Source organism: Bubalus kerabau, chromosome 7, assembly GCF_029407905.1.
Source record: "Bubalus kerabau isolate K-KA32 ecotype Philippines breed swamp buffalo chromosome 7, PCC_UOA_SB_1v2, whole genome shotgun sequence".
Classification (NCBI taxonomy): domain Eukaryota; kingdom Metazoa; phylum Chordata; class Mammalia; order Artiodactyla; family Bovidae; genus Bubalus; species Bubalus kerabau.
Genome location: NC_073630.1, coordinates 24903449 through 25047627, shown reverse-complemented (window position 1 = coordinate 25047627; position 144179 = coordinate 24903449). Strand labels below are relative to the sequence as shown.

General features: G+C 38.0%; 1 protein-coding gene and 1 pseudogene across 1 annotated transcript; one reads left to right on the top strand and one right to left on the bottom strand.

The window, feature by feature from the left end:
* Nucleotides 1-64581: 64581 nt before the first annotated feature.
* TACR3 (tachykinin receptor 3) lies at nucleotides 64582-142475 on the top strand. The gene is made up of 5 exons (XM_055587863.1): nucleotides 64582-65708; nucleotides 94242-94430; nucleotides 96375-96525; nucleotides 139761-139957; nucleotides 141756-142475. The coding sequence occupies exons 1-5, from the start codon at nucleotides 65167-65169 to the stop codon at nucleotides 142066-142068; spliced, it is 1392 nt and encodes a 463-aa protein (XP_055443838.1). The 5' UTR covers nucleotides 64582-65166; the 3' UTR covers nucleotides 142069-142475.
* Nucleotides 87481-88059, bottom strand: LOC129657352 (14-3-3 protein epsilon-like; annotated as a pseudogene).
* Nucleotides 142476-144179: the final 1704 nt, after the last annotated feature.

Sequence of the window (144179 nt, the reverse complement as noted above, 5' to 3'; positions counted from 1 at the left end):
AACCCAGGTCTCTGATATCTTGTCCCCATATACTTAACACTACAACTGTGCTCCATCTTTCTGAGAAGACAACTGACTTCTGAAATAAAAAGATTTCAAGTAAGGCAAAGTCAGTCTTCTCGGGTAAAGCAAAGGATTAATCTCAGGCTAAGAATGCGGGAAGTAGATGTAGAATTAAATTTGTCAAGAGGAGGCTTTAAAAAGCCTTGATTTGATTTTATAAGCAAATTAAAATACCATTGTATCTCTGGCCCAAATGATGTAAAAAAGAGTGGAATCTAACTAACCTAACTAAGACAGAAGTGGAAAAATACCCAACTTCTGTAACCTCTAGCCTTCTACATGGAAGAAAGAAAACACTCAGCTCCAGCTTATTTTACCTTTCTGTCCTTCCTAAGGGAGAGGGAAAGACTTGAAAAATTCTTATGAAGTTCATGGTTAAGAGGCATAGGCTCAATAAAGTACTAAGACCTAATAATAGAAATAGAGAAAGATTTCCCTCCCCAACTTCACTACCACATTACTAATCACAGCAGTTTGGTTTACCCAGTACATTATGTCTGGTTATCAAGAAAATTCTAACACATACCAAAAGGCAAAACACTGACAATTTGAAGGGATAAAAGAGGCATAATAACCAGATGAGGCAGGGATGTTGAAAACAAAAGCTTGGGAATTTAACTACCATTAATACCATTAATACTCTAAGGACTCTAATAAATAAGTAGATAGTATGCAAGAACAGATGGGCAATGTAAGCATAAAGGTGGAAATCCTTAAAAGATAACCAAAAATAAATGCTAGAAATCCAAACTACTGTAACACAAATGAAGAATGATTTTTATGGACTTATTAATAAACTGCATGAAGCTAAGGAGAGAATCTCTGAGCTACAGGATATATTAGTAGAATCCTCAAAAGCTGAAGAACAAAGAGAACAAATATTTAAATAAATAGTGAACTATTTAAGGACTGTTAAACAACTACAAAATGAGCTATATACACATATGGGAATACCAGAAACAGAAGAAAGAAAGAAAGCAGCAAAAGAATTATTTAAAATAATAATGACTGAGAATTTCCCCAAATTAATGTCAGACACCAAACCACAGTGGCTCAAACAGTAAAGAATCTGTATGAAATGTGAGAGACCTGGGTTTGATCCCTGGGTCAGAAAGATCCCCTGGAGAAAGGAATGGCAACCCACTCCAGTATTCTTGCCTAGAAAATTCCATGGACAGAGGAGTCTGGCAGGCCACAGTCCATGGGGTCGCAAAGAATCGGACACGACTGAGTAACACTTTACACTTCACGCTTCACACCAAACCACAGAGCCAGAAAGCTAGGGAACACCAAGCAGATAAACATAGAAACTACACCTGCTGCTGCTAAGTCGCTTCAGTCGTGTCCGACTCTGTATGACCCCATAGACAGCAGCCCACCAGGCTCTGCCTTCCCTGGGATACTCCAGGCAAGAACACTGGAGTGGGTTGCCATTTCCTTCTCCAATGCATGAAAGTGAAAAGTGAAAGTGAACTTGCTTTTCAAATTATAGAAAATTAAACACAAAGAAACAATCCCAAAAAAAGCCAGAAATTACGTCCCACTTCTTCTCAGAAACTATGCAAGTAGGAAGAGAATAGAATGAAAAACTATCAGTGTTGAGGGGAAAAAAACCCCACCAATTTAGAATTTTGTACCCTGAAAAGTTATCCTTCAAAATTGAAGAAGAAATAGTTTCTCAGACAAACAAAAATTGAGGGAGTCTGTTGCCAATAGACTTGTATGAAAGAAATGTTAAAAGTTCTTTAAAGAGTAGAGAAATAATATAGTTGAGAAACTTGGAAGAACATTGAATAAGGATTAAGTAAAAGTAAAATAAAAACTTTTTTCCTTATTTGTAACTGATCTAAAGACAACAGTTTGTTCAAAATAATGATTCTAGCAATGTATTTCATTTGTATGCACATATGCATATATATATATATATATATATACTACCCATGAAGTGGTATAAGGTTATTCAAAAGTGGACATGGATTAACTGAAATGTATACTGCAAATTTGACTTCTTCCTCAGAACTCGCTCGGTTACCAGGCTCCTCTGTCCATGGAATTCTTCAGGCAAGAATAACAGAGTCGATTGCCGTTCCCTTCTCCAGGGAATCATACTGACCCAGGAACCAAACCTGGGTCTCCCACATTGCAGGAGATTCTTTACTATCTGAGCCACCAGGGAAGTCCCTGCAAATTCAAAGGTAACCACCAAAACAAGGTTAAAAAAAAAAAAAGAAATATAACTTTTATGCTAAGCAAGGAGAGAAAATGAAATCATAAAATGCTTAAGTAAAAGCTACAAAAATCAGAAAAGTGGCAGACAAAAATAGAACTAAAGAACAAGGACAACAAATAGAAAACAAATGCAGTAGATATTAATCCAAATATGTCAATAACCACATTGAACACCAATGATCTAAGTATACCAATTAAAAGACAGACTGCCAGAGTAAACTAAAAAAAAAGAAAGAAACTCACTTTAAATATATAGACACACACAGATCTCAAATAAATGTATGGAGGAAAATATACTTGACACTATTCAAAACAAAGTAGGTGGAGTAATATTAATTTCAAATAGAGCAGACTTCCCACACAGAGAAATGTATCAGGGATCAAGAAAAGCATTACATAATGAAAAATTAATTAATGGGTGAGTTCTCCAAAAGACAGAACAATCTTAACATCCATGCACCTAACAAAAGAGTATCAAATTATGAGAGGCAAAATTTTTAAAAAAGTACAAAAAGAAATAGATATGTCCACTATATACCTGCAGAATTCAACACCCCTCTCTTTCTGAAATGGACAGATCCAGCAGGCACAAAATCAGGAAAGACATAGCTGAACTCAACAGCATCATCATTAAACTGGACCTATAATCTACTTTATCCAGCAATAGTAGAATATATGGAGACAATATCAAGAGAATTAGAAGACAGACCAGAGACTTTGAGGAATATTTGCAAAAGTTATGTCTGATAAAGAACTGTTATCCAAAATATACAAAGAATATTGAAACAAAAGATAAGAAACAACTAGAATAGTTAGAAAATGGGCCAAGACATTAACAGACACCTCACCAAAGAAGATATACAAATAGTAAATTAGCATATTAAAAGATGCTCCACATCGTATGTCATGAGGGAAACTCATATTAAAACAGCAGTGAGATACCGCACAACTGTTGTTGTTGTTCAGTTGCCAAGTTGTGCCCACTCTTGTGATCCCATGGACTGTAGCATGCCAGGCTTCCCCTCACCGCCTCCCAGTGTTTGCCCAAGCTCATGTCTATTGAACTGGGGATGCCATCCAACCACCGCATCCTCTGTTGACTTCTCCTCCTCCCAACTATAAGGATGGTCAAAACCTGGAACACTGACAGCATCAAATGCTGGTGAGGATGTGGAGCAACAGAAACTCTCATGCATTCTAGTGGAAGTGCACATGGTACAGCCACCTTGGGAGACAGTTTGACCATTTCAAACAATACTAAACATACTCCTATAGTACGCTCTGGAAATTGTACTTCTTAGTGTTTCCCCAAAAGAGTTGAACACTTATGTCTACACTGAATGCAGATGTTTATAGCAGCTTTGTTCATAATTGCCCAAAATCTGGAAGTGACCAAGATGCCTTTCAGTAGGTGAATGGATAAACTGTGGTCCATCAAGACAGTGGAATATCATTCAGTTCTAAAAACAAATGAGCTATAAAGTCATGAAAAGATATGGACTAATCTTCAATGCATATTGCAAAGTGAAAGAAGCCAATCTGAAAAGGCTACATACTGTCTGATTTCAACTATCTGATATTTCGAAAAAGACAAAACAATGGAGAGAGTAAAAAATAAAATATCTGCCTGGGGGGTGGAGGGTATGAAAGGGATGAATGGGTAGAGCACAGAGGATTTTTAGGGCAGTGAAATTACTCTGTATGATACCGTAATGATGGACACATATGTCCAAACCCATAGAAAGTACAACACCAAGAATGAACCCTAATGTAAATTACAGACCTTGGTAACTAGGATGTGTCATTGTAGGTTCATCAATTCTAACAAATGTATCACTCTGGTGGCAGATATTGGGGAGATTCTACAAGTGTAGGGGTGGGGGACATATGGGAAAACTCTATAGTTTCCCCTCAATTTTGCTGCTTACCTAAAACTGCTCTTAAAAAATAAATTAATTTGAAAATATATTTTTTCAAGAAGGATATGCACAAGAAACATTTAAAAAAATCTGATACAGAATATATAAATGTGACAAAAGATTATCTTCTTGATAAGACACAAAAGTTTTTCCTTTCATAAGCAACAGAGTAAAGAGTAGTGAAAATAGAATGTTACCAAGGAGGCAGAAGGGGGCTTCCCAGGTGGCTCAGTGGTAAAGAATCCACCTGCAAATGTAGCAGCCTCAAGAGACTCAGGTTCAATTCCTGGGTTGAGAAGATCCTCTGGAGGAAGAAACGGCAACCACTCCAGTATTCTTGCCCTGATAATCTCATGGACAGCGGAGCCTGACAGGCTACAGTCCATGGAGTTGCAGAGTCAGATACAACTGAGCTTGAAGGAGGCAGAAACCTAAAGAAAAGAGGCAAATCTGATTGTAGGGAGCCAGTGCAGAGATTTTTGTATAACAGTGAAAAGCATAAGAGATTATTTTAATAGGTGGTAGGCTAGAAGGAAGATAAAGTAATCTAAGAGAGTTTTGTGAAAGATAAGACTGGCTACATATCATAGGAAAGAGAAACTTTATTTTGCTTTAATTTTTAGTTTATACATCAGTTACATTTCTCCATAAAGTTTAGTTTATGTGATGGTGTCATTTATTTTTGAAGAAGATTCATCGTAAAAACTTTGAACTGCTTTCAAAGAAAATTAAAATTAAAGTATTATAATGCTCAGAAGGGCAGCAAAATATTTAAAAGATCTGGATGAAGAAAACATTCTCTAGGCATTCAGTGTTTTAGCCTTTCCAATCCTTCCTTTTATTAGCCCAAATTCTTGCCATGGAAATAATAATATAACTAATCTAATTATTGATAGAGTGCATAGAACCAAGCAGCTAATTATTCCACTAAGGATGCTTGTATACTGCCTATCTCATAGTGGGCACTAAAATCAGGTTCTTATGATGTCACTAATTGAATTAAGTGCATTAGTATTTGCTGTATTTTCTAGAGTAAAAGTAATCTCAAAGGAAGTTATTGTTTCAGAGATGTTTAATGATAAAGAATGTTCAATAAAGAATAGGAGTGAGAATGGAGTTCATTTTTTTAAAAGCTGTGATATCTTTGGCTACAAAATATGAATGAATCAGTCAACTTCTATGGGCAAATGGCCTTCCGAAGTAATTGAGTCCTAAATGCCAAACTAAAATAGTTTGCTATAGACTCAATGGAAATGTTCTGTTCTAAGAATGTTCTGACTGATAGTAAATTTAATAAAGTTTACAAATGTCAAGTTGAGTTTAATTCCAAGTGCATAGCTCCTAGAATGTAATGTGTTACAAATTCAATATACTGAGACCATCTTTCTGCAGCTTTTTAGATTTTAACAATAAGAACTTCAGAGGACAACCATAAAATTATCTTTATTTTGCTTATGTAATTCAGAAGTTCAATAACTGATCTGAATTACAAACCTATAGGATGCTATTTTAAAGTAAAAATAAACACAATTGCTAGGTTTAGAGTCTCCAAATCAGGCTGTTGTTTGTTTTTTGTTTTTTAATAATTAACATTTGTTTGGCATTTGCCATGCTCTGGATATTTTTCTAAAAATTGTAGTTGCTTTAAAATGTGTTAGTTTCAGGCATATAGTCTTCCCCAGTGGTTCAGTGGTAAAAATCTGCCTACAATGCAGGGGATGTAGGTTTGATCTCTGGGTCAGGACGATTCCCTGGAGGCGGGCATGGCAACCCACTCCAGTATTCTTACCTGGAGAATCCCACAGACAGATAAGCCTGCTGGGCTACAGTCCACAGGGCTGAAAAGAGTTGGATGACTGAAGCAACTAAGTGAATATATATATATAATTTCTAAGATTCTTTTCTATTATAGGTTATTACAAAATATTGAATATAGTTTCCTGTGCTATAAAGTAAGTTCTTGTTGTTTATCTATTTAATAGTAATACTATAATATTATTTACAGGGATTCCCTTATAGCTCAGTCAGTAAAGAATCTGCCTGCAGTGCAGGAGACCTGGGTTCGATCCCTGGGTTGGGAAGATCCCCTGGAGAAGGAAATGGCAACCCATTCCAGTCTCATGGACAGAGGAGCCTGGTGGGCTGCAGTCCATGGGGTCCCAAAGAATAGTAATGTGTATCTGTTAATTCCAAACTTTTAATTTACCCCTCCCTTCAGTGAGCTGATTCATTGAAAAAGAACCTGCTTTGGGGAAAGATTGAGAGCAGGAGAAGAAGAGGGCAACAGAGGATGAGATGGTTGGATGGCATCATTGATTCAAAGGGCATGAATTTGAGCAAACTCGCAGATAGTAAAGGACAGGGAGGCCTGGCATGATGCAATCCATGAGGTCTCAAAGGGTTGGAGATTACTTGGAAACTAAAATCTGAAATAATCTTTAGGAAGGCATTCTACTATGTATAATTTAATGTCTTATTGAAAGGCACAACTCCATGCATTTAACAACGCTGCTATTATGTATTCTGTTATCCCAGAATCCTTAGCAACACAACATAATGTCCTGACATTCCCTTCCCCATTCCTGTCATTCTCAGAAAAGATAGGAAAGCTGTTAATGAAATTTAGTCATTTTTCTTGAGTAAATGGTCCTTTTATTTTTGTAAGCCTTTGATTAATTTCCAGAGTTCTAAAAAAGTAAATTTTCACAAATTTTCCACTTATCATTGCTTTTTTTTGAAGAGCAGATTTTCAGAAGTTCTTACTTTGATATTCTAGAAGTGTTTCTATATTTGATTTGATTTGATTATTTTAGTCTTGATTTCTGAGTTTTGATTACCCAGGTGGCACAGTGGTAAAGAATCTGCCTGCCAAAGCAAGAGATGCAAAAATGTGGGTTTGATCTCTGAGTCAAGGGGATCTCCTGGAGTAAGGAGAAATGGCAACCCACTCCAGTATTCTTGCCTGGAAAATTCCATGTACATAGGAGCCTGGTGGGCTACAGACTATGGGGTCACAAAGAACTGAACATGACTGAGTGACTGAACACACACATAACGTATAGATATGGAATTGTTTTATATATTTATCTTGCATATAGTTTCCTTGGAAAACTTGCTTAATTCTTCATGCATGCATGCTAAGTCACTTGGGATTTTCCAGGCAAGAATTCTGAAGTGGGTTGCCATTTCCTACTCCAGGCGATTTTCCTGACCTAGGGATTGAACCTGCATCTCTTATGTTTCCTGCACTGGCTTAATTCTAGTAGCTTTTTATAAAAATACATTTCAAAAAATTTCTTGTATAGGCCATCAGGCTTTTTGCCTTCCCATTTCCTTGTGGATATTTCTTCTTCTTTTATTTCTTCTCCTATGTGGAGGCCGGAACCTCCAGCAGAATATCAAATAGAAGCAATAGAGTAGATATATGTGCCTTGATTCTGATCTTAATAGTGTTCAGGTTTTCACCATTAAGTGTGATATAATCTGTATATATTTGGAGATGCTGTTTGTCAAATTGAGGAGGTGACTAAGATATTTACATGAGGAATGGATGTAGCATGCCATTAAATGCTTTTTATATATCTATTAAGATGATCATAAGGCTTCCCTGGTGGCTCAGATGGTAAAGAATTTGCCTGAAATGCAGGAGACCCGGGTTTGATCCCTGGTTGGGAAGATCCCCTGAGAAAGGAATGGTACCCCACTCCAGTATTCTTGACTGGAGAATTCCAAGGACAGAGGATCCTGGCAGGCTACAGTCCATGGGGTTGCAAAAAGCCAGACACAACTTAGTGACTAACACATTCACTTTTCACTTTCAAGATGATCATATGGTTTTTCTTCTTTAGTTGGTTAATATATGTTAAATCACTTCAGTCATTGGTTAATATGATTAATTATTGGTTAATGAACATTGAACCAAATATGAACTTCTGTGATAATTCCCACTTAGCAATTAATTAGCCTTTTGATATATTGCTGCTAAGTTGCTTCAGTCATGTCCGACTCTGTGCGACCCCATAGACAGCAGCCCATCAGGCTCCCCTGTCCCTGGGATTCTCCAGGCAAGAACACTGGAGTGGGGTGCCATTGCCTTCTCCGTTTGATATATTGTTAGACTTCATTTGCTCAAATTTCGCTACAAAATACTTCACTTACTTTCTTGAGGGTTGGTGGTCTAGAGTTTATTTTCTTGTAATGTTACTACATGGTTTTGGTATCAGAGTAACACAGGCCTCATAAAATAAATAGTGTATTCATTTCCCTTCAATGTTTTGGAATAGCTTGCTCAAAATTGGTAATATTTATCCCTTAAATGTTTAGTAGAATTCACCAGTAAAGCCATTGGAGTTTTCTTTGTGGAAATCTAATTAGACATACTTCTATTCTGATTGTCTCATACTGAGTGAGCTTTAGAAGTTTGTGCTTTTCAAGAATCTGTCCACCACGTCTAGCTGTACACTTTTGGCCTAAGGTTGTCTATAATATTCACTTATTTTCTTATTTAATATCTGTAGATATTGTAGTGCTGTTATCTCTCTAATTCCTCACATGGATAACTTTTGTCTTATCACTTTTTCCCAAATCACTCAGGCTAGAGGTTTACAAGTTTATTGATATTCTCAAAGAGCCAGCTTTTGGATATTTTAATTTTCTCTATTAGATTTTTCTTTTTATTTCAGTGGCTTTTCAGTCTAACATTTCATATACTTAGTTTGGGGGTTTTGTGGTCATTCTTTTCAAATTTTTCCTGTGGTAGAAGTTAAGTATATGTATTGGGGAACTTATTTTCTAGTAATGACATTTTCTAATACAGATATTCTTTTAGCAGCATCCCACATAATTTTATATGTTGCTATCTTTATTTCTATCTAGTTTAAAATATTTTCTAATTTCTTGTTTGACTCCTTCATAGAACCATGAATTATTTCAGTTCAGTTCAGTCGCTCAGTTGTCTGACTCTTTGTGACCCTGTGAATCGCAGCACACCAGGCCTCCCTGTCCATCACCAACTCCCGGAGTTCACTCAGACTCACGTCCATCGAGTCAGTGATACCATCCAGACATCTCATCCTCTGTCATCCCCTTCTCCTCCTGCCCCCAATCCCTCCCAGCATCAGAGTCTTTTCCAATGAGTCAACTCTTCACATGAGGTGGCCAAAGTACTGGAGTTTCAGCTTTAGCATCATTCCTTCCAAAGAAATCCCAGGGCTGATCTCCTTCAGAATGGACTGGTTGGATCTCCTTGGAGTCCAAGGGACTCTCAAGAGTCTTCTCCAACACCACAGTTCAAAAGCATCAATTCTTCGGCGCTCAGCCTTCTTCACAGTCCAACTCTCACATCCATACATGACCACAGGAAAAACCATAGCCTTGACTAGACAGACCTTTGTTGGCAAAGTAATGTCTCTGCTTTTGAATATGCTGTCTAGATTGGTCATAACTTTCCTTCCAAGGAGTAAACATCTTTTAATTTCATGGCTGCAGTCACCATCTGCAGTGATTTTGGAGCCCAAAAAAATAAAGTCTGACACTGTTTTCACTGTTTCCCCATCTATTTCCCATGAAGTGATGGGACCGGATGCCATGATCTTCGTTTTCTGAATGTTGAGCTTTAAGCCAACTTTTCAACTCTCCACTTTCACTTTCATCAAAAGGCTTTTTAGTTCCTCTTAACTTTCTGCCATACGGCTGGTGTCATCTGCATATCTGAGGTGATTGATATTTCTCCTGGCAATCTTGATTCCAGCTTGTGTTTCTTCCAGTCCAGCGTTTCTCATGATGTACTCTGCGTAGAAGTTAAATAAGCAGGGTGACAACATACAGCCTTGACGTACTCCTTTTCCTATTTGGAACCAGTCTGTTGTTGCATGTCCAGTTCTAACTGTTGCTTCCTGACCTGCATACAGGTTTCTCAAGAGGCAGGTCAGGTAGTCTGGTATTCCCATCTGTTTCAGAATTTTCCACAGTTGATTGTGATCTACACAGTCAAAGGCTTTGGCGTAGTCAATAAAGCAGAAATAGATGTTTTTCTGGAACTCTCTTCCTTTTTCCATGATCCAGCGGGTATTGCCAATTTGATCTCTGGTTCCTCTGCCTTTTCTAAAACCAGCTTGAACATCAGGAAGTTCACGGTTCACATATTGCTGAAGCCTGGCTTGGAGAATTTTGAGCATTACTTTACTAGCATGTGAGATGAGTGCAATTGTGCGGTAGTTTGAGCATTCTTTGGCATTGCCTTTCTTTGGGATTGGAATGAAAACTGACCTTTTCCAGTCCTGTGGCCACTGCTGAGTTTTCCAAATTTGCTGGCATATTGAGTGCAGCACTTTCACAGCATCATCTTTCAGGATTTGAAATAGCTCAACTGGAATTCCATCACCTCCACTAGCTTTGTTCGTAGTGATGCTTTCTAAGGCCCACTTGACTTCACATTCCAGGATGTCTGGCTCTAGGTCAGTGATCACACCATCATGATTATGTGGGTCGTGAAGATCTTTTTTGTACAGTTCTTCTTAATTATAAATATTTTAGGATTTTTTAGATATCTTTCAATTATTGACTTCTATCTTAATCCCATTTGGAGCAGAGAACAACTCTATATAACTTGAATTCTTTTAAAGTTATTGAAACTTGTCTTATGGCTTCAAATATAGTCCATCTTACAAAAGTCTTACACACTTGAAAAGAATATGTATTCAACTGTTTCAGTAGAGTGAATACTAAAAACACTTTAATGAGGTAAAATATAAATAAACAAACTTTAGTGTAATATAAACTTAGTACTAGTTGGTAGTATATAGGAATATAGTAAATTTGTGTTTACATTAATTTGACTATTATTTGATCCTTTTCAAATTCTATGACATTGTCTAAGTCACTTTTAATCCTAAACATAATTTTTTCCCCCTTACACAAAGAGAGGGATTAACAATGCCTCCATTACAGTTTGGCCTTGATTATTTACCATGTGTGTAAATTCCTAAAACAGAATTATTCACCTATTTGTTCTATTGAATAATAAGCTGTAGGAAAGCAGGGATCATATCTATACTGTTGCAGAGTTTATCCACTGTGCCTAGGATACTGCCTGTCAAATAATAGACACTCTGTTAGAATACTCTTGTGACTATCCATTAAAATCTAAATCTATTTATGTGTGTGCTTTTTATTTCATCCTTCGTATAATTCAGTTTACTCTTAATAGATAAAAATGTTTCCCAGCTTCAGAGATGAGTCATACATGAGAGAAGAACAAATTATGGAAATTGCATACTAACATGTGATTCATGATGGCCCATGTTACCTCTACATTAAAAAAAATTATTTATCTGTGATTCTTTGAGAAATGTCATACAGCTCTCTGTGTGTAGTCATTTGACCTACTAAAAATAAGGGTACATTTAAAATAATGAAAGTAAATATCATTTGGAATAATAAATCATGTCAATGAACATCTTATTTTCATAGCTCATTTCCTCTCAGATTTATTTGGCTGGAAACATAGACTGGTTGACCCAAAACACATTATGAAACACTTTAAACCTCTTCATCATTGCCTGTCTCTACCATGCAGCTAGCAAAGACAAGTATCATTTCTTAGTCTCCTTTCAAACCTCAGGTTATCTATGTGACATAGCCTTGCCCCAGGAACAATTCCAATGAGAAGGCTGTTACTTTCCTGATAAACATATATAGATGCTACTTCATTTTTTTTTTTGCTTGATTTATTTTTGGAAGAATGTTACACTTTTTTGCCTTGAATGAGAACACCAGTCTATAAATCTATCAATCTATAGGCTGTCAATCACCAGTCTATAGATTATCAATCATGAATACAGATCATCATATAAGAATGACAGAGCATAAAGATGGAGCTGATCTAGGTCTTCTTATGGAATTATCTAGCAAAGATATTAACATTACCAAGGACTAAAATATAAATATCTTTCATGTGAAAAAAACATAACTGGAATTATTGTTTGTGTCTTTCTCTTAGGTCAGGCCCTATACCCAACTGATATATTTTACTTTCCTGACAAGCAGATAGCATAAATTCATACATTATTTATTTTAACATTATATTTAGAACTTTTGGACTCATTATTATTATCTTAATATGGGAAATGAAAAGAGAAACAATTAATATAGAAACTGTCCAACTTCCTAGAAGTTTGGACAATCAAAATTAAAGTGTATCTATCATATAAATTATAACTATATATTGTATATATTAATATATATACTACCAAGTGAATAACATTTACATACACCAAAAGTCTAGTTTTGGTTCTTCAAACACTCATAGTAAAGTCACCCTATACTTATTTAATCCTTCAGGTAGATAAAGTGTTTTCATATATCATCTCAATCATTTAAAAATCCTGTGAAGGTGAATATTTTATGCCATTTCTAACCAAAAAGACACATAATAGTCTTTCTGATTCAAGCTACTTAACTAAAACAGAAAGTTTTCCTTTTATCTTTCTGAATCCATAAAAATTACAAAAATGCAAGTAATGAACCTACTAAATGTGTTAAAATAAAATAATATTCCCCCTAAAAAAAATCATAAAGTATTATTTAAAGATATAAAAGAAATCACAAATAAATGTAGAGATATCTCGTGTTTCTCTATGGACAGATTTGATATTATAAATAAATTATTTCTGCTAAACACAGTCTAGGAAATCAAAATGATTCCAAACAAAACTCCTCATGGAACTTGAAAATGAATTCTAAAGTTAATTTGGAAAAAAGTTCAAGAAGAACTAATTTAGAAAATTAAAAATAATAGGACAGTAAAGCAACTAGCAGGTTATTAAAAACATAAATGTGGTTTTGGTATACAAATACATATGGGATCAATGGATCAAAAATGGTGAATACATAGTCATTTTAGTTAATGTGAGAATTTCATGTAAGAGAAATAGGGCATTTTTTTTTTTTTGGTAGATGAAATTTGACAGTATTTTATAAATGGTTGTGGGACAAATAGCTGTCCATTTGGAAAAATAATATTAGATTTCTGCCTCAAAGCATTTGTCACATTCTAGACGGGCTGCTGTCTATGGGGTCGCACAGAGTCGGACACGACTGAAGCGACTTAGCAGCAGCAGCAGCAGCAGACAAACTCAAGATTCACCTTATACACACACACACACACACACACACAACTACAAAAGCATTCAAAGAAAATACTATAAGTCAGAAAACTTCCTACGAACAATTTCAACAGCATCAGAGGTGAGATTGTCAAATTTGACTACCAAAGCATTAAAACTTTATAACAAAGATAGCACAAAATTAATGGAAATGCGAAAATATTTGCAACATAAATGAATATCCATAATCTATGAAAAATCTCCTACAAATATAAACTAAAAGATAAATGCTTCAACAGATAAATGAAAAAAAGATCAAAAGATAAATATATAAAGTTTATGGTCCAGGTATTAATAGTCAAAGAAATACAACTGGCTAATAAAATAAGAATTTCAACTTCTTAGAAGGAAGATACAAATTGAAAACAAGGATATAATATTATTCACCCACTAGACACTCATTCCTATCTCTTGTCTGATTACTGTGACTGGCCTTCCAGTACTATGTTAAATAGAAGTAGCAATAGTGGGTATCATTGTCTTGCTCTTGATTTTAGAGGAAAGGTTTTCAACTTTTAAACACTGAGTATGATGTTATTTGTGACTTTGTTATAAATGGACTTTATTTTGTTGAGATTTTTCCCCTGTGTGGCAACTTTGTTGAGAGTTTTTATCATGAGTGTTGAATTTTGTCAAATGCTTTTTATGCATCTATTGAGATGATCATGTGATTTTATTCATTGTGTCAATGCAGTGTATTACATTGATTAATTTCTGGATATTAGCCATGCTTGCATCACTGGAGTGAATCCAACTTGATTATGGTGTATGATCCTTTTTATATATTGTAAAATTTGGTTTGCCAATATTCTTTTGAGGATTTTTGCATCTATATTCATCAGAGATATTGACCTATAGTTTTCCTTTTGTAGTGTTTTTTATATGGTTTTGTAAATAGAGTAATGATTGTGTTTCCTTCTCTTCACTTTTTTGGAATAGTTTGAAAAGGATAGTTGTTAATTATCCTTTATATATGTAGTAGAATTCCACTGTGAGGAGTCTAGTTCTGGAATTTTGTTTGTTGACGGTTTTTGATTACTGATTCAATTTCCGTATAAGTGATTGGTCTGTTCAGATTATTCGTTTCTTCCTGATTCAATCTTGAAAACTATGTTTCTAGGAATTTATCTATTTCTTACTGGTTGTTCAATTTATTTAGTTATGATATGTCTTGGTGTGGGTTTCTTTGGGTTCATCTTGGTTGAAACTCTCTTTCCTTCCTATACCTGGATATCTGCGTTCTTTAAGTTTAGGAAGTTTTCAGCCATAATTTCATCAAATGCATTGTCTACCCCTTTTTCTTTCTTACTTCCTCCTAGGGCCCATGTAAAGCAAATTTTAGGATGTTTAATGTTGTCTCTGAGGCCCCTTAAATTATCCTCATTTTTAAAAATTCATTTTTGGTTTCCCCCTTCTGCCAGGGGCATTTCCATTATTCTATCTTCCACATCACACATACATTCTTCTGAACTGCCTAACCTGCTGTTAATTTCTTGCAGTGTTTTCCTTTCAGTTATTGCTTTCTTCAGCTCTGACCAGTCCCTTTTTATATTTTCTAGTTCTTTTGTAAAAATTTTGGCAAAATTTTCACTGTGTTCCTCTATTCTTCAGTTCAATTAGTGTTCCTATTACTACTACTTTGAACTATTTATCAAACAAATTATCTCTGTTTCATTAGCATTTTTCCTCAGTGTTTTTTTTTTTTCTTAGTTCTTTTGTTTGAAACATATTCATCTGTCTTTATCATTTGGTTTAACATTCTCTATTTGTATGAAATTAAGTGAAAAATTACCTATCCCAATCTTGAAGGTATGTTCTTGCATGGGAGCATCCTTATGCAGTCTGCGTGTGCCCAGTGGCTGTGAGGAGGGGGCTGGACCTGACGTGAGCATGGACTATGTCTTCTCCCAGGATGTGCTGGAAGCCACCACCTTGGTGGGTGGTAGGGCTAAAGTTTAAGGGGCTAGAGCCAGAGCCAGAGCCAGGGGCAAGCTGGGGTTTCTCCTCTGCTCGAGGCATCATTGTCCTATCAGGGGAGGGGCTGGTGCTTGAAGGGCTGGAGAACGGAGTCCGGCCTGAAGCAGTTGTTTCCCCCACGTGTACAGGCACTCTCTGCCTTGGTTTGGGGTGTGCTGAGGCCTGAGGGCTTGCAATTGCAATCTTGTCCATGTTTCACTTTTTCCCTGATGTGCATTCTTTAGTTGCAGGCTGGTTCAGACCACAGGGGTTGTTTCCACACATGAGCTGACCCCACTTCCTCCCAGTAGTGCATGGGGTTGCTGGTCTGGTGATGGCAGTCTCCACATCGGATCTAGCCTCCCTCCTCTAGAGTGTGTGCAGGGACATGCGAGCTGGCAATGGCTACCTCCACCCTGGTCAGAGGTAAGGCTGGTGTCCAAGCTGGCACCATTCCTTCCAACTATGCACATTCTCATTGGCAATGGCAGACTCCATCGTAGTGGGGATTAGCAGCGAGCAACAGGGGTTCAAGCCAGAGCCCAGTGCAGGTTGGGGTGGAAGGAACACTGGGGTAGTCCCTGCAAGCTGGCCAGAGTCCCAGGCAGTTTTCAATATGCTGCCTCTGCTCTGGGTAAGGGAGAAAGCAATTCTAAGTGTGCACTCTTCAAGAACAGAGTCTTGGTTTCTTACAGCTCTCCAGTGAGCCTGACTGGTTTTCAAACCAGCTAAGAGAGCCCATCTCCCCAGTGTCAGGCCCCAGGCGTGGGCTGCCTAACATGTGATTCAAATCTCTTGCTCCCCAGGGAAGATCCTCTAGCTTTTGATATCCCATCTTTTGTGGCCCCCACTCAGGATGCAAGTCCCAATTAGATCACTTCTTCCTTCCTACCAGAGTCCATGTGGCCCTTTCTTTATAGCCTTGGTTGTAGAAACTCTATTCTGCTAGTCTCCCAATCAATTTTATTGAGAGTCACTCTATATTTAGTTGTAGTTTTGATATCTTAGTGAAGGGAGGTAAGCCCAGTGTCATCCTACTCATCATCTTGATCTCTCCTAAATATTAATTCTTAAGTAAATCATCCTAAACATTAAATATCTTCTGAGGTGGCTCAGTGGTAATGAATCCACCTGCCAATGAAGGAGACCCAGGAGATGTGGGTTCAGTTCCTAGGTCGAGAAGTTCCCTTGGTGTAAGAAATGGCAACCCACTTCAGTATTCTTGCCTGGGAAATCCATGAACAGAGGAGCCTGACAGGCTACAGTCCATGGGGTTGCAAAAGAATTGGACAAGACTTAGTGACTGAACAGACTCAGAAAACACTAACACCAATTTAACTTGTTATAAGTTAGAAGAATTATAAATTTGATTAATTCAATCACATTGACACTGACTCCAATTTATTAAGTATAGGAGAATAAGATTGTCAATATTCAACCTACATGAATTTGCACTCCCTCCTCCCATGTCCATGGTGTATTGTGCTAGAGCTGATAAAAATACTTTATACTTTATGTAAACAGCTAGTAGTCTCACAAGGTCCCGGAGATAGAATAATGACTTACATTTAAAGACTTTTATAATGGAAAATGAAGTGAGGCAAACACTTTCACACATGGCTGGTAGATACATAAATTCATGATTCATGTCAGTTTTTTGGACAGCAATTTAATAATATATATCAGGATCCTTCAGTTCAGCTCAGTCGTGTCTGACTCTTTGCAACCCCATGGACTGCAGCACGCCAGGCTTCCCTGTCCATCACCAACTCCCGGAGCTTACTCAAACTCATGTCCATTGAGTTGGTGATGCCATCCAACCATCTCATCCTCTATCATCCCCTTAAAGATGCTCAAAACTTTGACTCACAATTCTGTGAAAAATAATTAAAACTAAGGTAAAAAAAAAATTAAGATTTATGTATAACTATGTTCATCTTAATATAATCTATAATGGCTGAAAATAAGTATTAAATAGTTGCATGATTAACCAATTTTAGCTATATAAATTAAGAAGAGAGTGAAACAAGGCAATGCACACAAACTTAGGTGTATACGTATATATGTATACTTATATGTATATGGACATGTAAGAAAACATTATTATACTTTGTAATGTTAACAAATTTTAGAAATAAAACAACAAAAATAAATCTTCAAGGGAAAATTATATGAGAACAAAGAACAAAGCTTCTGGGAACCTCTTTGCAACAAAACATGACAGCTATATGTATATAATGTATTATAATTTGTTTTGCTTCCACTAAAGCTACTGATGTTGGCTTTGTTTCCCTCTTCTCCATCATAAAGTTAATAGGCTTAAAGTTTTCTTTTTGTACTAACAACTTAGTAGGAGTGATGATTTCATCATAGTGAATAAAGAAAACAAACAGAATTACTAAGATTTCATGTTCTAGTGCTTGAAAATTGCTGTGTTTAACTTATATAATGACAAAAAGTATGTAGTATATTTATTGTCAAATACATTGATGTTTCTGTCATAATGATTTTTAATTTTCTGAATTTTAAAATGTTTTATTAAAGCTCTGTTATTTATTTTAACTTGAAGTATGAACAGTCTGTTAAATACTGAATAAGTTTTTATTTCTTAAACTGAGGTTAGGGTTGGTAGAGAAAGCTATGATTTTTTTTTATGAAGTATATAAAAATGTTACAAGAACAGTGGAAAGGAAATAATACAAGACACTATGTCAGAATATTACAAGGAACTTTCACATCTATTTTGTCTTGCCGACACTACTTTTTAAAATATTTCTGAAATCTGATGAACTGTCAGGATCTCTACCTTGTCTACCAAGTTCCAGTCACCAACAATCCTTGCCTAGGCTACCATCCCAGATATGGTCTCCTTTATTTCACTGTGCAACTGTAATTCTGATAAAATGCAAGTCGCATTAAGTTCAGATCATATCACTTAATGCTGAAATTTCTCCAATAAGTTAAACTTGTCTTAAAAGAAAAAGAAGACCCACACAGTCTTTTTTATCTGGCATCTTACTATATCTTCAAAATCAATTTACCACTTCAGTCTTAACATTTTACTCTACTTCAACCTGACAGGCCGCCTTGAGATGCTTTAAACATTTCCCTGTCTCAGGGCCTGTGTCAATTTCTTCAACCTAGAATGCTTTTGCTCTAAATATTTCCATGATTTGCTAACCTTCTTCCTTTGGTTTTTGCTAAATGTCATCTTCTCAGAAAGAGAAACCTTTATCACCTTACCCTGCATTCCTTTTCTTTACTGAGTATCTTATAACTTGACTTTAATTTTTTTTAATTTTTAGTTTTTTTCTCCCACTGGGGCAGAGATTTATCCCTTTTTGTTTGCCTGTTTTAAGATACTGTATCCAAAGTATATAGAATAGTGCTCTACACATAGTAAGAATTATATTAGTTAAAACAATGCACGAATTTTAACCTCACTAGATCATGATTATAAAGGTATCATATTGACTTTATAATTAAGGGCACTAAGGCTCCAAAATCACTGCAGATGGTGACTGCAGCCATGAAATTAAAAGACGCTTACTCCTTGGAAGAAAAGTTATGACCAACCTAAATAGCATATTCAAAAGCAGAGACATTACTTTGCCAACAACGGTTCGTCTAGTCAAGGCTATGGTTTTTCCAGTGGTCATGTATGGATGTGAGAGTTGGACTGTGAAGAAAACTGAGCGCCAAAGACTCTTGAGAGTGCCTTGGACTGCAAGGAGATCCAACCAGTCCATTCTGAAGGAGACCAGCCCTGGGATTTCTTTGGAAGGATGATGCTAAAGCTGAAACTCCAGTAGTTTGGCCACCTCATGTGAAGAGTTGACTCATTGGAAAAGACTCTGATGCTGGGAGGGATTGGGGGCAGGAGGCGAAGGGGACGACAGAGGATGAGATGGCTGGATGGCATCACTAACTCGATGGACGTGAGTCTGAGTGAACTCCGGGAGTTGGTGATGGACAGGGAGGCCTGGCGTGCTGCGATTCATGGGGTCGCAAAGAGTCGGACACGACTGAGCGCCTGAACTGAACTGAACTGAAGGCTAGAGAAGCTTTTACTTGGTGAAGTGCAAAGGCCTGGTCCAGTGCAAAACCCAGAGCTATGTCATTCTGAAGTGTATGCCCTTTGGCACCACACTGGACGAATTCATTCCTCTTTATAGATCTGAATCATTGGTGGATATTCATAAAAATATACATCCCTGAGCTTAATCCAGGAAATGTTGATTCAGTAGGCCTGACTTGAGGTAACACAGATAAATTTGAAATGCAACCAAAGTTGGATTATATATTACATATATAATATATACACTGTTACGTAATTTTAGAATTTTTGTAGGAATAATAAGATAATCTATTACATATATGTATAAATAATATGCACTGTATATATATACGTATATATACACTACTACATATGTCACTATAGCAACTACAATTATATGTGATACATGTGATATATATATGCAATACACATAAATGTAATAGTAAATATTATTGACCACCTGATGTGAAGAGCCGACTCATTGGAAAAGACTCTGATGCTGAGAAAGATCAAGCGCAGGAGGAGAAGGTGGGGGACAAAGGATGAGATGGTTGGATGGCATCACCGACTTGATGGACATGAGTTTGAGCAAGCTCCAGGAGATGGTGAAGGACAGGGAAGCCTGGCGTGCTGCAGTCCATGGGATGGAGAAGAGTTGGCCATGGCTTGGAGACTGAACACAAAAACAAGAAGTCATAGACTATTCCCCCACTCAACCTTACGTGTACTCCTGTGATAATCCTCCCAATTGTGACTGCCTGCAGGAAGCTCACAGTTCTTATTTCAAGAGGGTAGACATTGCTATGCTATGCACTGTATTTCTACCACACAGGAGACATTTAATCAATACTAGCTGAATGGATGCAATGTTTCAATAAACGAATACATTATGAGACTCACACCAGACTAATACAATTGAACAAAACTGATTTCCTCATCACTATTATTAGAAAATTCTGGCTATTCTGGGAACAATAAAAACTTGCTGTCTATGTCAACAAGCAGAAAGACAGATGGAAAATACCTGTAGAACTACCAGTGTCAGAACATTGTAGCTATTTAAATTGTATTCAACATCTGTAAGAAAAGAGTAACTATGCCAATAACTTTATATTAATTGGAGATAAGGAAAAAAATTCCTAATTTAGCCACACCAAACAAAGCATTAACTGGAGTTCATTAAAGTTTAAGTTCTCTAAATTATGATTTATTATAATCATTATACTAAATTATTATTTTGCTTGCTCACTGCTATCAGTAGACCAACATTATATTACACTAGAGGATGAAATTCAATTTACAACTCAAAATCCTTTCACTTCCCTGACCTCCTTTTTTTCCCCCACTAGCTATCTCTAGTGATTAATAATAGTATTTTGTGTTTATGCTATTACTCTACATTCAGTAAAGAGCAATTTCTTTTCTCATTTTATAGTAGTGTATATAAAGTAATACTTGAATTGTTTTATTATAATGAATTATTTTTAACCATAAAGATGTACACAAGGAGAACAAGTGGAGTTAATAAACAGAGAAGAGGAAAAGGTACAAGAATTAAGTGCAGAGAAAATGATAATTAAGAGAGCATTTAGGAAATACAGTAAAGCTGCATTGGAGTGGGAAAGACTGGGGAAGAACTTATGGGAAACAGTTGTCTGTCCTAACTTCACAAATAGAGGTGGAATAAAGCTTCTCACTTTAAAAGTAAGACAATTTTCACATGCACTAAGGGGTGCAATTATTTCTGTCTCACCCCTTACACTGAATTTGAAGTCCAAATAATAGCCCTATTATGACTTCTAAAGAAAACAGGAGCAGAGAAGCCAATTTAAAATTGGTTATTTAGGCAAATATTCTTGCTGAAACTTTACAACTGTTGATAATCAGTTATCTTCATTTATTACATCTCTGATGGGTATTTAAATTAACAATAACTTTCAATTTACAAATTTTAAAAAATCTCTTACATATGTAGCCCTTTTAAAATGTAGTAAATGTAAGCCAATTTATCACTCTATCAAAAATATATAATTGTGCACTCTTGTTTTTATTATGAAAATGTGGTATCAATATCATTATTTTGAAAGTTTGCCTTTGAACACTTTCATATGTAATTTAAAATTTTTATTGCTTTAGCTGTTTATTAAATCCTTGAATTAATGTTAGTTATAATTAAAACATTCCACTAATAACAGTTTTTTTTAATTGTGTATACAACAATCATTTCTCAAATTTTTCTAAAAACCATGTTCTGCAGTAATAAGTCTACTAGGAATAAACATAGCCAAAAAATACAGAAAAAAAAAATTTCCATGTAGTAGAGAAAAAAACTCTAAAGTCACTCAAAGTCTCTTACATGATATTAAAATTTTAAATTAGTTTGTGCAATAAATGACAAAAGCAGCCTTTATGAACCCACATCTCCTGCTTTGGCAGTGGTCAATATATTGAGGCATGAAGCAGTATTTACACTTGAAAAAAGAACCACAAGATATAATCTTGTGATATCTTTGTCTTTGGCATCTCTGCTTAATCTATAAGATATTTTATCAGGGCTTGCCTCATTATTGTGGTGGGTGACTATGTATTTGATATAGTTATTAATATCTCTTGCCTCCAAGTATTAATAACTAATTCCATTCTATGTTGTGTCTAAATTCACTGAACTCTATAGTTGTCATGTATTTTATATGAATAAATATTATCTTCACGCTGAGGTTAGGTAAACAAAATCCCTTTTTCTAGGTCAATCAAAGGTACTAAACCAGTGAAGTCATAGGTCACAAGATATAATAAACTTAAGGATCAAAAGCTTGGACTTATACCCAAACAAACTGGTTTTATGTTTAGTTGTTTAGTCTGAGTAAGCTCTTTTATGCAATAAAAATGTTCCTATCTTTATACTAAAACTTTTAAAATCTGAACTTTTAATAGTAAAAGTACTTAAGAACTGAAAGTACTTTCTTACTCTAAATTTAGTCTTCCAGTAGGATAAGACTCTAGTAACCATGAATGTTCTTGAATATTTGAAAAGTCCTTGAACAACACCAAAAATACAATCTCCCAAGCAATCTACTTTCAATTTCAGCAAAATGTAGATTGAGGAAGTAATTTCTTCCAGTAAGATACCTGAGTTTATTCTGGAGCCATTGCTCACTAGCTGTTGACCTAGAATAAACAATTGCTCCTCAGCCTTCTCATGTCCAAAATAGAAATATGCCCTCTAAAATATTATCTAATATCTACTTTAAAAGTCTGATAGAACCATTAAAAGAGGGAACACGTGCAAAGGAAAGGGGTCAGTACATATAAACTTCTCAATAAATTACAGATGCTATTATTTTTGTCATTCTTCTTCGTATTACCAATTGTTTTCCAAGTAATATACTTTGTTTCCTGATGCTCAACTAATTAACCAGCATTTTGAGTTCTCTAATTAGAAGTTAATAGGTCATCTCTGCCTACTTATGCAAATTAGAATTAGTAAGTAGTATTGAACTAATAGATCCACAAAGGCCACTTAAATTTTGGCACTCGTATTCTTTGCCTCAAGAGAGGGAAGACTTCAAAAGAGTTGAAAGCACAGGACAATGAATGACAGAAAAAAAAATAAAGCACAGTCTAGTCCACTTGGATTTGATCATCAAACTCTAATCTTAGGAATAATGTAGAGAGGAGCTAGAGTATTGGCTTAAGTAAGGATTTTAAGGAACTTCTCTCTCTTCCAGGCTTTGGCCCACATCTTTGAAATTTACCAGAATCTTTTGAGTAACTTTGAAGAGAGTAAAGACGCTTACTCCTTGGAAGAAAAGTTATGACCAACCTAGATAGCATATTCAAAAGCAGAGACATTACTTTGCCAACAAAGGTCCATCTAGTCAAGGCTATGATTTTTCCAGTGCTCATGTATGAGTGTGAGAGTTGGACTGTGAAGAAAGCTGAGCGCCAAAGAATTGATGCTTTTGAACTGTGGTGTTGGAGAAGACTCTTGAGAGTCCCTTGGACTGCAGGGAGATCCAACCAGTCCTTCCTGAAGGAGATCAGCCCTGGGATTTCTTTGGAAGGAATGATGCTAAAGCTGAAACTCCAGTACTTTGGCCACCTCATGTGAAGAGTTGACTCATTGGAAAAGACTCTGATGCTGGGAGGGACTCGGGGCAGGAGGAGAAGGGGACAACAGAGGATGAGATGGCTGGATGGCATCACTGACTGGATGGACATGACTCTGAGTTAACTCCGGGAGTTGGTGATGGACAGGGAGGCCTGGCATGCTGCGATTCATGGGGTCGCAAAGAGTTGGACACGACTGAGCGACTGAATTGAACTGAACTGAACTGAATCGAGTAAAAAGTAAGTAAGATGGCTGGGTGCTATCCTATGCAGGAGCAGCCTGGGCTCTTTATCACAAAAGGTGGAAGGAGAGTTCCATACCTTTGTGCATGACTTTCTAGTTCAGCTGCTGCTGCTGCTACTAAGTCGCTTCAGTCGTGTCCAACTCTGTGTGACCCCAGAGACGGCAGCCCACCGGGCTCCCCCATCCCTGGGATTCTCCAGGCAAGAACACTGGAGTGGGTTGCCATTTCCTTCTCCAATGCATGAAAGTGAAAAGTGAAAGTGAAGCCGCTCAGTCGTGTCCGACCCTTAGCGACCCCATGAACTGCAGCCTACCAGGCACCTCCGTCCATGGGATTCTCCAGGCAAGAGTACTGGAGTGGGGTGCCATTGCCTTCTCCATTGTAGTTCAGCAGCTCTACCAATTTATAATCACGGCTCAGTCAGAGACTTCAAATCTGACCATCTGTAGTGACTCATCTAGTTGGTTGAAGGACTAATAAGATAGAGAAAATTTTCCCCCCTCACTTGCTACAGAAGACTACACAGGAATAAAATCACTGTAATACATATCTCTTTCCCTCTAAGCTTACCCTATAATTTAAGATTGTTCAAATTACTACTGCTGCATAGCAAAATACCTCAAATTTTAGTTACTTAAAACTATTTTTTTTTTTCCTCATGGATTCTGTGGATGAAGGAAGCAATTATGGCTCACTTCTGATGGGAAGACTAGATGATTGACATTGACTCAACGGCCTGAGACTGTAATCAACTAAAAGTTTATTTACTCATACATCATGTAATTGATTCTGGATGTCTGGGGGGACCTCAACTGAGACTTCCACATCACCTTTCATGAGGCTTCAATTTCCTCATAACATGGCTGCTTCAGAGTAATCAGACATCTTAGATAACATTTCAGGGTGCCAAAAGCAAATGCCCCGGTGACAAGTTAATCATTTCTCCTGAAATAGCCTTGGTGGTCATGCAATATTACTTCCACTGCATTCTATTGGTTATAATTGACTCACAAGCCCACTCAGAATTCAAGGGGAGAGAAAGAGAAGGATGTCAAGATCAAATTGTCAAAGAATGTATAGGATGGGAAATATCAGTTCAAACATCTTTGGAAACTATCATCTGTCACAAAGATATAGTAGTACAATACATGAATAATATAGATCATGTTAAAAAGTGAACAAATTTATGGTCAAATTTTGGATTCTTAAAGAGATGAAACTATCAGACCACTTTACCTGCCTCTTGAGAAACCTGTATGCAGGACAAAACAGCAACAGTTAGAACCGGACATGGAACAATGGATTGGTTCCAAATTTGGAAAGGAGTACGTCAAAGCTGTATATTGTCATCCTGCTTATTTAACTTATATGCAGAGTACATCATACAAAATGCTGGGATGGATGAAGCACAAGTCAGAATCAAAACCAGTAACCTCAGATATGCAGATGGCCACCACCCTTATGGCAGAAAGTGAAGAGGAACTAAAGAGCTTCTTGATGAAGGTGAAAAGGCAGAGTGAAAAAGCTGGCTTAAAACTCAACATTCAGAAAACTAAGATCATGGCCATCTGGTCCCATCACTTCATGGCAAATAAATAGGGAATAAATGGAAACAGTGACAGATTTTATTTTCTTGGGCTCCAGAATCACTGCAGACAGTGACTGCAGCCATGAAATTAAAAGACACTTGCTCCTTGGAAGGAAAGCTATGACAAACCTAGACAGCATATCAAAAAGCAGAGACATAACTTTGCCAATGAAGGTTCATATATTCAAAGCTATGGTTTTTCCAGTAGTCACTTACAGATGTGAGAGCTGGACCATAAAGAAGGCTGAGTAGCAAAGAATTGATGTTTTCACACTGTGGTGCTGGAGAAGACTCTTGAGAGTCTCTTGAACTGCAAGGAAATCAAACCAGTCAATCGTAAAGGACTGACTAAATCCTTGAATATTCATTGGAATACTGATACTGTAGCTGAAGCTGCGATATTTTGGCCACCTGATGTGAAGAGTCAACTCATTTGAAAAGACCCTGATGCTGGGAAAGATTGAGGGTAGGAGAAGGGGATGAGAGGATGAGATGGTTGGATGGCATCACCAACTCAATGGACATGAGTTTGAGTCAACTCCGGAAAATTGCGAAGGACAGGGAAGCCTGGCATGCTGCAATCCATGGGGTCACAAAGAATTGAGCACGATTTAGTGATTAAACAATGAGTCTGAATGAATCTTAGGAATTGTAGGTATCAGTGAAAGCTACTCTAGGAACAATTAACCTTATAGAGGAGACTGGCTCTGAACTGGGCCTTTAAAGATGAGGTATCCTTTAACAATTCCTATCAACTTCAGAAAAAAAAAAAAAAATCAATGCCCAGCTGGTCTCCATTTTACCTTTAGAACAAATTATACTCAGCCAATTTTTTTTTATTAGAGTTACTATTTAAAAGAGGAAGAAAACTTTGGTATTATTGACAATGCCCAATACTAGGGTAAGAACATTTAAGACTGTGTGCTGTGTTGTGCTTAGTCTCTGAGTTGTGTTCAACTGTTTGCAACCCCATGAACTGTAGCTCCCCAGGTTCCTCTGTCCATGGGGATTCTCTAGGCAAGAATACTGGAGTGGGTTGCCATGTCCTCCTACAGGGGATCTTCCCAACCCAGGGATTGAACCCAGGTCTCCTGCATTGCCAGTGGATTCTTTACTGTCTGAGCCACCTGGGAAGCCCAAAACAGACTAAAACATAGCTATTAATTTAATAACAATTTTATTAATATAGCTAATACAAAATTTTGTTTAATTATGGGAAGGAACAAAATTATCAGGTTCACAAAAATCCAAGGTTAAAGAAATAAAGATAAAAAACAAAGACTCCTCACTAAAAGAACATCAATGAATGGATTGTTCCAGTTCATGTTAAATACCTTTTAGACAATACTTTCTGAGTATCTTTAACTTGGAAAGTAAGAGAAAAAAATCTTGCCAGCCAGCCTGATTCAAAACTGACTTTAGAAAAGATATTTTCTGAATATCAGTTGCCAGAAATAGCATTCTTTCCCTGAAAAGTTAGTAAAGATGGATTAACTCTCAAAAAATCAATTTATAATAGAGAATATAAATATAAAAAATCAATTTTTATAACAGAAAACTGTTGTCTTAAAAATTCTGAATATATTAGTTAAGTGTATTATTAATTAGTAGATTAGTAGTAAAGTTTCAAATATAAAAATGAAACGACTGAAATTATATCAAATTTTTAAAAATCAAAATCCCTTACATAACAGAGTGATGTTTCTGTATTAAACAGTTACTTCTGCGTATGAAACACATCTAAGGATTACAAAGCACACTGAGCCACAGATAAGATGACTCAGCCAACAGGCTATTTTTGAAACAATAGATCCTCAGCAGGCTAGCTTTATCCACCAAGATTTGATATCATTTTCCCTTGACCATTACAATCTTTGTTTATATGGTAAGTCCTGTTTTCCTTTTAACCTTCTTGCTACTTTATGCAGTTACATCTTGCACTCTCCCATCTGGCATGGTATTGCCAAAATATGATTCAAATAAAAGAACCTCATTTGCTTCCTCTGGACTATGCGCATTTGCAAACTCTAATTGTATTTCTCACTAAACAACCCTGTCCATTCCTTTACTTCCATAATAAGTAAAACAAATTATTAAGACACACAGCACCTTTTCTATTTCTATTTCAAGTTTACACAATTCAACATAAACTTTCTAGAAGACACTTTTATAAATTAGAGGATAATTGCTTACACTATTGTGTCAATTTCTTCCATACATCAACATGAATCAGCCATAGGTATCTGTATGTCCCCTCCCTCTGGAACCTCCCTCCCACCTCCCACCTCAGCCCATCCCTCTAGGTTGTCACAGAGCACCAGGTTTGAGCTCCCTGTGTCATACAGCAAACTTCCATTGGCTATCCACTTTATATATGGTAGTGTATATGTTTCAAAGTTACTCTTTCAATTTATCCCTCCCTCTCCTTCCCGCACTGTCCACAAACCTGTTCTCTGTCTCTACATCTCCATTGCTGTGTGTGCTTAGTCGCTCAGTCATGGCCACCTCTTTGTGACCCCATGGACTGCAGCTCACCAGGCTCCTCTGTCCATGTGGATTCTCCAGGCAAGAATACTGGAGTGGGTTGCCACGCTCTCCTCCAGAGGATCTTCCTGACCCAGGGATTGAACCCAGGTCTCCTGCATAGCTGATGGACCCTTTACCATCTGAGCCACCAGGAAAGCCCATGAATACTGGAGTGAGTAGCCTTTCCCTTCTCCAGGGGATCTTCCCAATCCAGGAATAAAACTGGGGTCTCCTGCACTGCAGGTGGATTTTTTATCAGCTACAACCCACTCCAGTATTCTTGCCTGGAAAACCCTGTGGACAGAGGAGCGTGGTGGGCTACAGTCCATGGGGTCACAAAGAGTCAGACATGACTGAGTATCTCCATTGCTGTCCTACAAATAGGTTCATCAGTTCCACTTTAGAAGACATTTAATAATCCTGTATAAAATATAGTCTATTCTAATTTCACTTAATCATTTAAAAACATGACAATGTTTACTAAACACACTATAAAGTACTTCAGTGTTGTGATATAAGCATTAAAAAAAAAAAAACAGTACATAGCAAGAATCATTACTTTGATGGTACACAAAACCATGGCAGAAATATATGAAATAGATGTTCTAAAAGTTCACTAATAGACTCCAAGTTTCACATGTGACAAGCAAAGATCTTGGAAGCCTTCATTCCTATCCTTGCAATGAGGAATAGTTGGATAAACTAAAAACTGACAACAAGATTTGGACCTATCAGAGAACTGAGGTCATAGGGCAAAGGTAGTGGCCTCCCAAATGTGGAGAGAGCTGTGTATCCAGAGAGATACAGCAACCAAGATTTGCTTACCTGGAACAGAAGCATACAGAGCTCTAAAGTTGAAGAAACACATGGTAATAATTGTTGGAGACTGAGGATGGACTAGCATGAGAGTAGGGCTACAATCACAAAGGAACTCACACATTTGTGGGCTTCCCCTCCAAGAATGAATGTTGTTGTTTAGTTGCTCAGTAGCACTCTACTCTTTGCAACCTCATGGACTGTAGCTCTCCGGGCTCCTCTGTCCATGGAATTCTCCAGGCAAGAAAACGGGAGTGGGTTGTCATCTCCTTCTCCAGGGGATTTTCCTGACCCAGGGATCGAACCCACATCTCCTGCATTGGCAGGCCGATTCTTTACCTCTGAGCCACAAGGGAAGCCCCCAAGAATGAATACCCGGTATTCATTGTGAAGTTCCAGGAAAGATCTCCCTGTGGCTCTGTCAGGGTGAGAAGAAGAGTATCCACCATGTGGTGTAGTAGTGTTAGTCACTCAGTCGTGTCCAGCTCTTTGCGACCCCGTGGACTGTGCCCCGCCAGGCTCCTCTGTCCCTGGGATTCTCCAGGCAAGAATACTGGAGTGAACTGCCATTCCATTCTCCAGAAAACACTCCCCAAACCTTCTCCATACAGAAGCTGTCTTTCCAGGGGTAAGAACTCTGAAGCACAATTCTGAAATCCTGTTTCAGCAGGATGAAGGGAATTCCTGCCTGCTCCAGCTTTTCCCTGGTAGTTCAGCTGGTAAAGAATCTACCTGCAATGCAGGAGATCCTGGTTCAATTCCTGGGTCAGCAAGATCCTCTGGAGAAGGGATAGGCTACCCCCTCCAGTATTCTTGGGCTTCCCTTGTGGCTCAGCTGGTAAAGAATCCATCTGCAATGCGGGAGACCTGGGTTTGATACCTGGGTTGGGAATATCCTCTGGAGAAGGGAAAGGCTACCCACTCCAGTATTCTGGCCTGGAGAATTCCATGGACTGTATAGTCCATGGGGTCACAAAGAATCAGACGCAACTTCCACTTTCACTTTTCACTTTCTTTCCAGCTTTTCCCATCTTCCTATCTCACCTTCGGGGAAAACCTAAAATCAACAGGAAAGGGGCCTTAAGGATATAAATTAGGAATTATTTAGTCAGGGAAGGAATAAGGGACAAAGTTTTTTTAAAAACATGTAACCTGGAAGAGGATCAAGAACACTTGTGAAGGCCACAGCCCTAGGCAAAGTCTCATGAAAAGACTGAGTTTTAATCAAAAGATTATAGAAAGTTTCCCTCTCCTATACCTTACCATGCCAGCAAAAGGGCTCCCATGTACCAATAGCAACAACTTAAAGAGCTGCAAAGCTGACTTCCTCTGAGGAACAATTAAGGTTTGACAGCAAGCAACAAAGTTCTGTAAAGCAATTATCCTTCAATTAAAAAATAAATAAAACATTTTTAAAAAGAACAGAAAATAAATTATACACAGAGAAGCCTCTAGGCCAGGAGAACAGACTAAAATAAGGACATTAGAGGATTTTGAAGCTGTGGTACATATAGCTACAACAAACACTAAACACAGCTCAACTGCAAGACAGATGAACACAAATCCTCCCACTAGGAGCCTATTCTTTTTATGTCCTATTACTCAATACATCAGGGGTTCCCTGGTGGCTCAGGTAGTAAAGAATCTGCCTGCAAAGCAGGAGACCCAGATTCAGTCTCTGGGTTGGGAAGATCCCCTGGAGGAGGAAATGGCAATCCACCCCAATATTCTTGCCTGGAACATTCCATGGACAGAGGAACCTGGCGGGCCACAGTCCATGGGGTAGCAAGGAGTCGGACATGACTGAATGACTAACACATACACACACACACTCAATACAACAGATACAGCTCTCAACAAAGTCGTTAGGTATGCAAAAAGGCAAAAACAGTCAGAAAGGACAACACAATCAATTGAACTAGACTCAGATATTACACACATGTTGGTGTTACCAGAAAAGAAATCAAAATATTTATGATTAATGTTAAGGACTTGTGATGGAGTCCTCATGACCTCACTCAGGCTCAGTGATTCCCTAGAAGGACTCACAGGACTCAGAAAAAGCTGTTATACTCACAATTAAGGTTTATTACAGTGAAAGACTAAAAAGTCAGCAAATGCAAAGATAACACAGGGCAAATTTCCTGAGAAAACAGGCACTTGCTTCCAGGTGTCCTCCCCCAGGATTCATGCAGGGCTGCCCTTAATTCTCCCAGAAATATGTGAAAACACATGAGGAGTGTTGCCAACAAGAGAATCTCACTCAAGCCTTGATGTCTTGAGTTCTTACTGGAAATCAGTCACACGGGCATGAAGCCACATGACTTAACTACTCAAGAGTCCAGATCCTTTCTCCAAAAATAAAGCACTACACAAATGTTACGATAGATACAATACAAACATATAACAATAGAATTGCTGTCAAGGATACAGAGCAACAAGAACTTTGATTCCTTGCTGGTGGGAATGTAAAACGGTACAGCCAATTTGAGAGACAGCTGGGGAATTTCTTACAAAGCTAAATATACTCTTACTGTGATCTACCAATGGCACTCCCAGAAACTTACACAACTGATTTGAAAACTCATATCCACATGAAAGCCAGCACATAAAGGTTTATGGCAGCTTTATTCATAATCATCAAATACTGGAAGAAATCACTTCCACAGGAAAGTGGATAAACAAACTGTGAGATATCCACACGATGGGATAATATTCAGTGATAAAAAGTAATAAGCTATCATGCCTTACAAAAACATGGATGAATTTAAACATACGTTGCTAAGTGAAAGCAGGCAGTCTAGGGACTTCCCTGGTGGTCCAGTGGTTGACACTTTGTTTTCCAGCGCAGGGGGTATAGGTTCATTCCTTGGTCAGGGAGCTAAGATCCTATATGCCGTAGGGCCAAAAAACCAAAACATAAAACAGAAGTGAATTCAAGTTCAGTAAAGACTATAAAAATGGTCCACATCAAAAAGTCTTTGTAAAAAAGTGTCTGAAAGTACCACAGGATTTCACTATTATGACATTCTGGAAGAGGCAAAGTACAAATCTGATAAACAAATCAGTGGTTGAAATGGCTGTCAGGGTTTTGAGAAAGAAGGATGTTTTTAGAGTGGTTAAGCTATGATATATAATACTGCAATACTGAATAACATGACTCTTTGCATTTAAGTATAGAATAAATTTTAATATATGCAAATTTAAAAACTGTTTACAAGGTTGGGAGAATCCCACAGTGGAATGTAGTCTGTGACAAAAGAATCTGTTTCAAAAATGTATTAAAAAACCTCATTTGTGAGGGTGGGAGAGAAAGTTCTGAGCTAAGCACCTTTGGATATAACTGGAAATTGTATGTTTAAAGGTAAAAAAAAGAACACATAAACACCCGTACTCTAAATGGTAAAATTATTTTATCACAGCAACTTAACAATTCTGAAATTTCTATATAAGTATAATGAAATTGAATAGATAAGTAAATTGATGTCTGATGGTGAGTTCAGTTCAGTTCAGTTCAGTCGCTCAGTCATGTCCAATTCTTTGCAACCCCATGAATTGCAGTACGCCAGGCCTCCCTGTCCATCATCAACTCCCGGAGTTCACCCAAACTCATGTCCATCAAGTCAGTGATGCCATCCAGCCATCTCATGCTCTGTCATCCCCTTCTCCTCCTGTCCCCAATCCCTCCCAACATCAGAGTCTTTTCTAATGAGTCAACTCTTCGCATGAGGTGGCCAAAGTATTGGAGTTTCAACTTCAGCATCAGTCCTTCCAATGAATACCCACCACTGATCTCCTTTAGAATGGACTGGTTGGATTGCTTTGCAGTCCAAGGGACTCTCAAGAGTCTTCTCCAACACCACAGTTCAAAAGCATCAATTCTTCAGAGCTCAGCTTTCTTCACAGTCCAAGTCTCACATCCATACATGACTACTGGAAAAACCATAGCCCTGACTAGATGGACCTTTCTTGGCAAGGTAATATCTCTGCTTTTGAATATGCTATCTAGGTTGGTCATAACTTTCCTTCCAAGGAGTAAGCGTCTTTTAATTTCATGGCTGCAGTCACCATCTGCAGTGATTTTGGCCCCAAAAATAAAGTCTGACACTGTTTCCCCATCTATTTCCCATGAAGTGATGGGACCAGATGCCATGATCTTAGTTTTCTGAATGTTGAGCTTTAACCCAACTTTTTTACTCTCCTCTTTCACTTTCATCAAGAGGCTTTTTACTTCTTCTTCACTTTCTGCCATAAGGGTGGTGTCATCTGCATATCTGAGGTTATTGATATTTCTCCTGGCAATCTTGATTCCAGCTTGTGCTTCTTCCAGCTCAGCCTTTCTCATGATGTACTCTGTATATCAGTTAAATAAGCAAGGTGACAATATACAGCCTTGACATACTCCTTTTCCTATTTGGAACCAGTCTGTTGTTCCATGTCCAGTTCTAACTGTTGCTTCCTGATCTGCACATAGGTTTCTCAAGAGGCAGGTCAGGTGGTCTGGTATTCCCATCTCTTTCAGAATTTTCCACAGTTTATTGTGATCCACACAGTCAAAGGCTTTGGCGTAGTCAATAAAGCAGAAATAGATGTTTTTCTGGAACTCTCTTGCTTTTCCGATGATCCAGCAGATGTTGGCAATTTGATCTCTGGTTCCTCTGCCTTTTCTAAAACCAGCTTGAACATCTGGAAGTTCACGGTTCACGTATTACTGAAGCCTGGCTTGGAGAATTTTGAGCATTATTAGTGTGTGAGATGAGTGCAATTGTGCGATAGTTTGAGCATTTTTTGGCATTGCCTTTCTTTGGGATTGGAATGAAAACTGACCTTTTCCAGTCCTGTGGCCACTGCTGAGTTTTCCAAATTTGCTGGCATATTGAGTGCAACACTTTCACAGCATCATCTTTCAGGATTTGAAAAGCTCAAGTGGAATTCCGTCACCTCCACTAGCTTTACTCGTAGTGATGCTTTCTAAAGCCCACTTGACTTCACGTTCCAGGATGTCTGGCTCTAGGTCAATGATCACACCATCGTGATTATCTGTGTCATGAAAATCTTTTTTGTACAGATCTCCTGTGTATTCTTGCCACCTCTTCTTAATATCTTCTGCTTCTATTAGGTCCATACCATTTCTGTCCTTTATCAAGCCCATCTGTGCATGAAATATTCCCTTGGTATCTCTGATTTTCTTGAAGAGATCTCTAGTCTTTCCCATTTGTTGTTTTCCTCTATTTCTTTGCATTGATCACTGAGGAAGGCTTGCTTATCTCTTCTTGGTATTCTTTGGAACTCTGCATTCAGATGCTTATATCTTTCCTTTTCTCCTTTGCTTTTCACTTCTCTTCTTTTCACAGCTATTTATAAGGCCTCCCCAGACAGCCACTTTGCTTTTCTGCATTTCTTTTCCATGGGGATGGTCTTGATCCCTGTCTCCTTACAATGTCACAAACCTCCACCATAGTTCATCAGGCACTCTATCTATCAGATCTAGTCCCTTAAATCTATTTCTCACTTCCACTGTATAATCATAAGGGATTTGATTTAGGTCATATCTGAACAGTCTAGTGGTTTTCCCTACTCTCTTCAGTTTATTCTGAATTTAGCGATAAGGAGTTCATGATCTGAGCCACAGTCAGCTCCCGGTCTTGTTTTTGCTGACTGTATAGAGCTTCTCCATCTTTGGCTGCAAAGAACATATTCAATCTGATTTCGGTGTTGACCATCTGGTGATGTCCATGTGTAGAGTCTTCTCTTGTGTTGTTGGAAGAGAGTGTTTGCTATTACCAGTGTGTTCTCTTGGAAAAACTCTATAGCCTTTGCCCTGCTTCTTTCCGTTCTTTTGCATTCCAGTCCCCTATAATGAAAAGGACATCTTTTTTGGATGTTAGTTCTAAAAGGTCTTGTAGGTCTTCATATAACTGTTCAACTTCAGCTTCTTCATTAGAACAGTAATTAAAGAATAAGTTATAACTTTCAATTTTTTAAAAACTTAATGCTCAGATAGTTTGGTTACTAGCTCACATATTCAAAAATCTAGTGAGTTCATATGGTACAAAAGTGACCCCAAGCTAGTTGACTAATGATTACATTACTTATGTGAACATTTTTTCTATTAAAATCTTTATTTTTCTCTGTCTTAAGAATTACATCTCTGTCTGAGGCGTCTTCCTTTTGAAAGAAATAAGTGCTGTAAAAGATAATATCATTGTCATATTTCATTAGGCAATCTGGTAGTAATCATTCTCTGAGGATTTTTTTTTTTTGCTTTTGTTGAATATAGTTATTGTCATGGTTTATCAAGTCTCCAAAAACTACAGAATAGTCATTGAATATTCCTCCCTCAATTCATGTTGCTCCCAAGGAATTAATTTTATGATACAGTAAATTGAAAATGGTCTGAATATAAGAAATACTAAAAGAATATGTACACTTTAATAAAAGCATTAAACATTGTGTAAATTTTCCTTTTTGTGAGCAATAATGGCTGCCTGAATTAAATATTACACTGTGATTACAAAATGATTTTTTTCTAATTGTATGATTCCTCATATGTGGGTTAGCGACATTTTTCTGTAAAGTCTCATGTCTTCCATCATTTTTTTAGTATTACACAGGACACATGATTTCCTTGTATTCAATATGCTATGTAGTGTTATACTATCATTATTATTTTCTGATGCTGATATGACCCAGTTTGACCAATGGATGACCACTTAAGCTGGCTCTCTGTCATTTTGTTCTGATTCTATCAATCTTTAAATACCTCTTTGTTTTCACCAGAATACAACAGATCAATTTTTCTCTTGTACTTTCCCTGTCCCACTTCTGAAAGCTGTTAAGCCTCTAACAACACTTGGTTTCTTTTAGTGGAGAACAGTATTTAGAAATGAAGATCTAACCTCTAGTTGTATGTATTGATAGAGGGATATAATGGTTTCTAGGCTCCCTCAGTGAACAAAGCTAAGAATTTAAGTCATGAGTTTACACAGATACCACCAATGCAAATCCAACATTCTGAGTCTTCCTTAACTCTCTAGCATTCAATATTTGTACCACCCTTCTTAAATTATGAGAACCCTCATTCCAAATATATTTAACACTTGTTTTTCTACCTCTGACAGTTATTTTAAAGTATAGTTCCACGTGTGCATCTGTGCATAATTACACACTAATACACTAACACCACTACTACAACCAAATCTACTATATAAAATTCAAATTTTCTTTGCAGTTATTTTCGTCCTTATAGTTTATCTCACTAAAGGTTCACAGTTAGAGACAAATACTTCAAGTCTTTATTGATATTGTTTCAAAGTTATTGGAGTTATGCAAGGGGAAAATCAAGAGTATATTAATAATGGCAGCAAAATCTGGAACATCTAGAGCAGTTCTGCTATTGTTCATTTCTGAATTTCTTTCTCAAGCATTTCTATTAATGTAGTGAACAAACCAATATCATTCCAAAGAGCAAAACAAAACAACGTCATTGCTTAAGCTAGCAAGAGTTGATTTTGTTGCAACCAAGGAATCCGAGTTCATATTCTCGAGATACACATTCACTTTTTCGTTTTCCTACTCATTCATGCTGTCTCCTCCCTCATAAATTTCTTTCTCCTAATATACAGAGAGTTAAACATGTTGCTTTAGCCAGGCTGCTGAGTTTGAATTCTTTCTCATCCATCTAAATAGCTATGAATTGTTACTTAATCATTTAGCCTGAACTTTCTCATCTATGAAATGATGATAATAAAAGTACCTAATTCATAAAACTTTTATAATGATAATAATTAATAAATATAAAACTTTAATACTGAACACATAGTAATACCCGACACACATGAAGTAAATACTTCATGAATGCCACAAAGTATTTTTTAAGTAATAGAAATGTGACTTTCCACTCCTCTGATTCCTATTGTGACCTCTTTTGGTCTGCAATACATTTGGCTTTTTAGTATTATATTTCCTAAAGCAATGCCACAAATACCATAGATGCTCCAAAAATATATTTATTGCAAAAATGAATTAATTGTGCATTTATTGAAATGTTACTTAATTTCACTTCCTCTAAGGACATATGCAATATGCCTAATCATATTCAATAAAATTTGTTCAATTTAATTTATTTGATGAGAAATACAAAAGTGCTATATATTGCTCTGGCGTTAGTATTAAAACTTGGACCCCTTGTAAACAGGAAACAGTCTCATTTGACCAAAACCTGGCAGTAAATTGCTCACATCATTTACTTCATTGTAGGCCTGAAAATTTTGATTCTAATAACCAAGTAAGTTTCACCCAACTCAATATCCAAAAGACTCATTTTACAGAGAGGATTAAAAATAACACAATATTTACTGAGAGTGACTGAACCAAATTCTAGCACTTGAGTTACATGTAGTTTCTTATGTGTCATATAAAATAATCACCAATATGTTCTTCTGTATTCTCTTGCTAACTTTGCAAAGACACAAGTAATAATCCTCTACCAATATGTCCTTATTGCTTCTATGTGTAATCAATATACAGTTATTAATGAGATATTTTACTTTATTCTCTCATAGTGTTTGAAGTCAGTCTGGTGTATATTTTATACTTCGTACACACCTCCATTTAGATAGACCACATTTCCAGGGCTCACTAGCCACATGTGACTAGTGGCTACTATGTTAGACAGAATAGACTTAAATGTCTATCTGCTTATGTTCTTGCTCAAAATAAAGCCTTTAAGTATTGTTGTTTGTTTCCTTGTTCTGCCCCTGATATCTACTAAAGTTTTGCTTTAGACTAAGAAGCCTTTGACTGTGTGGATCACAATCAACTGTGGAAAATTCTGAAAGATATGGGAATACCAGACCACCTGACCTGCCTCTTGAGAGACCTATATGCAGGTCAGGAAGCAACAGTTAGAACTGGACATGGAACAACAGACTGGTTCCAAATAGGAAAAGGAGTACGTCAAGGCTGTATATTGTCACCCTGCTTATTTAACTTATATGCAGAATACATCATGAGAAACACAGGGCTGGAAGAAGCACAAGCTGGAATCAAGATTGCCGGGAGAAATATCAATAACCTCAGATATGCAGATGACACCACCCTTATGGCAGAAAGTGAAGAGGAACTCAAAAGCCTCTTGATGAAAGTGAAAGAGGAGAGTGAAAAAGTTGGCTTAAAGTTCAACATTCAGAAAATGAAGATCATGGCATCTGGTCCCATCACTTCATGGCAAATAGATAGAGAAACAGTGGAAACAGTGTCAGACTTTATTTTTTTGGGCTCAAAAATCACTGCAGATGGTGACTGCAGCCATGAAATTATAAGATTCTTCCTCCTTGGAAGAAAAGTTATGACCAACCTAGATAGCATGTTGAAAAGCAGAGGCATTACTTTGCCAACAAAGGTCCATCTAGTCAAGGCTATGGTTTTTCCAGTGGTCATGTATGAATGTGAGACTTGGACTGTGAAGAAAGCTGAGCACCAAAGAATTGGTGATTTTGAACTGTGGTGTTGGAAAAGACTCTTGAGAGTCCCTTGGACTGCAAGGAGATCCAACTAGTCCATTCTAAAGGAGATCAGCACTGGGCGTTCTTTGGAAGGAATGATGCTAAAGCTGAAACTCCAGTACTTTGGCCACCTCGTACGAAGAGTTGACTCTTTGGAAAAGACTGATGCTGGGAGGGATTGGGGGCAGGAGGAAAACGGGACGACAGAGGATGAGATGGCTGGATGGCATCACCGACTCGATGGACGTGAGTTTGGGTGAACTCCGGGAGTTGGTGATGGACAGGGAGGCCTGGCGTGCTGCAATTCATGGGTTGCAAAGAGTTGGACACAACTGAGCGACTGAACTGAACTGAACTGAACTGAAGAAAGTCTCCAATTCAAGATACTTAACTGCTTTGCAGTTAATGAAATCATTTTTGTTTGTTGAAAGCCCTCTGCCTTTCTATATCTGAGAGCCACATCATATATTTGTGCTACTCTTAGTGAATGTGGCATTCTCTGTACTTTGTTTTTCTTTTTTTTTTTTTTAGTCTACATAATTTGGAAATAAATGACTTAATTTTTAGTGGAAAATCTAATAACCAATCTTGTAATAATCCTATGAAACACTTCTAAATAACACTTTCAAACATCCTCCTGCAAGAAAGAGTTAATTGGTTTTATTTTGGAATCACTTTCCAGGAAGAATAAATTTGATCTAATTTGAGTTCATTTAACTCTTCAAAATGCAAATTAATAATTTAGCTTTCTAATATGTGTACTTATGACCAATAGGTTTTATACTTACTCAACTCAATCTGAACAGTCTCTTATTGGAACTGGTCACCATGACCTCTCTCATTTGAGATTACCAGTCCCTCCTGAGCAGTGTTTTTAAGCTTTTTAATGATGGATTTTTTTTCCTTTAAATAAAATCTTGAAATATAAAATCTAATTTTATTGAAGAGAGAAAACAGTACCTCAACCACTTTCTCTTATTTTTTTCCCTCTGAGGCTTCAGGGAAATTCTCTATGGCATCCCTATGGTGGTAAAAAACACAGTTATAAAACAGTTTAGAGCAGTTAAGAATAATAAGAATTAATGTAATTAAGAATATAATCACACTCAAATTCTGATTTTCTCTCCTACTTCTTCACCTTAGAAATTCACACACACAAAGAGAAAATCTTTATCTTCCTCCACATCCTCTAATAGCCGTTGTAATTACCTATACTATCCAAAAGCCGATCCTAGTTGATTAAACATAAGTATAATCTGTAGAGCTATTTTTATGTTTCATTAGGTTATGCTTCCACATAAATTTATACTGAAAACCCTGAGTATTTGTAGAAATAGAGTTTACACAGCATTATCACAGTTTCTTTCTTCTTGCTATCTTGCTCTTTGTAGTATAGTTCTTGACATATTGCTTTTCAGTGGTATGCTTCTGAAAACTAATGAGAAAATACCTTACCAAGCAAGCTACATTCATACTCTTGGGTGGGCACTGACTACAATAGGAGACATTCTTTTCTTCACTATGTGACTCCCTGCAGTAGATAGAGCTATTTTAGTGAATTAGTGGAAATGTTTTGTTCAAAATACTATTAGTTCCAATTTCATGGATCAAAAAAAATCTATAAAGAAATACTTTTAAATGATTTTTTAAAAATTATTCAAGGAATTCCTTGGCAATCCAGTGGTTAGGACCCCATGCTTCCACTGCAAGGGATGCAGGTTCAATCCCTGGTTGGGTAACTAAGATTCTACAAGCCACATGGCACATCCAATAAATAAATAAATAATAATTTAAATGAGTGAAAGAGTTTTACATACTCAATTCATTTTTCAATAAAAATACTGAGGACTATTCTTCACATTGTGGTATGAATTTAAATATACAAAATATATTTAAAATATAATATTTTCATGTTTTTGTTGTGCTTTGAAATAAAAATCAGAATACAAAAGTTCTACATATAAATAGTTGTCTATACATAAGAGTTTCCTTTAAATTATTAACCTTTCATAGAAAAGCAAAAGTTAAAGGGATTTATATTTTATGAGAAAGAAATTTGCTTCACATTCAGATAGCATAGGTATCAGAGGTTTAACAATTTCTTAAAATATCATAAAACACAGAATGATGTTCATGTGTACTCTTTTGAAATACTGGCCTCTGTAATCAATTAGATATTTATTTACCCCCTACATTCCTTTGCTGAAGAAAATTTTTTAATGTTATAAAAATCATTTGCTACCTTCAGGAAGGTTACTAACATATTCTTGAATTTATGTTTTGCATTTCATTTATAACAGACCTACTGAGATAGGTGTAAAAGGATTCTGTGAACAAAACTAACTGGAAAAGGAGATCTTCCTTCATCCCTGGTTTCTCTCCATTCCATCTTTCTCTTTTAAACTAAATGATTTCTGATGACTTTGGAGAGTTTCATTCAGGTATTCTGGAATCTCTGAAAACAGGTAATCTGATCTATGGAAGGGGATATGTTTGGAGACCAGTTTAAAAGGATGAGATGGCTGGATGGCATCACCGACTCGATGGACGTGAGTTTGAGTGAACTCTGGGAGTTGGTGATGGAGAGGGAGGCCTGGCGTGCTGTGATTCATGGGGTCGCAAAGAGTCAGACATGACTGAGTGACTGAACTGAACTGAATGACTTACATAAATTCAAACAGCTAGTAAGTGTCAGAACTCAAATTTATCTCACTCCAGAGCTCATGTTCTTATCACAATCCAAATAAAGCTGAAAAAAAATAAAATAAAAGAGATACTATATTGCAAAGCTACAATTCACTCTCTGGAAATAAATTTATTCTAAGAGACCTGCAGGTGCCATTGGGAATAGAGTATTATTGGCAGCTTGACTATGCCTAGTCTCTCTGGCCCCAGGAAGGCAATTAAAAGTCTGAAGGAGTTACTCTGTTGTTTCTGCTTCCTAAGATGGAAAAGAAGAAGGAAACAGGCTTTCTTCTAGTATCTCAGAAAGATCGAGTTGCCTAAGGAGATAAAGATGAGTTAAACAGAAGGATATCCAGCAAAACAGAGTTGATGCAAGAGGCTCCTGAACTCAAGAGAAACTTGAACTAAAAAATGATGATGATGACGATGATGATGCAAATTAAGAAAAATGTGCTGTGGCATGAAAAACATCTTTTTAAGTCTAAAAAACAAACAAACAAACAAAAAACATGATTTACCAGCTTAAAAAGTCAATAGATTAATGGAATGAGGAGACAGAAATGGTTGTAACATAAGTTAATGGATTGAAATATCAAGTTGAAGAAATAACTAAACCACAGAGCAAAGCTGGAATGGATGTAATGAAAAGATGAGGAGATTGGAGGATATATTAATGCACATGGAGTATAAATAATAGTAGCTAACTGTTTTAAATGAAGGCATGCTGCTGCTGCTGCTAAGTCACTTCAGTCGTGTCATAGATGCAAAGAAATAAAAATTAAGCTATGAATAGAAAAAGAAAGTCCTCAAGATGAAGAGAAACAAAGCTGGAAGACTGACAAAAGCTCACAGCTGGTCATGTCATTTCTGAATTTTAAAAAATCTGAACTTTAGGAATAAAAAAATAATTACACAAGTTTACAAGTGGAAGTCAAATGCTTATCTACAAAAATAAAAAAATAAAATTTATATTGGAATTCTTTATTTATAATTTGTTGTTGTTTAGTCACTCAGTCATGTCCAACTCTTTTGCAATCCCAAGGACTGTAGCCTATCAGGCTCCTCTGGCCATGGGATTTCCTAGGCAAGAATATTGGAGTGGGTTGCCATTTCCTTCTCTAGGAGATCTTCCTGACCCAGGGATCAAACTCATGTCTACTGCATTGGCAGGCAGATTCTTCCCTACTGAGCCACTGAGGAAACCCATATTGGTACCTAAAAAATGAATAGTATCTACAAACTACTATGAAAGTGGGGTGCAATCCATGAAACTTCTTGAAGATGGAGAAAACAAAGAAAAAATTGCAAAAAAAAAAAATTACAATATATATAAAATGAGAAAAAAAATATTCACCAAAAGACAAATAATGTGTATTAAAATTGAGAATTAGTTTAATTATCAATTAGTTCACTGTGCAAAATCACATTTGGGCTTCTCAGGTGGCACTGTAGTAAAGAATCCACCTGATAAGCAGGGGAACGCAAGAGATGAAGGTTCAGTCCGTGGGTCAGGAAGATCCCCTGGAGGAGGAAATGACAACCCACTCCAATATTCTTGCTTGGGAAATCCCATGGACAGAGGAGGCTGTCAGGCCACACTTTATGGGGTGGCAAAGAGTCAGACGTGACTGAGCAACTGAGCACATGCACACACATACTTCAATGGATATTAAAATAAAATTAAAGATCAAAATTACTAAACTACCTATCAAACAAAGAAATTGGAGTAACACTGAAGAGGGATGAGAATAGAAGAAAGTGAGGAGAAAGAGATTGCAACATCTATCAATCTTGTTTGACAGCCTGCCAGCTTTTCCATGGCCTCCTAGATGATGGACAAATGATCGGAGATGCATGAATAAGCAAATTTTCCCCTTCAACATTCATAATATTTCTATAACAGCACTACTGACAGTCTTTTTATCTAAGGCTCATTTTAAATAAATATATTGCTGATTCATTGACTATTGTCCTATAAATGTTAAATATCTATTCTATTAATATCTTATTATTGACCAGTCACAGTATAGATGCTTTCCAGATTAAGGGTTAACCCGCCTCTTTTGTGGCTCAGCTGATAAAGAATCCGCCTGTAATGCAGGAGACCAGGGTTTGACCCCTGGGTTGGGAAGATCCCCTGGAGACGGGAAAGGCTACCCACTCCAGTATTCTAGCCTGGAGAATTTCATGGACTGTATAGTCCATGGGATCTCAAAGAGTCAGTCACAACTGAGCAACTTTCAGTTTCACTTTCTCCTCTCTTGAGACATCTGTAAACTGCGTTGCATTCTTAGCATCTTCAGGTAACTGATTATTGAGAAATTTCCATTTAGCCAGAATGTTAGATAGTTCCTCAGGAAAATTTAACAAGAGACCCAAAGAATAACAGTCACGTGTTCCCAGGTGGCACAAGTGGTAAAGAACCTACCTGCCAATACAGAAGATGTAAGAGATGCTGGTTCGATCCCTGGTGGGGAAGATCCCCTGGAGAAGGAAATGGCAAACCACTCCAGTATTCTTGCCTGGAGAATCCCACAGATAGAGAAACCTGTCAGGCTATAGTCCATGGGGTTGCAAAGAGTCAGAAGTGACTGAAGTGACTTAGCACGCACGTTCATTGATTTACTTGGTTGGTGCCCACAGTGCTTTCCCCTGTTGCATGTAAAGACTCCATGCACTTCCCGCTCTGTTGGGATGATGATCTGCTACAACATAGGCTGCAATAGGTACTGCAGGTCTCATAATAACTGCATTATTCAATAGAGGTTCTAATTAAACCCAAAGAACTAGTTCAGTTCAGTTCAGTCACTCAGTCCTGCATGACTCTTCGCGATCCCCTGGACTGCAGCACCCCAGGCTTCCCTGTCCATCACAAATACCCAGACCTTGCTCAAACTCATGTTGATCAAGTCAGTGATGCCATCCAACCATTTCATCCTCTGTTGTCCCCTTCTCCTCCCACCTTCAATCTTTCCCAGCATTGGGATCTTTTCCAATGAGTCTTCTCTTCCCATCTTGTGGCCAAATTATTGGAGTTTCAGCTTCAACATCCGTCCTTCCAATGAATACTCACGACTGATTTTCTTTAGGATGGACTGTTTTGATCTCCATGCAGTCCAAGAAACTCTCAAGAATCCTCTCCAACACCACAGTTCAAAAGCATCAATTCTTCTGCACTCAGCTTTCTCTCTTTTCCTTCTCAACTCTTACATCCGTACATGACTACTGGAAAAACCATAGCTTTGGCTAGACAGACCTTTGTTGGCAAAGTAATGTCTCTGCTTTTTAATAGGCTGTCTAGGTTGGTCATAGTTTTTCTCCCAAGGAGTAAGCGTCTTTTAATTTCATGGCTGCAGTCACCATCTGCAGTGATTTTGGAGCCTAAGAAAATAAAGTCTGTCACTGTTTCCATTGTATCCCCATCTATTTGCCATGAAGTGGGACCAGATGCCATCACCTTCATTTTTTGAATGTTGAGTTTTAAGCCAGTTTTTTCACTCTCCTCTTTCACTTTCATCAAAAGGCTCTTTAGTTCCTCTTTGCTTTCTGCCATAAGGGTGGTGTCATCCGCATATCTGAGGTTATTGATATTTCTCCCAGAAATTTTGATTCCAGCAATTGCGAACTAGGTATGACAGTACATTGAGCACCCATGTCCAGCAATACTAGCATAGTTTCTGCACTACCACTAAGTCATTTTATCTGTATGCAGGTCAGGAAGCAACAGTTAGAACTGGACATTGAACAACAGACTGGTTCCAAATAGGAAAAGGAGTACGTCAAGGCTGTATATTGTCACCCTGCTTATTTAACTTCTATGCAGAGTACATCATGAGAAACGCTGGACTGGAAGAAACACAAGCTGGAATCAAGATTGCTGGGAGAAACAGCAATAACCTCAGATATGCAGATGACACCACCCTTATGGCAGAAACTGAAGAGGAACTAAAAAGCCTCTTGATGAAAGTGAAAGTGGAGAGTGAAAAAGTTGGCTTAAAGCTCAACATTCAGAAAACAAAGATCATGGCATCTGGTCCCATCACTTCATGGCAAATAGATGGGGAAACAGTGGAAATACTGTCAGACTATTTTTTGGGGCTCCAAAATCACTGCAGATGGTGACTGCAGCCATGAAATTAAAAGACGCTTACTCCTTGAAAGGAAAGTTATGACCAACCTAGATAGCATATTCAAAAGCAGAGACATTACTTTGCCAACAAAGGTCCGTCTAGTCAAGGCTATGGTTTTTCCTGTGGTCATGTATGGATGTGAAAGTTGGACTCTGAAGAAGGCTGAGAGCCAAAGAATCGATGCTTTTGAATTGTGGTGTTGGAGAAGACTCTTGAGAGTCCCTTGGACTGCAAGGAGATCCAACCAGTCTATTCTGAAGGACAGCAGCCCTGGGATTTCTTTGGAGGGAATGATGCTGAAGCTTTTGAAACTCCAGTACTTTAGCCACCTCATGCGAAGAGTTGACTCATTGGAAAAGACCCTGATGCTGGGAAATAATGAAGGCAGGAGGAGAAGGGGATGACAGAGGATGAGATGGCTGGATGGCATCACTGACTCAATGGACATGAGTCTGAGTGAACTCCGGGAGTTGGTGATGGACAGGGAGGCCTGGCGTGCTGCGATTCATGGGGTTGCAAAGAGTCGGACACGACTGAGCGACTGAACTGAACTGAACGCAAATGACTTGTCAACTCCTGGTGACTCAACTGCTTCTTATCTAGGAGATTTGGATTAAGTGATTACAACAGTCCCTCTAAAACAAGAGACTTCTGAATATTTTTGAGTTAATTTTTCTCTCCCTTGATTTTATTTCTTCAGCCATCCAAGGAAATTATTTATGGAGATAAGCAATCAGTTTCTTTTAAGCCCAGGGAGAACAATTGTCTGAAGAGTTATAAATGCCTGTCTGAAGAGACACTTCTATAAATAGCTGCATCTTTTTATAAGTTCACTCTCTAAGGTTTCAAAGACACAGCCTTATTTATAGCTCAGTGGATATTTTTTATTGTCAAATAACAAAATGTAGCAACCAAACAATAAAGTGGTAATAATAGCAAAGGCTAAGATCACAATTTTCCCATTTTAAGAATGGTTTACTCAGACTTCTCCCTCTCACTACACTTGATCTATCCTACCACGTGTATGTGCTCAGTCACTTCAGTCAGGTCTGACTTTTGTGACCCCATGGACTATAGCTTGCCAGGCTCCTCTGCCCATGGTATTCTCCAGGCAAGAATACTGCAGTGGATCACTATGTCCTCCTCCAGTGGCTCTTCCCAGCCCAGGGATGAAAGCCATATTTCCTATGTTGCAAGAGGATTCTTTACCTGCTGAGCCATTGGGAAAACCCCTATCTTAACACAGTAATAAACAAGGAAATATCTCAATAAGTCTATTAGTCTAATATTCCCAGAAAAACAATTTAAACTATCTGGATAAAGGATTAACACTTGATAGAATGCAAAACATCAGGGTTGGATTAAACTTCTGCCAGGCAGAATAGCAATTATGAGAATAATCTCCTAAAGGTAAAAAAAAAGCTATTATATAATCCAAATTTTCATAAATTGAATAAAGTAGGGAATCACCAGACCATTCAGGTATGACTGAAATCAAATCACTTATGATTATACAGTAGAAGTGAAAAATAGATTCAAGGGATTAGATCTGATAGAGTACCTGAAGAACTATGAACAGAGGTTCATGACATTGTACAGGAGGCAGGGATCAACCATTCCCAAGAAAAAGAAGTGTAAAAAGGCAAAACGGTTGCCTGAGGAGGCCTTGCAAATAGCTGAGAAAAAAAGAGAAGCTAAAAATAGACAAAGGAGAAAAGGAAAGATATACCCATCTGAATGCAGAAATCCAAAGAATAGCTAAGAGAGATTAAGAAAGCCTTCCTCAGTTATCAATACAAAGAAATAGAGGAAAACAATAGAATGGAAAAGACTAGAGATCTCTTCAAGAAAATAAGAGATAACAAGGGAACATTTCACGCAAAGATGGGCACAATAAAGGACAGAAATAGTATGGACCTAATAAAAGCAGAAGATATTAAGAAGAGGTGACAAGAATACACAGAATTATACAAAAAAAAAAAAATCTTCATGACTGAGAAAATCATGATGGTGTGATCACTCACCTAGAGCCAGACATCCTGGAGTCTGAAGTCAAGTGGGCCTTAGGAAGCATCACTATGAACAAAGCTAGTGGAAGTGAAGGAATTCCAGTTGAGCTTATTTCAAATCCTAAGAGATGACGCTGTGAAAGTGCTGCACTCAATATACCAGCAAATTTAGAAAACTCATCAGTGGCCACAGGACTGAAAAAGGTCAGTTTTCATTACCATCTTTCCAATATTGTAAAGTAAGTAACTGCCAATTAAAATCAATAAATTTATATTTTTAAAAAAAAAGGTCAGTTTTCATTCCAATCCCAAAGAAAGGCAATGCCAAAGAATGCTCAAACTACTGCACAATCACACTCATCTCACACGCTAGTAAAGTAATGCTCAAAATTCTCCAAGCCAGGCTTCAACAGTATGTGAACCGAGAACTTCCGGATGTTCAAGCTGGTTTTAGAAAAGGCAGAAGAACCAGAGATCAAATTGCCAACATCTGTTGGATCACTGAAAAAGCAAGAGAGTTCCAGAAAAACATCTACTTCTGCTTTATTGACTATGGCAAAGCCTTTGACTGTGTGGATCACAACACACTATGGAAAATTCTTAAAGAGATAGGACTACCAGACCACCTAACCAGCCTCTTGAGAAACCTGTATGCAGGTCAGGAAGCAACAGTTAGAACTGGACATGGAACAACAGACTGGTTCCAAATAGGGAAAGGAGCACGTCAAGGCTGTATATTGTCACCCTCCTTATTTAACTTATATGCAGAGTACATCATGAGAAAAGCTGAGCTGGATGAAGCATAAGCTGGAATCAAGACTACCAGAAGAAATATCAATCACCTCAGATATGCAGATGACACCACCCTTATGGCAGAAACTGAAGAATTAAAGAGCCTCTTGATGAAAGTGAAAGAGGAGAGTGAAAAAGTTGGCTTAAAGCTCAATATTCAGAAAACTAAGATCATGGCATCTGGGTCCATCACTTCATGGCAAATAGATGGAGAAAGAGTTGAAACAGTGATAGATTTTATTTTCTTGGGCTCCAAAATCACTGCAGATGGTGACTGCAACCATGAAATTAAAAGATGCTTGCTCCTTGGAGGAAAAGTTATGACCAACCTAGACAGCCTATTAAAAAGCAGAGACATTACTTTGCCGACAAAAGTCTGTCTAGTCAAAGCTATGGTTTTTCCAGTAGTCATGTATGGATGTGAGAGTTGAGAAGGAAAAGAAAGAAAGCTGAGTGCAGAAGAATTGGTGCTTTTGAACTATGGTGTTGGAGAAGACTCTTGAGAGTTCCTTGGACTGCAAGGAGATCCAACCAGTCCATTCTAAAGGAGATCAGTCCTGGGTGTTCATTGGAAGGACTGATGCTAAAGCTGAAACTCCAATACTTTGGCCACCTGATGGGAAGAACGGACTCATTTGAAAAGACTCTGATGCTGGGAAAGATTGAAGGTGGGAAGAGAAGGGACAACAAAGGATGAGCCAGTTGGATGGCATCACCGACTCAATGGACATGAGTTTGAGTAAACTCCGGGAGTTGCTGATGGACAAGGAGGCCTGGTGTGCTGCAGCCCACAAGGTCACAAAGAGTCGGACACAACTGAGAGACTGAACTGAATTTTCACACCACCACTGAGACTCAGGAAGATGGCACAAACAAGAGGGTAGATGTGGTTTTCTGTTACCCCAGCATCCTCACAGTGCTTCTACATTAAACGAACGGAGATATCTGTCAGGGGCAGAAACCAAGGCACCTTCTCTCTGGCTGGGGAATGAGGTGTCAGGGGAGAAATTAGATAGGAAAGGGAAGGACAGCATAAAGATCTTTTATAAGAGATCTCCACCAATTGAAACATTAATGCATGCAATGCATGCACGCGTGCACACACACACACACACAGTCGTCAATGTACAATTTATATTTTTGTTCTACTTACTAATATGTAAATTTTAAAATGTACTAACAACATAAAACCTTTAAAGGACAAGATAAATTATAAAATAATAAAAATTCAAATAGGTCTTCTCATTTCCTAATGAATTATCTCTAGCACTGCATGTAGTATATATGTACCTCCCTTGGAGACCAACAATAAAAGAGAGATTCTAGAGTTAGAACCATTCATATTCATTTAGATGGAATAATGCCTCCCATTTCATCATTTTATGAATATCGTTATTCCTAGAGATTTTTAGATGTGAATTTTCTCAGCATTTTCAGATTTTCATACTGGCTTATTTCATATAAACTTAGTACATTTTTCAAAACCCTATGAGAATTTAGAATCTAGAGAATCAACCACTCTGAGAATTTTGCTTTGCCATAGAAAACATAAAAACAATGAGACCATGAGAGTTGTTTCAAAATTAATATAATTTTCCTATATTTAAGTATCAAATTAAAATCAATTTACTTCACAGATTAGGAAGTGTGTTTTTCTTAAAATCTACCTATAAAATTAAGATTGGTATTCCTGTTAAGAAGAAAGAGAGAGAGAAAAAAATATTTTATGCCACTGACCAGAGAACTTTATAATTCCTAGATTCTACCACCATTAGATATTTGGCCTGTTTCCTAGAAATCCCTGATCTTTTTCTGTTAAGTAACTTGATTATATCAGGAATTTGATTTTTCAGATTAATAATGAAACTATCAAGTAAAATATCCTCATAGGTGTTTTGTTTTTGTGGGAAATTGATAAGAACTTATTTCCATTAAAAGCATCTAATTGGTATGTGCCTATGTGTGTCTACGTGCTCAGTCTCTCAGTCGTGTCTGACTCTTTGCGACCCCATGGACCTTAGCCCACCAGGCTCCTCTTTCCAGGGAATTTTCCAGGCAAGAATACTGGAGTAGGTTGCCATTTCCCAACCAGGGATCAAACCTCCAAATTGAAATGAAGAGGTGTCACTGGTATTTCCCCCAGCCATTGTTTTTTCAAATGTAACTTTGTTTTTTTAAATGTAATTTTGTTTTTTCATATGTAACTTTTAAGAATGCCATAATTGTTATTAACATCTCTATGAGTGGGAATGGTGAGAGAGGTAATTTGAGACTGAACTAGCAGGACCCGGATTGAAATCCAGAAAACAGGAAAATCTATAGTTTTTCTTATGGCTTATTCACCTACTCTCCGGCCTCAGTTTAATTGGGAAGTCACTGGAAGAGGCTAATCTAGTTTTACATCACACAAAGGGTGGAAAATAAAGTGAGACCAAAAAAAAAAAACATGTACCGATATTTCTCAAAAGCTAACAGAATGAAAAAGAAAATAAAGGAGAACATATTTTTAAATTATTTACAATTAATTTGCATTTAATTTATATTCCCATACCAGTTAGGTGGGGCTTTCCAGGTGTTGCACAGGTAAAGAATCTGCCTGCCAATGCAAGAGACACAGGCTCAACCCCGCATCTGGGAAGATGCCATATGCAGAGCAGCTAAGCCTGTATGTCACAACAGTTGAGCCTGTGCTCTAGAGCCTGGAAACCAAAATCTCTGAACCCATGTACACCAACTACTGAAGCCCAGGAGCCTAGATCCTGTACTCCACAGTAGAAGCCACTGCAATGAGGAGCCCACACACCGCAACTAGAAAGTAGACCCCACTCTTCCAGAACTAGAGAAAGTCCACATAGCAACGAAGTCCTAACACAACCAAAAATAAATAATATTTTTTAAAAAGAATATAATTTATACCTGAGAGAATGTTATATATGAATTTTTCATCTAAACCATCTAAACCATGTTTAGATTAAACCATGTCAAATGTTGATCTGTTTATAGATTATCTTCTTAGAAATCTTCTTAGACCACTAAGAACATTTCCGAATAAATGTGTATCCAGAAAATTGCATGCACTACTATGAGTAAATTTGACCTATTTTCTCTTTAATATACTTCCATTTTGTGGAGCCTATACAGTGATCATATTTCAAATGAAAAATTATGGCAGCCATATGTGCTGAAAAAAGATATCAGCACCTCCTGTACCTAATAATTTGTGATTCTTCCTTTAAATGATAGTAAATGAATGTGTGGCACAGAAATTGTATACCAATCATGAAATCCTATAATTGTACTGATTAACTCTGATTCAATTACCAGATAGGAGCTCTCCAAGGAGCTCTCATTATGAGGATTAAAAAGAAGCTGAGTTATTCCACTGAAAGTGAAAGTGAAAGTCACTCAGTCATGTCCCACTCTTTGCGACCCCATGGACTATACAGTCTACGGAATTCTCCAGGCCAGAACACTAGAGTGGGTAGCCTTTCCCTTCCTCAGGGGATCTTCCCAACCCAGGTCTCCTGCATTGCAGGTGGATTCTTTACCAGCTGAGCTCAAGGGAAGCCCAAGAAAACTGGAGTGGGTAGCCTATCCTTTCTCCAAGGGATCTTCCTGACCCAGGAATTGAACCAAGGTCTCCTGCATTGCGGGCGCATTCTTTACTAACTGTGCTATCAGGGAAGCTCAACTAACTACTTCCCCTCAAATTCAGCAGTTCTTAAATTTAGAAAAATATGTACTTTAATGGTTTTGAAAGATTAATTTTTTTCCTAATTATGTCACCTGTATCTCTTGAATCAGTACAGGAAATCCCAGTATCTGCAGATAATCAACAGATGTCTAACTTATCACCCTATACTTACTTTCTCTCCTTACACAAAAATAAACAAATTCTAATGTTACTACAACTATTTTGTAATTCATTTGTATGAAAATGTTCTTTATTTCTTTGGGAAATTGTCTCCAAATTACTTGAGTTAAAATGCATGTGGCAAAATTATCATCACTATATAAATCTATGGAATTACATTATATATGCATTTAATTTTCTAAGACTCCAATAGATATACTTGGAAAATAAAGAATATAAAAATGGGAATGAGAGGTAGGGAGAAAAGAAAGAAAGGAGAGAAATAATTTGCATTATTTATATAATACACTTCTCATTTAATTCATTTAGCATAATCCCAGGGGGAAGAGGGACAGGAGACATGAATCTTCTATTCAGTCATTCTCAACTCTTTGTATAAAGGTTTTGTACAAACAAGTGTGAGTCTAGTGTTTAAATGTGTATTTTATACTATTGGACTCTAAATACAATCTAATACTTTATCATGTGTTAAACTGAAGAAGCAGCAATATATTCCAGCCTGAAGACCATCTATATCAACCCTTAGGAAATATGGTGTGTGTACATATTATACTATATAAGTGATATAGAGGATTCTCAAGGGTGACTTCAATAATATGACTTTCTCTTCAAACTGTAAGAGCTAATCCTCATGTAATCTGTGATTATGCTGTGCATGTGGACGGTTAAAAACATTGGTAATGAGGATATCAATCACTTCTGAGTCATCACTATGGCTCATATCCATGTGCTCTCGTCCACGGCCCCAGTCTTTAAACCATAGCCACTCCGGCCCCAGTCTTTAAACCATAGCTACTCCAAAAATGAGAGTCATGCTTCCAAAGTATTTTCTTATGTTGCAAAGATCTCACTATTCTTTTTACCTAAGCTATATGGGTCATTGTTTTTTTATATAAAAGTGGCATTGAAACATGTATAATATCATGTATGAAATGAGTCGCCGGTCCAGGTTCGATGCACGATACTGGATGCTTGGGGCTGGTGCACTGGGAGGACCCAGAGGGAGGGTACGGGGAGGGAGGAGGGAGGAGGGTTCAGGACGGGGAACACAGGTATACCTGTGGTGGATTCATTTCGATATTTGGCAAAACTAATACAATATTGTAAAGTTTAAAAATAAAATAAAATTAAAAAAATAAATAAATAAAACTAGCAGAAAAAGAAGTAACTCTATGCATGATTCATTCATTATGTTCATATTCTGTGGAAATTCACTCCACAGAATATGAACATAGAACTGAATCATAATACAAAATGACAAAAATAAACAAAATAAGAAAAATTAAGGTTCTCTTTTATGAAAACAATACATTTTCAAGGAAAGTTAATTATAGTATAAAATTAACATGGTTCTTTGATTCATGTATCATAAACTATTACTGTCTCTTTTCCACAAGTGATTCATTTGTAGATTCCGGGAAACCAACTGGATTTCCAAACTTAATTTCTTACATTCCCAATCAGTATAGTGGAATTGTACACTTTTTCTTTATTGAGATTTTACAAAACTTTCTCAGTTGACTTAATATGCAAAGCCAAAGTTTTCTCAAACTTATTGCTTGAAATGTAAACTATACATATCTGTACTGCATTTCTTTGTCTGAAATTTGACAGGGTAAATATACAAAAGAATTGATGATGTTACCAGTAACAGTGATAAATTGAATCAGTCATTTTAGTCACATATTATTTATTTTTATTAATATGCTATTAGAGGATATTTCAGTATTTGATATATAATCAAATATTTCAATGTTTCTAGTGAACTTACTCAGATAGAAGAAAATTCTCATTTTCAATATATTTTATATGAAAAGGGGACAAAAACTAAAATTTTGTGAATATGATATTTTGTTAAAAGGAATGAATGTGGTATTTGAATACCCTGTGTGTGTGCATATAAACTGAATGAATTCATAAAACTATGCTATTTGATTAAGCACACATGAATATATATCTTGAGACAATTATGAACTTATTATAAAAATAAAATCTAATATGATCTTCTATAAATATAGTAATAATGGCAGACAGTATTAACCTCAAGGTCTCTGGGATAAGGGGAAAAGGCCAGTGTATCATTTCTTATGTAAAATGTCACAGTGTATCTTCCTGAATAAAGCAATTATTTCTTCCTAACATCATTTTCTACACAAATTAACTTCTAAAATTACCATTTTCAATGCAAAATAAATTTCACCTATGCTGAATCTATTAAACAACAAACCCAATAAAATAAAACTTTGTTTCTGAAAGGTCACATTTTTAGAAGTCAAATGTGCTCTTAAATAATTCAATGTCCAATTTAGGGTTGTTACTTTCATATTATATATAGAAAGAACTGGCCTGTTCAGCATTGTTATTCCATTCACATACACTTGTTATAGGTTCTAAGCTAGCCTGCTGAACAAAGTCCATACTTGGCTCTTGAATGTTTCATAGTTTAGTTGGGAAGACATCCAGGTAAATCAGTAATTACAGGATCCTGTGAAAAAAGGCAAGCTAATGACATAAACAAGGGTAATATGGTGGACTGCCTCCATCATAGGAAGCCTCTTCAAAATAATCAAAATGAAATCTAAAGAATAGGTGATAAAGTACAGAAAGGGAAGAAATATTCCAGGGGAGAGACAGGGACTGGGAAAACATGATGTGTAAAAGAATAAGATATGTTGGAAGAATTGCCAGTACTTTTCGATAGTTAAAGAGAAGAGCCAAGCAAGGGAGAAGTAAAAGGTGAAGTTGAAGAAGCAAACGGGACCCCAATAATAAAGAGTCTTGTTGCTTTCCATTGAAAGATTTTTTAGCAGGGAAATGATTGATCTAATTTATGTTTAGAAAGCGAAAGTGAAGTCACTCAGTCGTGTCCAACTCTTTGCGACCCCATGGACTATAGCCCACCAGGCTCCTCCATCCATGAAATTTTCTAGGCAAGAGTACTGGAGTGGGTTGCCATTTCCTTCTCCAGGGGATCTTCCCAACCCAGGGATCGAACCCCTATCTCCCACATTTCAGGCAGACACTTTACCGTCTGAGCCACCAGATTTAGAAAGGTCTCTCTAAACCATTGTAAAAAATAGTTGACAGGAAGAGGGTTAACTAAAACCAGCAGTGATCCATTCACTAGAGTTATCCATTATGAGTCTGTCACAGACTCCACAGAAGAAATAATAAGATTGAAAGTAGGAATCCACCAGTGGATACTTTAGTCTTTCAATCTCTATTATTCCATGGATGTAAGAACTCCTAAGAATGCTGAATCTATTAATCCGAAGTCAGTAAGTGATTGGAAGTGGAATCGGGGAGAAAGAGAAATGCAAAGAAATCTAGAATAATTTCCCAGTTTGTACTTTGAAAAATTAAATTCAGCCAGATTTATTTCCTCATCAACATGGGAAAAATGGAAAGAATGGGTTTAAGATCTTAAGGGTGAGTTCGATTTGGGTACTGAAGAGTCTGAAGTGATTGTAGAACATCTGAAGGGACATGTCCAGTAGGTAGCTGAGTATGGAAGCTTGGAAATGTAGGTTTGGTAGACACCATGACTAATGGCAGCAAAGACTTGTATTTGCATAAGGTAGATATCTCGGAGAGAGTATACAGAGAAACACAAGCAAAGGATCAAGACAGTAATCCTTGAAAACACCAAAAATAAATGGTAGTCAGAGGAAGTAAAGCCTTTACATATTGTTTGGATGTAGGGAGGAAGGAGAAAGCAGCAGATAGTTGTTCCACAGCCTCATAGAGGGAGAGGAAGTTAAAAATGAAGAAATTAATAATAATGCTTTAGGTTACGTTGTGAGAAAGTGGGGTGCAGCTGTAAAAAATATTTTAAAATGTGAAATCGGCTTTGAAATTGGGTGATGGAGGCTGGAATAATTTTGAGGGATGTGCGCGCGCGCGTGTGTGTGTGTATGTGTGTGTGTTAGTCGTTCAGTCATGTCTGCAACTTTATGAACTATAGCCCACCAGGCTCCTCTGTCCATGGAATTCTCTAAGCAAGACTACTGGAGTGGGTTGCCACTCTCTTCTTCAGGAAATTTTGAGGTATATGGTAGTAAAAACCTATATTGCTTTGAAGAGACTGTTAGAAATATGGTTGAAGAGACTTCTTGACGGTCCAGTAGTTACCACTTCATCTTCCAATATAGGGGGCATTTCAATCCCTGGTCTGGAAGCTAAGATCCCACATGCCTCTTGGCCAAAAAACATAAACACAAAAATAGAAGCAATATTGTAACAAATTCAGTAAAGACTTCAAAAATGGTAAAAAAAAAAAAAAAAAAAAAAAGAAAGAAAGAAAGAAAAGAAAAGAAATATGATTGTACAAGGCGATTCTGATGAGATCTCAGAAGAAAATAAGGAATAAGTTCCTGGAAACTGGAAGAGAGTTTCCAGTTTGTTATGTTTGTTATAAACTTGGCTGACTGGAGATTTGCTTTTGAGTGGAGAGTATAACTTGTAACCGACAAACTTGGATATTTATCTGAGGAGATTTCCAAGCAAGGCACAGAAGTTCAGCCTTGGTTTCTACTTGCTACTTGTAATAAAATGCAAGTGTTAACTTGGAGAAAGCCCTGCTAAGCCACAAGGAGCTAGAAAACTTGAGAAAGTTTATAAAATTCTTAGCCTGTCCATATGGTAAAAAATGAGAATACTGTGCTTTGGAGAAAACACCAAGAGTGCGGCCTCACAAACTTTTGGAAAGATTAGGCGTGTGATGGATACAAACAGTCATCTTAGCAGAAACACTGACATCTTGGACTGAAGCAGAGAGAGACAGGATGACATGAAGAAGGGCATTTGGACTTTTGGAATTCTGTTGGTAGGAAACAAGAAATAAACTAGTAGAGATACTAGACTGTAAATGTGTGTTGTCTTTCCAAAAAAGGAAAGAAACATCGTTTAACCATCCTGCTGGTTGAGTGGTCAGCAAAATGGCACCTCCTCATTTCTAGAGAATAGGGCTACCCCCTCCTTGGGCCCGCAGGATGGGAAAACCTCAAGCTAAAATGGCAGGACTACCACTAAGAGCCCAAGGCAGGGACAAATAGGGCTTTGGTTGACCCAGAAGCAAGGACCGATGGAATCTGCAGACCCAGAGGACAGAGCATCAAGCAACAGAAAGTAGTTTTCATGCCTTATATCTAATGGATTTTGCCTTGCTTGATTGTGAATTTTCTTTAAAACTGTGATTCCTTAATTCCTTCCATTATCTCCCTTTTCAGAGGGGAATGCCTATTTCATGCCTGCCCCACCATTGTGTTTTTTAAATAATTATTAATTTGGGGGTGCATTGGTCTTCACTGCTGCACGAGTCTTTTTTAGTTGTGGTAACCAGGGACTACTCTGTCATTGTGGTGCACGGGCTTCTCTCATTCTCTCTTGTTGCAGAGCACAGGCTCTAGGCACACGGACTTCAGTAGTTGTGGCATATGGGCTCAGTAGTTGTGATCTTGGGCTCTACAGCACAGACTTAGTTGTGGCACAGTGGCAGCTTATTCATAGCTTGTGGATTCTTCCCAAACCAGAGATCAAACCCATCTCATTGGCAGGCAGACTCTTTACCACTGAGCCACTATGGAAGCCCCCACCACTGAATCTTAAAAACAGATAACTTGCTTTCTAGTTTCAAAGATCCATAAATGGAGAGGAATTTTGCTGCATGACAGACTATACACAGAATCTTATGCATTTCTGATAATGATAAGATTTGGAGCTTTTTGAGTTAATACTTCAGAAGATTTTGGACTTGACTTTGGAATAGGTAAAACTTTGGGGCATGTTGAGTTAAAATGAATATATTTATACAGGTGAAGACATTGTTTGGAAATAGCATCTTTGCAGATGTAAGCAAGTGAAGATGATGTATGCTGGCTTGGGGTTGCCCTTAAGCCAATGACTAATGTCTTTATAAGAAAAGGATCATTTGGACACAGAACAACATACAGGGATGTGATGTAAAGACACACAAGTTTATCATGTGATGATAGGCAGAGATTGGAGTAATACATCTACAAGCCCAGAAACACTGAAGATTGACAACAACTAACAGATACCAGGAGAGAGTACATGGAACACATTCTCCCTCAGAGCTTCCGGAAGGAAAAAACGACCTTGTTCACATCCTGACTTCAGATTTCTAACCTCTCAAACTGTGAGAAAATAAGTACTGTTGTAGGCCATTCTGTTTGTGGTAATGTGTTATGACAACCCTAAGAAATTAATGCAAATGTCAAATGCTAATGCTACAGAGAGATCAAGAAAGTTCAGGATGGAAAGTGAAAAATTGTTTAATATGCAGTTTGCAAAGAGTCAGACACACCTGAGTGACTTAACTGAACTGAACTGAATTGATAGGACTAAACACTGAACAACAGTATTAAGTATTTTCATATCTAAAGATATTGTGAGCGATGAAGTGGAAATATTAAATTTAGATATTTTGTTTAAAAATTTCATCTAGAAACAAAAGAAGAGAGAGAACAGTGGTAACCAAAATGGAATGTAATCAGGAAAAGGGCTATTTCATATAGATTCTTAAATATGCCTCAATCTTATAGAAAAGTAAGTGTTTAAGAGAGAGAGAGGATAGGAATTGTTAAAAGAACGCATAGCACAGATGAAAGAAGATAAACCACTTTCACAGAGACAATAAATTCCTAAGAGATGGATGGAATGCACAGAAATGTGAAATTCTTCTGTCAGATACTTTGGAAACAACATAATTTGTTAAACACAAAGAGGAAGATGGAAAAGAAAGAGAATTGAAGAATGGCTGGGAACCGATCATAGACCCACATGGAAAGGGTGTCTGGTAGACAGCAAATATTGCTGAGTAGCTGTCTGCACAATTAACTGGAGATGATCTACTATTGATTAATTGGTGGGTTGCCAGCAATACTGAGCCATCTGATTTTAGGAGCCCAAAACTCAGAGGGTGGAAATGACCTCAGTGTAACTGCCAAGCAGGTACAATGAAATAATAAAGGGAAACCAATAAAGTGAGAGTCAAAGAGTAGATTTACCAGGAAATGATACTGATGAAAAGAATATCTCAACATAATGGGGAATAATGAACATATTGAAACTAAAAGTGCTGGAGAACTGTCAAACAGATTATTGCCAGAGACAGAAATCTGGAAATTTGACAACCTTTCCTTTCTGAAAATAACTCCCTCACTAGCCAGCAACAGTACCTTAAATTCTATCCTGAAATGTTTATTTTGGGGAGGCCTGTTAAAAATAAAAATATAAGCATGAAATATGCCATATTGTTTCCTGGAGTTGTAAGAGAGGAAAAAATAATACATGGCCAGGATCCATTCTATTAATATAAATTGTTAGCAAATTAATGGGGAACATCACCAGTAAGTATTATAAATAAAAATATGGAGAGTAAATAAAATTTGGAAAAATGTAATCTATTATGCACAGTAAAATGGGCAAACATTTCTTGGTTATTAGGAACAAACTATAAGCACTCACATAAATGACCATAATTTGTATTACATTTATTCCATCAAACCAAGATTTACACACTAAATCTAAAACCTATTAATGTCTCCCTCAGTACCATGCTTGGCTTACTTCCCAGGATCCTCAGATATTTCCATAGGCACATACTCAAACATACTTCCAGGTTCTAGCTGTGGGAGCATTGGATACCTCTCTAAGTCACCTTCTAGTGTGTTAGAAGGTGTATCTTGGCCTCGTGGCCTCTTTCCTTGGTAGTTCAAGGCTAAGACTTTTGGAGTTCTTAAGGTAAGAGAAAGAGGATGAGGAAGAATTAGGAAATCAGCAGCGTGGGCTTAGATAAGAGCAGGATTCAGATTCTGGAGCTATGATGGCCAGATTATTCAACAAATTCTCTTAGTTGGAAAACCTTCTCCTTAACCATTATCTCCTAAGCCTTCCCATTTTTCAAGGCATAAGCTTCTGCTAAGTCTATCTTCATTTTAACACTTCACTTTATCCTCACAAAGAAAAGTTTTAAGCAAAGTTAAAAGAAGCCAGTGGGAACAGCATCCACTTCCTTGGTGACATAGTTCCATTGCTGTCTGTGCCTTACCGTTCTATCACTCATGATTCTCACTTCAATATCAAAAATACTACTGGACTGCAGGTTCTGTGGAGACAGGGTTCGTATCCAGCTGTTTCGCTGCTATATCCCTAGTATTTGGTATAGCTTCTGGAAAGAAGCCAAAAGAACGCACTGGTCATAGGAAACACCCTCTTCCAACAACACAAGAGAAGACTCTACACATGGACATCACCAGATGGTCAACACCAAAATCAGATTGATTCTATTCCTTGCAGCCAAAGATGGAGAAGCTCTACACAGTCAGCAAAAACAAGACTGGGAGCTGACTGTGGCTCAGACCATGAACTCCTTATTGCCAAATTCAGACTTAAATTGAAGAAAGTAGGGAAAACCACTAGACCATTCAGGTATGATCCAAATCAAATCCCTTATGATTATACAGTGGAAGTGACAAATAGATTTAAGTGACTAGATCTGATAGATAGAGTACATGATGAACTATGGGTGGAGGTTCATGGCATTGTACAGGAGACAGGGATCAAGACTATCCCCATAGAAAAGAAATGCAAAAAAGCAAAATGGCTGTCTGGGGAGGCCTTACAAATAGCTGTGAAAAGAAGAGAAGCAAAAAGCAAAGGAGAAAAGGAAAGATATAAGCATCTGAATGCAGAGTTCCAAAGAATAGCAAGAAGAGATAAGAAAGCCTTCCTCAGCGATCAATGCAAAGAAATAGAGGAAAACAACAGAATGGGAAAGACTAGAGCTCTCTTCAAGAAAATCAGAGATACCAAGGGAATATTGCATGCAAAGATGGGCTCGATAAAGGACAGAAATGGTATGGACCTAACAGAAGCAGAAGATATTAAGAAGAAATGGCAAGAATACACAGAAGAACTGTACAAAAAAGATCTTCATGACCAAGATAATCACGATGGTGTGATCACTGACCTAGAGCCAGACATCCTGGAATGTGAAGTCAAGTGGGCCTTAGAAACTATGAACAAAGCTAGTGGAGGTGATGGAATTCCAGTTGAGCTATTTCAAATCCTGAAAGATGATGCTGTGAAAGTGCTGCACTCAATATGCCAGCAAATTTGGAACACTCAGCAGTGGCCACAGGACTGGAAAAGGTCAGTTTTCATTCCAATCCCAAAGAAAGGCAATGCCAAAGAATGCTCAAACTACTGCACAATCACACTCATCTCACACGCTAGTAAAGTAATGCTCAAAATTCTCCAAGCCAGGCTTCAGTAATACGTGAACCGTGAACTTCCAGATGTTCAAGCTGGTTTTAGAAAAGGCAGAGGAACCAGAGACCAAATTGCCAACATCTGCTGGGTCATGGAAAAAGCAAGAGAGTTCCAGAAAAACATCTATTTCTGCTTTATTGTCTATGCCAAAGCCTTTGACTGTGTGGATCACAATAAACTGTGGAAAATTCTGAAAGAGATGGGAATACCAGACCACCTGACCTGCCTCTTGAGAAACCTATATGCAGGTCAGGAAGCAACAGTTAGAACTGGACATGGAACAACAGACTGGTTCCAAATAGGAAAAGGAGTGAGTCAAGGCTGTATATTGTCACCCTCCTTATTTAACTTCTATGCAGAGTACATCATGAGAAACACTGGACTGGAAGAAGCACAAGCTGGAATCAAGATTGCCAGGAGAAATATCAATAACCTGAGATATGCAGATGACACCACCCTTGTGGCAGAAAGTGAAGAGGAACTAAAAAGCCTCTTGATGAAAGTGAAAGAGGAGAGTGAAAAAGTTGGCTTAAAGCTCAACATTCAGAAAACTAAGATCATGGCATCTGGACCCATCACTTCATGGGAAATAGATGGGGAAACAGTGGAAACAGTGTCAGACTTTATTTTTCTGGGCTCCAAAATCACTACAGATGGTGACTGCAGCCATGAAATTAAAAGATGCTTACTCCTTGGAAGGAAAGTTATGACCAACCTAGATAGCATATTCAAAAGCAGAGACATTACTTTGTCAACAAAGGTCCGTCTAGTCAAGGCTATGGTTTTTCCTGTGGTCATGTATGGATGTGAGAGTTGGACTGTGAAGAAGGCTGAGCACCTAAGAATTGATGCTTTTAAACTGTGGTGTTGGAGAAGACTCTTGAGAGTCCCTTGGACTGCAAGGAGATCCAACCAGTCACTTCTGAAGGAGATCAGCCCTGGGATTTCTTTGGAAGGAATGATGCTAAAGCTGAAACTCCAGTACTTTGGCCACCTCATGTGAAGAGTTGACTCTTTGGAAGAGACTCTGATGCTGGGAGGGATTGGGGGCAGGAGGAGAAGGGGACGACAGAGGATGAGATGGCTGGATGGCATCACTGACTCGATGGACATGAGTCTGAGTGAACTCCGGGAGTTGGTGATGGACAGGGAGGCCTGGCGTGCTGCGATTCACGAGGTTGCAAAGAGTCGGACACGACTGAGCAACTGAACTGAACTGGAAAGAAGTACACTCAATACACAAAGGAATGATTGAAGCAATGCATGAACAATAACTACTCTACTGGGACACATGGAGAGTCTTTCTATGTAAGGCAGATCTAAAGGAAAGCTATGACCTGGATCCCTCTCTTCTTCTGAAAGAAAACAACTTTTTTTGTTTGTTTGTTTCTATTTTTATTTTATTTTATTTTTTTAACTTTACAATATTGTATTGGTTTTGCCGTATATCAACTTTTTAAATGCCTGTTATTTTATCTTCTCCTAATTCCATTGCCAATCATTTTCTGTCATATCACTTCTACTTCTGTGTAAGTACAATAAGGACAAAATTACAGACTTATGATGATCTGTATGGACAAGTAACTGTAGAAGGAAATGGTAACCTACTCCAGTATTCTTGCCTGGGAAAGCCCATGGACAGAGAAGCCTGGCAGGACACAGTCCATGGGGTTGCAAAGAGTTGGACACGACTGAAGCAACTAACACAAATAAGTAAAACAGTAGTGTAAACTGAATAGATTTTTACACAAATAAGTAACTTTTATGCATATTTTACAGAGAAGGCAATGGCAGCCCACTCCAGTACTCTTGCCTGGAAAATCCCATGGGTGGCAGAATCTGGTAGGCTGCAGTTCTTGGGGTCGCTAAGAGTTGGAAATGGCTGAGTGACTTCACTTTCACTTTTCATTTCATGCATTAGAGAAGGAAATGACAACCCACTCCAGTGTTCTTGCCTGGAGAATCCCAGGGATGGGGGAGCCTGGTTGTCTTCCATCTATGGAATCGCACAGAGTCGGACACCACTGAAGTGACTTAGCAGCAGCAGCAGCAGGAGCAGCAGAATGCATATTTTGATCAAATATTTAAAGTTATAATTACCAAACCACAACGTGGTCCATTTCATAATCTTGATAAATGGTGTGTGTCATATGAAAGAACTTTTAAAAATTTTCTTCCTTCATTTCATTAGGGAAGGAAGACTTTCATTTTAACTTAAGTAATTTCAAGATGGTAAATTGACAGAAGTAATTTGCCTTTCAAAAGAAAACAATTTAATTTAGAATTAATTAGCAGGAAGTGTGGAATCTGTTAACTTATGATTTATCACATGTTTTTCAGGTCTTTCTGGGAAAAAATAGAAAATAATAACCTTTGATAATTATCATTTTCAGCATGCATTTATTTTGAAGCAGTGCTGTGTCCATAGAATTATTATTAGGGTGCCTCAAATTTATTTCTATACACTAACTTTTTGTCATAAAAACTAAAAAAAAGAGAATATTATTCATCACTCTAAGTCCATATATGCAATAATTAGGGTTTTTAAGGAATAGATACTTACACTAAAGAATAGTGTTCACAAATCACAAGCTACATTCTCTTGAAGCAAATCAAACTTGCTCTCCAATACATCTTACCTGAAAATGTTTGTATGTAATGCATATTGTAACAAGAGAGAAGGGCACTAACATTTATTGAGGTCTCTCTCCTGCTTGGTGTTGTTGAAAGGCTGTTATCATCCCCCTGTTTACCCTGAAATGTAGATTTAAAAAAATAATCTTCACTTTCAAATAAGGAAATCAAGGCACAAAGAGTTCAAGTGGGGGAAAAAAGAGCTCAAGTAGGGGGAAAAAGATTTCAAGTGTTTTGGGGAGATTGTTAAAAATACGTGTAGCCCTAAATCCCTTCCACAAGAGACTAATATAAAAGAGAGTCTTGGCTCTGGAACATCCTGATAAATGGCTGGTGAGATCCACCTAGCACAGACTCCAGCTCACACTCCACAGAACACTCCAGCTCAGGTGCTGTCAGCCAAAGCTCATTTGTCTCATTCTCATCAGTGTGTCCACATGATCAGGCCCTAAAAGCCAAGGCTCCAAATGTTCAAAACCCTATAGCCCTGTGTACTTATGTAATTGTTCATAGGAATCATTCATCGCAGAGAAATGGTGAAATTTAAGTCTTGTCCTTGTGTTTCAAGAAGACCTACATCTCGATATTTCTGATTTACCCTCAGTATGTTAGGGCATTCCAACCTGAGAGAATCCTCTGGGCCAAAGTCTCTCTCTGCCTGGGGGTTAGGAGAGAGGAGGGGACAAATTTCTGGTGACTGAGATTACAGGAAGAGAGGGAATGGGTGGATTTGGGAAGCGGGAAAAGCAATGGGATCTGAGAAGGGAAAACAGAAACACACAAGCAGAAATTTGAGTGAAATTCCAAAAGCCAGTGAACAAACGAGCGGTTCTCACAGCCCTCAGCTAACTGCACCCACAGGCGATATTGCCAGAAAATCTTCTGGGACTTTGCCTATGCCTTAGGGGTGAATGGTTTAATTGGTTTAGAAAATAAGAGTCCACAATACAGTTGAAAGCAGGGACTTCAGCAAAATATCTTGAAGTTAAAAGACGAAAAACAATCTTGTCAAGATTTTAATTACATATAAGAAAGTGCAGCCCTTCCTTGAGCCTGTCAACCCGCCAAGCTCCAGCGAGCAGCGAATGAATGAAACCCAGAGGGCGGGGGTGGAGGAAAGGAGCGCAGTCGTCTTCCAAAAAGGGGTTGTCAGCTCCGCGGCCCCCACAACGTCACCGAAGCAGAGCCCTGTAAGAGACTATAAAGCTCGCAGCGGCTCCTGAACCTCAGCGCTTCAGCTGGTGCCCGGGGAACTCCAGCAGGAGTGATTCCCAGAGGGTCTCCGCTGGCGCCAGTCCCTAACATCACTTTTTTCAGACTGTCTCATCCTTCTTGCCCGATAGATGCTCAAAGTCGCTTTTGGAGAAAGCGCCTCCTTTCTTCCCATCACCTACAGGGTCCAAGCATCCCTTAACCAGCAAGGGCCGTGGTACCTTCTCCATCTCGATTCGGGGCGGGGCTGAGGTCCGCTCAGCAGCGAAGCGACTGGGAGGCAGAGAAGAACTTCGCGGGAGACGGGCCGGGCTGACGGTGGGTGAGCGAGGGGACTCAGGTTGCATACCCATCGCTATGGCCTCTCTCCCCGTAGCCGCGAACTGGACGAACGGGGGAACGGCCGGCGCGGACACCGGGAACCTGAGTGCGCTCGAGCCTGGGGCAGCCGCGGGAAAGGCTGAGACTGAGTGGCTGCAACTGCTCGTCCAAGCCGGCAATCTTTCCGCTTCCTTCTCCCCGCTGGGTCTGGCGGCGGCCTCCCCCGCGCCTTTGCAGTCCCGGTCTAACATCACCAACCAGTTCGTGCAGCCGTCCTGGCGCATCGCGCTCTGGTCCCTCGCCTACGGCGTGGTGGTGGCCGTGGCTGTCTTCGGGAATCTCATCGTCATCTGGATCATTCTGGCCCACAAGCGCATGAGGACCGTCACCAACTACTTCCTCGTGAACTTGGCTTTCTCCGACGCCTCCATGGCCGCCTTCAACACCTTGGTCAACTTCATCTATGCGCTGCACAGCGAGTGGTACTTCGGCGCCAACTACTGTCGCTTCCAGAACTTCTTTCCTATCACAGCGGTGTTCGCCAGCATCTACTCTATGACAGCCATTTCGGTGGACAGGTGAGGAGAACACTGGGAGGAAGGAAGAGGATGAGGCAGACACAGAAGCTGGGCAGTGGGATAAGGTTAAAAGGAAATGGTGACAAAATGGATCTGATGAAAGGAAAGGGACTAGGTGAAAGTTCTTAAAGCAGGTCACTAACCTTGGTGGCTCAGAAAATAAACAGTCTGCCTGCAATGCAGGAGACCCAGGTTCAATTCCTGGGTTGGGAAGATCCCCAGGAGAAGGAAATGGGAACCCATTTCAATATTGTTGCCTGGAAAATTCCATGGACAGAGGAGCCTGGAGGGCTACAGTCCTTGGGGTCTCAGAGTCCGACAGATTGAGTGACTAACACTGATGATGATGAACCCATTTACAAATGGGTCCATCAATGGCTGAACTTGTTCTGTTTCTATGGCCTCCCCACTCCCACCCTAAACCCCTAATCCCCTAATCCCCATTGAGGTCATCTAGAGAGAATGAAGAAGGTGAATGAAAGAGATGGGAAAACCTGTCATTCCAAGTAGGACAAACTCAACTAAAAACACTTAACACTAGTACATTTTCTCAAATGGCTTCAAACAATTGCCACAAAAATTATGTGACCTTTAACTTGTACTTTGGAGGCTTCCTCCTCTCTGTTAGTCACTATTCTGTCAGAAAAATGAATGCCACCCGCCTCCTCTCTCTGGTTTGCTGATTCTTAGTGCCATCCATCCTGTACCCAATCCTTGCCCCAAGGCCAGCACTGGTTTGGTCTCCCAGTTTTTGAGGATCCAACAGAGGCAATAAGCTTCCTCCAAATGATTGCTAGCAGCCAGCAGTTTCTCCAGTTCTCCAGGTTAGCTTTCACTTCCAGTAATCTGTGGAGACCCTGTGCCTGGAAGATGGTATCTGACTATTTCAGATAATAGGCAAGAAAAAGCCCAAAGACTAAGTGGTTAGGAAATGAGGCATGCCACTTGATAACTGTTTAAAGATAATCTTTTAGAATGTTCCTCCATCTACTTTGGGAATCCCGAGATTCTTAAGCAATTATAAGAAGCTGGAGAGACATCCAACATTTGTTCTCATAATCCAGTTTATGAAATTTCAATGTGTGTTTGCTTCCTCATATTGAGTATTATGGACAATGCAGACTGTGTTAAGACAATGGTAAATATCTACCTGTTACTAGTGAAAGTGAAAGTCACTTAATCAGGTTGGACTCTTAGAGACCCCATGGACTATACAGGCTATGGAATTCTCCAGGCCAGAATGCTGGAGTGGGTAGCCTTTCCCTTCTCCAGGGGATCTTCCCAATCCAGGGATTGAACCCAGGTCTCCCAAGTTGCAGGCAGATTCTTTACCAGCTGAGCCACAAGGGAAGCCCAAGAATACTGGAGTTGGTAGCCTATCCCCTCTCCAGCAGATCTTCCCTACCCAGGAATTGAACTGGGGTCTCCTGCATTGCAAGCACATTCTTTACCAACTGAGCTATCAGGGAAGCCCTGTTACTGATGGTTACACTTTAATTCAATATCATGCTAAAAATGAACCACATTAGTGGCTTTTATTCTCCATTTTGTGATTGGCAGTTTGCATGAGGTTGATGGGGGTGGGGGAGGTGAAGTGACTTTAATTTCAAGTATTAATGTTCTCATCCATGAAAAGGAAAGAATACTTTTTTCTATATTAACAAACTTGTTTGAAAATAAAATGTAGCTTAATATTAATTCTTACTACTGTAAGTCACCATTATGAAAAAAAAAAAAAAAAGAACAAAAATGACTTTTTTCCATCAGTCCATCCTCTGTGTTTATTGTTTTGAAATTGAAGGTATTGAAGGCATAAAGCTTTAGAAACAATTTTCAAATGCCAGGCCCATGGGGTTAAATTGAAGGAGCAGTGGTTAGTTACCACTGACTAGGATATGTAAGCACAAAACCACATTTTTTTAAAGCCTCTGAAACTGCCAGTCTTCTTTTCCCCTCTATGTCTAGTTTTCAAGTATCTCACTCCTTCATTTTTGTAGGCACAAAGGTGAGTACGAAGAAGAAACAAAGTCAGTTCCAAGTTAGAAAACAAGTGAAACCACGTCTAATCTTGCTCCACTGATCTAGAAAGAAATGTTTCTTTGGTTTGAGCATCTGTCTTTAGTTTTGCTATGGTTTGATTTATTCTTTGCTCTAATCTGGAGGAGATATGCATTAGCGTATCAGGTTATAAGATTCTCACAATGTTCTTAAAATGTTAATGATACATTATGAAATTTGATGAAAATTTAGTGTGTGAAGGCTGTGAGGGGAAAAAAATTTAGTGTTTCAAGTATGTGAGGGGAAAAAAAGGTCATTTTCCCAGTTACTTTCTGCCAGTATTTATGTAAAATCTGAAATAACATTGGAGTTATTCTAATTGATAATGTAATGCTATTTCATCACATTCCCTGGTTTGAAATCAATGAATGTTTTACTACTTATACCTTACTATTTCCTTACTAGAAAACATTATTCAATTACCAAAACTACTCAAAATTAAGGATCATACAATTTGCAATAAAGTCTGAGGCATATTCAGTGCAATATGCTTGAGGAAATTTTAGTCCCCAATATAATTAATGCTTTATTGAAATAACCATAAAATTACATAAGCCCTAATTGGGTCTTAATTGGTAAAGGATTACATCATTTAGATTGTGATAGTAACACTTGGCTTATTGAATTGTGAGTGTTTTCTATTCCCGTTTTTTTCTTAGATTATATTCCATTATAGGTTATTACAGGATATTGAGTATAATTTCCCATGTGCTGTGTTGTGCTAATTTTCTTCAGTCATGTTCGACTCTTTGGGAAGCTATGGACTGTAGCCCACCAGGCTCCTCTGTCCATGGGATTTTCCAGGCAAGAATACTGGAGTGGGCTTCCGATTCCTACTCCAGGGGATCTTCCCGACCCGGGGATCCAACCTGCATCTCTGTGTCTCCTGCATTGGCAGATGGATTCTTTACCACTAGCGCCACCTGGGAAGCCCTTGTGTCTGTCTGCCTAAAATCAAAAAGATCTTCTGAGGTTTGAAACTACTTCAGCTTTGAGGCAGGCACTTATGGCTTTGCTTCAGCTGTAGCAAAATGCTTACAACCTCCTCTGACCTCAGAAATCTTAGACCTGAAAAGGATTGCAGATCCTCCCTAATAAACATTTGTATTTTACACATGGAAAACCTCAAACCAACAGTCCCACATTTTGAATAAAAACACTGTGTTTTCCTTTAAATGTTTTGCACTCATTCTGCACTGGAAGAATTGCTTGACTTCTAACTTCACATTTTTAATGTAATTAATAATTCTACTAAAGATTTGAATGTGAGTTCACAGGTTCTGATCTTATCCTGAAACATCCTATCCATTTGCTTTGTTAGAAATTCTTGCAAATCTTATATATGTTCCATAGACCAAAACATCATCTTTAAGTTCTACACAGTTCCTTCTTGCCTATAAGGCTACTTCACCACCCTTACACACACACACACAGTGGAATTAGTGCCAATGAAGAGTCACTGTTTCTCTCCACTATCCTTCCCAAATTTGGCATTTTGAAATGTAACATTTGAACACAACTTTTATTTGAAAGATGTTTGGCTCTCACAAGATCACGCAGTAGCACTTCAAACCACTGCAGACCACTCCAGGACCCCTACACCCCTACTGTTCTTAACCTCTACACTTTCTTATGACTCCTAACTAGTTGCAATAACTATAGGTTAATATTAAAATTTAGCACTTGTCTATGCTATATATTTTACATGTATATATAAAACATCTCACATATATTTACGTGTTTTAATTGAGAATGCTAGAATTTTGAGATGTTAGAAATTATTAATAGAACAGTTAGTATAATAAAAATATTATCTTTTTAATATATGGTATATGACTTGATATATAGGGATATTAGAAAATATTTTCTTCCATTTTCTAAGCACATTTTAAAGTTAAGTTAGAAACTCTAGAAAAGTGTATTAGTATATGTGGTTTAGTCCCTAAGTCATATCTGACTCTTGTGACCCCATGGACTGTAGCCTGCTAGGCTCCTCTGTCCATGGGATTCTCCAGGCAAGAATACTAGAGTGGGTTGCCATTTCCTTCTCCAGGGGATCTTCCTGACCCAGGGATTGAACCCGGGTCTCCTGCTTTGCAGGCAGATTCTTTACCAACTGAGCTATGAGGGAAGCCCTTATTAATATACAGTAAAGGACAACAAAGATCTGTCTAGTCAAGGCTATGGTTTTTCCAGTGGTCATGTATGGATATGAGAGTTGGACTGTGAAGAAAGCTGAGTGCCGAAGAATTGATGCTCTTGAACTGTGGTGTTGGAGAAGACTCCTGAGAGTCCCTTGGACTGCAAGAAATTCCAACCAGTCCATTCTAAAGGAGATCAGCCCTGGTTGTTCTTTGGAAGGAATGATGCTAAAGCTGAAACTCCAGTACTTTGGCCACCTCATGCAAAGAGTTGACTCATTGGAAAAGACTCTGATGCTGGGAGGGATTGGGGGCAGGAGGAAAAGGGGACGACAGAGGATGAGATGCCTGGATGGCACCACCGACTCGATGGACGTGAGTTTGAATGAACTCCGGGAGTTGGTGATGGACAGGGAGGCCTGGCGTGCTGCGATGCATGGGGTCACAAAGAGTCGGACATGACTCAGCGACTGAACTGAACTGAAAGGACAATTTCAGAGCATAGAGTCCAGTATCAATTAAAATATTTAAAGACTTTTTTAAGTGACAGTCACTGTTTTTTTACCTGGAAACCTTAAGGATGTAATTTAATGTGTTTTATTTAATAGTCCAAAAGCCTTAACAAACAGAGCAAAAAATTCTTTATATTTTTCAAACCCAGGGACACCTGACATAAATAATTATTAAAATAAATATTTAATCTAACTGAAATAATTTCTGTTTTATCCAAATAAATTAAAAATTTACCTTGTATGCTATACTTTTTAAAATTTGCTTTTCATAGAGCTGTTATGCAAAGTATTCATAGAACCTTGATTTCTTTTGAAATTTATTTTGGACAGATAAAAATATGTAATCATAAATCATGAGGCCTCAATCTGATAACAAATTATCTAAACGTACTGCAGTAAATTTTACCATTGCTTTAAATATTATGGCTATAAATACTTCAGTAAATTTTTTTAAATGCCTTTATCAGTCTTTAATTCTAGTGCCTGACCAATGTCTTCATTCTTCTCTACCTGGTGGCATGCTCAGTAGTTCAGTCGTGTCTGACTCTGCGATCCCATGGATTGTAGCCCTCCAGGCTCCTCTGTCCACAGGATTCTCCAGGCAAGAATGTTGGAGTGGCTTGCCCTTTCCTCCTTCAGGTTATCTTCCCCACCCAGGGACTGAACCCACATCTCCTGCGTCTCCTGCACTGGCAGGTGGATTCTTTACCATTCTGTACCACTGAGCCACCGGGCAAGCCCAGGCATATCCCAAAGCAAACTCAGTGAATGAAGCTGTAAAACCTCTATCTGATCACAATTTCCAGATGGTCTGATTTGTTGAATTGAAAAAACTGCCAGAAAGGATAAAATGCATTTCCTCCAAAAGTATCTTTTTACCTGAACTTTGGATATAGCTTAAGAATCAAATAATTCAGTTGTAACATATGGCAAAAGCTCTGTAAATCATTCTCATTCCAGTCCCCAATCTCTGATCCTAATCCGTCCTCTATACCAATCTTTTATTTAAATGTATTTTCCCTGATTAATTATAATGAGTATACAGGCATAGTGAAAAAATTAAACATATATATTAGAAAGTTAAATTTATCCATAATTGTCCTACACCCCAAATATAACCAATCTATGATCTTGACATTCACATTTTAACTCTCATTTGTCGTGATATATTTATCTAACATGTATGTATTTTATATATATATATATGTATGTATGTATGTATGTATATACAACTCTTGCATAGTACATTATCAGTTCAGTTCAGTTCAGTTCAGTCGCTCAGTCGTGTTCGACTCTTTGCCACCCCATGAATCGCAGCACGCCAGGCCTCCCTGTCCATCACCAACTCCCGGAGTTCACTCAGACTCACGTCCATCGAGTCAGTGATGCCATCCAGCCATCTCATCCTCTGTCGTCCCCTTCTCCTCCTGCCCCCAATCCCTCCCAGCATCAGAGTCTCTTCCAAAGAGTCAACTCTTCGCATGAGGTGGCCAAAGTACTGGAGTTTCAGCTTTAGCATCATTCCTTCCAATGAAATCCCAGGGCTGATCTCCTTCAGAATGGACTGGTTGGATCTCCTTGCAGTCCAAGGGACTCTCAAGAGTCTTCTCCAACACCACAGTTCAAAAACATCAATTCTTGGGCACTCAGCCTTCTTCACAGTCCAACTCTCACATCCATACATGACCACAGGAAAAACCATAGCCTTGACTAGACGGACCTTTGTTGGCAAAGTGATGTCTCTGCTTTTGAATATGCTATCTAGGTTGGTCATAACTTTCCTTCCAAGGAGTAAGCATCTTTTAATTTCATGGCTGCAGTCACCATCTGCAGTGATTTTAGAGCCCCCAAAAATAAAGTCTGACACTGTTTCCACTGTTTCCCCATCTATTTCCCATGAAGTGATGGGTCCAGATGCCATGATCTTCATTTTCTGAATGTTGAGTTTTAAGCTAACTTTTTCACTCTCCTCTTTCACTTTCATCAAGAGGCTTTTCAATTCCTCTTCACTTTCTGCCATAAGGGTGGTGTCATCTGCATATCCGAGGTGATTGACATTTCTCCTGGCAATCTTGATTCCAGCTTGTGTTTCTTCCAGCCCAGCATTTCTCATGATGTACTCTGCATATAAGTTAAATAAGCAGGGTGACAATATACAGCCTTGACTCACTCCTTTTCCTATTTGGAACCAGTCTGTTGTTCCATGTCCAGTTCTAACTGTTGCTTCCTGACCTGCATATAGGTTTCTCAAGAGGCAGGTCAGGTGGTCTGGTATTCCCATCTCTTTCAGAATTTTCCACAGTTGATTGTGATCCACACAGTCAAAGGCTTTGGCATAGACAATAAAGCAGAAATAGATGTTTTTCTGAAACTCTCTTGCTTTTTCAATGATCCAGCGGATGTTGGCAATTTGGTCTCTGGTTCCTCTGCCTTTTCTAAAACCAGCTTGAACATCTGGAAGTTCAAATTGCCAACATCTGCTGGATCATAGTACATTATACATATGCATAAATAAAGATACATTTTTAATTACTAAACTTACTAAAATAGCATCACATTATTGTGTCATTTTAAGTTTACCATTCACAGGATTATCAAAATATATTTATTCTGTGCTTAGCCCTTACTGTATCCTTACACCTATCATACCAGCTGGCACATGGTAAGCACACAATCCAGACTACTGAATAAAATAATCATAAAAGTAATCAAATAAAAATTAAAGTGATGAGATACAACCTTTTTCCATTAAAATTTACAGATATTGCTATATTGTAGTAAATATGACATTTTTACACATGCTTTTAGATTGAACCATATGTAACTGCCAATTTTTATAGCTTAAAATATCATTATTTTATATGATTTAATCTAGTAGTTAGATATGTATTGTCAAATTGCAGGGGTGCAATTTTCCAACAGGTTCAAAAACATTTTTCAAATCAAAATTCAAAGAACTGAAAACAGCTAAAACCCCCAACAAAAAGAAATGAGCAAATAAATGTTGAAGCATTTAAAAATCAAATTTTACCTAGCAAATTAGAAATTACATTTGAATATAACATCAATTTTATCAAGTCTCTGAAGTGAAGTGAAATTGCTCATTCGTGTCCGACTCTTTGCGACTCCATGGACTGTAGCCCACCAGGCTCCTCCATTCATGGAATTTTCTAGGCAAGAGTACTGAAGTAGGTTGCCATTTCCTTCTCCAGGGGATCTTCCCCACCCAGGGATTGAATCTGGGTCTCCCGCATTGTGGGCAGATGCTTTACCATCTGAGCCACCAAGGAATCCCAATCAAGTCTCTAGGCACATATATATAAATGTGCTAACATTAACATACCCAACACTTTTTAGTCCATAACCTTTACTTATAAACCATTTCTTGCTAGTTATTTCAAAGACAACTAGTCTCCAGTATTTCAAAGAATCCCTAGAAAGGTCTGATAACAGTTTATCCGTAGTCTTCTTTAGCAGTTCCATTCTCCCTACTCCGCCCTGGCCAGAGAGAGAGACAGAGACAAAAAAGGAAAAGCAATGTCAACACTTTGGTACAGAGCATAACAGTGCGTCTGGACTAAGCCATGCCCTTTCCCGGTGGCTGTTTTGGGCATATTGCAGCCAAACCTGCAAAAGTCTTAAGTTACAAACTGCCCTCTGCCTGATATTTTTGTGATGTCTATTTGTGTTCCATATAGAATTCAGAGAAATTATCTTGCCCGTAAGCTTTGCTCCATTAACAATTTCTTAATGACCAGTGTTCCTTCATCTACTTGCAACTCTCGCTCCCTGGGGCTCAGCTCTAAAGCACATGTCCAGGATGAGGGATTGTCCTACTTCCCTATGCTTCATTGCTCTGAGAATAAACCATTCTAATTAAGGCTCGCTCACTGGTACATTTAATAAATGCTGCAAAACATACAACTGGGATTTGCAGCCCCACCACTTCATCATACAGTCAGAATCTGAAAGGCATTTTAGACTTAACAGGATCTGAGGAATTGTTAGACAATGGATTTAACAGTCTGATATAATTCTATATGTACAATAAGGTAGATGTAGATTTGATTTGCTCTGAATGGTGAGATTTTGGGTAATTTTACTTTCTTTTATACTTTTCCTTTTCTAATTATCTACAACAAAATGTGCTCCTTTTACATGAAACAAAATACAGTAAAATAATTAAATAATAATTAAAGTCCTGGAGATGTATGTTGCTGATGGTTGCACAACAATGTGAATGTATCATTGAACTGTATACCTAGATATAGTTACCTAGTAAATTTTATGTTTGGTGTATTTGACCACAATAAAATTTTTTAAATAAGTAAACAATGTTTAAAAACCCAATAATGACTCTGAAAAAGTCAAGCCAAAGAGTTTGAATTCAAGAAGATAGTGACTTGATTAAACTTTGTATAGATATTTTATTGATAAATGTTTTATGGCAACATTTTTAACATACTTTCTAGGCTAACTTAGAAATCATGAAGACACTCTTGCAAGAGAGTACTGTTAATATTACAATGGATTAATTTGTAAATTGAAATTTTTTTCTCAGGAATTATGTAAAGATATCACATCTGTGTGGAGTAATTTAGAAGACTACCTAAAGGCACAGGGATAAATTAGCTCAGTATTTCTATTATTCAGTCTGGTATATGACAAAGGTTTTTAAATATTTGCTCAAGTCCTCGATTTTGAGCTCATATGAATTATCATCTATGAATTTCTTTACCTTCAAATCTGCCCAAGTGTCAAAGATTATTTATATTTTCCATACTTATAAGTAAGGAAAATATGTATCTGATTATATCACTACGCAACAAAGGGCTCAGTTCTGTTCTGGAGCTGTTTTATTACTTGTTAGAGGGAATCAACTGTGCATATTTCTTCTCAACTCCGTTGTCAGCAATGTTACTTTGGTAGCCTGAAATCATAGTAGGAATATTTGCACCACAGAAATCTGCAAATGCTAGAAATCATGAATTTTGCTTTGTTCTGTTTATTTTTTCATTAGAGAGCCTGTGGTTAAACATTTACCAGCACACAAATCACTATTCTTGTAGTCACTCACTCAGAAGGTATTTCTTTAGAAACTTGTAAGTATTAACACTGTGTAGAAAGAGGGCACACTGGGATAAACAAGAAGGACATGTCCCCTATTCTAATGAAACTGTAATTAATATCTCCACTTGAACCCCTTGGCTGTATTCCATAGTCCTAAATCCAACAATCTATTGGACTTCATCATTTGAATGTTTAATAATCATCTCAGAAGTCACATGCTTCAAACTGAGTTCCCTACATTCCTCCAAAACTTATTCACCCTACAGTCTTGAGGTCAGAACTCTTGAAAGTATTCTCAGGCCATCTCTTCTTTCATACTCTATGTCTAATCAATTAGCAAATCTAATCACTTTTACTTTAAAAATATATATGGAATCTAATCACTCCTTAAGATGTCTACTGTTTCCTCCCTGCTGCTGCTGCTGCTGCTAAGTCGATTCAGTCGTGTCCAACTCTGTGCGACCCCATAGACAGCAGCCCACCAGGCTCAGCTGTTCCTGGGATTCTCCAGGCAAGAACACTGGAATGGGTTGCCATTTCCTTCTCCAATGCATGAAAGTGAAAAGTGAAAGTGAAATCACTCAGTCGTGTCCGACCCCCCGAGACCCATGGACCGCAGACCACCAGGCTCCCCCATCCATGGGATTTTCCAGGCAAGAGTACTGGAGTGGGGTGCCATTGCCCAGGTCAATCTTGTTTCTCACCTGAGTTTTCTCAGAGGATGAGATGGTTGGATGGCATCACGAACTTGATGGACATGAGTTTGAGCAAGCTCTGGAAATTGGTGATGAATAGGGAAGCCAGGCCTGCTGCAGTCCACAGGGTCGCAAAGAGTTGGACACGACTGAGTGACTGAATTGAACTGAACAGTTTTTTTCTATCCCTGCTCTTGTTTCCCTTTCTCAATGCAACTATCAAAGTGATCCTGTAATGAGTCAGATCATTTATCCCCTCTGCAAGTCCTCCAGTGGCTCCTCAGTTCTCTCAGGGTAGTAATCAAAGTCTTACAATGGTCTATAAGATTTTATAATAAGCGATCCTTTGTTACTCTCTGATCTTATCTCCTACTACTCACCATGTCACAGCTCTGCTCAACCATCTCTAGACTCCTCTGTTACATCAATATGCTAAGCATGTTTCCGCCTCAGAATCTTATACTCTGTGTGAAACACTTCCTCCAGACAGCCACATTGTTCATTACCTGTACTACTTTGGACCTTGAGCACTCTGTTGTTTTAATTGCTTTAAATTTTTCTTTGCCACATGTATCTGTATCACCTTCTAAAATACTATATAATCAGCTCATCTCTATGAAGTAAATGAATAATAGAGTCTATGGTAAGTATGAGAACACATAGCAGGGGAAAGCACTAGAAGGCGATGGCACCCCACTCCAGTACTCTTGCCTGGAGAATCCCATGGACGGAGGAGCCTGGTGGGCTGCAGTCCATGGGGTCACAAAGAGTCGGACATGACTGAGCGACTTCACTTTCACTCTTCACTTTCATGCATTGGAGAAGGAAATGGCAACCCACTCCAGTGTTCTTGCCTGGAGAATCCCAGGGGTGGGGGAGCCTTGGTGGGCTGCCGTCTATGGGGTCGCACAGAGTCGGACACGACTGAAGCGACTTAGCAGCAGCAGCAGCAGAGCAGAAAAACACAGAAATGTAGAAGCATTTTTTTTCACATGGTGATCACCTTTATTTGTGAAACACTGATTTTTTTTTTAATTGGGGTATAATTGCTTTACAATGTACAACATAGTGAATTAGCTATATGTATACATACATTGGCTGCTTCTTGCTCCTTCCTTCCACCCCGACCCTATCCTGGCCATCATCAAAAAATCTACAAACAATAAATGCTGGAGAAGGTGTAGAGAAAAGGAAACCCTCTTGCACTGTTGGTGGGAATGTAAATTGATACTGTCACTGTGGAGAACAGTATGGAGGTTCCTTAAAAAAATAAAAATAGAACTATCATATGGCCCAGCAATCCCAGTACTGGGAATATATCTAGAAATATTTTCAAAGTTATTTTACAAAAGTATAGAAAATTTCTCCTAGTAAATTTGCTATAAGTAGTTACTATTTAAATAAAAATGAAACATTTAAAGTAACTATACAGCTTAATATGTAACTATCATATTAAAACTGAATTATCTATAAAGAAAAAGATTAGATTTTCAAATGAGCAAAGGGAACAATTCTGAAGAAATTAAAATACAAATGGAGTGTTTATTCTGCATAAGTACTCTTAATCACAATTCAGAATTCTTAGATGAATAAACTTAACTGAATTTAAAAGATGTCACAGTACCATATGTCAGAGTACCGTAGTTTTAAACCTTCAAACTAAATGGATATATGAAGGCTATTTTCTCCATTAAGTTAACTACATGGTGTAAAATAAATTCAAAACTCTTAAATGTCCTTCTTGTTTCATTAGCTTAAAATGTTTTACTCCAAAAATATAAATATTTTCAATATCTCTTCAACAAAAATTAACATAATCTAAATTTCATGTTGAGGGCTCTGATATTTCAGAAACAAAACTGTATATAATATGTTTAAAATAATAAATTACTAATTTTTTCTATATAAGAAATTACTGACAATCCCCATTGACTAGTCACAAAACCATTGCAGAGACTATCTTTAATGAAAATGAATGAAACAGGTCTCCTTAGAAACATATAAAAGGATACCATTTTAAAGTTTTAGCAGCTCAAAAATAGAACACATATGCCAAAGAACACACACATATGCAACAAATTCTATGCGTGCACAATTCTACACATGAACTCCTTGCTTTGCACGAATTTCAATTAACCAAGATTATTTAGTTATATATTTATATATTTATTTGTACTATAGTAATATAACATACATAATAGTTATATATATATATAAAACAATACCAGTCCCCTCAAGAGCAAGCTCAAGTTTTTGTTACCATGTCATATTAACTGTATTTGCATAAAGTAAAGCCGTTAGCTCTTCAGTCCATGAATTGTTCCACAAATAACATATGCACTTCACAATCAGTGGTCAATCATATTCCTATTTTTCAAAATCTGTTACTGACTGGTCACTGATTATCTGTTAGTTGGTTCATGCACACACAGCAAAGCACATAGTTGCATTGCCTCATTGTCTTTCAGTGATAAACTCAAATTACGTCTTAGAAAAATGGCTAATCAAAAGAAAGACTTGCCAACAAAGAAGAAGGTGTAGTGAAGAAATAAAAAGTATTAACACCAAAAGTGAAATTCAAGTTCAATATAGGTGAAGATAAAGAAGAATAGCTGCATATTGAATGTTGACAGTCACTTAACAAGAGACTCAAAGTATGCAGCCAGGGGAAATTAGTAAAGGTGAATTTATCAACATAAATGAGGAAAATGATACTAACAAATGAGGAAGATGTCTGAGAGGAAGAGACACTGGCCAAAATCGTCATATTAAAAAACAAAACAAAACCTCTCAGAGGTATTTCAACATTTTCCAAGTTCAAGAATAAAATGTTGAAGTAAATTCAAACTCACAAAGGTACAAAAAAAAATATGTTGGCTCTGTATATGTTATACGAAAGAATAAAGTAAACAATATTCAAATTCAGGACTTTTTTTTCCTAAGGGTTTATTTTAGAGAAAGTTTTGGTTAACAGCAAAAATGAAGAAAAGGTACAGAGACTTCCTATATATCTTCTGCCCATCCCCCTTATGCACAGCCTCCCTGTTATCAACATCTCCCACTAGACTGGTACATTTGTTAGCACTGATGAACCTATACTGACTCATCATAATCACCCAAAGCCTGTCATTTACATTAGGCTTCACTTTTGGTATTATACATTCAATGCATTTAGGCAAATGTATAATGACATGTATCTACCATTATGGTCTCCTCCAGGGTATTTTCAGGGCCCTGAAAATTCTCTGTTCTTTACCTATTCAACCCTATTTCCCTGAATCCCTAGCAAATACTGATCTTCTTGTGTCCATAGTTTCATCTTTTCCGTAATCATACCGTTGGAATCAGTGTGTAGCCTCTTTCAGATTGCATCTTTCACTTATCAATTATGGATTAAATGTTGTTAATGCTTTTTCATGGCTTGACATAGAATTCTTTTTAACAGTGAACAATATTTCATTATCTGATGCACCATAGTTTATTTATTCATTCATCTAATGAAAGATATCTTCGGTGCTTCCAAGTTTTTGGCAGTTATGAATGAAACTGTGATAAACATCCATGGGCAGGGTTTTTTGTGGGGGGCGGCACTGCTGTGGGGGGAGCTGTTAGGGGGCATAAGTCTTCAACTCCATTCGGTAAATATCAAGGAGCACACTTGTTGGATTTTATGGTAAGAGTATGTTTGGTTTTCTAAGAAGCAGCCAAACTATTGCCTTGGATGTATATGTGCCAAAAGTCAATTGAACACAAATGTGTTTATTTCTAGACTCTTGATATTTTTGATTTATTGATCTACATGATTATTTTTATGCCAATACTACACTATTTTGATTACTGTAGCCCTCTAGTAAGTTTTGAAGTACAGAAAGTATAAGTACTTCAACTTTTTATTTTTCAAAAATTTTTGACTATTCTAAAAGAACTGCACTTCCAAATTACTTTTAGGGTAAGTTTTTAAAATTCTGGAATTAGAGTAAGAATTTTTATAAGGATTGTCTTAAGCCTTTCAATGAATTTGGAAAGCATTGTCAGTTCAACAGTATTGAGTCTTCCAATCCCTGGACATGGACTTCTACTTATCGAGTCTTCTTTAATTCCTTTCAACAATGATTTATAGTTTTCAATATACAAGTATCAATTATTTTTTTACATTTCTTCCTATATTTATTAAATTTTACTAAATGTTACTTTTTTGTGCTGCTGAATTTTTTGAAGTTCATTTTCAGATTGTTCATAACTAGTATCAGTTCAGTTCAGTCACTCAGCCGTGTCTGACTCTTTGTGACCCAATGGACTATACCACACCAGGCTTCCCTGCCCATCACCAACTCCTGGAGCTTGCTCAAACACATGTCGATCGAGTCAGTGATGCCATCCAACCACCTCATCCTCTGTCATCCCCTTCTCCTCCCACCTTCAATCTTTCCCAGCATCAGGATCTTTTCAAATGAGTCAGTTCTTCGCATCAGGTGGCCAAAGTATTGGAACTTCAGCTTCAGCATCAGTCCTTCCAATGAATATTCAGGACTGATTTCCTTTAGGATGGATTGGATAGATCTCCTTCCAGTCCAATGGACTCTCAAGAGTCTTCTCCAACACCACAGTTCAAAAGCATCAATTCTTTGGCATTCAGCTTTCTTTATAGTCCAACTCTAACATTCATTCATGACTACTGGAAAAATCATGGTTTTGACTAGACGGACCTTTGTTGGCAAAGTAACGTCTCTACTTTTTAATATGCTGTCTAGGTTGGTCATAACTTTTCTTCCAAGGAGCAAGTGTCTTTTAATTTCATGGCTGCAGTCACCATCTGCAGTGATTTTGGAGCCCAAGAAGATAGTCTGTCACTGTTTCCACTGTTTCCCCATCTTATACCATGAAGAGATGGGACCAGATGCCATGATCTTCGTTTTTTGCATATTGAGTTTTAAGCCAGCTTTTTCACTCTCCTCTTTCACTTTCATCAAAAGGCTCTTTAGTTCCTCTTCAGTTTCTGCCACAAGGGTGGTGTCATCTGCATATCTGAGATTATTGATATTTCTCCCGGCAATCTTGATTCCAGCCTGTGCTTCATCCAGCCCAGCATTTTGCATGATGTACTCTGCATAGACGTTGAATAAACAGGGTGACAATATACAGCCCTGACATACTCCTTTCCCAATTTGGAACCAGTCCATTGTTCCATGTCCAGTTCTAACTGTTGCTTCTTGACCTGCATAAAGATTTCTCAAGAGGCAAGGAAGGTGGTTTGGTATTCCCATCTCTTGAAGAATTTTCCAGTTTGTTGTGATCCACATAGTCAAAGGCTTTGGCATAGTCAATAAAGCAGAAGTAGATGTTTTTCTGGAAGTCTCTTGCTTTTTCAGTGATCCAATGGATGTTGGCAATTTGATCCTTAGTTTTGCTGCCTTTTCTAAATCCAGCTTGAACATCTGAAAGTTCTTGGTTCAAGTACTGTTGAAGCCTGGCTTGGAGAATTTTGAGAATTACTTTGCTAGTGTGTGAGATGAGTGCAATTGTGCAGTAGTTTGAGCATTCTTTGGCATTGCCTTTCTTTGGGATTGGAATGAAAACTGACCTTTTGCAGTCCTGTGGCCACTGCTGAGTTTTCCAAATTTGCTGGCATATTGAGCACAGCACTTTCACAGCATCATCTTTTAGGATTTGAAATAGCTCAGCTGGAATTCCATCACCTCCACTAGCTTTGTTCATAGTGATGCTTCCTAAGGCCCACTTGACTTCAGACTCCAGGATGTCTGGCTCTAAGTGAGTGATCACACCATCGTGATTATCTGGGTCATTAAGAATTTTTTTTTTTTTTTGTATAGTTCTTTTGTGTATTCTTGCCTCCTCTTCTTAATATCTTCTGCTTCTGTTAGGTCCATACAGTTTTTGTCCTTTATTATGCCCATCTTTCCATGAAAGATTCCCTTGATGTCCCTAATTTTCTTGAAGAGAGCTCTAGTTTTTCCCATTCTATTGTTTTCCTCTCTTTCTTTGCATAGATCACCGAGAAAGGCTTTCTTACCTCCCGTTGGTATTCTTTGGAACTCTGCATTCAGATGGGTATGTCTTTCCTTTTCTCCTTTGTCTCTTTTTAGCTTCTCTTCTTTTTTCAGCTATTTGTAAGGCTCCTCAGACAACCATTTTGCCTTTTTGCATTTCTTTTTCTTGGGATGGTCTTGATCACTGCCTCCCGTACAATGTCATGAACCTCTCTCCTAAGTTCTTCAGGCACCTGGTCTATCAAATCTAATCCTTTGAATCTATTTCTCACATCCACTGTATAATTGTAAGGGATTTCATTTAAGTCATACCTGAATGGGCCTGTGGCTTTCATTACTTTCTTCAATTTAAGTCTGCATTTGGCAATAAGGAGTTCATGATCTGAGCCACAGTCAGCTCCTGGTCTTGTTTTTGCTGACTGTATAGAGCTTCTCCATCTTTGGCTGCAAAGAATGTAATCAATCTGATTTCGGTGTTGACCATCTGGTGATATCCATATGTAGAGTCGTCTCTTGTGTTGTTGGAAGAGGGTGTTTGCTATGACCAGTGTGTTCTCTTGAAAAACTCTATTAGTCTTTGCCCTGCTTCATTTTGTACTCCAAGGCCAAACTTGCCTGTTACTCCAGGTATCTCTTGACTTCCTACTTTTGCATTCCAGTCCCCTATAATGGAAAGGACATCTTTGGTGCTAGTTCTAGGAGGTTTGTAGGTCATCATAGAACTGTTCAACTTCAGTTTCTTCAGGATTAGTGGTTGGGGAACAGACTTAGATTGCTGTGATACTGAATGGCTTGCCTTGGAAATGAACACAGATCATTCTGTCATTTTTGAGATTGCACCCAAGTACTGCATTTAGGACTCTTTTTTTGACTATGAGGGCTACTCCATTTCTTCTAAGGGATTCTTGCCCACAGTAATAGATGTAATTGTATTTCTATATACTAGTTATGTCTTGCGCATATCTACTACTAGTGTGGGCAAGACATAACCAGTATATAGAAATACAGTTGATTTAACCTGTATCCTGTGACCATGCTAAATTCATTTATTAATTTTAATGGGTTTTGAGTTTTGCAGATTCCTTAGGATTTTCAATTGGAGTAGGCAATGGAAATATGGAAGATCATTTCATCTGCTAAGAAAAGCAGTATTACTTCTGCTAGTATTACTCCTGTCAGTAATAAACACAGTATTCCTGTTGAATCTGGATGCCTTTTCTTTCTTTCTTTGTAGCTGTTATTGTTGCTATTGTTTGCTATTATTTTCTTAGCTGATTTTTCTTTTTAATTATATATTCATGATACCTTATTAAGTTAATTTGAGTACAAATTTTTCAATGATAGAAAAACGATTTTTAAAATTACCTCCATTCATTCATTAATATATAATATATATATTATATATATATATTCATTCATATAATAAATATGTTGTTTTATTCCTAAGTTGTGTTGGACTCTTGTGACATAATGAACTGTGGCCCACTAGGCTTATTCTGTCCATGGGATTTCCCAGGCAAGAATATTGGAGTGGGTTTCCATTTCCTGCTCCAGGGATCTTCCCAATCCAGGTATCAAATCTACATATTCTCCATTGGCAGGTGAGTGCTTGACCACTGAGCCACCAGGGAACCCCCAATAAATATGTTATGGGTGCCAAATATATGCAGTATTATCCCAGATGTTATGAATATATTTATAATCTAAGTATATATCCAAGAATGGGCTTCTCCAGTGGCTCAGAGGTAAAGAATCTGCCTGCAATGCAGTCAACACAGGAGACTTGGGTTTGACCTCTGGGTAAGGAAGATCCCCTGGAGGAGGGCATGGGAAGCCACTCCAGTAATCCTGCCTGAAGAATCCTATGGACAGAAGAGCCTGGTGGGTTATAGTCCACAGGGTTGCAAGGAGTTGGACATGACTGAAACGACTGAGCATGAGCATGATATCCAAGACTATATTAATATTCTAGTTTCAGTTCAGTTCAGTTCAGTTCAGTGGTTCAGTCGAGTCCAACTCTTTGCGACAGTTATCTATACCTCTTTTAAGTAAGCATTTACATCATCACAACTCAAATTACCTGAAGATGTAGAAGTCCTTATGCTTGATTGACAACACCGTCTCTCTAATGTTAAAGATAACAGAGTGGAATTGCCACTGCTGCTGCTGCTAAATCCCTTCAGTCGTGTCCGACTCTGTGCGACCCCATAGATGGCAGCCCACCAGGCTTCCCTGTCCCTGGGATTCTCCAGGCAAGAACACTGGAGTGGGTTGCCATTTCCTTCTCCAATGCATGAAAGTGAAAACTGAAAGTGAAGTCACTCAGTCATGTCCAACTCTTCACGCACGCATGGGTTGCAGCCTACCAGGCTCCTCCGTCCATGAGATTTTCTAGGCAAAAGTACTGGAGTGGGGTGCCATTGCCTTCTCCGAGAATTGCCACAGGCCACTTCAAAAAGGAGTTTAAGATGGTATAGATACATATTAAACAAAACTGAGGGAGGGAAATTAATTCCCACTGCACCCAAAGAACTTACAGAGTCTCCAAATATAACATTGAACCTTTCTATTTAATCACTGAACCATTGAGCACTAGTTGCCCTGACTTGAGGGTGCAAAGACCTTACTAGTCTCCACACAGGAAATTGTCTAAGGGAGAGATTTGAAAGAGAAATAACCTATAATGCACTACCCTGATTAAATAGTTTCTGTTGAAGAGCTAGGATAATATCAAAAGAAATTGTTTTAATCCTTAGGTCAGAATTTTGGCATGAACTTATTTTTCTTTCCACTCTATTCACAACTAGCTAAGAACCACATTAGATGTGTTATCTTTGCTTGGTTTTATCTCAAGCTTACCACAGCAGCTTACTTTTTAAGTTTCAAGTGTTAATTTAATTGTATTCAACATAGTTTTAGCGTGATTTGAGGGTCTACTGTGCCTGATATTATCTAAGTCTCCTTGTATACACTATGTTATTTAATGTCATTTTTACCACATAATTATACTCTACATTATGTTTATTATTCCCATTTAGCAAAGTTAAGAAACCTAAGCGACTTAATGACTGAACAGCAACAAAGAAAGCTATACCTTTTTAATTTAGGTTTGTTTTATTTGTTTAATGTTAATCCATGCTGTATTTCAGTATGATACAGATTCTGTACCTGTGACTCCAGTCAGATATCCAGCAGTACAAATTAGCTTCAAATTACACATATTGAACAAAAGACAGACGTTGAACGAGCAAGGAGGGGAGGGGCAGGGCCCAGGGGGAGAGGTAAAGAAAAGAAACAAAGACTTGAACATGCACGCAGGCTTTTCCATACCACCTTCAATGCTAACCTGCGTCAGAGGGAGAGTTAAAAGTAGGCAAGAATGAGCAGCCATGGACTGTTGAACTGTTACCAGCACCATGCTTTTCAGCAATATTTCAGCAGAGTTTGAAACACAGCAAAACCATTACAACAAATTCCCCAAACAACCTTTTACCACCTCAAGTTAACATCCAATTAATTTTAAACACTGGTATAAAATTCAACTTAAACAACTAGAAAAAGGGGAAATGATACCACATAACCTCTATAGTGCAATTAACCTTTCTCTTAGATACGTGCATCAGGTAAAATTCTAATGGCTTTCGAATGAATGTAATTTCCATTCTAATGATGATCTTGCCACGTCTGGCAGGAGACAATACAGTAATGCAGAAAAAGCCTCTATGCAGTCCTGTTAGTGTTCTTAACCTAAAAGCTGGGACTAGTAAAATCCACAGAAATTCACTCTTGCCTTTAAGAACTTTTGTACTGGGGTCCAGCCCCGGTTGGATCCAGGGATTCCCTCGGGAAGACAGTGTTGGTGATTAAAGGGATATCATAGCAGAGAGATCAGAGGCCTATAATAACTGGTTTACGTGGAAAATCAATAAAACCCGTGACACCGGGTTTGCCCTGACCACAGAGGCCACAGGCGCCCTCTCGAATAGCGGAAGGTGCCCCACCTTACGCACCTTCTTGAGTGGGTCTTAGAAGCCCAGGCAAGTAAGTCATCTCAGAGGACCCCCGCGCTCCAATTATTTTGGCCTGAAAGAACAGAAAAGAAAAGGAGAGAAAAGGAAGCAAGAACGACACAGGGAGACCAAGCCTGTTGAGCAAGGTCTGCAACTTTATTTTCAAAAGGAGCTTTTATACCCTAAGTTATACATAGAAGATAATAGGGGATGCAAAGTCATGCAAGGTCAGCAGACCTTGACCATTATTGAAACCAGGCTTTCTTTCTACAAACTTATCATAAACAAAGGCTTTAGGTGATTTACATCATCTTCTGGTCAGGAGACCTGCTAACATTCTTCTTCTGATAAGGGTTAATCAACCAGAAAAACTTATTTTCTCCTCAGGTGATTTTTCTTAGAGTTTAGTGCCACTCCCTGAGCACACTAGATAGAGTTGCATTCCTAAGGTGCAGTGGGGGATAATCAAGGAATTTATTAGCTCAAAGGTCTAAGGTTATTAACATTAAAGTTACTACTTATATTTCTATATACTAACTATATTAATCAATACACTCCCAGGGGTTCAGTGAGTGGGTAGGGGATATGAAAACTTGGCAGCAGGCATTGGTTCAACAAAGAAATCCTCTATTAGTTCTATTATAACAGTTTCTAACTCCTCGAGAGGCTCTGCATTGTTAGGATATCTTGAACTTCCCATGCTTCTTGTGATTGGGAGGCTGCGAACAATCACATATGTAGCTGTAAGAGTCTGGAAACCTGTTCAGGCAGGTTAGAAAGCTTTCTAAGGGATTTGAATTGGAACACACCCATTATACCCTGGAAACTTATTAACTAGAGCTCTAAGTTGATTTTCTTACAGAGAAAGGTGGTCGGGGATAGCCCCCGTAAATGTCAGAGGAGTTGGTGAAGGTCATGAAATAGTAAACAGACAGATTCTGGTTTTGGGGTAGACGCTAAGGCAGGTCCGGGGGGGGGGGGGGGGGGCGGGGCAGCCTCGAGCTCTGACTCGCCTTGCCCATCAGAGCTCTCCCGCATGACCTTGTCATGGGTGGGGACTCCCGTGCTGGCTCCCGGCACTTTTGAAAACTGTTAAAAAAAAAAAAAAAAAAAAAAAAAAAGGAAAGAAAACCAACAGGGCAGGAACCTAAATTCTGAGACCAAATGTAAAAGTCAGATTTGGTGGTTCTTAGTGACAATGGGGGAATTCCAAGAGGGGTGGGATGGGAAGGTCTAGGTGGGTGGTCAGAGATGGTTTCTCTTGTTGACTTTTATGTCTCACAGATTTTCATCTTCCACATCCTGCAGCGCTTCCTTATTCTGAAGTCCATAGTGTCAGATTATCACGTAATAACTGCATGATAAATGTAGAGTCCTTATAGCTTTCTTCACTCAGCATGTCCAGTTCTGCAATTACATCATCAAAAGCTGCTTTTGCCAACCTGCAGGCACAGTCAGGGGAATTAAGAATATCATAGTAGAATACAGAAAACTTGAGAGCAAGACCTAAGCAAATGGGATGTTTTGGTGGAAGTTCCGTCATTGCAATATCACCAGTGGCTTCATAAGCCACTAGGCTATTCTCTGCAGCCTCCTTCCTGTTATTTCCTGTGGCAAATTCAGCCTGACACGTGTGGTAGTCCCCTTTCATTTTATAATAGAAAACCTTGGACTCACCAGTGTTAGCTGCTGGAATGAGGTGTCCAGTACATCCAGATTGTCACAACAGATTAACTTTAGCTCAGTCTCAACCATTTGTTGATATTCCCGAATCATTTTTAGTTTGTCTTCTCCTCCCTTGTTTTCTTCTTTCTTCCTTTTTAAAATTGTGTACACTCTGAAGTTTTCATTTACAAACAATTATTCACTTATCTATCTGTCCAAATATTCATCAACTATTTGCAGTCACTATTCAACAATCAAGCCGACTACTATGGATAATTTGTTAGGTGCTAGAGAACACTGAAGAATAAATCACATCTCCCATGAGCTAAAATCAAAGTACAAGCATAATTCTGTTGCAGCACTGAAGACATAAAAACAAGCTCTGGATAGAGAGAGGAAAAGAATCTACAGTGTCGTTCTGTAACCAGAGTGGAAATTAAAGGATGGATAGAAGTTTTCCAGCTGTAGAACTTTAGAATAATGTATGAGCAAGAGAAAATCACTTCAGCAAGGAAACCAGCATGTGAAAAAACCTGAAATTACTATCTGAGCTGGATAATTTCCATTTTTCAATTCAGATCTACTCACTATCTATTCCACTCTTTTTTCTGACCCTGCCTACCAGGCTGACTACATCTATAGACTGACTATAGCAATAACGTCCCTTGTTCTCTGGCCTCTTCTTGGCTTTACCTAATGTAGACCCCTGGAGGGCATGGCAGGAAGAAGATAACTTCTGAGATATATGTACCACTCTTGCCTTTCAGTTTTGCTACAAATTGGCTAAGTCTCCAGCTATACACATATTTCTTACCAAGTACTTCTTCCTAAGGCTTCATCTCTTCACTTCAGATTAGAGGGTCCTGAATTTACTAAAACAGTGTCTACTCTGGCCAGAAGCAAAGTGGAAATAGTAAAATCTGTATTATTTCAGGTAAATAATACTTAATATAAGCAAGCAAACATTTGAAGGCTGCACTGTCTTTATACCCAAAAGTTTAAGTGTGTATAAGCATATAAAGATCCAGAAACAGAGCTTATAAAAAGGTTAACAAAAGGAAGAATTATACCATATACCAAGAACAATTACAAAATGGAAAAGCTTACTTACTGAGAGTAAGCAGTTATGTCAAATAATTCTATTTTGCAAAAGACATCTTTCTGATGAAAAAGACCCCTTGAATCATATCAGAAAAAGAAGTAAATGATAAAGGAAAGTGATCTAGTATTGCAGTGAAAAGGAAAACTAATAAAAGATGGCATTAAATGTGAGCTTCTGATGGATATAGGGACTTCCCTAGTGGTCCAATGATTAAGACTTTGTCTTCCAAGACAGGGGGTGTGGGTTCAATCCCTGGTCAGGAATCTAAGTTCCCACATGCCTTGCAGCCAAAAAAAAAAAAAAAAAACCCCACAGCATAAAACAGAAGCAATATTGTAACAAATTCAATAAATACTTTAAAAATCATCCACATCAAAAAAAAAAATCAAAATGAAATGAAGTGACTTTAAAACTTCCTTAGGTGATATGTTAAGCAGAAGAGTGAAAAATGCAATCATAGCTATTTTTTGGGAAACAAGTCATACTAAGGGGGCTCTAATATATTTGAGAATCTGTTTGGTGAGGGAAGAACAGTAGTGAGCTCAAACAAGCACCTAGAAAAGTCGAATGTGATCATATCAAAGATATATATTTATTTAAAGGAATAATAAAGTACTGACAATCATTTGAGTAAAATTATATCCTGGATTTGATCATTTCTCCTCAAGGTCCAAAGGGTCTTTATTTGCAGACCCTAAGGATCCATTTTCTTCATGTCACTGTTGAACGAATTATTATTCCTAGAGCGAGTTACAGAATAGGAAATATCGATGCCACAGTGAATTCCTAATCACCAATTTCTTCAGCAGTGCCTGGCAGTTCCACCTATTTTTTTGGCCAACTGGCTCTCCCTTTCTACAATATTTCAACATTTCTTTATCTTCCTCAGGCATTAATGTAATTCAGTCTCCAGTGGTAATACTCTGCCCCAAGCAGCAATCATCTCTCTCCCAAACAAAAACAGTAACGAGGTAACTTACTTCCCTGCTCCCATTCTTTCCCTCTTTCAATCCATTCTCCAGGCTAAAATCTGATTACTCTCCCTTCCTGATTGAATCACTTCAATTACTTTCGAGAGGACAAAATTCCATGACCTACACTACAACTTCATCTCAAATCACTTTCCCCCTTCACTTTCAGCATTTCAATTACTTTAGCCTGCAGTTCCTCAAGTGCACATGGTTCTCCCACCCTTACCTATCAAATTGTAACAAACCAGAACAAACTGGGTGACTTAACAGAGATTTATTTCTCACATTTCTGGAAGCTAGAAGTCTGAAATCAAGGGGTTGGCAAGGGTCATGCTCCTCTGAGGCCTATGAGGAAATTCTGCCTGCCCTTCCTAGCTTCTGGTGGATTGCTGGTGTCTTTGGCATTCCTTGGCTTGTAGACACATCACTCAATCCTCCATCTTCATCTGGCATTCTTTCTGTTTTTCTGTTTCCAGAATTCTCCTTTATACCTTATATTGAATTAGGGTCCATCCTGATGACCTTATTTTAATTTGATTACCTATATAAAACTATTTCCTCACAAGGTCACCTCCTATGATACTGGGTATTAGGACTTGAATGTATCTTTTATTAGGGGGACATAATTCAACCCATAAAATCACTCCAGATGGTGACTGCAGCCATGAAATTAAAAGATGCTTACTCCTTGGAAGGAAAGTTATGACCAACCTAGACAGCATATTACAAAGCAGAGACATTACCTTGCCAACAAATGTCCGTCTAGTCAAGGCTATGGTTTTTCCAGTAGTCATGTATGGATGTGAGAGTTGAGAAAGAAAAGAAAGAAAGCTGAGCACTGAAGAATTGATGCTTTTGAACTGTGGTGTTGGAGAAGACTCGTGAGAGTCCCTTGGACTGCAAGGAGATCCAACTAGTCCATCCTAAAGGAGATCAGTCCTGAGTGTTCATTGGAAGGACTGATGCTGAAGCTGAAACTCCAATACTTTGGACACCTGATGCAAAGAGCTGACTCATTGGAAAAGACCCTGATGCTGGGAAAGATTGAAGGTGGGAGAAAGGGATGACAGAGGATGAGATGGTTGGATGGCATCACCGACTCAATGGACATGAGTTTGGGTAAACTCCAGGAGTTGGTGATGGACAGGGAGGCCTGGCATGCTGCGGTCCATGGGGTCGCAAAGAGTAGGACATGACTGAGCAACTGAACTGAACAGAACTGAAAAACCCACCATTTGCACAGGAATTTTCCATGTGTTGTTTGTTCTCCCAGAAATCTTTTTTACAACCCTCACCCTTCTGCTACCTTGCCTAGTCACCTTTTCAGGTTTCAACCCAGAACTCTTTTCTTAGGGAGAACTGATTGATCATCTAAATGTTTTTTCCAGTAAATGCACTAAAACAGCCATAAACATTGCCTTTGTAACACTTATTATATTTGTAATTTTAAACTTATTCTTGAGATTATTTGATTAGTATCTGCCTACTTCACTCGACTGTGAGTTCTGCAAAGGCCATTTTTTCTCACTGTTGTATTACCACAGTGTCTGGAATGTTACAGCAGGCATCCAATAAATATTTGGTTGAATTAATGAATAATAGATCAAACCAAAAATGACAAAAATGTCAGCTTGAAGTTTCAAAATTTCTACTTTCACTTAAGTGTTGGTGAGAACATAAATTGATTGCTTGCTTCCATATAGTTTAAGTGAAACAGTATCCTACCTGTAGGAAATAATTTCTCTAACACTAAACTAATAGATTAAAAAAAAAAAAAGATCAATGAGAACTTTGCAGTTTATTTTGAATTGTCCATGCTGAAGTGGCTGTACAGGACTTTAAACCTACTCATGTCACTCAACTTCTCATTTTAGTCTCAACATAGCAACTATCTAAATATTCGAACTGGATTCATAAATTTCCAGTACAAGCAAAAAGAAAGCAAAGATTACAATAGGATTGAGGAATATTCAGTTCAGTACAACATTTATTGATAAGTTCTGTGTCTGACTCTGTAAATACCATAAAGCAACACTTCAATATAATGAGAGAAATGGCATGGTGAGCTACAGTCCACGGCAGGGGGAACAGAAATAACCAACCAAAATTATTGCCTTTATACATTTGACTTTTGTCTTTAATGTTACACATAAATGTTTGAATTTATAAACAAAATGTGACTTCTGATTCTTTGGAAGACATCTACCTTACATATTTCTCTTTCTTTTCCTTATATGAATAGTTATATTCAAAGCCATAATCTGTACCTATATGGACTTCAAGGATTGGCAGAGCTGGCTTAGAATTCCAATTCTTACCATCTGGGACATTTTTAAACAATGTACTTAAACTTTAAGCCTCAAGTTTTCTTTTCCGTAAAATAGAGATAGTATTATTTGATTTATTGAACTTTTCTGGATGTTAAATATATATATGTATATACACATATATACAGTGTGTGTGTGTGTGTGTGTAATAAGTTGCCTGGTTATGCTTAGCAATCAATACACATTGCTAGAATTAATTTTTACCAACATAAGCATGAGAGGTGAATTTTAGACAGTTTTCAGATTCAAACATATGAGTTTTATTTTCTTTTTTTAGGCAGTGTATTTGCTTAAACCAAGGTACTGTTTTACGTTTACTTTTGTCATATCTAACATTCACTTTTGCCTATTAGCTGTCATTGGAGAAGGAAATGGCAACCCACTCCAGTATTCCTGCCTGGAGAATCCCATGGAGAGAGGAGCCTGGCGGGCTACAGTCCATAGGATCGTAAAGAATCGGACACATTAGCTGTCATATATAATAAATTAAGAGTATTTCCTCTAAGTAAATTACAACTAAAGCTAATATTATGAATAGTATATAAGTACCAATATATCACTGAAGATCTAGTTCTACCTAATAGTTGCAAAAGCAAAGAGCAATAAGCAAATTAATGAATTACTCTTATTTTGAAATATTTATTCATAAGAGTAAATGTTTTTGGTTTAAGTAATATTCATTCTTTGATAAAACTGTTACCTTTGAGAAACACAAAATGGTCAACAGTAAAAGTAGTATGATTAAATAATATGCTTTATTGAGAGAAATGCCAAGATACAATTAATTTAGCATACATTGTTTTCTACTCTGACTATTGGCCATAAGTTGGCAATGAGCCATATTATCCAATTTAAAATTAGAATTTGATTCTCCCAGACATAGTGTTACTATTTTACCAAGTGAATAAAGCTTGACTTTTGTTATCATATTCAAAGAGTTTCTAATTTTCCAAAAAGTTGCACTCTAAAAATAATATGTGCTTATGTTTCGGAGAAGGCAATGGCACCCCACTCCAGTACTCTTGCCTGGAAAATCCCATGGATGGAGGAGCCTGGTGGGCTTCAGTCCATGGGGTCGCTAAGAGTCAGACACAACTGAGCAACTTCACTTTCACTTTTCACTTTCATGCATTGGAGAAGGAAATGGCAACCCACTCCAGTGTTCTTGCCTGGAGAATCCCAGGAACGGCGGAGGCTGGTGGGCTGCCATCTACGGGATCACACAGAGTTGGACACGACTGAAGTGACTTAGCAGCAGCAGCAGCATGTTTCTTAGAGCCTTAAATATATTTTCCTATGACAATTATGTTATATATAGTTACATAGACACTATGAAGATTTTTATGATGTAGTATGAACTCAGTTTTGGAGGTAACAGCATAACCTTAGTCAAACTTGGTTTATTCATCCTCATCTAAATCCTGAACGATGTCTCTGGATGCTTTTCAATGGATATGTTGACAATATCTTTCCTAGGGATTTCTCATCTTTGTCAATCATGCAGACATTATCCATATTAGTTCTTTAGACTTTTCTTTTTATAAAGTTAAACATACACAAGAAAAATGGGAGTCTTGGAGTACAGAACTCATATATTTAAGTGCTTAATGCATACCTTTCCCATTCCGTTCGGCAGAGTTCTGATAATGTGCTAGGCACAGCACCAAATAATCGATACCTTTCACTTGTATTATTTCTATTGATCTTGACTTCACCACTAAGAGGCAGTGTTCTTATTTCTATTTTAAAAATAATAAAGTTGAAGTTCAAAAGTTAAATAAGTGACAGGATAGGATTTGAACCTTGATCTGCCTGATTGATGAGACTATGCCATAATTACTCTAGGCAAACGAAATTTTTATCAATTTGTTTACTAGAAAAGAGATAACCATGGCCCTTGAAACTCCTCTGAAACTCACTTTAAACTCCACTAACAAGAGACCCAACAAAATGGTTTTGTTTGTTTTTATACAGGTATATGGCCATTATTGACCCCTTGAAGCCCAGACTGTCTGCCACCGCAACCAAGATTGTCATTGGAGGCATTTGGATCCTAGCATTTCTACTTGCATTCCCTCAGTGTCTTTATTCCAAAACCAAAGTCATGCCGGGCCGTACTCTTTGCTACGTGCAATGGCCAGAAGGCCCCAAACAACATTTCACGTAAGTTAATTATCTATTATAATCTTCAACTAAATGCATTGAACACTTAAGGAACTATAGGTTGGGAACAACAGTTAAGCAGATAAGACATAGACAGTTCCCTCAAGGGCTCAAACATTACTTGGGAAAAAAGACACATAAAAACACTAAACTATCTATATATAGTACAGTATGATATGATCAATTAGTTTGTATAAGTTACAGTGATTTCTAACTGGAAAAATGTGATGGGGTAGCTCTGGAGAGTTTCCGGAGAAGATGATAAGATAACTGGAGATGAAAGCATTGTTCTGGATTAAAGAATGAGTGAGAAGGGTGGAATTGAAACCCAAAGGTGTGGATTGCTCTTGTAAGAAGCCTGGCTGAAAGGAAAGGGAGTCTTGGTGTGTTCCTGGTTGTGTTCCTTTGTTTTAGCATTAAAAACTTAAACACTTAGGTCAGAAAGGAGATAGGAATGCTACATGTTAGAATTTGGTATCTCATATTTTGGACACACCTTTAAAAAAGCAAATTAGCAAAATAATTGTTTCCATTTTGTTTTTTATTCTGACCTTTTAAATTTTATTTCAAATAAAATTCTTATTTAGTGATCTATTTTTTTTTCCTTTAAAAACTAACACATAATGCAAATACAATGATCATCTTTTAAAGCAGATATTTTATCAAACTCTGCTCTACTCAGAGTCCAGATTTTTAAAGGAAAAGATTGAGGAGTGTTTATTAAAGGAAAAGCAGGCAGCAGTTATTAAACTGAGGACTGCATTCTTTCCATTATGTAATACTAATATATCTTATTTGTATGATAGCAAAACAAAATTATTCATAATAATAAAATTAAATTATTTGTTGACTGAATCAATTCACCACTGACTTTAACACTTAATAAGCTATCAGGAAGACAGCTTTACCAAATAAACACAGATATTGAGATTAGTATACCAAAATCTTTAATTACTTTAAAGCCTTCCTAAGACAGTGGAAGTCACTCAAAAGTTTATACAAATTCTAATTTGGCTAATATATTATTGGCTGCCATCTTAGTCCACCATAGTAATATTTTTATAATTTTTATTGAAAGCTATGAAATCCCAATATTTAGTTTGATAATTTATAGTATAATGACTTTGACGTGACTAATACCTCCATACGTTATTTACCAAATTTAATGATGCAATCAAAATGTGCCAAGACTTTGAAAAAACTCTAATATGACTCAGAACATCTAGTTACATTTTTTCCCTTTGGATGAAAAATGATTTATTTCAAATATGACTGATGTTGCAAGATGTATGTAATAGATTTACACAGAAGAAAATGAATCAGTTGATCAGTTTACTCTGTGCCATCTCTTGTCCTCTGATTATCTGTTTAATCAGGTTAGCCTAGTGATTACCAAGCAAAGGAAAAGTACTCATCTTGAAGGCTCTAGACAAGGGGAAATGTGCAGTTTAAACGAGCTCTGTAAGAATGCTATAGTTTTCATATGTGAAGTAAAAATTGACAAAGTCAGACTGGTAGTATGTGGATGATTGTAGATGACAATAGCTGGGCCTTCCCTTGGTGGCTCAGTGGTAAAGAATACACCTGCAATGTGGGAGATGCAGAAGCCATGAGTTCAATCCCTGGGTCGGGAAGATCCCTGGAGGAGGGCATGGCAACCCACTCCAGTATTCTTGCCTGGAGAATCCCATGGACAGAGACACCTGGTGGGCTACAATGCATGGGGTTGCAAAGCGTTGGACACGGCTGAAGCGACTGAGCACAGCACACAGTACAGGTGACAATAGCTAGGTGTTTTGGTGAAATTGTGAAATGAGGACTTAGAAGAGAAAATGTGGGCTAAGCATTGGCATTTTCAATTATGACTTAAAATGGAATGAATTCAAAGTCTCTTTATTTTACTCCACTATGCTCTTCAGCATGTATTTTTCTTATTTCTTGCAGTTACCATATTATTGTTATTATACTGGTGTACTGTTTCCCATTGCTTGTCATGGGTATCACATATACCATCGTTGGAATCACCCTCTGGGGAGGAGAGATCCCGGGGGACACCTGTGACAAGTATCATGAGCAGCTAAAGGCTAAAAGAAAGGTACTGTTCAGTATAACTTTCCCAGCATTTTGCATGACTTGTGGTGCATCAGAGAAGGGAAAAAAAACCTAATTATGGCATTTTAATATATAACTTGATGCTTTACTCCTACTTTTATTTTTCTCCTTCTTTCTTTTTTTTCTTTAAATTTTGCTTTCTTTTTATCTTCTATAACCCACTGCTGCTGCTGCTGCTGCTAAGTTGCTTCAGTCGTGTACGACTCTGTGTGACCCCATAGACGGCAGCCCACCAGGCTCCGCCGTCCTTGGGATTCTCCAGGCAAGAACACTGGAGTGAGTTGCCATTTCCATCTCCAATGCATGAAAGTGAAAAGTGAAAGTGAAGTCGCTCAGTCGTGTCTGACTCTTAGCGACCCCAGGGACTGCAGCCCACCAGGCTCTTCCATCCATGGGATTTTCCAGGCAAGAGTACTGGAGTAGGGTGCCATTGCCTTCTCCGTCTATAACCCACTAGTCATGTACAATAGTAGTTTATGATGAGAGTAGTCACTTCCCTACAGAAAGACTATTACTTTTGCAGAATATTCTTAATTGTACCACCAGAAACTTCTGAAATTTCACTCTAGGAGTCACAGTTGGTTGTATTTCTGCAGCTCTAGTTATCTTAGTCTTTTATTAAATAAAATGCCTCTGATGTACTACATAATCTTTCAGAAGTTTTATTTATCCCAGGAAAGGCATCTCTCTTAGCATGTGCTATAATTCTGTAATATCCATTTATGTATCCCATTCTTCTTCTCTTCCCCACATCTCCCCACATTCCACCCCTATCCTTTATCTGATTTCCACGCAGCCATCTGATTAACAGATGAAGTTACATTAATACTGTTGTACAACTTACTGGGTGACATGATAAAACTTATTTCTGAACAATTCACATTAAGCAAGAAAACCTATAAAAATTATCATAGTGATATTTTAGCAGGATTATTTTTTCATTGTTTCCTTTTCTGACTACTATTATGGGACTCAGTGAGTGAGATTTTTTATAATAAATTTGCATAGTTAAAAGGAATCTTAGAATCTCTATTCCATCTTTCTCTCTCCAAGTGATGATGTCAATTATTATTATTCCATTTATGATTCATTTATTTATGTGGAACTATTACTTACCTATACTCACTTAACAACAATCAATCAGGTTTTAAAAATCTAGTATAGAAAATAGATTTTATTTTAACATTAATAGGTTTTTCTCTGTTGACAAACAGATAAGACTTTATGTTTGGTTAGCATTTTATCATTAGGTTGAGTATTTGAAAGAAAATATTTTTTCACATCAATTTAGTTATTTCAGCCTATAATATATATAATTTCATTTTATTTCTCTTTGGGAAAAAACCTTAAAAATGAAGTACACGATCCCACTGCTGGGCATATATATCAGAGAAAACTATAATTCAAAAAGAAACATGCACCCTATTGTTCCCTGCAACACTATTTACAATAGCCAAGACAAGAGACAACTTAATTTTCCATTTACAGACAAATGGATAAAGAGGATGTGGTACATATATATAATGGAATACTACTAAGTCATAAAGAGAAAGTAATAATGCCATTTGCAGTAATATGAATGGACCTAGAAATGATCATACTGAGTGAAGTAAGTCAGAGAGAGAAAGACAAATACCATATGACATCATTTATAGGTAGAATCTAAAATATGACACAAATGAACTTATCTAAGGAGGGCATGGCAACCCACTCCAGTATTTCTTCCTGGAGAATCTTATGGACAGATGAGCCTGGTGGGCTACAGTCCACAGGGTTGCATAGAGTCAGACATGACTGAAGTGACTTAGAATGCACGCAACCACACACAAAACAGAAATGGACTCGCAGACATAGAGAACAGATTGTGGTTCCCAAGGGAAAGTGGGGGAGGGAGAGAGGATTGCCTGGAAGTTTGGGGTTAGTAGATGCAAACTATTCCGTTTAGAATAGATAAACAACAAGACGCTACTGTATAGCACAGAGAACTATATTCAATAGCCTGTGATAAAAACCTAATGGAAAAGAAATTATATATGTATAACTGAATCACTTTGTTGTAGAAATTAACAAAACTTGTAAATCAACTGTACTTCAATAAAATTTAAAAGTGAAATGCACAAACAACCAAACTATGTCTTTACCACATTAAAAAAAAAAAAAAGAATCGTAGAACTAGCAGAACTTCAGTAACATAATCATCTTAAGTGAACAGTTTCTCCTTCTCCTTTATTTTGATTCTCACTTTCTAACATCTTGATCATGCTGCAAGATACTCTTTGCAGGGGGCATATTTTCTAACAGTTATGTTTTAGGCATAATCACATTAAATAACTGATGTGATAGTCTACATAGTTGGCTGTTGTTCAGTTGCTAAGTTCTGTCTGACTCTTTTCGACCCCAGGGACTGTAGCCCACCAGGCTCCTCTGTCCATGGGATTTCCCAGGCAAGAATACTGGAGTGGGCTGCCATTTTCTTCTCCAAAGATCTTCCTGACCCAGGGATCGAACCCATGGCTCCTGCATCTCCTGCATTGGCAGGAGAATTCTTTACCACTGAGCCACCAGGGAAGCCCGATATTCTATGTACTATATTTCAGAATCACTTGTCTTTGTACTTCCTGCTTACCTTCTTGTCTTTTATTTCTTTCCTACTAATTTAAGCATTTTTAAAATACTTTTCCCCTGTTCAATTCTACACAACTTAAAATAAGTTCAGTAATTATAGATTATAGCTCCTTTTCCTTAATATTGACATAATATTTTTCTAGGAAGAGATAAAAATTTAATCTGAGTGTTCCTTTTTATTTTTGAGTTGAATCCGAGAGGGAACAAAAGAAAGAGGGAATATTTTTGCATTTGCCCCTCTATAGCAGATGAGAATATGGCATACATATTTCATTTTTACTGCTGCTACTGCTGCTAAGTCGCTTCAGTTGTGTCCAACTCTGTGCGACCCCATAGACGGCAGCCCACCAGGCTCCCCCTATCTCTGGGATTCTCCAGGCAAGAACATTGGAGTGGGTTGCCATTTCCTTCTCAAAGTATAAATATCAATTCAAACTGAGAGGTTGACTCTTCTAGAATATTTCAAAAATTAAGATATATAAAAGTTCTAATCCATATTTCTATTTCTCAGGTTGTGATCTTGGCTGAAATAGTATAAAATGACATCTATGACATGGGCTTCTCATAATAAATCACATTGTCCTTAGGTATCTTTCACAGTCACTTACTGATATGACCTTTAGTATTGTGAAAGTAACCCGCATTTTGCCCCAAAATTTAAAATTTCAAAATAAAAATAGCTCTTCTCTTAATTTTTTTATTTAAAATTTGAATATTGTCTACTATAGTTTGGAATACAGTTATTTCTAGTAATTATGCTCTTTTCTTATATCAGTATGACAGTTTAGGTGCAAGATATGAATTTTACCCTGGATGGGCCATTTAATCATATGTTGTCTCCTAGAGATTACATCTTTGATATTACAGATTGGACTTGAGAAATAAGACAGTATTGGTTAAAAGAGAGCAAATTCATCATGACTGCTGGGAAAAAACAACTCCATAAACAATTTTGAGTCAATGTGCTATTAATAAACAAACTGCAGTTACTGATTGAGCTCCCCAGACACGTGAATAAGAATAAAAAAAAGTTTAAGAAATTTTAGTCAGAACACTGAAAAGATCTTTGCAATGACTAAGAAGCATTGCTTCCATTTCTCTTTTCTCTTAAGGTCTTCAAGAACTGTATTCAGTTTTGAGTCCTGTAGATTAAATTCTATGAAGAACAGCCAGTGGAAATAAATTCCATGTCGAAGCTATATAGAACCTAATACGTCTAAAAGTTACACTAACATGAAGCTGTCAGAAAAATGAGGATTAACCACCCCCACTCAACATTTACATTTGTCCTGCCTAACAATATGCATACTTTGAAAATAATACCAGTGGCACTTCAAAAATTTCCTGGCACATAGAACTGTTCTCAGTCAATTGTACCTGTTACTTAAGGCACTTTGTATATATATGCACTTTGTTAAATAGGCACTTTACTTTGAATATATAAAGCACTTTATTATGAAGATCAGAAAGCATCATGTGGTAGAAAAGTAAAGAGGTATAAAACAGGTCATTTATCTATTTAAACATAATATTGACCTACATTTTAACACGAGTCACAGTTTGTAAATAACGTTCACATGATTATTACTTAATTCTCACATTATCTATGTGAATCTTTCTTGTTTTACAGAAAAATGAAATTGAGTCCCAAATTCACAAAATTAATAAGTGGCAGGACTTGGACTCAGAGAAGGCAATGGCACCCCACTCCAGTATTCTTGCCTGGAAAATCCCATGGATGGAGGAGCCTGGTAGGCTGCAGTCCATGGGGTCGCTAAGAGTCGGACACGACTGAGCGACTTTACTTTGACTTCTCACTTTGATGCATTGGAGAAGGAAATAGCAACCCACTCCAGTGCTCTTGCCTGGAGAATCCCAGGGGTGGGGGAGCCTGGTGGGCTGCCATCTATGGGGTCGCACAGAGTCGGACACGACTGAAGCGACTTAGCAGCAGCAGCAGCAGAACTTGGACTTGAATCCTAAACAAAGTTTTTAGAGTTGAGTTCTATCAGAGAGCTATCTCAAAGCAATAGGTTTCAGAATGATATTTTAAATCCGAGTATTACTTATATTATATGAAGTGCATTCTCATACATAGACTGTACTAATCATCACAGTGGTCCCAAGAGGTAGGCCTAAGTAAGTAAATAAGTTCAGTCACTCAGTCATGTCCGACTCTTTGTGATGTCATGGACTGCAGCACACCAGGCTTCCCTGTCCATCACCAACTCCTGGAGCTTGGTCAAACCCATGTCCATTGAGGGGGTGATGCCATCCAACCATCTCATCCTCTGTCACTCTCTTCTCTTCCCGCCTTCTTCAATCTTTCCCAGCATCAGGGTCTTTCCCAATGAGTCAGTTCTTCACATCAGGTGGCCAAAGTATTGGAGCTTCAGCTTTAGCATCAGTCCTTCCAGTGAATATTCAGGACTGATTTCCTTTAGGATGGACTGGTTGGATCTCCTTGCAGTCCAAGGGACTCCCAAGAGTCTTCTCCAGCACCACACTTCAAAAGCATCAATTCTTCAGTGCTCAGCTTTCTTTATGGTCCAACTCTCATATCCATACATGACTACTGGAAAAACCATAGCTTTGACTAGACGGACCTATGTCAGCGAAATGCTGTCTAGATTGGTCATAGCTTTTCTTCCAAGGAGCAAGCATCTTTTAATTTCATGGCTGCAGTCACCATCTGCAGTAATTTTGGAGCCCAAGAAAATAAAGTCTGTCACTGTTTCCATATCTATTTTCCATGAAGTGATGGGACCAAATGCCATGATCTTCATTTTTTGAATGTTGAGTTTTAAGCCAGGTTTTTCACTCTCCTCTTTCACTTTTATCAAGAGGCTTTTTAGTTCCTCTTCACTTTTTGCCATAAGGGTGGTGTCATCTGCATGAGGTTATTGATATTTCTCCTGGCAATCTTGATTCCAGCTTGTGCTTCATCCAGCCTGGCATTTCACATGATGTGCTCTACATATAAGTTAAATAAACAGGGTGACTCCTTTCCAGATTTGGAACCAGTCTGTTGTTCCATGTCCAGTTCTAACCATTGCTTCTTGACCTGCATAAAGATTTCTCAGAAGGCAGGGAAGGTGGTCTGGTATTCCCATATCTTGAAGAATTTTCCAGTTTGTAGTGATCCACACAGTCAAAGGCTTTGGCATAGTCAATAAAGCAGAAGTAGATATTTTTTGGAACTCTCTTGCTTTTTATACAATCCAATGGATCAATAGGAGGTAGGCATAGTGAAAATTATTTTCTTCCATTTTTAACAAATCAGGAAACTGAAGATCTGGGAAGGTGAATGGGACCCAAATTCATACAGCTGGTAATAGCATAAATAAACCCCTTCAGTCCTGTGGAATGCATTCTTTCCATTACACTGAACTGCAAAGAGTTGGCAGCTACCTTGAGCCAGTCTCCTGTCCATTTTCTCATTCACAGTATATGAACTTATTTTTCCTTTTCTTGAAAGTTTTTTGATGAGGGCTAATCAAGATAATGTATGTATTAATGTGTCTGGTACTTAATGTCATAAACATGCAATTCCAATCTGCGTGTATCTTCATCTATTTATGAGACAAAAATAAACCTAATTATTATCATTAATATAAAGAACAATGCTTGTGATAGCTCTATATAAGCAACAAGCATTTACTGTGCTTGTTATGTGCCAGACACTTGATTTAGGTGCTTTAAATAGTTTAGCCAATTGAATTCTGACAACCACATAAGGGAGGCATTATTGTTATTTTCAGTTGACAGATGAAGAAACAGTCATTAGCTGGGTTAAGTAACTGCCTAGTCTATTGAATGACAGAGTCAGGTTATAAACCCAGAAAGTCTAATTCTAGAGAACGTGATCATAATTTCTATATTTTAATGATCATTTCTGTACTTTGCTGGATGGTAGTGATAAATAAGATAAAGTACTTATTTTCTTATTTTTCTAGTTGTTTAATTACCAGGAGTACAATTGAATAAATTATTGTATTATTTATTGATACATTCTGAGTTTAAAAGCTCTTGTAGGTTAAACTGACCAAAATACATAATGTTGTTTTTAAGAAAAAATTATCTTCCAGTACCAGCAGTCAACTTAACACTTATTTCCAGTACCAGCAATCAACTTAAAAACTACATCTTAAAAAACAGTTTATCTGTACACTGGAAGTGCATGCAATTACCAAAGTGAGGAGGCATCTATTTTACCTGCAAAAATACACACTAAAACCTGGTTTTGAGTATTAAAAATTATAAATCAGCTCAAAAGAATACTTTTTTTGTTTTTAGTTCAAATGAGTTTTTTAAACACTTTAAAGCTCCTCTAACATATGCTGAATAAAAACAATACACAACCTCCCTTAACAAATTCTCCTCAGTTAATATAACACCCTAAGACATAATGATATTAATGATTTTGCTGCAACTAAAAACATTCCACAATAATTACATCACCACTGCCAAATATCAATAGACAGATATAACTGTAATTGTTTCTCATATCTGGATAAAATTCAGGTTTGTAAAGCCAAATGAGCACAATGTCTTGTGTGTACCTGAGAGAGAGAGAGACAAAATAGGAAAGAGGGTGATAGATATGATACAAAACAAAAGAGATATAAGAGATACTACTGTGGAAGAACAGGGACTCTGGACAGTTGAGTTCCAGACATGGTATTTTATTTCAGACTTACTTTGTTTGAGTCATCACTTTTCTCTGGGCTCATTGTCATATTTGTAAAATGAGAAGATTGAAGCAGATCACTTCCAAGTTCTCTTCCAGCTATACATATCCATGATTGAGATAATCAAACATTTATTTAACATATAAAGTGGACCAGGCATTGGGCACAAGTGATTTTATTTAAACTTTATAAAATCCTATAAAAGAGGATATATTTCAGGTCATAAATATTAGTGAGCAAAGCTTATAGAAAGTTTTCTAATGGGTTTTGTGTAGTTGGTTTTAGTTGGAGGCAAAATTTTCCTTCACACCTTTGACCCCACATAAGTTTGAGAAACCTGTATGCAGGTCAAGAAGCAACAGTTAGAACTGGACATGGAACAACAGACTGGTTCCAAATAGGAAAAAGAGTACATCAAGGCTGTATATTGCCACCCTGCTTATTTAACTTATATGCAGAGTACATCATGAGAAACCCTGGACTGGAAGAAGCACAAGCTGGAATCAAGATTGCCGGGAGAAATATCAATAACCTCAGATATGCAGATGACACCACCCTTATGGCAGAAAGTGAAGAACTAAAGAGCCTCTTGATGAAAGTGAAAGAGGAGAGTGAAAAAGTTGGCTTAAAGTTCAACATTCAGAAAACTAAGATCATGGCATCTGGTCCCATCACTTCATGGCAAATAGATGGGGAAATAGTGGAAACAGTGTCAGACTTTATTTTGGGGGGCTCCAAAATTACTGCAGATGGTGATTGCAGCCATGAAATTAAAAGATGCTTGCTCCTTGGAAGGAAAGTTATGACCAACCTAGATAGCATATTCAAAAGCAGAGACATTACTTTGTCAACAAAGGTCCGTCTAGTCAAGGCTATGGTTTTTCCAGTGGTCATGTATGGATGTGAGAGTTGGACTGTGAACAAATCTGAGTGCCGAAGAATTGACGCTTTTGAACTGTGGTGTTGGAGAAGACTCTTGAGAGTCCCTTGGACTGCGAGGAGATCCAACCAGTCTACCCTAAAGGAAATCAGTCCTGGGTGTTCCTTGGAAGGACTGATGTTGAAGCTTAAACTCCAATACTTTGGCCACCTGATGCGAAGAGCTGACTCATTGGAAAAGACCCTGATGCTGGGAAAGATTGAGGGCAGAAGGAGAAGGGAATGACAGAGGATGAGATGGTTGGATGGCATCACCAACTCAATGGACATGGGTTTGGGTGGACTCCAGTAGTTGGTGATGGACAGGGAGGCCTGGCGTGCTGCAGCTCATGGGGTCACAAAGAGTCGGACACGACTGAGCAACCGAACTGAACTGACTGAAGTAACCAGTAATTCATATTATACTGTTGTGTGCAAGGATACTGTGCCGAGATTGGGATGGGAAGACCAACACTTAAGGTTAGTTCAGCATGAAGCACCCCCCACTCAAAAATAAAATTTGCTCTTCTTCTACATTGGACTTCTGTTCCCACACTTTTACTCTCCAGTCTCAGCCACCCCTCTACCTCCTTCTTCTCCTACCTCTAGCCCTATCTAGTTTGAGGAAAGAAAAAAAATACATGCTTTAACCTATGCTTAGGTAGGTGTTTCATAGGCACACTAGTGGGACAGAAACAGGAAGGAAAATCACAGGAAATATTAATACATAGAACATCAATTTATAGTGCAATGCCATGCTGTTTATATATAGTAGTTCTCTATCCATTACTTTTATAAATATGTATATATGAATGCATGTAAAATACACATAATAAATATATGTGCCCTAGATGGCAAAGCAAGAGAGCAATCATGGAGTCCAAAACTAGCTCAGAATCTGTGAGGAAATTTTTTCCAATTTTTTTTCCCTTTTTTTGCCAATTCTATTTTTATAGAATGCAATCTATACACATTTTTTTTAATTTTAGTTCATAATAATATTCTGGAATAGATGGAAAATGTTTTATTTTAAAGACAGATAAGCAGAAATGTTGAAGCTAGAGAAGGTCATGGCAAAATAGAAGGGATCAGTCTGAAAAACCCTGAATATTCATTGGAAGGACTGACACTGAAGCTGAATCTCCAATACTTTTGCCACCTGATGTGAAGAGCCCACTCACTGGAAGACCCTGCTGCTGGGAAAGACTGAAAGCAAAAGGGGAAGGAGGTGGTAGAGGATGACATGGTTGGAGAGCATCACCAACTCAGTGGATATGAATTTGAGCAAACTCCGGGAAATAATGAAGGACAGGGAAGCCTGGCGTGCTGCAGCCCATGGGGTGTCAAAGAGTAGGACACAACTTAGCAACTGAACAACTATGTGGAAAAAAATTTTTTTAATAATCATCAATTTGATCAGAAGACTGAGGGAGAGGAAATTGACAAATTCTATTTAAAGACTCAATCACTGAGAAAATTAGGACATTATTGACAAGAATTATGAAGCCTGTGAGAAAATATAGTGGTTTTGGATGAAGAAGAAATTTACTTGAGGAGAATCTAGCAAGGTGGAAAGAGGCAGAGTCTACCACTAGCACCAGCTGGGAAGCCCAGTTGTTAGATTTGTACTTAAGGCTAAAACGCTCTTCTGCCTTTCCAATGGCACCTCTTATATGGGAATAGATTGGTCTTTGTACTTTAATGTGTGGTTTTCTTTGTTCATGTTCTTTCATCGAGCTTTTAGTGCAGGTTTTCGGTTGACAAGATTCTTGACTTAGGTCACATATCTTACGCTGATCACCAATCTCTCGTTGCCCACTGCTGCAATCTGTACATTGCCCAGATATAGGATGGCTGCCAAGACCTTAAAAACGTCCATCTGAAAATCTTCCTTGAAACCCAGCAGTGTGAAGGTCTTCTGAGTCTCTTCTTGACAAAATGCATTTCAATGTTTTCCACTTCTAATCTGATAAAAGTAAATCTCCTTGAACATGCTGTCTTTTCCCTGCTCTTAAAACTAATGCCCATTGCTAAGTGTTAATCATATTCTCCTATTTTGCCTTGCTTGAGTAGTTCTTAAAGTAAATTTGAATAGTTTTAACTAGATTATGTGTGAATGATTGAAATTTCACTATGTCAACAATAATATATCATCTAATAACCATCAACACTTCTTCAGTTTATAATTAAACCTCATTTTCAAGTAAGTTCAAGTACTGTTACAGTATACAAAAAATAGAGGAGGAAAGAATAAGGTACTTTAAAATTAGGTTAAATTAAAATGATGCTTGGTAATACCCCTAAGAAATGTGGGGCATTTTATCACAGGTAAATTCTCAGATCTGTTGTAGACTACTGAACAAGAGATGTGCTGTGCTCACCTTGGTCTCCTTGGTGCCTAGCATAATGCTTTCTGGATGGATGGATGGATGGTGAATTAATAAATGATTGAAAGAATGAAGTTTTGTGAATCAGCTATTTTCTCATTTTATACATGAGAAAATGTAGGCATGTAATATGATTTGCTAAAGGTCAAAAATTATTAGGAGGAGAACTAACTCTCCTGAGTTCCAACCTGATGCTCTACCCCTAGACCCAGCACACAGAGGAAAGATTTTGGTCTGAATCTTCAGGACAAAATGCATGTCTTCAGGATTATATTAATATCCTCAGAACTAAAAATGAGGTTTACTCATCTATTGCTGAATAAATTAAACTGTTCTTGAAAGTTTTCTGTATTTCATTAAATAAAAACATTTCTTAGGCCTGCCACAAGTAAAACAATATATAGGATCTCCCCCATTGTATACAATTTTTGATATAGTATTCCAGTAACCTGAAAATTTAAGTTAGTAAAAAGAATTTATACCATGCATATACTTGTCATTGTAAAATTCCGAATTCCCTTAACATCAAACTACATTGGGGAAAAAAAAAATTGCCTCTTTCTTTCTTAGAGGGAAAAAACACTTCAGAATTCTGCAAGACTAACTTTATTAATGTCAAATATAAATTGCCTAGTCAAGAAAATAATTGAGAGGTTCAGTTAACAGAATGATGGATCGCAGGGGTTATACTCTTGGGCTTAAGTGGTGAGTATCCCCAAAACAGTTTTAGTAGCCTAGCAAATATTTCCACGAGCCTCCCATTCTACTCCAGCCCCTCAGCTGGTAACATCAGGTGTAAATAATTTTCCTGAAAACAAAACTCCTTTCTAAAATGTAAAGAATACATGAGTACATTTCTTTCTTAGTGTCCCCCTGGTTGACAGCGAGGACACAGGGGTTGATAGAGTCAAGGGCTTCTGGTCACCAAGGAGGACTTCTGCCCTGCGACAAAAGTACAGGATCCTTGGCCTGTGCAAGCGCTCTTTAACGAGAGATAGTGTATCACTCCTCTCCACTTGATTCTAACAGCATATCCTTGAGCAGAAAGAAAACTGACGAAACTGCTTTTCTGTTTGTTTGACTTGAACGTTTTACTCCTTTATCTCATTCCCAGTGGGCAATTTACTTTTGAGAGCGGTTCTATTTCCCCCTTCTCCTTGACCCCTCTTTCTTCATTCCTGCCTTAAAGGAGACAGTTCTTTTTGAAATTATTTTGCCTTTCCATCTTTCCTTATTTTTTGCATCAGGGGACAGTGCAGTCTTTAGAAGAGCCTAGACTCACACCTGTCTGCCTCCACATAGTGCTCTATGTGAGTCTTACCCTTGATTTTGTAGGATAGCTAGTTCCCAATAACCTACTATTTTCACTTACCTTTATTTATATGACCCAAATTTTAACTAACTTCATGTCTATCACTTTTTTTTTTTCATTTTCACGTAACCTGAATGAGAGATGTAAATTTTACTGAGGATTTTGTATGTTAGTCCAAAGAATTTGCCTCCCAGAACACAAAACTCCTCTGGCATTTCTTCTCTAGTCAGCTCCTGGCAACTGTATTAATATGTATGTCTCTCTTTCCCTCTTCTTCTCCTTCCCACTTTCCTTCTCCCTCTTTATGCTTCCTTCTTGTAGTCTCTCCTTAATTTATTTCTCTGCCTCAGAAAGACCATTCACCCATAATTTTCCAAACAAATCCAGCACAGTTCCTACAATTCAAACAGTAGCACAGATCCTATGATTCAAAGGATTCCAAACTTACAATCCCCATCTATATCCACTACCCTTCTCAGCAAACAAAATAATCTTCATAGACCCACTTTCACTCTCCTTCAAGTCAGGAGAGGACTACAAATAGAAAACTAATGCTGGTGTCGCTGTTGTTACTGTTTCTGTCATACCAGGTAAGACACGTGAGCCCTTTATGGATGTAACTTTAATTACTTGCTCCAAGTCTTTCCATAGGTTTTTCTTCTACTGTTTTCATTTTCATTTCACTTATGAAAAGATTTCATAGAGACCTTCTTCTACTACTTTGCTTAAGCAGTAGGTCCCCAAAGGACTATGATTCTCTGTTCTTCTATATGCTTCACTCAGTATATTTCCAAACTTACAGATTTTCAAATTTGTACATTTGTGCTTCTCCCAAACATTTCTTTAATCTGTTTCTATTCGGAAATATTTATCTTTTTAATTTAATTTTATTTTTTAACTTTACAATATTGTATTGGTTTTGCCATATATCAAAATGAATCCACCACAGGTATACATGTGTTCCCCATCCTGAACCCACCTCCTACCTCCCCCCCCATACCATCCCTCTGGGTCGTCCCAGTGCACCAGCCCCAAGAATCCTGTATCCTGCATCGAACCTGGATTGGCGACTCGTTTCATATATGATATTATACATGTTTCAATGCCATTCTCCCAAATCACCCCACCCTCTCCCTCTCCCACAGAGTCCAAAAGACTGTTCTATACATCAGTGTCTCTTTTGCTGTCTCATATACAGGGTTATTGTTACCATCTTTCTAAATTCCATATATATGCATTAGTATACTGTATTGGTGTTTTTCTTTCTGGCTTACTTAACTCTGTATAATAGGCTCCAGTTTCATCCACCTCATTAGAACTGACTCAAATGCATTCTTTTTAATGGCTGAGTAATACTCCATTGTGTATATGTACCACTGCTTTCTTATCCATTCATCTGCTGATGGACATCTAGGTTGCTTCCATGTCCTGGCTATTATAAACAGTGCTGCGATGAACATTGGGGTACACATGTCTCTTTCAATTCTGGTTTCCTCGGTGTGTATGCCCAGCAGTGGGATTGCTGGATCATAAGGCAGTTCTATTTCCAGTTTTTTAAGAAATCTCCACACTGTTCTCCATAGTGGCTGTACTAGTTTGCATTCCCACCAACAGTGTAAGAGAGTTCCCTTTTCTCCACACCCTCTGCAGCATTTATTGCTTGTAGACTTTTGGATCGCAGCCATTCTAATTGGCGTGAAATGGTACCTCATAGTGGTTTTGATTTGCATTTCTCTGATAATGAGTGATGTAAAAGCAAAAATAAATGGGACTTAATTAAACTTAAAAGCTTCTGCACAACAAAGAAAACTATAAGCAAAGTGAAAAGACAGACTTCAGAATGGGAGAAAATAATAGCAAATGAAGCAACTGACAAACAACTAATCTCAAAAATATACAAGCAACTCCTGCAGCTCAATTCCAGAAAAATAAATGGCCCAACCAAAAAATGGGCCAAAGAACTAAATAGACATTTCTCTAAAGAAGACATACAGATGGCTAACAAACACATGAAAAGATGCTCAACATCACTCATTATCAGAGAAATGGAAATATTTAGAACTGGTGAAATAATATATCATGGATACTTCTTAACTTTGGATTCTCAGGTATTACCCTCATTATTTCATCATGCTCCAACATGCTCTGAAATATAAATCATACAAATTACATAAGCCTCTGAAATAGGGATTTCTAAAGCCTTTTTGCCACAGCCATCTAAGCCCAGATGAAAACAAGGATTTTCACTGATACCTTAAAGGAATATGTTTCACATATTAAATTTGTAAAGGGAAACAGCATCCTAAAAGAACTGAAAACAATGGACAGAATAGTAGTTGCATACCAAAGGGAATAGGAACCCCAGTATTCATTAGAATAAACATCCTTCAAATGCCACCCATGCTGATTAAAAAGCAGAAAATCAAGTGATAATAATTCCCTACATACATAGTGCATCATTTGGAAATTGAAAACCAATGATCGGTGACCATAAGTTTGTATGCCACAGTTAATCGAGCTTGAACAAGGGAGAGTATTTTGTTTTAGACAAGGCTTTATGGAGAACTAGAAGATCCTTAACTTGATTGAAAATACAAACCAGATCTCCGTCATTACAATACCTGGAACATCACAGTCTATCTTCTAGACATAAGATTTCATGAGGCATCTCCTGGAACATCTCATTACCAGACCATATATTTTCACTAGGAAGTATTCAGCACAATGAGCACAAACTCTGGTGCCTTGAGTTAATAAATAAATAAAAGAGACACATTCACTTAAGGATCACCTATAATACAATGACTGAGAGACACTATACCTTACAATGCCATTTCTTTTGCTTTCTTATCTGTTTTCTCTATCTGAGAATTTAGGCAGTTTTGAGCAAATGATTCAAAGGGAAAGGTGTTTACCTATACCTTCTTCAAGTCTCATTGGAGAAGGCAATGGCACCCCACTCCAGTACTCTCACCTGGAATATCCCATGGACGGAGGAGCCTGGTGGGCTGCAGTCCATGGGGTCGCTAAGAGTTGGACACAACTGAGCGACTTCACTTTCACTTTCCACTTTCATACATTGGAGAAGGAAATAGCAACCCACTCCACTGTTCTTGCCTGCAGAATCCCAGGGAAGGGGGAGCCTGGTGGGCTGCCATCTATGGGGTCGCACAGAGTCGGACACGACTGAAGCAACTTAGCAGCAGCAGCAGCAAGTCTCATAGCCTGAGATGAGAAGCATAGTTTAGGAGAGTTTTGCTACATGATTTCATTTCTGAATACATAAAAGGTATAGCAATGGCTGCTCTATTATATTCTGTGATAATAAAACAAAAAAAATATCATACACAAAAGGAACTATTTTCCACACATGAATTTGTTAATAGCATTTTAAAGTTTTAGAGGAAAGTCACAGAGTCTGTGTCTTTGGGTGATTTAACAGCACTTATCAGATTCTCACTTCTCTGAAATGGATTGCTTCACACACAATCATTTTTTTCATCCAAACTAAAGTACCAGGTTATACTAGTTGAGTGGGGAAAAGCTTATATTGATAGCTTTATTTATATTAGCTTTAAGTATTAGGAAAGATAATTAATCTATTCAGTTTGAATCCTTTATCCTGAGAGTTGTAGGTATTTGTTTCAGAGCAGGTAGATATAGCAAAGTGGAGAAGGTGATGACACCCCACTCCAGTACTCTCGCCTGGAAAATCCCATGGATGGAGGAGCCTGGTAGGCTGCAGCCCATGGGGTCACGAAGAGTCTAACACGAATGAGTGACTTCCCTTTTACTTTTCACTTTCATGCGTTGGAGAAGGAAATGGCAACCCACTCCAGTGTTCTTGCCTGGAGAATCCAGGGATGGGGGAGCCTGGTGGGCTGCCGTCTAGGGGGTCACACAGAGTCGGACACGACTGAAGCAACTTAGTAGCAGCAGCAGCAACAGATATAGCAAATGAATTCACAACATGCCCATTGATCATTTTTCCTTACCATTCATTTTGGTTAAAACTATGTGCTTCATTTTATTTTTGGAAGTGTGATTCCTTAAAGCTAATGAATACCATTATCCGGTCACCTTGACACTGGTCTCTTCTGGGTCTGATTGCTCCTTGCAACTAAGCTCCACATCTTCACAACAACATAGCTCTTCTGCAGTATTATATTTGGATTCCCTTCAGTGTGGGGATGGGGGTTCAAGTGGTCATGGACTGCTGAGGAAGCTCACTGTCCACACACCTCATCAAGTGGCTGCCTTCTTCCTCTGTCACTGTCTTCTTATGTTCTTCATCCATTACCTTCATGCATTACCTATGTTCTAGATCCTTAGCACCTCCTTCTCAAGAGCAGTCATCCCTCAATTAAGCCATTTCTCTTCTGAACCATGACCTCTTTCATTTCACTGTACTTCCCTTTCAAAATGTAAGCACGGCTCTTCCAGCTTGTTTTGCTCACATTTGCTCTCTCCTGTTTACCAATCTTTTAATCCTCTGGTTAATGCCTTGTGACTTCCAACATACCATTCTGCTGAGACCAGTCTTGCCAAAGTTACCTTTGCCTTCTTTGTTGCTAACCTCACTTGATATATTCAGTCCTTGACCAGACTGGCACAATAGAAACCTTCTCATCACTCTCCACTTCATAAGTCTCTCCTCCCGTGTTATTTACCTCCTTCCTCTCCTCAGGCCGCTCCTCTTTAGTATCCTTTACACACTTTCCTTCCTCTACCACATAAATGCTGTTCTTTACCACAGAAACCAATTCTCCACATTTTTATAGCTTTCAAATACAGCCTTATTTGGATAAATTCATCCACTCCCAAGACATTAACACCTTTGGAAAATTACTTCCAAATTGACATTAGCATTCTGTTCCTATCTAGACTTCTAAGATTCAGGCTCTGAGCTCCAGATTTAAGTCCTATTTACCATCTCTCACACCAGGGCTATGTATAACAGACACTTCAAAATAAGCTTGTCAACAGCAGTATCCTCCCTGACCCACCTCCCAGAATATTGGAAATAAAGGCAAAAATAAGCAAATGGGATCTAATTAAAATTAAAAGCTTCTGCACAACAAAAGAAACTATAAGCAAGGTGAAAAGACAGACTTCAGAATGGGAGAAAATAATAGCAAATGAAGCAACTGACAAACAACTAATCTCAAAAATATACAAGCAAGTCCTGCAGCTCAATTCCAGAAAAATAAACAACCAATCAAAAAATGGGCCAAAGAACTAAATAGACATTTCTCCAAAGAAGACATACAGATGGCCAACAAACACATGGAAAGATGCTCAACATCACTCATTATCAGAGAAATGCAAATCAAAACCGCAATGAGATACCATTTCATGCCAGTCAGAATGGCTGTGATCCAAAAGTCTGCAAGCAATAAATGCTGGAGAGGGTGTGGAGAAAAGGGAACTCTCTTACACTGTTGGTGGGAATGCAAACTAGTACAGCCACTATGGAGAACAGTGTGGAGATTCCTTAAAAAACTGGGAATAGAACTGCCTTATGACCCAGCAATCCCACTACTGGGCATACACACCGAGGAAACCAGAATTGAAAGAGACACGTGTACCCCAATGTTCATCGCAGCACTGTTTATAATAGCCAGGACATGGAAGCAACCTAGATGTCCATCAGCAGATGAATGGATAAGAAAGCAGTGGTACATAGACACAATGGAATATTACTCAGCCATTAAAAACAATACATTTGAATCAGTTCTAATGAGGTAGATGAAACTGGAGCCTATTATACAGAGTTAAGTAAGCCAGAAAGAAAAACACCAATACAGTATACTAATGCATACATATGGAATTTAGAAAGATGGTAACAAGAACCCTGTATGCGAGACAGCAAAAGAGACACAGATGTATAGAACAGTCTTTTGGACTCTGTGGGGGGTGGGGGGCATGATTTGGGAGAATGGCATTAAAACATGTATAATATCATATAAGAAACGAATTGCCAGTCCAGGTTCGATGCAGGATACAGGAAGCTTGGGGCTGGTGCACTGGGATGACCCAGAGGGATGGTACGGGGAGGGAGGTGGGAGGGGGGTTCAGGATTGGGAACATGTGTACACCCATGGAGGATACATGTTGATGTATGGCAAAACCAATACAATATTGTAAAGTAAAAAGTAATAATAATAATAAATTTTTTAAAAAAATTCTTTGAAACTCTTCACATTTCACAGAATATTACTGTGAGTAATATTACTGTGAGTAATACTCCATAGAGTAGCCAAAGACAAAAGAAATTGGAAATGATCTATAACATCTCTCTTTCCTCAGCTGAAATCTAGTTAATTACAAAGTCCTTTAAATTAACTCTAAAAGCACTCAAATATATATTTTTTTCTTTCCTAAGCTCCTGCTTCACTTATGTTTAGACCTACATAGTTTCTTGCCTAGTAAAGTGGCCTTCCCAGGTGGCGCTAGTGGTAAAGAATCTGCCTGTTAATGGAAGAGACACAAGTGATATGGGTTCAATTCCTAGATCAGGAAGATCCCTCAGACTAGGAAATGATAACCCACTCCAATATTCTTGCCTGAAAAATTCCATAGGCAGAGGAGCCTGGTGGGCTACAGTCCATAGGGTTGCAAAGCGTCAGACACAACTTGCACGCACCCACAGTTTCTTGCCTAGATTAATATGCTTGTCAACTAAAGATCTTCCTGCATCCATTAAATCTGATCAAATAAAATTGATACTACACTGTCTTCAATGTAATCTTTCTGAAATCTGAATTTATTAATATGTGTGTGTGTTTAGTCGCTCAGTCGTGTCTGACTCTTTGCGACCCTATGGACTGTAGAATATCAGACTCCTCTGTCCATTGGATTCTCCAAGCAAGAATACTGGAGTGGGTTGCCATTCCCTTCTCCAGGGAATCTCCTCGACCCAGGGATCGAACCAGCATCTCCTTCATTGCAGGTGGATTCTTTACCATCTGAGCTACCAGGAAGCCCCAAATTTATTAATACTCTCCTTAAAAGTCCTTTAGTAGCTTCTCTAGCCCTCCCTGGTCTAACTTCTATCTCTCTCACTTTCTCCATCAGCATATCTCATAATAATATTACGCACTAAATCACCATCAAACTGTTTGTAGTACTATAGGGAGGCCTGAGCTTTGTATATTTTATTTTGGTGACTAGGGCACTCTTCTCCCCTTTCTCCCACTCCTTTTCTGGTTCTCTCACCTGGCTATTTCCTATTTGTCTTTAAAACTGTATCACAGGCACTTCTCCCTTTAGAAAGCCTCTTTCAAACTTCCACCCCCAATCTGCATTCAGTGTTTGTCCATGTGCTCCTATTATATCACATGGCAAACTCTAGCATGCAACTTACAACATTACACAGGAAACATCAATTTGCTTAACTAGCTCTTCCAACAAATTTTACAAAGCCTAAGGGCTCAAGGGAATCATTACTTTAAAAAGAATTATTATTGCATGTGAAAGGTCACACTTATTATGAAGGATGGAATATTTCAAAATGAAAGAAAATTTTCTAAGTTTCTTTGTTTGCTTGTCTTAAACCACAACTCAAATGATTCACGATCTTCTAACATCTATGACTCAAAATATTAAAAGATCATGACTCATTTTGACTCCCCAAATCTGGTTTTCATTTTTGTTGTTGTTATTGTTCAGTTGCCAAGTCGTGTCCAGCTCTTTACAACCCCGTGGGCTGCAGCACGCCAGGCTTCCCTGTCCTTCACCAGACTTCCCTTCACCTTCACCCTGTCCTTCCAAACTCTCCCAGAGTTTGCCCAAGTTCATGTCTGTTGAATCAGTGATGCCATCCAAACATCATCCCTTTCTCCTCCTGCCTTCAATCTCTCCCAGCATCAGGGTCTTTTCCAATGAGTCTGCTCTTTGTATCAGGTGGTCAAAGTATTGGAGCTATTGACTGGTTTGATCTACTTGCAGTCCAAGGGACTCTCAAGAATCTTCTCCAGCACCATAGTTCAAAGGCATCAATTCTTTGGCACTCTGCCTTAGTGTCCAAGGCCATGAGATGAACCTGCAGGCACGATTCTGCTGCAGCCACGATCACCTGAGTTTTGTTCCCACCCAACTGGGCAGTCACTCTGCACTTCAAATGGGAGCAATCCAACTGCATTGGAAATACCAATGCCTCCACTATACAGACCTTTGTTGGCAAAGTGATATCTTTGCTTTTTATACCCTGTCTAGGTTTACCATAGCTTTCCTGAGAAGAAGCAATTATTTTTGATTAATGTACCAAGTTTTGTGACTTGCTAGCAAGAATAGACGCTGGCCAGAAAGAGAATCAATTAATGTGAACTTAGCACTTCAGTGATCCTAAAAAAGTGTTTTTCTCTTCTAGTAGTAGTGGAAACAAAAGAAATGTCTTTTTCTGGGAGTACAATCTTGGAAAGTGATAAGAGATACTGACAAAATGAATCAAGCATTATCTAGTATGTATTATCCAATATTTACATAGTCAGGATTGAAATGAAACATCTAGGACTTTATTAGATGACTTCAGGTATTGTCCTAATATTTCCACATGAATTTTTTAGTTTTCCAATTTTCACTTATCTCCTGAAATTCTCCACCTTTTAATTCACTATAACCATCTGTTTCTGTAAATACTTCACTTAACATATTTAGCATAGTTATTTAAAGGCTTTACCTATTAATTGCAAAACCTACTGACTCATTTTTTCTTGATTATGGCCACATTTTTAATTCCTTTGCATATATGCCCATCTGAGGTGGTATACTGAATACTATGAGACATGATAAGACACAGACTGCTGTTCATCTGAAAAATGCAGTGCTTTCTCTTAGCAGGCAGTTAAATTGCCAGTTCATCATTCAAATCTGCAGAGGTTTGGTACTTTTTTAGGATGAATCAATTTTACTTTTGCCCTTGGTGTTAAGGTTAATCTCTTAATCCTTGGCACAGTATTTATTCCTAAGGCCCAGAACTTCTAGGAAAACCCAAGTTGTTTCCTGAGACTCTAGTCTGATGAGACTCAAACTCTAAATGCTATCTCCCTTATGAGGGGTAGCTGCTAAAATATATCCACTCTTCAAAGGTTTCAACTATTTTTCACCTAAACTGCTCATAGTTTTGTTCTGCATATTGCTTGCAGGAGCAGTCAAGATTAAGAAGCTAATTTTCTGGAACATCCCCAATTTTCCTGTCATATCCTGTAGACTTAAATTTGATGTTTTAAAATATATTTCTGGAATTGTTAGAATATAGGACATTTCTCTGTCCAGAAATTATTCATGTATCTAAAAGAATAAATATATAGACAGATTAATTTTTATTTTTGTCAGATAAATTTGCAAACAAATTGAAATCTTAAATACCAATAAAAAGATACTGAGATTATATGCCTTAGATTAATTTTATGCTGTAAATACTATAGATAATAAATAAATGGCCAGGTGAATCTAAGTATTTTTAACTTTTAAAAATATTCATGGTTAATTTATGGTTAACCTTTTTGTTGTTAAATTAATATTTTATTAAATAAATTTCAATTTGCTAATTATCTAATATAAAACTAAAATATATATCAAGAAGAGAATATTTATTTTTCCTTTTTCCCCCTTTTATAAAAATCTTAATCATTTTTCTTATAGAAATGCTTTTCAAGGAATATCAGTTATCTTGCTCTTTTATAGAAATATGCTGTATTGAAGAAATGATAAAGCCATTGTAACTATAAAATGACTGGGCTTAAAACATGGATTTGATGCCATCTCTATATAGCTCTACTTTTAGTCACAATCATATAAACACAGAGAGCAGGAATTATGATTCTTAAAAAGAGCTGTTTTTAAAACTCCTATTGTCTGTATACCTTCTGTCACAAAATTTAAGAGAAAACCTGAGTTCTTCAATACCCAATCTTCACTTTACCTCTTGTCCCCCAGCCCACCACCAGAGCCCTCCTTTGCCTTTACAAAATTCATAATCAGTTTAGGCCATAGTACCAATAACTTTAAAATATGCTTATACGTTAGTCAGTTCTTGGGAATGAAGTAAAAATGAATACCTCAGCATGCCCTGAGTATTCTATGAGCCTGGCAGTCTCCTTTTCACTTAATCCTCACAATCCCCTGTGTGATGAGTGTTCTTATCTCTTCTTTACTAACAAGATTATTGATGTTCAGAAAATTTAAGTCATTTACCCAATTTTACATAGCTATTTACAATCAGGGCCTAGATTTAAATCAAAGTATTTGAGTCCTGTGCTCTTGACACTGCTGTATACCACTGTGCAATGCAGACTTCAAAGTTTGCTTCAAATTGAAGCAAAAGTTCACGCTTTCAGTAAAATCCAATTTGCTGGTTATTGCATTTGTCCAGGAGAAAGATAATGATTTTTGTCAGAGGTTATTGTAATAGAGCTAAGACAAAAGGCTGAGATATTTTGGTGACATGGCCTACAGGATTTTCCTAGGTATTGAAAGGGGCAGTGAAAATGAGCTGATGCAAAGAAACAAGCATGACTTCTAAGTGTCTAGATGGGTGGTGGTGCCATTTACTAAGATAGGGAAGTTCACAGAAAGAACAGCTTTGGAGGTGGGGTGGAGGGGGAGAGGAGATTCAAGGGAGCTTTTTTAATACATAAAACTTTGATGTCTTTAATACACAAAACTTTGATGTCTTTGAGATATTCAGACAGATTATCTGTTGGGGAAGACGGTGGCCTGAATTCTACCTTCTCATCTGCCACTTGCTAAACCTCCTGAGTGAAATAGCAACTGTGACGGGACAGTGGGCAGAGCTCAGAGGAGCGTGTAAAGCCAAGTGGGTGCTGCAATCAAGGGGAGAAAAGTAGAGGGTTTTATACAACAACCTCATTATTCCTGAGACTGTGACAGGGCTGATGCACCCACTAGGGACACATGTGGAGAAGGCAATGGCAACCCACTGCAGTGTTCTTGCCTGGAGAATCCCAGGGACGGGGGAGCCTGGTGGGCTGCCGTCTATGGGGTCGCACAGAGTCGGACACGACTGAAGCAACTCAGCAGCAGCAGCAGCAGCAACAGGAACAGATGGGGCGGATTGCTCCATCTTCTGAGGACACATAGCTGTCCAGCAGGAGAGAAGCCTGTGCTCCTTCTATGATGTCCAGTTTTAAGAACACTTTCAGTTTATCTTTACAAGCAAAGAGTGATAGAGCCTGGACTTACAAAAAGGAAATAAAAACAAGCCTTGAGGAATCTACCTGCTAGAAACAAGACAAAGAACCAGAGTACCTAGATTAAGTTTACTTCATGGACTAAAACAGAAAAGATAAGATCTCTTAATTATGGCATGAAAATAAGGAAATTACATGTATCATTTTTAAATTTAAAATTCCAGTTGTTGAAAGATGTTACCATGGAAAAGTGAAGAAATACTTCAAAACACAAACAGATTTGCAAGGTATCTAAGGATCACAAGGCAAAAAATAACAGGTTAGAAGAGAGGTCTAGCTTAGCAATGTGGAGTCACTCACTTGAATAGAATTTCATGTACAGAAAAATGCTCTATTTACCTTTATCGCCAGAATCAGCCTCTGCAACTCCTTGACAACACTCTCTATTAGAAAATAAATTTGTACCTAAATAAATTTAATTAAAACACGGCTAGCTAGGCACTGCTAATATATACCAATAGCATTAATTAAAATGAGCATATAATGCATACAATGCAAGCAGAGTACCTCGCACATAAAAGAGCTTCAACAAGTTTTAGTTTCCTTTCTGCTTCAGGAAGCAAGTGTTTGTCCCTTACTTTTACTTTTTGAGGTTTTATTTGTCATTTATTTATTTATCATCCTCTTTCTTAAATAGTCTTATAAAAATAAATGTACCTACATAGTGTTATTCTTTTCTGAGTTAGTCCTTTCAATAAAAAGCGAGTTCTAGTTTTTTGAGGAATTTCCATAATCTTCTCTGTAATGGCTGTATCAGTTTACATTCCCACCAACCGTGCAGCAGGATTCCCTTTTCTCCACATCCTCTCCAGCATCTACTGTTTGTAGATTTTTTGATGATGGCCATTCTGACTGCTGTGAGCTGATACCTCACTGTAGTTTTGATTTGCAATCAGAAACCAACACAGCATTGCAAAAATTAAAAAATTAAAAAGCAAGTTCTTTCTTTTTTACCATTGCTTCTATTAAGAGAAGAAAGTGCAAGCTTCTAGAATATGTATTTTTGACTTATACTTACCCTAGGGTATAAATAAATCTTCACTGACACAATCACACATGTTATAAAAGTAAGTTTGTGTATGAAAATAGTTTCTCTGGCCACCATTGAAATAGAATGCAATGAGCAATGCAGACAAATATCTATCTTATGGCCACAGGACTGGAAAAGGTCAGTTTTCATTCCAATCCCAAATAAAGATAATGCCAAAGAATATTCAAACTACCACACAATTGCACTCATCTCACACGCTAGCAAAGTAATGCTCAAAATTCTTCAAGCCAGGATTCAACAGTACATGAAGTGTGACCTTCTAGATATTCAAGCTGGATTTAGAAAAGGCAGAGGAACCAGAGATCAAATTGCCAACATCCGTTGGATCATTGAAAAAGCAAGAGTTCCAGAAAAACATCTACTTCTGCTTTATTGACTACACCAAAGTCTTTGACTGTGTGAATCAAAACAAACTATGGAAAATCCTTAAAAAGATGGGAATACTAGACCACCTGACCTGCCTCCTGAGAAATCTGTATGCAGGTCAAGGAGCAACAGTTAGAACTGGACATGGAACAACAGACTGGTTACAAATCAGGAAAGGAGTACGTCAAGGCTGTATATTGTCACCCTGCTTATTTAATGTATATGCAGAGTACATCATACGAAATGCCAGGCTGGATGAAGCACAAGATGGAATCAAGATTGCCAGGAGAAATATCAGTAACCTCAGTTATGCAGATGACACCACTCTTATGACAGAAGGTGAAGAAGAACCAAAGAGCCTCTTGATAAAAAGTGAAGGAGGAGACTGAAAAAGTTGGCTTAAAGCTCAACATTCAGAAAACTAAGATCATGGCATCCAGTCCCATCATTTCATGGCAAATGGATGGAGAAACAGTGGAAATAGTGGCAGACTTTATTTTTGGGGGGGCAGGGGCTCCAAAATCACTGCAGATGGTGACTGCAGCCATGAAATTAAAAGACGCTTGCTCCTTGGAAGAAAAGCTATGACCAACCTAGACAGCATATTAAAAAGCAGAGACATTACTTTGCCAACAAAGGTCTGTCTAGTCAAAGCTATGGTTTTTCCAGTAGTCATGGTTGGATGTGAGAGTTGGACTATATAGAAAGCTGAGCACCAAAGAATTGATGCTTTTGAACTGTGGTCTTGGAGAAGACTCTTGAGAGTCCCTTGGACTGCAGTCCATCCTAAAGGAAATCAGTCCTGAATATTCACTGGAAGGACTGATGCTGAAGCTGAAGCTCCAATACTTTGGCCACCTGACATGAAGAACTGACTCATTGGAAAAGACCCTGATGCTTGGAAATATCTAAGTTGGGAGGAGAAGGTGACGACAGAGGATGAGATGGTTGCATGGCATCACTGATGTGATGAACATGAGTTTGAGTAAACTCTGGGAGTTGGTGATGGACAGGAAAGCCTGGTATGCTGCAGTCCGTGGGGTCAGAAAAAGTCAGACAAGACTGAGAGCCTGAACTGAACTGATTAGTAATATACTAAAATTCAATTCAATGACATAAGGAACCCTATGCTATTGTAATGGTTAATTTTATGTGTCAGTTTGACTGGGACACTGGATACCCAGAGAGTTGGTTAAATATTATTTCTAGGTGTGTCTGTGAGGATATTTCCAGAAGAGATTAGCATTTGAATTGGTAGACTAAGTAAAGCAGATGGTCCTCCCCAGTGTAGGTGGACATCATGTTGAGCCTGAATACAACTAAAAAGCAGAAGAAGGTTGAATTTGCTCTCTCTCTGACTACTTGAGTTGCTATATCAATTTTCCCCACCAGCCTTCTTGGGTCTCCACCTTGCAGATGGCAAATTGTGGAAATTCTCAGGCTTCCTAATTGTTTGAGGCAATACTATATATATATACACACATATATATATGTATATATTTATATATAATGCTCAATAAACATTTGCAGAATCAATGGATTAACAAAGTATGAAGCAATGCTATAAAGGCAGTAACTAAATGGCATTAGCTACTGATGAGGAATAGAATAGATGATCAGAAAAATATATATTCTCCCCTAGATCAAATATATTTTTATATTAAAATGAAAGTGCCCAGAAATTGGACTATTTCTAGAATGGCAAAACATATAGAGTATATAATAGGGAGCTGTGAAGTATATTATAGCTATATTAGAGTTCTCCATAGAAAGAGAACCAATTATATAAAATATATTCATTATTCTGTTTTTATATTCATTCCTATACTCATTCATTTCCATGACATTAAATATCATCAGTAGATCACTGACTCTGATGTGTCTATTCCAAGTCAGTTCTTCCTCCATTAGCTCTAAGTTTATACAATAATCAGCTGCGTAATTGATGTCCTTGCTTTTGTTATTTCTGAGCTATTTTTAAATTATAATATACAAAACTGATCTTTGAGTTTGTCTTCAAATCTGGCATAAAGAAGAGTCTTCCTCCAGTCATCCAAATAACAAGAAGTCATCTTGTTACTTCCATTCACCCAGATGTTAAATTCTGCAAAGAGTCATCCTTGAAACTTCCCTATCCCTCTCACTGCCACCTAATGCATCACTGAATCCTATTGATTCTCCTCCCTAAAAATATCTCCCATCTCTGTACTTCTCTCTGCTTCCACTGAAATAACTCTCCAAGCTACTATCATTACAACAGCCACTAGGTCCACTACAGCAGCCTCTCCAACTCATTTCCCCAGATCTCCACCTGTTCTCTTCAGAGTTATTCTCTATTCAGCATCCAAGAATTTTTATTGAGATGTAATTTATAATATAACATTATATTAGTTTCAGGTGTACAACATAAAATTCAATATTTGTATATATCACTATATGATACCACAATAAGTCCATTGGTACATATAATTTTTTCTTTTTATGGGAATCTCAAAGATCCTGCTCTCCTAGCAGTTTTTAAATATTAAATACAGTATTAACAGTAGTCATCATGCTGTAAAAAATGATGTTTTAAAATTCTAAATCAACTCTTGCAATCTGCTTAGCTTTATAGTGGTTTTCCAATATATTTAAGAAAAATAGATTTTAAAAATTGCAAACTCCAAAAACAATTTACGGGGTCCTGCAGAATCTTGCATAACTTACTATTTATTGTCATCCTAATTCTATGCAACTGCACTATTCCCATACTATGTTCCAATGATGCTTGCTTTCTGTTGCCCTTTCCTTCATGTCTCAGTCTCCATTCACACTGTTATCAGGACATAGACTGATGTGCCCTTGATTCTTCTCCCTGTATATATTCTGGATTCCAGCTGAAATATTACTTACTCAAATAGAGTTTCCACTGTATTCTATAACCTAGACATTCTTTTTCTCTATAGAATTCATCATAATTTGTAGTTTTATACATATTTGTCTATTTATTATTTAATGACTACCTCTTTAGTATAATATGCAATTGTGAGGTAGTTTAAGCATTCTTTGGCATTGCCTTTCTTTGGGATTGGAATGAAAACTGACCTTTTCCAGTCCTGTGGCCACTGCTGAGTTTTCCAAATTTGCTGGCATATTGAGTGCAGCACTTTCACAGCATCATCTTTCAGGATTTGAAATAGCTCAACTGGAATTCCATCACCTCCACTAGCTTTGTTCATAGTGATGCCTTCTAAGGCCCACTTGACTTCACATTCCAAGATGACTGGCTCTAGGTGAGTGATCACACCATCGTGATTATCTGGGTCATGAAGATCTTTTTTGTACAGTTCTTCTGTGTATTCTTGCCACCTCTTCTTAATACCTTCTGCTTCTGTTAGGTCCATACCATTTCTGTCCTTTACCAAGCCCTTCTTTGCATGAAATGTTCCCTTGGTATCTCTAATTTTCTTGAAGAGATCTCCAGTCTTTCCCATTCTGTTGTTTTCCTCTATTTCTTTGCATTGATCGCTGAGGAAGGCTTTCTTATCTCTCCTTGCTATTCTTTGTAACTCTGCATTCAGATGCTTATATTTTTCCTTTTCTCCTTTCTTTTCACTTCTCTTCTTTTCACAGCTATTTGTAAGGCCTTTCCAGACAGCCATCTTGCTTTTTTGCATTTCTTTTCCATGGGGATGGTCTTGATCCCTGTCTCCTGTACAATGTCACGAACCTCCATCCATAGTTCATCAGGCACTGTATCAGATCTGGTGCCTTAAATCTATTTCTCACTTCCACTGTATAATCATAAGGGATTTGATTTAGGTCATACCTGAATGGTCTAGTGGTTTCCCCTACTTTCTTCAATTTAAGTCTGAATTTGGCAATAAGGAGTTCATGATCTGAGCCACAGTCAGCTCCCAGTCTTGTTTTTGCTGACTGTATAGAGCTTCTCCATCTTTGGCTGCAAAGAATAGAATCAATCTGATTTCAGTGTTGACCATCTGGTGATGTCCATGTGTAGAGTCTTCTCTTGTGTTGTTGGAAGAGGGTGTTTGCTGTGACCACTGCGTCTCTTGGCAAAACTCTGTTAGCCTTTGCCCTGCTTCATTCCGTATTCCAAGGCCAAATTTGCCTGTTACTGTGTTTCTTGACTTCCTATTTTTGCATTCCAGTCCCCTATAATGAAAAGGACATCTTTTTTGGGTGTTAGTTCTAAAAGGTCTTGTAGGTCTTCATAGAACCATTCAACTTCAGCTTCTTCAGCATTACTGGTTGGAGCATAGGCTTGGATTACTGTGATATTGAATGATTTGCCTTGGAAACAAACAGAGATCATTCTGTCGTTTTTGAGATTGCATCCAAGTACTGCATTTCGGACTCTTTTATTGACCATGATGGCTACTCCATTTCTTCTAAGGGATTCCTGCCCACAGTAGTAGATATAATGGTCATCTGAGTTAAATTCACCCATTCCAGTCCATTTTAGTTCGCTGATTCCTAGAATGTCGACGTTCACTCTTGCCATCTCCTGTTTGACCACTTCCAATTTGCCTTGATTCATGGACCTGACATTCCAGGTTCCTATGCAATATTGCTCTTTACAGCATCAGACCTTGCTTCTATCACCAGCCACATCCACAGCTGGGTACTGTTTTTGCTTTGGCTCCATCCCTTCATTCTTTCTGGAGTTATTTCTCCACTGATCTCTAGTAGCATATTGAGCACTTACCGACCTGGGGAGTTCCTTTCAGTATCCTATCATTTGCCTTTTCATACTGTTCATGGGGTTCTCAAGGCAAGAATACTGAAGTGGTTTGCATTCCCTTCTCCAGTGGACCACATTCTGTCAGACCTCTCCACCATGACCCATCCATCTTGGGTGGCCCCACATGGCATGGCTTAGTTTCACTGAGTTAGACAAGGTTGTGGTCCATGTGATCAGATTGGCTAGTTTTCTGTGATTATGGTTTCAGTGTGTCTGCCCTTTTATGCCCTCTCGCAACACCTACCGCCTTACTTGGGTTTCTCTTACCTTAGACATGTATCTCTTCACAGCTGCTCCAGCAAAGCGCAGCCGCTGCTCCTTACCTTGGAGGAGTCACCCCTCCTGACTTTGAATGTGGCGTAGCTCCTCTCAGCTCTCCTGCACCAGTGCAGCCACTGCTCCTGGGGCGTGGGATAGCTCCTCTGAGCGACCACCCCTGACCTCGGACCTGGGGTAGTTCCTCTCAGCTGCCCCTGTGCCATTGCGCCTTGCACTCTCGGTTGCCACCCCTGACTTTGGGCATGGGGTAGCTCCTCTCGGCTGTGCTTCATGCGCAGTCTGCTGTTCCAGTCCCAAAGAAAGGAAATGTCAAAGAATGCTCAAACTACCACACAATTGCACTCATCTCACATGCTAGTAAATTAATGCTCAAAATTCTCCAAGACAGGCTTCAGCAGTACGTGAACTGTGAACTTCCAGATGTTCAAGCTGGTTTTAGAAAAGGCCAGATATCAAATTGCCAACATGCGCTGGATCATGGAAAAAGCAAGAGAGTTCCAGAAAAACATCCATTTCTGCTTTACTGACTATGCCAAAGCCTTTGACTGTGTGGATCACAATAAACTGTGGAAAATTCTGAAAGAGATGGGCATGCCAGACCACCTGACCTGCCTCTTGAGAAACCTGTATGCAGGTCAGGAAGCAACAGTTAGAACTGGGCATGGAACAACAGACTGGTTCCAAATTGGAAAAGGAGTACGTCAAGGCTGTATATTGTTACCCTGCTTATTTAACTTCTATGCAGAGTACATCATGAGAAACGCTGAGCTGGAAGAAGCACAAGCTGGAATCAAGATTGCCGGGAGAAATATCAGTAACCTCAGATATGCAGATGACACCACCCTTATGGCAGAAAGTGAAGAGGAACTCAAAAGCCTCTTGATGAAAGTGAAAGAGGAGAGTGAAAAACTTGGCTTAAAGCTCAACATTCAGAAAATGAAGATCATGGCATCTGGTCTCATCACTTCATGGGAAATAGAGGGGAAAACAGTGGAAACAATGTCAGACTATTTTTGGGGGCTCCAAAATCACTGCAGATGGTGATTGCAGCCATGAAATTAAAAGATGCTTACCTCTTGGAAGGAAAGTTATGACCAATCTAGATAGCATATTCAAAAGCAGAGACATTACTTTGCCAACAAAGGTCCGTCTAGTCAAGGCTATGGTTTTTCCAATGGTCATGTATGGATGTGAGAGTTGGACTGTGAAGAAGGCTGAGCACCTAAGAATTGATGCTTTTGAACTGTGGTGTTGGAGAAGACTCTTGAGAGTCCCTTGGACTGCAAGGAGATCCAACAAGTCCATCCTAAAGGAGCTCAGTCCTGTGTGTTCATTGGAAAGACTGATGCTGAAGTTGAAACTCCAATACTTTGGCCACCTCATGCGAAGAGTTGACTCATTGGAAAAGACCCTGATGCTGGGAGGGGTTGAGGGCAGGAGGAGAAGGGGACGACAGAGGCTGAGATGGCTGGCTGGCATCACCAACTCAATGGACACGAGTTTGGATAAACTCCAGGAACTGGTGATGGACAGGGAGGCCTGGTGTGCTGCGATTCATGGGGTCGCAAAGAGTCGGACACGACTGAGCGACTGAACTGAACTTAGTATAATGGAAGTGTTGTGAAAACAGAAAATGTATTTTCTTTTTAATTTAGCACTGTATCTCTAGAGCGTAGGGCCTTGGTTTCTCTAGAAAAGTGGTATTATTGTAGAACAATTATAATTTAAGGATATAATTGATTAAGTAAACAAAGATAACTGAACTTCTTTCTTAAGGTTACACCTTTACATGGTTCATGTAACTGTTCTTCCCAAATGTCCGGCTAAATATAGAGACCAAAGGCAATAATAATGATTTTAATTAGGTTTAAAACATTTGAAACAATTTTTGCTTTTAAGTTTACTTAAATACTATTTTTGAATTCTTATTATGTGCATGATAGGGCAAAACACTGGTAAGAAAAAGATAAATGATATTTCTTGCAGTCAAAATTTTCATAACATGGACGGTAAAGTTAAGATATCCTCAATCTTAAAGGTATTTATTGAATGTCAAGAAATATGTTAAGTTTTGGAGACACAAAGATTAACAATACACGTGCCCATATCCAGAGAGAAGGAAATAGAAACAGGCTTGACTATAATATGTATCTGTGTTATAAGATATAATATGCTAGGATTAACTGCATGTATATGTGCTAAGTCGCTTCAGTCGTGTCCAACTTTTTGCAACCCTATGGACTGTAGCCCACCAGGCTCCTCTGTCCATGGGATTCTCCAGATAAGAATATTGGAGTGGGCTGCCATGTCCTCTCAAGGGATCTTCCTGACCCAGGGATCGAACCTGCCTCTCTTACACCTCCAGCATTGGCAGATGGGTTCTTTACCACTAGTGCCACCTGGGAAGCCCACTAGGTCTAATTAGGAAGTATCTAAATGCTACCTGCATGAAGAAATATGAGGGAAGCTACTCCAAGAGTGAGCTTGAGGTACTACTCTCCCAAAGGTTTGGTAGAAATTTTTACAAGGAAAGAAACTGGATTGGGACTTTCCAGGGGTAAGCACGTACAAATCATGAAGATTTATTTCAAGGTAACTACAAATAAGGACAACATCATTTACAAATCATGTTTTTTAGTGTGTCATATACTGTAGAGAAAAAATTAATTTTCAGTGACTGATCTTATTTTCTATAGAAATACAGAAAAGAGTAATCTCAAATATTCCAGATTTATGCCATTTCACAAAAACAAAGTATGCACACCTTCAAGATAAAAAGTCAACTGCAAAAGACACTGGCTGGCTCAACATTTTGGACCACAATATATTAATAATAACATATTAATAATATATTTTAAAGGACAAGCTATGTCAACACATAACAAGACATGAAATCTGTTTTTTTTTTTTTTTGCAAATGATATCAGCCTAGTCCTTTTTCTGGCCAAGCCCATTCTCAAGAAAACAAATCTCTCCTTGCAACTTCTAGAACACAGAAAGATGAGGTGACCTGGCAGTTGATTTCAGTTCTTTCCTCTCTTATACCCTCTTCCATAGAAGGGTAATTGAGGCAGAAATTTTCTTGAGTCTCTCCCCTTCTGCATGTCAAAAGATCCTAAACTTTAACTGGAGCAGGAAATGGCAACCCACTGCAGTATTCTTAGGAAATTCTATGGGCAGAGAAGCACTGCAGTCTACAGTCCATGGGTCCTCAAAGAGTTGGACAGACCGAGCACACACACACTTTTAATTTCATTACATTTTTGTGTTATTTTCTAGATGTATGCCTTTAAAGTAAACCACATTTTAAACCATATTTTAACATTCTTCCCTATTCTACCATCAAAGAAGCCTCAAAAACATGACTTGGCCCCAATATTCATCAGATCAGATCAGATCAGTTGCTCAGTCGTGTCCGACTCTTTGCGACCCCATGAATCGCAGCACGCCAGGCCTCCCTGTCCATCACCAACCCCCGGAGTTCACTGAGACTCACGTCCATTGAGTCAGTGATGCCATCCAGCCATCTCATCCTCTGTCATCCCCTTCTCCTCCTGCCCCCAATCTCTCCCAGCATCAGAGTCTTTTCCAATGAGTCAACTCTTCGCGTGAAGTGGCCAAAGTACTGCAGTTTCAGCTTTAGCATCATTCCTTCCAAAGAAATCCCAGGGCTGATCTCCTTCAGAATGGACTGGTTGGATCTCCTTGCAGTCTAAGGGACTCTCAAGAGTCTTCTCCAACACCCCAGTTCAAAAGCATCAATTCTTCGGCGCTCAGCCTTCTTCACAGTCCAATTCTCACATCCATGCATGACCACAGGAAAAACCATAGCCTTGACTAGATGAACCTTTGTTGGCAAAGTAATGTCTCTGCTTTTGAATATGCTATCTAGGTTGGTCATAACTTTCCTTCCAAGGAGTAAGCGTCTTTTAATTTCATGGCTGCAGTCACCATCTGTAGTGATTTTGGAGCCCAGAAAAATAAAGTCTGACACTGTTTCCACTGTTTCCCCATCTATTTCCCATAAAGTGGTGGGACTGGATGCCATGATCTTTGTCTTCTGAATGTTGAGCTTTAAGCCAACTTTTTCACTCTCCACTTTCACTTTCATCAAGAGGCTTTAGAGTTCCTCTTCACTTTCTGCCATAAGGGTGGTGTCATCTGCATATCTGAGGTTATAGGTGACAATTTGGTTTTTGTTAATCCCTGTTGAAATTGATCTTGCTTAATTGAATAGCTGAAATATTGGCAAATAGATCTACTTCTATTGTTTTATAAACCATAGAATTTTTTTATGGCTATTTTCTATTTTAATTATTTTCCTCTAAATACTAACAAGCCAGATCTGCTCCTTAAAAAGAGAATACCTAAGTGTATAACAAAGAACCTTTTGCCTTAAACAAAGGAACCACTCTTCAGTCTAAGCTCAAGTGACAGATTCAATTGGATTTTTGATTTGTATAACAACCACGAAAAACCTATCACCTTGCCCAGCAAGTAAGCTTTCTGTGTGCTTGTCATTTCTGTTGCAAAGGAATTATCATGGAAAACAGAGCTTGTGAGGAAGGCCATATATAACCTAAGAGAGGCTCAACTGATAGAAATAAAGATCCTGATCTGTCCTTTAGTTCCCTGAAAGCAATTCTCAGGCAATCAGAATCTCTCTGGAGATCTCTATTTTCACTGGGAAAATGTATAGTGTTTTGCCTCCTACCTTGCTGGAATGAAGCCATACATATTAAACTGTCCTCAGCATTTCAAACATAGTATTAATCTGCTCAGGTTGCCATAACAAAATAACATAGACTGCTATTTAAACAACAGAAATATTTTCTCACAATTCAGGGGGCTAGAAGTATAAATTCAAGTGTCATCAAGAGTGGTTTTTCTAAGACCTGTCAGCCATGTTTGCAGATGGCTGCAAACCTCTGTCTTCACATGGCCTTCATTCTGTGTGTCTGTGTTCTAATTGTCTTTTCCTTTTAGAACACAAGTTATATTGGTTTAGGTCCTGCCCTAATGACCTTATTTTAACTTAATTATCTCTTTAAAGAAGACCTGTCTCCACATACAGTCACATGCTGAGGTACTGAGGATTAGGACTTCAACATATGAATTTGGGGGAGTGACATCCGAAAGATGGCCAAATAAGACATCCCTCATCATACCCCCCTCAACAACAACAATTGTAAATCTATCCATAAACAATAGTGCCTTTCTGGTAGCTGGGGGATCCACGTAGGAGACTAAAACCACAGTGCAGTACAAGAATGAGCAGAATCACTTTGAGAAGATAGATTTGCACCCTGGAGGATGGCTTACCTACCATGGTCCCAGCTATAGACCCAGAACTAACTCCACACCTCAGAGGACTTGGCCACATCCCCATCTGGCTTTGGTTCTGTCACCAGCACCATACCTGGGAAGAGTCTTGCCCACTGGGAGTCAGATAATAAACATACAGACCTCGAACCTTGTTCACTCCATGAACCCTGGAGTGGCCCTTAGCTGTGAACCAGGAGTCCCTTGAAAAAACTGACTTAGATGGTCACCCATGGATCAGAGAACCTTTGTGGAAGTCTGGGATTCCAATAGAGAAGTTGCAGTACAAAAAAAAAAAAAATCTGAGATTGGATGCCCTGGAAAGAGTAAGAGAAACAAACTAACTTTGTACACATCATGTCCTTCCCATTGCAAGGCAACTCGGTACCAAGAGGATCTTCTTAGCTGTGATTTCTCCCTGAGGGATGGGGTGGTGGTGATAAGAGGATATCAGGGATGAGTTCTCAGCTTCCTCAGATGTGCGGAGCCCTGCCAAAGAGCCCATCTCTGTCTCCCTCTATCCAGAGGACTGTGGAGATTTGCACAACTAGAGGATGGAGAGAGCTGGTAGAGAAGTAGGCAGGGCTCCAAACTGAACATGTCAAAGCCATTCAGATCCTACTAACCCATCATGGATCCCATCAGGAAGCCAGTTCACAAGCCACTGGGGATGCCTCATAGATGTTACACCAGAGTAGATATTAAATGTTCTCAACAAGCACACATGCACACACATATACACACAAGTAACTGCGTGAGGTGATAAAGGTGTTAATCATTTCACCATATGTACATGTATCAAATCATCACGCTGTACACTTTAACTTGCATAATGTTATGAGCTAATTCTATCTCAATAAATCTAGAAAAAATTTAATAAATTAAAGAATAAGTAAACTTTAAAACTTAAAGTGTGGGGGTGGGGACATAATTCAGTCCCTAGTAAGCCTCTATAAGTTCTATCTCTAGCCATGATCCCATAACATCAGTCTTTATTCCTCTTGCCTTAATGTACTTTCTTTTCTAATGTCTTCTTGCCTTCCTTTATGTGACATCCCTTTTGTTTTGGCTTCAGAACATCATAAACCTGAAAGTAATAATACTTTAAAAGGCTGTTTCCATTGGAAAACTAAAATTACATTAAAAGTGAAACAACCAATGAAATGTAAAGAAGTGGAATCTAAACACAATACCACACATACACACAAACATACACACACAGACAGAAGCATTTTACACAGTTGCATGCATATACATATATGGTTTTTTGTTTGTTTGGCCTCAACATAATTCCATACAATCATTACTCTAAGCTAATGTTAACTGGATAGTCACGTTAGCTGGATTTGGCAACAGTGTCAAATTTCTTGGATGACACTAACACAATATTCTCATTTAATTCTGAAATTATTGAAAAAATTCAACTCATCTTCTGGACTACCCTCAACTTTTTTCACAAGTGTTACTACTTAGTTTTATTTTCTCACTTGAGATTGACAATTTAAAATGTGTTCTTTGAAACTGAAATAACAAAAAAGCCCACCTAAATAATCCAAGATGCAGTACTTTATATTTTGATGTTTGTCATTAATTTTTTCCATATATTATTCTTGAGAATATTATAATTTGCTAATATGAAGCTAGAATAAGCAAGCATGTAATTTTGACCTAAAGAGATACATTTGTCATTTAAGGACATCAGTGCAGACAAAAGTTACAGAGAAGTAGTAGGGTATAGTCATGGGATGGTTCTTTAAAACACGCTCTGAGATTTTAATCAAAACAGGATGTTTCTTCTCATTACAGGTTGACCATTTCCAATCTAGACATTTACAAAGAATAAATTCTGCCTTGAAGAGTATAATTCCCAAATTTTTTTAAGGTTGGCAATATTTCATTTAATCTCCTAGCCTGATCCATTTTTCTTTTACAACTAAAAACTCAAGATCATCCATCCTGCATTAATTTAATATGATAGATAAGAACAGCTGCAGGCATTCCAGTCTAACCTGCACAAGATATGAAAATCAAAGAATGTTTTTCCCTTAGATACCTGAATAAAAGTGCCCAAAGCTTATTCTCACTAACTTTTGATATGCATTCAATCCTGCCTATGTGAGTAAAGTGGATTCTAAACTATTAAAGAGGGGCAGTGTTGTTACAAGAGCTACTTCACTTGTCCCACCTCCCTTCTTCCTCTGCTAGTAAGTGCCTGTACCAAGGACAGGGTGGCCACAAGTGTCCATGTTGCCATGGAAAATAAATCCCATTGCCTCAGAAGCTGGCTATGTCTTTCAGCTTCAAGGAATACCCAACACCAATCCATCTTTGTATCAAGTCACAATAAAATTTGTTAAGACATGGTGAGAGATTTGAATAATCTTCATCCCAGTCTCTTATTTGCCTAAAACATATCAAGTCTACCAACTTTCCTGAATAGCATTTAGAGCCTATCTGAGCTAGTGCCACTATCCAGCCATGAGACATGGGGGAACTGAGCAGTTACACATCTATCATTGCTCAAGGTTTGTGCTTCAAAGTGCTCTTTCCCTTGCCTTTTTATGAGGAAGATGATTACAATTTCATGATTTCAGTACTTCATAAAGCAAAATAATTCTGTCAACCCAAGAGACTACTTTTGCATTTACATCCAACCTGTGGGCCTGAGAGTTTGATATCTGAAATCATTTCACAAAATTTTATGAGCAGAGACCCACAGTAATGATTAAAACTTTGTATAGCAATAAATAAAATATAGCAGTTGTTTCACTGTGAAAGATCCATTCTCTTAGATTCTTTTAGATTTTTCCTAAAAATCTTCAAATAGGCTTCTAAATGTCTTGCAACAGAATCCTTAAGGTCATGTGTATGTGAATTATAAGTTATCTGATACTGTTTCTACACATGCACTTTAATTTTCCTTCTTTTTGGACTTCTTCTACATTGATGGTTGGCAGTTACATTAAAAGATTCTGATAGCCTTTGCAGCTCTTCAGCTATTGTTGGAAAACAATTTCATGCAAAGGTAGTTTGCAGTTAGTCTGCATAAAAGCAATTTTATGTATATTTGCTGATACTGTATTTAACATAGTAGCTTGAACCATGTTCACACTGTCATAAATATTTTTTCTTGCTCTTAACACTTATTCAGAATGAAATACAATGCATTCATGCATCCAAAATAATATATTGATAACATTACTTTTGCACTCATACACATTACTTGAATTTGTTTGCCTGGAAAAGGAAATAACTCATTGTATATTACATATGCTCATCTAAAGTTGGAGGACAAATGATACGAGTAATTCATAATGGAGTAAAATCATGAGCATCACCTAATCAACTACATGTCTTTTAGTTTCTTTCTTTTTTTATTCAGTTTAATTAACTTATTTTTCAAAACTCTGAACACCAATTTTGTGTGAAATCTAGTCTACATGACTGAAATATGTAAGTAAATAAGACAAGCAGAAAATTCTTGCTTTTTCTTTAGTATTCTCGCATAAGGAGACACAAAGTAAAGAATACACATGACACATAAACTGAAAATAAAGAACAGGCTAAGGGGTTTAGGGGAGTGTTGGAAGGACAGATTGCAATTTTGAATAGGCTGGTCATAGAAAAAGTGATAATTGTGCAAAAGTTTGTGGGAGAAGAGGTTGTTAGTCAATGAGAATAACTGGGGCAAGAGGGAAGGGAGGAGCTAGGGAGCGTGGGGGAAAGCTAGGGAGAGGGAGGAGCTAGGGAGAATAATTTTGGACAGGACTTCTGTGCACCATGTTGGAAGAACAGTATGATGTTCACATACTCAAGAATGAAAAAAAATCAACCAAACCCATGTCATTCAGCCTAATATTCCCTGATCTACAAGTAACATGCATTGAGTCATTCTTGCTTATAATAAACGAGTAAATGGGCTTCCCTGATAGCTCAGTTGGTAAAGAATCTGCCTGCAATGCAGGCGACCCCAGTTCAATTCCTGAGTCAGGAAGATCCGCTGGAGAAGGGATAGGCTACCCACACCAGTATTCTTGGGCTTCCCTTGTGGCTCAGCTGATAAAGAATCCGCCTGCAATATGGGAGACCTGAGTTCAATCCCTGGATTGAATATCCCCTGGAGAAGAGAAAGGCTATCCACTCCAGTATTCTGGCCTGAAGAATTCCATGGACTGTATAGTCCATGGGGTAACAAAGAGTCCGACAGGACTGGGCGACTTTCACTTTCAAGGTCCCATAAATATTATTTTTTAATTTATTTACACATGTTTATATTCACATTTCTATGTACTTTAATTTATATTTCAATATTTTTCATTATATCATAATCTTTTTCAGGTTAAGGAATTGGTTCTCTACCCATTATCTTTCTCTATTATGTTTTTTTAGACCCAATATACATTCAGTAAGAGTTATTAATTGTAAGCAGAAAAAACAGACTAAAGAGTCTGGGTTTTAAAAAAATCTAACTTAGATTTCATGAATCACAGTGGTCAAGTTTTTGGCCTTTGCCTTAGCTTCCTAAAGTCCGATTGAAAATCAATTAGTAAGTTGTTAGATGTGTGAAGCATTGTATAAATGTAAATTATATTTAAATATGCCCCTTACTTGTATTCTACAAATATATAAATTAAAATGAGAGAGATAAAATGCAGAATTCTGAACACAGTTATTCAGAAAAAAAGTGCAATTGAAAAAACATGGGAAAAAAATCAAAACATTTTACATTATGTGGCTATTGATGGCATTTTGTGAGCTACTCATCTGGAAAAGCAAAATGGCTGTCTGAGGAGGCCTTACAAATTGGTGTGAAAGAAGGGAAGTGAAAAGCAAAGGAGAAAAGGAAAGATATACCTATTTGAATGCAGAGTTCCAAAGACTAGCAAGGAGAGATAAGAAAGCCTTCTTCAGACATCAGTGCAAAGAAATAGAGGAAAACAATAGAATGGGAAAGACCAGAGATCTCTTCAAGAAACTTAGAGATACCAAGGGAATATTTCATGCAAAGATGGGCTTGATAAAGGACAGAAATGGTATGGACCTACAGAAGCAGAAGATATTAGGAAGAGGTGGCAAGAATACATAGAAGAACTGTACAAAAAAGATCTTCATGACCCAGATAATCACGATGGTGTGATCACTCACCTAGAACCTAACATCTTGGAATGTAAAGTCAAGTGGGCCTTAGAAAGCATCACTACGAACAAAGCTAGTGGAGGTGATGGAATTCCAGTTGAGCTATTTCAAATCCTGAAAGATGATGCTGTGAAAGTGCTGCACTCAATATGCCAGCACATTTGGAAAACTCAGCAGTGGCCACAGGACTGGAAAAGGTCAGTTTTCATTCCAATCCCAAAGAAAGGCAATGCCAAAGAATGCTCAAACTACTGCACAATTGCACTCATCTCACACGCTAGTAAAGTAATGCTTAAAATTCTCTAAGCCAGGCTTCAGCAATATGTGAACCACGAACTTCCAGATGTTCAGGCTGGATTTATAAAAGGCAGAGGAACCAGAGGTCAAATTGCCAGCATCTACTGAATCATGGAAAAAGCAAGAGAGTTCCAGAAAAACATCTATTTCTGCTTTATTGACTATGCCAAAGCCTTTGACTGTGTAGATCACAATAAACTGTGGAAAATTCTGAAAGAGATGGGAATACCAGACCACCTGACCTGCCTCTTGAGAAACCTGTATGCAGGTCAGGAAGCAACAGTTAGAACTGGACATGGAACAACAGACTGGTTCCAAATAGGAAAAGGAGTACGTCAAAGCTGTATATTGTCATCCTGCTTATTTAACTTCTATGCAGAGTACATCATGAGAAATGCTGGACTGGAGGAAGCACAAGATGGAATCAAGATTGCCGGGAGAAATATCAATAACCTCAGATATGCAGATGACACCACCCTTATGGCAGAAAGTGAAGAACTAAAGAGCCTCTTGATGAAAGTGAAAGAGGAGAGTGAAAAAGTTGGCTTAAAGCTCAACATTCAGAAAACTAAGATCATGGCATCCAGTCCCATCACTTCATGGGAAATAGATGGGGAAACAGTGGAAACAATGTCAGACTTTATTTTGGGGGGCTCCAAAATCACTGCAGATGGTGATTGCAACCATGAAATTAAAAGATGCTTGCTCCTTGGAAGGAAACTTATGACCAACCTAGACAGCATATTAAAAAGCATAAATATTACTTTACCAACAAAGGTCCATCTAGTCAAGGCTATGGTTTTCCCAGTGGTCATGTATGGATGTGAGAGTTGGACTATAAAGAAAGCTGCGTGCCAAAGAATGGATGCTTTTGAACTGTGGTGTTGGAGTAGACTCTTGAGAGTCCCTTGGACTTCAAGGAGATCCAACCAGTCCATGCTAAAGGAGATCAGTCCTGGGTGTTCATTGGAAAGACTGCTGTTGAAGCTGAAAATCCAATACTTTGGCCACCTGACGTGAAGAGCTGACTCATTTGAAAAGACCCTGACGTTGGGAAAGATTGAGGGCAGGAGGAGAAGGGAACGACAGAGGATGAGATGGCTGGATGGCATCACTGACTTGATGGACATGATTTTGGGTGGACTCCAGTAGTTGGTGATGGACAGAGAGGCCTGGCATGCTGCGGTTCATGGGGTTGCAAAGAGTTGGACACAACTGAGTGGCTGAACTGACTGAACTGATCTGGATTTTCAGCTCTGATGGCCAATTTTTATCACCTAAAACTAGATATCTAGATGTTACCATGATTAGACCCTTGGGAAAGCTTTGCCTTCCACACTGATCCATTTCATGCTTTGTCTATTTCTAGAATCATGTCTCTCATGATTTTTAACCTTATCAACTTTCATCTGAATCCTCACTTGCAATCAAATGATGAACCCAGTACTTAAATAATGTATTTTCATAGTTTCAAGATACTACATAGGTCATTTACATCAGGACTTTCTCTGATTTGTGTTCTAATATGACTATGGGTAAACCTCAAAATTATTTCGTTTAATATGCATTATTTTAAACTTTTTACAAATTCCCAAAAGAAGTATGAACAAATTTACTCAACAGATTGGTTGAGTAAGTGAGAAATATTAAATGAGGTTATTCTAGAATGTTGTTACTAACTTTTCCCTTTCACTTAGAAAGCCAAGCCAAGCCACTTGGCTTTCTGTGCACTTTATTCACTGTATTGATCACTGTGATCACAGTAATCACTGTATTGATTACTTTGAGTCTAGCAAATTTTATCCAATTTTATCCTATTTAGAGACATACAAAACATCCTCCCACTCAACTTCCTGTTACAAATTGTATAGTCATTCCTTATTCATTCATCTTATATCTAATTATCTATCTCTAGCAATATATTGGAGAAGGAAATGGCAACCCACTCCAGTGTTCTTGCCTGGAGAATCCCAGGGATGGGCGAGCCTGGTGGGCTGTCATCTCTGGGGTCGCACAGAGTCGGACACGACTGAAGCGACTTAGCAGCAGCAGCAGCAGCAATATACTAGAAACTGTGCTAGATGCTAGGGATATTAAGATAATTAAGAATTCTCTATGCCTTTTAGGAATTTAAAGACTGGTGGAGGAGAGATTGCATTCTACTTTCACAGGAGCTTTCAAACATATTGTAGTTCAAAAGTGTGGAAAGAGAGGAAATAATCCATGCTTGCCAAAATCACAGAAGTCGATATATAGACCAGGTGTATAAGCCAACTGCCTACTTACAAATTTAAAGTTAGTGATATTTTCTCAGACTAACGTGAATATCCTTTATCACTATTGAGAGAAACCTTTCCCAATATCTGATTACAAAAGAAACCAAATTAACATTCTGAAGGTTTCCCAGTGAGCATGGCATTAAAGTAAAGAAATCTGAATAGTCATGAGCTATACTCAGGCAATAATAAATATGGAGGAACTTGTTCAACCCCTACAATCTGATACACCCCAACTGTCACTCAACAGTCTGTTTCTCTAGATAGAATGTCTTCACTCTTTATAGTGCGGGCTAGCACAGCCAAATCCTAGTTCTTTCTCCTTTCTGCTCCAAGGCTCTTTGTTGTTTTATAAACACTTATTTTCTTCGAGCCAATTAAAATATATTTATATTTGAGTGAGTGCCACCCATTCACGAGGTGACACAAGAATCCTTTCTTGAAACTTAGGTAACTCTCCCGATATTACCTTGCCATTCTTTAACTTATTAACTATTTCTTAGGCACGCCATATATTTAACTGTATCGGTAGCAAAATATGATTTGCGGTAAGCTATTAGAACTAAATATTGCCAAAAATGACCTCTTTCTTTCTTTCCAGGTTGTAAAAATGATGATTATTGTTGTGGTGACATTTGCCATCTGCTGGCTGCCTTATCATATTTATTTCATCCTCACTGCAATCTATCAACAACTAAACAGGTGGAAATATATTCAGCAGGTCTATCTGGCTAGCTTTTGGCTGGCAATGAGCTCGACCATGTACAACCCCATCATCTACTGCTGTCTGAATAAGAGGTAAAAATAAGATTACCAAATGCAAGTTCCGTGTCACTTTTGGCTTCACTGAAAGCATATAATATTGTTTAAGCTTCTTGGTACACAGTTAAAATTCAAAAGGAATGGAAAATTGAAAACTTCACTGAGAGGAGCACAGAGCTAGGTATTTTTCTAGTGAAAAAGTGAAAGTGGAAGTCACTCAGTCATATCTGACTCTTTGCGACCCCATGGACTACACAGTCCATGGAATTCTCCAGGCCAGAATACTGGAGTGGGTAGCCATTCCCTTTTCCAGGGGATCGTTCCAACCCAGGAATTGAATCCAGGTCTCCTGAATTGCTAGCAGATTCTTTACCAGCTGAGACACCAGGGAAACCCAACTCCTCCCTATTTAATGAACTATCTCACCTTAACAATTACCCCCTCAAAACAATGCTCTTGGGGTTTCTAAATGGCTGATTTCTATATACGCCGAATTCTCTCTCCAAATCCTTCAGAATTTTACTTGTCAAAGAAAAAGAAATGTCCTATTATTAAAGGAGGTGAGGTGAAGATGTGCTCAAGTTCTCAAAGAAATGAAGACACTTTGTAAAAATGCACAGATGGAGAGACGATGGCATATGTGAGTGGACCCTATTAAGAAGGGTGTTTTGTAAATAGACTTCAAAATAGAAAGTGTCATAAGAGTAACAGAAGCAACACTAAGGAGAAGAATCCCAAACCTCCCTCCAGTATGATGAAGTCAGTGAGTAAGACAGGGTGCAACCTCTGGAAGAGGGGAAGCTAGTTTTAAAGTGAAGTTGGAAAGAAAAGGAGAAATATTCACAATTAAATTTAAGACTGGGAAAAAAAGGTAAACTTTGGTTTCCAGATTAAAAACACCTTAGTTGTAAGGTCAGCACATGGAGGTTAAATTTCATAAGGTGAATAATTTCCTTAATAAACCAATATGGTAGACAAGTGGGAATGGGACTTCGTGTAAGTAGCTACTCAACCTAAATTCTCAGCTGTATTTTAAGTTAGACCTCTACCACACCATTCCTTAAGTTTCTTAAAAATATTATTTAATTCTTACTTTTTTTCACTAATTGCACAAGCCATATATCAATTCAAATAACCCTAAAAGCAGAGCATATGTTTTTAATCAACTTCATTTAATGGCTTACAAAGCCAAAGATTTTGCACTTTAATATGCAGTTAGATAAAAACATCCAGCTGAGCAATTAATTTTAATACTAAATGAGACTAATTTATAAATGTGTAATTATTACCATAAGAATCTATTTCAAACTATGTCATTTTTCAGGGCCGTACCCAGAAAGCTTAATTCACTTATGCAAGTGTATAAAATTATTGAAGAAACCCACACTGCTTCTTTGGCATATTGATTACTGATACTGCACTTTTACTCTTTGACAACTTGCTTTTGATCAATGGGAAATTAAGATTCAATTCAAACAAAAAGGACTTAGAAAACTAGTACCAGTACTGTGGCATAAATTCTAAAAGTTAGACTAGAAAATTAAATTCAAAAAATGAGTTGGCTTAATTGCGTTGAGCAGAGCTTTCAGTAGAAGTTGAAGAAAATGTCCACGATACTGGATGCTTGGGGCTGGTGCACTGGGACGACCCAGAGGGATGGAATGGGGAGGGAGGAGGGAAGAGGGTTCAGGGTGGGGAACATATGTATACCTGTGGCGGATTCATTTTGATATTTGGCAAAACTAATACAATTATGTAAAGTTTAAAAATAAAATAAAATTTAAAAAAAAAAAGAAAATATGACTTTTTCTTCTTGTGGCCTGCTTCTCCTCAGATTTCGAGCAGGCTTCAAGAGAGCATTCCGCTGGTGTCCTTTCATTGAAGTTTCTAGCTACGATGAGCTGGAGCTCAAGACTACCAGGTTTCACCCGACTCGGCAAAGCAGCCTGTACACTGTGACCAGGATGGAGTCCATGACGGTGGTGTTTGACCCTAGTGATGCAGATAACACCAGATCCAGTCGGAAGAAGAGAGTGCCTCCAAGAGACCCAAGCTTCAATGGTTGCTCCCGCCAGAATTCCAAATCTGGCTCCACCACTTCAAGTTTCATAAGCTCACCCTATACTTCTGTGGATGAATATTCTTAAATTCATTTCTTGAGTGGAAAGAGTAGAGTGAGGTCATCATGGTGTCACCATAGTGTCCACATTCTCCTGATTGCCAGCCCTGTCCTACATAGTCTGTAAAAAAGAGAGGCAATTTTTAGGCAATGTGTTTCAACTGAGAAAGGTAGCATTTGAGTTTGGCAAAGACAGTATTAAGGTATTTGACCCCTCAAAAATCAAATGGGCTTTAAATTTATTCTTTGAAAAATTTAATAATTGTATGTAACAGAAACATATTTCTGAAAAGTATTTGTAAAGAGTTTCATTTTTCTCATTGAAAAATTGCAATATATATTTGTGACACTAAAGTGATATATGATTTCCCCAAAAGATTAAAGAACCATAAAAATATAATGATGTGAACGAATAAAAATAAAATCTATATAAAATGAAAATTTTCATCTATAGCTATTAAAGAAAAAAGTTATATGACTTATTTTACAACTAAAATGATGGGAAATTAACCTCTTAGAGTAAAAATTGATGACAATCTTTGCTAAAGAGAATTAACTCTGTAGGATAAAAATTTTTTGAGATTTAAAGATATTCGCCATGAAATATAATTGAAAAAGAAACCTGATCAAACTATTAGGTAGCTGCACACATTATTCTCTTTATTTTTCTGGGAAAGTGGCTTCAAAAGAAAAACATAATCGTTTAGTTTTTGACTATTACATATTTTAAAGAGCCAAACTATGAAATAGTCAAAGATAGAACTTTAAAATGACAAAGCAAATCCCTCAGTTCAGTTCAGTTTAGTCACTCAGTCATGTCCGACTCTTTGCGACCCCATGAATCGCAGCACGCCAGGCCTCCCTGTCCATCACCATCTCCCGGAGTTCACTCAGACTCAGGGCCATCGAGTCGGTGATGCCATCCAGCCATCTCATCCTCTGTCGTCCCCTTCTCCTCCTGCCCCCAATCCCTCCCAGCATCAGAGTCTTTTCCAATGAGTCAACTCTTCGCATGAGGTGGCCAAAGTGATCCTCCTTATTTTATTTTTCACAAATATTTGTAGGTTTAAGAAAAAAATAGGTTGCATAATAGTAAAGAAGCTTTCTAATGAAGAAGGGAAGAATCTCATTTATCTCTGAAACTGACTACCAGTTTTTAGACAAGAATTAAAGATACTAATTTATAGCTATGATAGCAGACAAGAACATCTATTAGCTCTAAAGGAAAATGTATTTTTCTTTCATAACCCAAGGAAAAAGTTTAAGGTGAGTATTAACAACTGTATACTGCCCTTATTCTCTCCCCTTCCCCCACTGGAAAAAAAAAAGAGTAAGGACTAAGAGAAGGTATCAGAAAATACATTTAAATGCAAAGCCTTAGGACAAAAGTCTATGTACTACTTATATGTACTTGTTTGAGTGCATGCTAAGTTGTTTCTGTCATGTCTGACACTTTGTGATCCTAAGGACTGTAGCCTGCCATGCCCTCTGTCCATGGGATTCTCCAGGCAAGAATACTGGAGTGGGCTGCCATGCCCTCCTCCACAGGATGTATTAGTATACATATAGGTAAATCAAGTAAGGTGTAGAAAACAGAATCAACTGTTAGAATAGAAAGCTGGACAAAATGTGGATACACGTGAACTAATACCGGGCAAACAGGAGTATAATATACATATTTCTACAGAAAGAGCCTTCCTTTATCTGCTTAGATAATTCAGAAATTTCCCCAGAAAGAAATGAGCTAATAGTCCTAAAGAAGAAACTGTTTTACTATAAGAAAAAAATATACTGACACATTTCTGAGAGCTATAACAAATCAAGGCACACCATTAAGTGTGGAATTTATCTTCCAGAACTCAGTGCTCAAAAGCCATCTTTTCTTGAATTAGAGATATCATCAATCTGGCTCAAGAAAGCAGTAACCTTCTGAGAATGTGGATGTGTAGTAAAACTTCTCCTTCAAAATATTCAGTTAGATTTTTAAAGCTATCTAACTACAATTACCTGCGACACTTTGATTGTATGCCTCCATCAATATAGGACCATTTTTCTTAAGAACAAGATAAAAAACAATTATTTTAAGAGAATACATGGTGTTTGCTGCCACAACATTAAATTTTCCAATCTTCCTCCCCT

Excerpts from the sequence above, each read along its gene's own strand:
- TACR3 (XM_055587863.1), top strand. The coding sequence starts at position 65,167 with ATGGCCTCTCTCCCCGTAGCCGCGAACTGGACGAACGGGGGAACGGCC. Across the intron at positions 96,526-139,760 it reads AGCTAAAGGCTAAAAGAAAG|GTTGTAAAAATGATGATTAT; the intron begins GTACTGTTCAGT and ends CTTTCTTTCCAG. Across the intron at positions 139,958-141,755 it reads TACTGCTGTCTGAATAAGAG|ATTTCGAGCAGGCTTCAAGA; the intron begins GTAAAAATAAGA and ends GCTTCTCCTCAG.